The 123,164-nt window shown below is 40.4% G+C and overlaps 10 protein-coding genes across 18 annotated transcripts in view; 2 read left to right on the forward strand and 8 right to left on the reverse strand.

Annotated features, from left to right (window-relative positions):
• tfpt (TCF3 (E2A) fusion partner) overlaps positions 1-110 on the reverse strand; it is a 3,547-nt gene extending 3,437 nt beyond the window's left edge. Inside the window, exon 1 of one of the 2 annotated variants that reach the window (XM_078252791.1) lies at positions 1-110. This exon is cut by the window's left edge and continues 119 nt beyond it. The gene's annotated coding sequence lies outside the window, so the exon portion shown is untranslated. The other variant, XM_078252790.1, reaches the window with a different exon arrangement.
• A 22-nt stretch (positions 111-132) lies between these two features.
• ndufa3 (NADH:ubiquinone oxidoreductase subunit A3) lies at positions 133-1,717 on the forward strand. The gene is made up of 4 exons (XM_078252792.1): positions 133-190; positions 452-526; positions 1,289-1,366; positions 1,530-1,717. Exons 1-4 carry the CDS (start codon positions 148-150, stop codon positions 1,619-1,621), a joined length of 288 nt encoding a protein of 95 aa, XP_078108918.1. The 5' UTR covers positions 133-147; the 3' UTR covers positions 1,622-1,717.
• Positions 1,718-5,013: 3,296 nt separating this feature from the next.
• On the reverse strand, positions 5,014-16,124 carry LOC144519569 (BAR/IMD domain-containing adapter protein 2). Its single transcript, XM_078252788.1, has 15 exons — positions 15,727-16,124; positions 13,694-13,836; positions 13,478-13,553; positions 13,291-13,377; positions 11,759-11,820; positions 11,446-11,517; positions 10,937-11,074; positions 10,340-10,492; positions 9,803-9,979; positions 8,426-9,068; positions 7,684-7,885; positions 7,197-7,259; positions 6,619-6,787; positions 6,428-6,468; positions 5,014-5,555 (listed from the first exon to the last, which is right to left on the reverse strand). Exons 2-15 carry the CDS (start codon positions 13,739-13,741, stop codon positions 5,483-5,485), a joined length of 2,004 nt encoding a protein of 667 aa, XP_078108914.1. The 5' UTR covers positions 13,742-13,836; positions 15,727-16,124; the 3' UTR covers positions 5,014-5,482.
• A 3,553-nt stretch (positions 16,125-19,677) lies between these two features.
• LOC144518961 (uncharacterized) lies at positions 19,678-27,825 on the forward strand. Its single transcript, XM_078251844.1, has 6 exons — positions 19,678-19,776; positions 22,309-23,276; positions 24,189-24,756; positions 25,414-25,652; positions 26,315-26,494; positions 26,770-27,825. The coding sequence occupies exons 2-6, from the start codon at positions 22,590-22,592 to the stop codon at positions 26,977-26,979; spliced, it is 1,884 nt and encodes a 627-aa protein (XP_078107970.1). The 5' UTR covers positions 19,678-19,776; positions 22,309-22,589; the 3' UTR covers positions 26,980-27,825.
• A 1,117-nt stretch (positions 27,826-28,942) lies between these two features.
• cyth2 (cytohesin 2) lies at positions 28,943-39,041 on the reverse strand. The gene is made up of 12 exons (XM_078252793.1): positions 38,857-39,041; positions 36,794-36,944; positions 36,066-36,132; positions 35,860-35,978; positions 35,683-35,763; positions 35,342-35,454; positions 34,221-34,369; positions 33,998-34,109; positions 33,248-33,324; positions 32,316-32,387; positions 32,036-32,190; positions 28,943-31,825 (listed from the first exon to the last, which is right to left on the reverse strand). The coding sequence occupies exons 1-12, from the start codon at positions 38,921-38,923 to the stop codon at positions 31,738-31,740; spliced, it is 1,251 nt and encodes a 416-aa protein (XP_078108919.1). The 5' UTR covers positions 38,924-39,041; the 3' UTR covers positions 28,943-31,737.
• A 2,819-nt stretch (positions 39,042-41,860) lies between these two features.
• Positions 41,861-52,972, reverse strand: sphk2 (sphingosine kinase 2). The gene is made up of 8 exons (XM_078252794.1): positions 52,865-52,972; positions 49,660-51,293; positions 46,931-47,080; positions 46,750-46,844; positions 46,459-46,574; positions 45,711-45,914; positions 43,994-45,584; positions 41,861-43,624 (listed from the first exon to the last, which is right to left on the reverse strand). Exons 2-8 carry the CDS (start codon positions 50,120-50,122, stop codon positions 43,562-43,564), a joined length of 2,682 nt encoding a protein of 893 aa, XP_078108920.1. The 5' UTR covers positions 50,123-51,293; positions 52,865-52,972; the 3' UTR covers positions 41,861-43,561.
• Positions 52,973-53,550: 578 nt separating this feature from the next.
• rpl18 (ribosomal protein L18) lies at positions 53,551-60,321 on the reverse strand. Its single transcript, XM_078252796.1, has 7 exons — positions 60,245-60,321; positions 59,495-59,581; positions 59,234-59,341; positions 57,499-57,597; positions 57,214-57,337; positions 54,751-54,820; positions 53,551-53,685 (listed from the first exon to the last, which is right to left on the reverse strand). Exons 1-7 carry the CDS (start codon positions 60,245-60,247, stop codon positions 53,610-53,612), a joined length of 567 nt encoding a protein of 188 aa, XP_078108922.1. The 5' UTR covers positions 60,248-60,321; the 3' UTR covers positions 53,551-53,609.
• A 1,399-nt stretch (positions 60,322-61,720) lies between these two features.
• Positions 61,721-63,577, reverse strand: LOC144518962 (mpv17-like protein). Its single transcript, XM_078251845.1, has 4 exons — positions 63,244-63,577; positions 62,470-62,540; positions 62,348-62,377; positions 61,721-62,224 (listed from the first exon to the last, which is right to left on the reverse strand). Exons 1-4 carry the CDS (start codon positions 63,575-63,577, stop codon positions 62,105-62,107), a joined length of 555 nt encoding a protein of 184 aa, XP_078107971.1. The 3' UTR covers positions 61,721-62,104.
• Positions 63,578-71,790: 8,213 nt separating this feature from the next.
• myh14 (myosin, heavy chain 14, non-muscle) lies at positions 71,791-102,644 on the reverse strand. Of its 8 annotated transcripts, none has more exons than XM_078252797.1 (45): positions 102,473-102,644; positions 98,787-98,967; positions 97,040-97,246; positions 95,666-95,822; positions 94,655-94,682; positions 93,459-93,573; positions 91,690-91,701; positions 90,544-90,636; positions 90,352-90,415; positions 90,054-90,152; positions 89,747-89,890; positions 89,420-89,634; positions 89,173-89,325; positions 88,783-88,956; positions 88,273-88,446; positions 88,060-88,174; positions 86,354-86,559; positions 86,074-86,195; positions 85,829-85,898; positions 85,579-85,739; positions 84,571-84,679; positions 84,122-84,253; positions 83,815-84,021; positions 83,461-83,598; positions 83,222-83,345; positions 82,613-82,784; positions 82,299-82,511; positions 82,017-82,161; positions 81,718-81,924; positions 81,428-81,532; positions 81,055-81,207; positions 80,560-80,808; positions 80,347-80,460; positions 80,159-80,257; positions 79,859-80,071; positions 79,600-79,761; positions 79,383-79,511; positions 79,182-79,270; positions 78,957-79,080; positions 78,625-78,833; positions 78,154-78,262; positions 77,446-77,618; positions 77,180-77,203; positions 76,904-76,927; positions 71,791-75,481 (listed from the first exon to the last, which is right to left on the reverse strand). In XM_078252797.1, exons 2-45 carry the CDS (start codon positions 98,952-98,954, stop codon positions 75,292-75,294), a joined length of 6,090 nt encoding a protein of 2,029 aa, XP_078108923.1. In that variant the 5' UTR covers positions 98,955-98,967; positions 102,473-102,644; the 3' UTR covers positions 71,791-75,291. The 8 variants fall into 8 exon arrangements, with proteins under 8 accessions (XP_078108923.1, XP_078108924.1, XP_078108925.1 ...); XM_078252801.1 differs by having other exon boundaries at positions 75,390-75,481; positions 76,894-76,927; XM_078252802.1 differs by having other exon boundaries at positions 75,414-75,481; positions 77,170-77,203.
• Positions 102,645-103,948: 1,304 nt separating this feature from the next.
• kcnj14 (potassium inwardly rectifying channel subfamily J member 14) lies at positions 103,949-120,829 on the reverse strand. Its single transcript, XM_078252806.1, has 5 exons — positions 120,697-120,829; positions 113,601-113,774; positions 110,159-113,396; positions 108,827-109,144; positions 103,949-107,025 (listed from the first exon to the last, which is right to left on the reverse strand). Exons 3-5 carry the CDS (start codon positions 111,209-111,211, stop codon positions 106,795-106,797), a joined length of 1,602 nt encoding a protein of 533 aa, XP_078108932.1. The 5' UTR covers positions 111,212-113,396; positions 113,601-113,774; positions 120,697-120,829; the 3' UTR covers positions 103,949-106,794.
• Positions 120,830-123,164: the final 2,335 nt, after the last annotated feature.

Consider the following 123,164-nt stretch of genomic DNA (forward strand, 5'->3'; position numbering starts at 1 on the left):
CCGTCAGTTTAGCTAAGAGCATTTTTGCTTAAATCAAACGTAAAGCGAAGCAAGAGCAGCCCGTCCTTTTCATTCTCGTTGATACACTAATGTTTTTATGCGACCGACGCACAAACTATACGTCATGTAGTAGTTCCTACATTTCCCATGAGCACCCGCTGGGTTGAAACTACAGAAGACAACATGGCGGGTATGTGATTATTTTGTCATCTTTTGTACATACACCCGGTGAAATTAGATTTATAAAGACCTCCAAATAGCATGAATAAATACCTAAAACATTTGTGACTACGTCAACTAAGTCTCAGAGTTACTCTAACACAATTATATCCATTCGAAATTAAACGAAAAACGTGACCTTGGATGTGTTACTAACGGTGGCTAACGTTAGCTAACCGTAGGTTGATTGTCAGCTGTGGAGGATTTTAACCTGCCTTATTTTTGTCTGCAGGGATCGCAGCGTTCCTGAAGAATGCATGGAATAAGGAGCCTGTTATCCTGGCCTCCTGTGCTATTGGACTGATAGGTTAGTAACCAGCCTCGTGTGTGTGATAGAAAAAGCACAACAGTGTACAACTTGCTTTGGAAATAATGTACCTAATTATTAGGGCCATGCCAATAAAGCAACATTTATTATAAAAGAAAAAAATTACCTCTATCCCAAATATGGACCCACAAAGATTCCACTGGCATATATTTACTTTACCTCAACTGTTTTCAGTTCAGTCTCATTCAATTTATTATATAACATACTGTATGTGCCTTACATAAAGAGTAAATAATAACAAACAAGCCCTTCAAAACATCACCATTTACTGGTTCTCCATTTGACAAATCAAATTAAGTTACATTTAGCCAAAATCACAGCATGAGATCATGTCTACTTGAAAACATGTATGTATTTATGTTACTACTACTATGCTGCTAGATCAACAAAACTACATATGAGGGGGACTGTGATATGGTTTGCTAAAAGAAGCAAGCCAAAAGCACCTCAGATGTTAATGTCTTGAGATGTCTTTACATATTAAGAGTCTACTGGGAACTAGCAAGAATATAAGAGTCAGTAAATTGATTCCAAAAATGTTAATAAGTGTACCCAGAATGGGAGTAAGGTGTGTGCTCTCTCTCTCTCTCTCTCTCTCTCTCTCTCTCTCTCTCTGTAGTCTTTGTTTCTACATGAGCTGTTCTAGGGACCTTAACCCATGTGTTCTTGTCATTTGACCAATGTAGACACAAAGTACATGTAATTAATATGTAAAGTTAATACAACTTTGTATTTTCTCAGGTTTTGCTATTCCATTAATCAGCCCCATCACAAAGTATACAGGAATGATCAATTCGTCTGTGCCATACAACTACCCAGGTAAACACACACCGGTCATTTTACAGCAGGTTGTGTTTGTGTGTCACTGCAAGATGCTACACAATGCTGATGCCTGTGAAACAGCTCTTGGTATTTTAACTATTTACATCAACACCCTTCTAATCAAATATTAAAGCTCCCCCCCCTTACTTTTCCAATGCAGTCCCTGTGCGAGATGATGGAAACATGCCTGATGTTCCTGCTCATCCAAGTGAACCAAAAGGAAACAACTTGGAATGGCTTAAAAATCTTTAACTTCACATTCACAAGATCAACACTTCTTTTGTTCATATGTGTCTGCATAGCTGCTCCACCAATCAATGTCCCACAATAAAGATTTATTTAATTCTATTTTGTGCCACATTGTTTGTTATGGATACATTCAGTACATTTGGATTGGATGCATGTTTTAGTACATAATAACCTCACATGAACATTAAAAAAAAAAAAAAAAAGTTTCAATGGTTTGCTTACATTTTTTAATAACTTAAGGCAGAATTGAGCCAAATTGTAACTTCACAATAATTTTCCCCACTTAAGCTGTTGAAATTTGAGCACAAAGCTAAATACTTAAGTCCTTTTAGAGTAAACCTTAAAAAGACCAATTTCAGTTTTCAAGAAGTCTGCCTGAAGTCTTTTTGACTTTCCTCTCTAAGACAAATGCTGGGTTGGTAGACCAACCTCTCAAAACACAGACAAATGTAAAAAGAATCACACTTTTCAGTCAGAAAACATGACCCGGCGTTTGATTTTCCAGAGCAGATTGTGAAAGTTTTGATACTAAGCTTTAACCCAACCCTGATCCTTCACAGAGGCTTAACTTAAAAAAGCTGGAATCAGATTAACTTTAAATATGAATTCCTTGTTTCATACCAGCATTAATCTACTTGCATGAGTAAATAAGTTACCAGAACAATATGTGGAGCAGTTCCATATAAAGACCCAGCTGCTACAGTTAAAATGAGACTGGATTATTCAATAAGATGTAATGCATTTTAATACCTGTTTGTCTCACATGTACTGTGTACTCAACCCCCATAGATAAACTAACATGAACATACAAAGCAAAAGTGGACAAAGATTTCCTCCATAGAACTTTTATTTCACAACACATCAATGTTCAATGTTTCATGTAAATAATGTCTTCCTCAGCAGTATTCATCATCATGATATAATATCTTCTGCAGTCACCAGGATTTCATGTCAATGCAATTCAGAGAACAGACCTGTTTACATAGCTTCATATTTTTCACAGAACTGGGGAACTGTGTAAAATGGGTGTGCAATGTTAAAACAATATTTCACTTTGGAAGAAGAGTTTTAGACTTTGCATAAGTTTGCGTTTTAGTAACATCTCTTTGCATAAGGTCTCCATCTGCAGTTGTGATAAGAGAACAGCTGACAATGCACAGATTCCAAGTATCTTTTAGACATTACACATTTCTTGTTATATATTTATAACAAATGTATTTTAATAAACTTCCCATGTATTTCTTACAACATATTACACACTTCAGAGATATTTATATGTTGTACATATACTAAATTATTTCTCTGTATCAATTTCTACACTCTAATTTTTGCACGTCTTGCATTTGTAAGGGTAAAATGATTTGTTTTATAATATTTTTCACTGTATCACTCGCCCCAAACTCAGTTCATGTTTAATACTATTTTATGAATCACTAATACTGGCCACTAAAACAGCCACCAGTTAATTTGACTCAAAGTTTTAAGTCTATTTTAATCAATATTATCAGTTTAAAACACATTCACACCTGTGTAGGTGAACAACATGTCATTCTGTATTATCACTGTGTCACCTCCTGTTCAAAGTTTGAATGCCGCTGCTTACATGTGCAGGGAGATTTACTGTTTCTGCAGTCAAAATGTTCTATCAAAGTGAAATATCATTACAAAAAGAAGTCAAATAAAAGTCACACAGACGTTTTAAGCACTATTTACAAGCATGAGTAAGCATTAGCTCTGATATTTTGCGGTCACCTTTATAAATGATGCAATACTACTCAAAGTTACATAAATGCTGTTAGAGATGATATACTACAACCCCTGAATGTGTTATATTGAATCTTCAAGGTGCTAAAAGATTACAGAAACTGAAGGCAGTTAAGGAACATAACATTTCAGGTTGCATGGATACAAAGTTTCAACTTTAAACCAGTTTTCTAGAGGCGACAACAGAGCTACAGAATATTACTTTGGATACTCTAGTTTACCATAAACACTTGCTCAGACGTTGGTCAACTTCCCGTATGCATTCTTCATCACTTTCATAGATACAGTTCCCCGTTAAAACTCAATCCTATCGCCTGTCTCACCTTTCACATCTCTCTTGAAGATTCTGCTCAGTTTGATTGGTAAACGGACAACTACAATCAACTAGCCTAGATGTTGTCTAGCTTTAGATTTGGGACTGAAAAGAAATCAAGAAGACATCAAATCCAAAGACTAAGCATGCAAATCTCTCATTCTTTACATTTTGAACCCTCCACAACATGCTATCTTCTAAGAAAACAACAACACTTTCAGTAATAACACCATCCAAATGTTCAACTATCAACTGTCACAGTTTGTGTCTGTGAAGCTTGTGAGTTTTTCTGTTTCTGTGTTTTGTAGGACTTGCTCCGTATTAAATAAGTATTCCACTTAGAAACTAACAAGTCTCATTGATCAAATGAGAAAAAAATCATTTAAATAATCGAATGTAAGGTAGAATTTGTTTTTTTAAATGTATTTTGAGGTAAAGAGTTAAACTACTCCAAAAATCTACATTTATAAAACACTAATATGTGACTTTACAGCAGCAGAATGTGTAGTGTTAACTGGCATAAACATAATACTCTATATAACTGACAGGGACTTGAACACTCAAACAGCATTGCCCATGTTCAGTAATTTTAAGGTTAAAATGACACAAAAATAACTAACTGTGCCAATTTCATTCAAAATATGCCAAGACTATCAACCAAACAACCACATTTTAAAATAGAAAAAGATACTTTGAATACATTTAAAAGTTCACCTTCATTACAACCAAAAAAACAATCTGGCAGCTTTTCTAAAAAATAGAATACCGTAATAGCACAATTACAGTAGGAGCCTGTCCTCATCCTGTAACACTTCAGTACAGTGAAAGTGAAAGTTCACAACCTGCTATTAGGAGCCAGTCCCTATCTGCCCAACAAAGAAAACTTTTCTGTATATGGCACAAAAAACAACCAAAAAAATCTACATTAAAGGTTATGTCGAGAAAATAATTGCACTGTAAAACAGTAAGAGATATAAGAGGCATTCTTTCATAGACCAGGAAAAACCTAAAATGTTAGTTATTCTGCACGATACAGTATGTCGGTCTCAAACACTAAGCTAAGTACAGCCAAACACCTTACTTCTGTTACATTAAAACTAGCCTAGATTTTGTTTTAATGTCCATGTCTCACTCAAACAGAATTTTCAAACATTATAGTGGTCTTGTTTCTACTCTTTTTTTTCCTATTAACTACCTCAAAATCAAATTGACTGTAATTATATTTATAACAGGTCAGCCTTTACACATCAACCAGTGGTGTAGTCTAATGTATTGTAGTGGGTATACTGTACTGTATATGTATGGGACAGAATGGGACTTTGGGGGGGGGGGGGGTCTGGGTGTCCTCCCCCAGGGAAATTTTGAGCATCAAAGACTTAATTTCCTGCATTTTGATACACTTTTATGCACCAATTCACAGCTGAAATACCTTTATTTAGCCTATGCAAAGACAAAAAAACACATGACAATTCAAAATATGTCAAAAATATGATGGAAAGTATGTTGTTGTGTGTCATTGCGCATTTTTAAGTGGGTATATGGCAATCCTGGAGCTTTCTTAGTGAGTATACTGCGTATACCTGCGTATCACGTAGACTACACCACTGACATCAACCTTTTATACTTTGATTTAAAACAATTCTATTCCTGCACACAAAACAAAACAATCTGTATTTAATTAATTTGCAAAAAAAGAAAGTAAGAAGTAAAGAATCCACATGAACCAAAGAACCATTTTTTGTCAAACCACAGAGAACAGGATTGCTTCTGCTGTGGGAATAAAACTCTTACTCAATGATGGGAGCTGAGCGATCGTTGGTGACAGTTCTTCTAAGTCGGACATGGGCAAATGGATTGGCCCTGAAAGGAGGAAAAAATGAAAATGAAAGGTATGACAACCACATATTAAACTATAGTTTCTGGTGTTAAAAGGGGCGCTCTAGCAAATTAGTATTGTACATACAGCGGTGGGAATTGCAAAAAACAGGTAAAAAGAAACAAGACTAATAGTCTACAGCCATGCTAGCTGCTCTATGAGGCTAATGTCAGCAAGCTAACACGCTCACAATTACAACATGCTGATGTTTAGCATGTTCACCATCTTAGTTTAGCATTTTAACATGCTAACATTCGGTAATTAGCTAATATTTATTACCTATTCATCCTGAGGGGAACAAGAATACCTGTAACAAATTTCATAGCAATCCATTTAATTGATGATTTTTCACTTAAAAACAAAAAAGGCGACTTCACAGTGCCACTAGATGAAACGTCAGAGGATAACCCAAGTCATTAGGACTCATCCTCTGGGCACCATGAATGCTTTTACAAAATGCCATGGCAACCCATCCAATAGTTGTTGAGATATTTCATTTGGGACCCAAGTGGTGGACCAACTGACAGACCGACATTGCCATTCCTAGAGCCACGGCGCTAACTTGGCTAAAAAAGAAAGGTCAAAATTGATGGTCAAGCACCAAAAACAATGGATCCTTCACTTACCATGATGCCCGCGTCAATCTAACTCCATGCTCTTAGACACGAGTTTGAGTTTGAAATTTGTGTTTTTTATTTTGTAGTCCCTAAGGCCAAGCCAAGATTACTCAAGTGATCATCTACCTAATAGTCTACCAAGAGTAATCTTGAGTAATGTGACTAGTAAATTGACTGTGACATATACAATTGGTGGAATGCCCCTTTAATGACACACACTTTGAATTGCTCAAAGTTACCTGGTTGGGGAGGGTGGTGAAGAGACCAATTCTGCAGTGATCTGTAATGTGAAGAAGACATAATATTAAAAGGATATCTCGACTACATTTCCATTATTACAAAGCATCTGTATCTCTTCCATTTACATTGAGACTCAGTTGGGCCAAGACCGTGACCTTTGACCTCCTCCCAAAGGTTTCATGTTTCTGACCTTGTTGCTGTCGGCCATGCTGTACGGGCGCGGGCGGAAGGTGCTGACCCTCTGGGGAGGAAGGGAGCGCTCCTCCTCTGATTCAGGGGTTAGGACCGGGAGACCTGGAGACACCAGCTTGTCGAGCTGGCCCGTACTGGTGCTGTTAGCCTTAGATAAGAAGAGAGAGCTGGAGGGAAGGTCACAGACAGAGAGGAAAGAATATACAAGGAAAAACACAAAGGAAACATGAGTCGAGATATGTTGTTTTTGTGTTAATTCATCAACAAAGCTGTTGGTGTTGGAAGTGAACGTGCTGGGGAAAGGGTGGTGGAAAGACTGAGTGGGCAAACAGTGAGTATCATTCTGCAGTTTATGTGCTCCTGTGCACTTTCTGTGTGTCTGGCATGAAGGATGTTTTGATTTATTGAGAATACAGATGGAAAAAGGGAAAGGGTGTCATATTATTACTTCCTAGTTTTCAAAGTTTGAGTTGTAAAACAACTAAAGGGAAGTGAAGGACACATTTCTGTCATTAACAGTGTCAAAGTTCATCAACAATCGATCAAAAAACCTGCAGATTTCAGTGTTTGTCTTACCTCTCGAGGTGATCCGTCTTGCTGGGGTAAGACTGAGTGTAGGAGAAAGGGAACCAGCCTTTCCTGTGAAGGAAAATGTTTTACTGTATGTGCCCACGAGATGTGAAACGAGAGCATCAAGCTACAAGTCAGGGTTTTGGGTGATGAAGAAAACTCGCAGTCTCCATTGTCATGAATAGATTTGTTAACCTGGTGCTGGAGAGAGGCTTGCACACAACATGCGATATGAGAAGTTCTCTGAAGTAAGAAAGAAAAAAAGCCCTTCTACTAGCAGTACGCTTAAAGAAAGCACAAGGTTAAGGGGAAGTGGTTTCCCTGACTTGTTGTGGTTATCGTGACACCTGAACATTCAACCTTAGTATTGAGACATTTCAGAGTCTTCTGATTGTGTGCATTAAAACATTGCTAACATTACTAGGCCCTCTCAAAGTTATACAGCAGATCATTAAGTGGTTTTCTACATCAGTGTGCGATTTGTAAAACATACCGCCCAGTTCGTTCATTTTGACCGTAGTGCCACCCGTCTCTGGGCTCAGAGATGAGCAGGGTGATGTTGTCACCAGGCAGGAAGTGCAGTAAGCAAGCCCCGCCCCCTACGCCACCGCCCTCCATTGCTCCAGGAGTGTGAGCGAACATGGCTTCCACACGGGTAGGTCCAGATAAAGGCAGCATCCTGGGGAGAGTGGAGCCTAGGTAGAGGAGAAAGATGAATAAAAGTTATAATCCTCAAAACAAATTGTTAGTCTATAGACGAGGGATTTGGAATTATGCATACATGTAATCCAGCTTTACTGTCATTTTATTTTAGTGATTTTCAGCTTGACTGTTTAGTTTTAGCTGTCCTACAGTCATTTAAGAGCTGTATTAAGTTACTGCTAATGAAAAACACATCATTATATATCAGCTGCTGCTTTACATTAAAAGCATTTTTGTCAGCGTTCAGTTGTTCACATTTCAGGGAGAAATGGAGCGAGATAGGCTGTTTAAATTATTTTGAAACTCTTTTTTTGAAAACAGCGTGGGTTTGTTTGGCTGCACTCTAACATCAGTTGCGCTTCTGTTTGTATTTCTGACAAAGTAGCTGTGTTGGCTCCGCACCTGCTGTTACCATAGTAATCACGGATGTTGCCAAATCAACAAGGACTAAATCGAAAAGGACTAAAGGATTACAACTTAAAAAATGATGATGGAAACACTCAAACATACAGAGGAAACTTCTCACATCTTACCCTGAAAGCCGCCCAGCTTCATTTCACTGACAGGTCTCTTCGGCAGTGGGAGTGTTGCTGTTGCACACATGTCAGTGGTCTTCAGCAGCCAGGGATTATGTGACGGTGATGAGGTATTGCTTCCTCCTGGTCCCACCTGTTGGTGCAGTAACTGCACAGGAGTCATGGCCCTGGAGAGAGGAGCACTGTGGGGCAGTGGCGGACTGTGAGGAGCACTGTGGGGGATGGGGAGGGTCATGCCATGCAAGGATCCGCCGGCCGTGGAGGTCTGGCTGAGCGACATCACCGTTGAGGGGATGAGGCTCGGGGAGAGGTTGGATGTGTTTGCGGCCAGGATGAGAGAGCTTTGTTGGGCAAAGCCACCGGGCGTGGTGGGAGTGGATACAGCAGGGCTGGCACTGCTGCTGGCACTGCTGTCAGGGAGGGGGCTGGCTGATGCACTGAGGGGGGTGCTGGTGTGCTGAGGAGACGCTCCTCGTGATGAGGCTCCAGCAGCTCCTCCACTGGGGAGAGAGCGGAAAGTCTGGGGGGAGGCCTGAGGAGGACAGGCTTCACTCTGGGAGGAGGAGGGGAGCGAGCGCTGCAGCTGGGAGCGACTGGAGTCTCCATTCAACAGAGGAGGGACTTCTTGAACAGAGAGCCTCTGAAACATCAAAGACAGATACTGTTAACTACCAGAAATTAGAAGTCAGTGTTAAAAATCTAATATTGTGAATGTCTTATTGACGTTTTTAGTATTACATTTCAAGGTACAAAGGGTGTGGACTTGAGTCACCTGACAAAGACTTGAGTCAGACTTGTGAATCTGGTGACTTTAGACCCAACTTGGCAAAATCAAAAAGGACTTTGTCACCTCGAGTTTGACTTTGACACCAATGACTTTTGACTTCACTTGGATCTTAGCCTTTTATCTTGAAAGGACTCCAAGTCATTAAAAAGCGTGCCAACTATGGATAAGAGATAATATCTGAGATTACATAAGGATTTACAGACTTTGCATCCAAGATTTTATTAGATCTAAATGTTGTATTTTAAAATCAATAAACAATCAGCAATATCATAGCTAAGTATCTGTCATTGATGCGTGGCTGTTTTTATTTCTATAATGACTAGTTTAGGACTTAACTCAAAATGTTAAGGACTTTTGACTTGACTTGGGACTTGATTCATAACTTCATAATCAAGATTTGAGAGTTACTTGCAAAACAATGACCCACCTCTACCAGGAACAACTAATAATAAACTTGTTTTGTGGGTTTCAAACTATCAACCCTCCATGTAATCCTTCTGTGGAAACCAACCACAGTGCAGCTAAGATTAAGATAAAGTCCAAAGAACACATCAACCATCTGACTGTATAAATAAAAATTATCTGACCTGTTCTGGCTGAGCAGAGTCGATCTTGGTGTGGCGGAAGACCTCAGCTATCCCAGCAGCCCCTGAGCCTTGAGGTGCAGTGTGACGCAGCAGATTCAGAGCGCGCTCTGGGAGTTTTGTGGGCTGAGAACATGACTGCTGCCAAGATGAAAGTTTCTGTGACAGAAGCTCTCTCACCTGGATTATATTGAAAAGCACAAAAAGAGAAAATCCAAACTGTTAGACTGGATTTCATTGTTTTCTTGTAAACAAATGAAAAGAGCAAAAACCAACAATGTGTTAATCTAACTTCCCTAACCTGTCTGAGACACCTCAGCCCCAAGCTGATTGGTTCCTACTGAAGACGTGAATCTTCTGAATCAGGTTACAAATATATTGTCTATTTTTTTTATTTATTTATTAAAAAATGTCCGGTAATTTCCTGTTTTTAGCAAACATTACACAGACAGGAGAAAATAGTGCATGTTGGGGACTATTTTTAGCTGTGGATTAATACATCTGAAAGCTGAAACCGTAAAGTAAATGTGAACAGATCACCTTTGAGTGGTAGTTAATGAGCAGTTTGGTGACACAACACTGTCTGTCCACCAGGAAGCAATATCGTCTCCTTTCCTCGGTGAGCGCAGACTTGTAACCCGTGGCAACCAGCGTGTCCAGCTCGCCTTGGCGACGACTCATCAACTCCACAAACTGGAGAAAAAGTCAGAGATTTCACTGCAAACCTGAACATCCTTCAACATGTACGCACAGTCCTGCATTCACAATCACATGCATACATGTAGTACTCAACGACGGAGTGACCTTTAATGCACATTGTACTTCAAAACTTCAAACATAACCCTCCAAGTGGCTAAACCCTTTCACCCTCTTATATCATTCATATTTCTTCACGTAAAAGCATGTGCACTAAGTTGCTTGTTTTCTGCAGATCAGCTGAGGCAGATTGTTCTTTAATCTTATTCACACTGGGCTATTTATCACACAACTCTGCTTTTTAATCTGATGTAATGCTGAGGGAGATGTTTCGGATCACTGTAACTTTAGTTTACGTGTTTGTGCATTTTACTTAAAAAACGTATGTATTAAATATGTATTTTTGTCCAGTGCCCATGCATAGCTCTGGCCTTCACTTACCTGCATCTCTCTGTCTCCATATTTGTTCGGATGACGACTGCCCTGGCTCTTCCTGCGGAGTTTCTTCAGCTGGGACTGGCAGCGCTCGATAGACTCAGATTTAGACCTCCGCTCACTCTGATACTTCTTTAGGGTGGCCTGAGGGGGAAGCAGAAAAAAGTCAGAGGATTTATTCATCATGTGTGATGAAAGGAGGTTTGTCAGAGGTAATATTTCAGATTTAAGTGTGGTGGTGAAAAACTAACTGAATCCACTTTTATTTATCAAGGGGAACTTGTTTTTACTGTTAATCAGTTGCATTTTACACAATTATTCTTATATATTTATGTAATTTTCCATAAATTATTCAATATTTGTTTCCATTATTGAATTTATAATTAGTTACACAAATAAACTTGCCTCCCACTGCCTTGCCTTCTAGTCAAATAAATTAAACTTAACATTTTAAACTAAGCAAAAATCCTGCTTTTCTCACAATTTATCAAAAGTAAATTAACATTTTGACTTACTGTGAGGTATTTAATATCCAGTTCCAGCTTCTGCTCCAACTGGGCGAGCAGCTCAGAGTGAAACAGCTTTAACTGTTGAAGAAAAGATCCATATGCAACATTTTAAACAACGTATACTGACACAGCGACATCCATGTGAAAGGCCCCGGCACAGTTCATCAAAGAAAAATTAAACTCTCATGCTAACAGGCTGCAATACATGTTTTATTTAAAAACTCAAAAAAATTGCACTCTTTCTGGCCACTTTAAACATTATATGATATTTTAAAATGGTTGCTAAAAAAATAATTTGTCCGGAGCAACTGAGTCTTACCACGTCTTCCAGCTGCACCTGAATCTGTCTGTGGACCTCGGCCATCTGAAACAGTGTGTCTCCTGTGAGCAGCAGTAAAGCACATAGATAGATAGATAGATAGATAGATAGATAGATATAGATATATATCTATATCTATATAGATATATATATATATATACAGTATCTCACAAAAGTGAGTACACCCCTCACATTTTAGTAAATATTTCATTATATATTTTAATGGGACAACACTGAAGAAATTACACTTTGCTACAATGTAAAGTATTAAGTGTACAGCTTGTATAACTGTAAAATGTAAAAAGTAAATGTGCTGTCCCCTCAAAATAACTCAACACACAGCCATTAATGTCTAAACCGCTGGCAACAAAAGTGAGTACACCCCTATGTTAAATTCCCATAGAGGCAGGCAGATTTTTATTTTTAAAGGCCAGTTATTTCATGGATCCAGGATACTATGCATCCTGATAAAGTTCCCTTGGCCTTTGGAATTAAAATAGCCCCACATCATTACATACCCTTCACCATACCTAGAGATTGGCATGGTTTTATGTCGGTTAGCCTAATAGCTGGTTTGATTTGCATTGAGAGATGATTTTATGGAAAGTACCCCATGCCAATCTCTAGGTATGGTGAAGGGTATGTGATGATGTGGGGCTATTTTAATTCTAAAGGCCAAGGGAACTTTATCAGGATGCATAGTATCCTGGATCCATGAAATAACTGGCCTTTAAAAATATAAATCTGCCTGCCTCTATGGGAATTTAACATAGGGGTGTACTCACTTTTGTTGCCAGCGGTTTAGACATTAATGGCTGTGTGTTGAGTTATTTTGAGGGGACAGCACATTTACACTTGTGTTATACAAGCTGTACACTTAATACTTTACATTGTAGCAAAGTGTAATTTCTTCAGTGTTGTCCCATTAAAAGATATAATGAAATATTTACTAAAATGTGAGGGGTGTACTCACTTTTGTGAGATACTGTATATATATCATTTAGATCAACTGCTTTTATTAGTTACAGTGCATCTTTAACATGTGCAGAAAATCTGTGCTCTAATAATGAATGTTCATGTTCAATGTTCATCAACATACATGCAGGGCAACACATCAATAAAAATGTCATACAACATGCTGTTTTAACACAATTTCTCATTTACAAAGTGTCAGTCGAGTTGAGTCCCTCTCTCGGTCACACAGTGCTGTAGTATGTGGTGGCTGGCATCTCGCCCTCCGACTCTCCTGCCTGCCTCCCCCGCTGTTTTCAGCATTACAATGAGATCATGTGGTGTTGTTAATCTCCCAACAATGACCCTACTCTCTCCCTTTCCCCCTGTTCTTTCCCTCTCTCACTACATTTCCTCATTCCCTCTTGTCTTCATCTCCTCCCTCACCAACACATGAAGCACAGACTATTTTCATCTTCTCTCCAGCTGTCACGTCGACTCTCTTAACTTTATTAGGTCCATCACTAATTTATTTTTATTTTCTCCTCAACACGGCCCTTCTCCACCAGCCGCCCACTCACCCAGCTCTTTGGAGCCTTGGCTGTCGCTCGCCAGCTCTCCAAGTTTCACCAGAGCATCAAAGTACCCTTTGGCAGCCACAGTTACTCCTGAAAAAGAGAGTACATTTTAGGGGAAACAGTGTCAGAAAACAATGATTCAGACAAATCAAAGGCCAGTGTCATCTGAATTCTCCTGTGTTTGACTAACCTGTCAGGGCTTTCTCATAGTGTTTCCCCATGGTCACAAAGTTCTTCAGACTGGGGTTGAACTGGTCCAGAATCCCCTGTTGGCAACAATTATAAGGACAGGCAAATTATGACACGCAAATTTGTAAAGTTTTTCCAAATCCAAAACCATTTCACTACACTTTATTAGAATCATTGTTGGTGCAGGCAGGACAGACAAATAGAGGAGGAGTCATACCTTATAGACATTTTCTGTCATCTTGTTGACCTCTTCTGTTCGAGACATTTTTCTTCTCTCGGTTACGGGCTGCCACTATGTACGTTTTGTGTTGTTTATTTCTGTTGTTCAGGGCCCTAAGCTTTACAGCAGACAGCAACCCCCTAAAAGAGAAAAGACAAAGAGAAGATACAGTGCAGTGAGTGATAATCTATCACAATAACTCCTAAGATTGACCTAAAAACTTGATGAGAACGCACAAATCCAGGTGTTTTTACTTTCACCTCAATAGAGGAAAGAGGCTGTCAAAGCACTTATTTGTATTATTGTATATTCCACAGCAGGTGTCAGAATATATCACATTCACAACACAATAATCTCTACAGTGCACTCTCTCTCGTGCACTCTCTCGCTCTAAATGGTTGAAAGGGTGAGATTTGAATCAGCCAGAGGACTTTTAAAGCCATCGAACCATCACAACAAGTGATGAGGATGTCGGACCGCCATTGGGTTATGTCTGAGGGCAACAGTGTTATTTTAACATGGATCTCCTCTGTGTGCCTCAGCTGCCAGTTTCTACATTATCCCTTCACAACATTACAGCAACCCAAATATTTCTCCAAGATTTGTGTGGCAGACAAGTTACATCATTTCACATAAGAACAATGGGCTTCTCCAGCCTGAGTCACAGAGCACTGAATAAACACGCGACTGCAATGTTTCCTCGGCAGAGAGGACGATGAAGGGGGACTGCTCCGGGGTCAAAGGATTTCCAGTCTGGATTTATTTTATTTTATTATTTTATTTTTTTTATGCTCATTTGATTTTCCCCTTGCAGTCCTTTGTTATTACAGCGAGATTACAGATGAAACGTTGACCCAGATCAACTAATGGTATATGACACAAAGAAAGAAATTCCAGTCTCTTGCTCATTAAGGCAACCCTGGTGAAGTCTGTAATTTGTTAGAGGAGCTGTAATAGTCTGCAGGATAAGACAGAAAAGTGAGAGTTCTGTCTTAACTTTGTCTTTTTTATTTAGTTTGAAGGGCTTTGCACACACTTTGTACATTCTTTAGGTAAAATACTAATGTGAGATGTGTGTGTATTTTCTAGCTTAGTGTGGCTTAATTCTAAGAAATAAAGTGTTGTTTGTTTCAGGATGCAACAGGAACAGTCTGCAGGTGGTTGGGAAACTGATACAGAAGGTGCATTCATGTGGATTGGCCTCTTTAAATTTCTTCAAATGGTTTGGAAGCAAACATTGTATTTAAAAATCATTAATGTCACTTAAGGCTGCACAATTAATTCGATCAGCAGAAAACATTATCTGGAACTATTTTGATTATCGATTACTTGTTGGAGTCATTTTTCAAGCAAAATGCCCCCAAACAATCTCATTCAAACTTCTCCATTGTGAGGATTTGTTGTTTTTCTCTGTTTTATATGAAAGTAAACTGAATATATGTGGGTTTTGGAATGATGCTCGGACAAAACGATTGTAGAGGAAATTATGATGGCATTATACACTATTTTCTGACATATATTTACAGCCCAAATACCACTGCAAAATTTTAGAAATGACAGAACCAAAAAGAAAATTGTTTAAATGACTAATGCAAGCCTTAAAAACAACTGTGCATTTTGGTAGTTTTAAAGGTATCGTGTCCTGTTTTATGGTGAAATGCTTCCAGCTACTTCTTACATCTCTCTTAGATAAATTAATGGTGCAACATTGCAACTACAGCAGGACCCTAGTGCTAAAGGAGCCTTTTCTTCCACACCATCTCATTTCAACAACTTCATCAAATGCATTGGAAATACTGAGGAAAATGCAACATAACCAAAAAAAAACACAAGTAAAATGTACCAAACCTGCATGTACATATAAACTTAATAAGTTGGGTCATTTCAGAGTGGATGTTTTTCCTGAGTAAAATAAATGCACCCTGCCATTTGCCCACACAGTGCAGTGCAACAGCTACCTGTTGATCTCTCAACTTCCATTTGAAAAACACTAACATAATTCAGCTACTTAAAAAAAGAAAGTTACATACCTTTTCTGATCTCATTGTGGGAAACGATAAAGGCTTCCTGCGCGTCTTTGAGTGTTAAATGACACCCCCTCCTTTCTTCCTATTAGGCTATTTTCCCTCTCCGTTAGTTAGTGGGGGGTTGTTTCATCCAGCAGAGCACTAAATCTCAACTCCCCTCCACCCCTTTTTCACATGGCCCTCTCTCTTTTTTCCTCCTCTCTCTACTCCCAGGAATCGGGGTCAGATATCTGGTGCCGTTCAGTACCTCTCCTCATTACTGAGCCGATTATCAACATGCCTTCACGCCCTCAAAAACCGGCCGAAAAAAAAACACCGACAAAAACCCCCGCCCAGTAGCCTACAACCAGCTCCCTGCCGTTGGAAACCACAGTCAGCCTCCCATTCTGTGTCTCTCTCTCTCCCTCTCTGTCTCTCTCTGTCACTCGGGCAGAATAACAATGAGCCAACGGGACCTCGTCTGAATAGGAGCAGGAGGAGAATAATGACTTGAACTTTTTAAGCCAAAGACAGAGCAGCACATGCTATCACTGGCCTACTTACACTCCGGACCATCACATATTCCTGCTGCCCATTCTCACAGGGGGGCAGGAGGAGGAGGCCCTGCATGGCCCTCCATTCACTGCAATAAACTGCTGAGATGATTAAAGGCAGATAGACGTGCAGGAGAGGAGAGGTTAAAAGGGTGGGAAAAGTCCCCAATGTTTAGGATTAGTGGGACGTAAGTAGATTCACTCAAGTACAACGTTGAGGTACTTGTATTTTTTTTTTTTATATAGGATATATATTGTGTATTTTTATGCAAAGCACTTTGAGTTCACGTGTAGGCCTAATGAAAAGTGCAATATAAAAAAAATGTGCCATTGGCACTTGAGTATTTTTGTTACTTTGTACTTTTTACTCCACTACATTTACTTTAACTTTAGTTACTTTGCGGATTCAGCTAATTATTACTAAATCTAAATCAACTAATAAATGATGGTGTAGTTTAAGCTACAAAACAGAGCTGCAGAGTTAAGTGATGTTTCTCTGTGGGTCAGTAACTACAAGCAAACTCTTGCAAATAGTCATTTTGTTCCAATGGAAATTCCAACATAAAGTATTAATTGTGAAGGATGGTTTTCTCAGAAATGTACTGAGGGCTATAACACTCTAACACTGATGATATTGATTATATTATGTATTACTGCGTTGCATGGTTTATATGTAAATATAATCAGTGAATGTACAAAAATACTGTCCGGTAATTGTAGTAGAGGAAACTTTTTCCACCTACAATGTGGTGGAGTGGGCTCCAGTACAGTGTCAGTGCTTTATAACTGTACATTATATACATATACAGTATAGAGCCTGTTTTGTGGACATCACTTGTTGCATGGTGTCTGACTGAAGCTGTCTTGTGTTGCAGTTGCAGTTTTTTTCCAAGTGGTGGCGATAATGTGACATCACTTCCTGCAGCACTTCCACTGCATGAGAATGAACAATCAGCCAGTGTGGTGCAGACTGTAGAGTTACACTGTACTACAACAGTAAAATTGTATCTTTAAGACCAAAACTCATAATCACAAACATACACCTTTATAAGCACATGGAATTTACAATGTTGACAATTTCACTCAATTTTGAATGAAACCAATAAATGAAACATTCAGCACAGCTACCATGTAAATATGTTGTACTCAGGTGTTACTTCACAGTCTTCACTGTCCAGACCTCACCTCGTCACTGCAGAACATTGCCTCTCCACACAACTGGCACTATTTTGTATCACTTGACACAACCAGATCAAGTCAAACCTACACTAAAAAAACAGATCAAAGTGTCTTTACTCAGTAGCAGGCTGTCCAAGACCATTTCTCTGTTTGAAAGACAAGGCATCATCTCTTCCTGTCATAGCCTCCAGTTTGCCAGCCATAACAGACGACTGTGCTCTGTGGGTTTCTGGGTCACTTGGTTCAGTGTTGAGGGGAACATTGGAGCATCTGTGTCATCTTGTGTCCTTGGACCTGAGCCGTAAAGCTGTTTGTGTCGGTTCGCTTCCTCTCTGGGCCTAATTCACACACGCTAAGGAGATTGACAGACAGGAGAACCCGGCTCACACTGACCTATTAAACAAAGACAAGATGGACTCATACGCATCTCTCACGTCTTTACTTGGGCTGTGTCTCAGATAAATATCCTGTCCAAGAGAAAAAGACAGGTGTCAAAGTGTCACCACATGTAGGGATACATCTCTAAATCAGTCCTAAACATACCTGAACATATGTAAGTTCTGAAAGAACAAATGGGGAGTTAAAGAACTGAGATGAGGATGTATAAAAAATGCTTGGTAATACTTTGTGCATTGACTGTAATTTAAAGCATAATAGTACTGTTGTGACAGTATTATCTTAACTTATTTATGTGGCATATTAAAAAAAACAAAAAACTGCTGTATCATCGTATGAATGACATGGCTCTTTCCTGTGTGTATTAGTGTAGCGCTTCTTATAATTATTTTCGGGCATTTATTATGTTTTTATTTGATAGTTGGAAGTAGTGAGATGACAGGAAAATAGAAAAGAGAAACTGGGAATGACAGACAACACAGGTTGAATGTTGCCGTTCATGAACTGTTCCTTAACCCCTATAGTCGTAGTGAGCATTTAATAATTATATACATGTACTTGTATACATTTTAATTGCATTTCAGAATAATATAAATCTTGTCTGTCTGACTACAGACACATATGAAATATAGCATTAATTATTCCTTGAATGAGAGAGTACATTGTAGGGTGAGCTCTGCTGAGAGGGTCATAATGGGAGTAGATATTTATCTGATGAGCTATGACTATAACATATAGACGGACAATAAACACAGAATATTTTAACAATTTAAACAAATTGTATGCTCTTAAAAATTTCACATCGCTACAAAACATGACTCTATAATAATTATTTTATAAATATGAAAAATAATATAAATATTAAATAAATGTTAGCGTTTTTGTAGACTTTTTAAGTGAAATATTTAGGTCATGTTCAGACACTTCTGGGAAACTCAGCTCTGGCAATTAAAATGTAATTAGACATGAAGAGGCAGAGACAGAGTACAGGTCACAGAGCCAGGCCACACACTTTGATTCCTCACATTTTTCACTCCTAATCCTCGACACTCAACACGTGTCAGACGAACTGAAAGGACATCTCTTTAATCAGGTTGGTTTAGTTCAAGTGGACTTTGTCTGACTGCTCTGATCGTCAATTATGTCAGGAAAAAGCAGCGGTTTGACTGTCAATCTTAACTCAAGGTTTACTTACTAGCTCTTTTTCTACAGGCAGTAGATCAAATAAAACACTGCCTGCAAATTTGAGATAATAAAGAAGAAAAAAAAGAACTGTAAGGCTCAATAATATCAAATTTTTATATTGGATATTAATGAGGGTTTACTACCCAGAGGCCCAATATATGCCAGTGTGTATGAACCTGTTACAAGTGTCTGTCCTGTCCAACATGCTAGCTCCATTGTTGTTGCTGTTGTGTGATTTTCTTTGACCTTAAATCAGCCATCTGTTGTCCTGCCGCGGCCTTCAGTCAGACAGGTAGAGCCGAGGAATTAATCAGGTCAATTACTTCCTTGCTGACATCTAGGTGAGCTGTGTGACGTCGCACTGGAGGAGCTGAGCCAATGACTGTGTCCTGTTATAGTCCTGGATAATTGTTAATCAGAGGTCAAATAAAATAAAATGAAGGTGTTTATGCAGGATGTCAGAGCAGGGTTATATGTAACCAACATAACCCCATTTCCAGGATAAAAATAAAGATGATGGAGCAGCGGGTAAGATGACAAAAAGTCAAAAGAGTCTGGCAAGAAAAGAGGTGTGGTCTTCCAAGAAAAAAAAAAAATGCTGAAGAAGGGGCGGAGAGAAAAGAGAGGTAAATACAATGAAGGAGGGATAGAAGGAGTTAAGCTCTCCTGTGGAGTAAATCTCTCTCAATCTGATCAGTGTGTGAGGAGTACTAACTCACTACAGTGTGGATACACAGGCTGCACTCACTGGGAGTCCAAGGTAAGGACACTTTAACAATGTTAATTTAACTGGAACAGTTTGTGAATGTTGTCTTATTCAATTTCTCCAAGGAGATGTAACAAAGAGGCCAGTTAGAAGCCGTAGTGTGGCTCTGCATTTACCATTTAGAGGCAAAGAAACATAAACCCTTTTTTTAAGTAAGAAATTTGAACATCTTGTTAAAAATGATAAATTATTATTAATCGATCATTAAAATATGACATAAAACAACTTAGGCTTTATATTTTTTAACAGTTTAACCTGCATCATTTTGCATAAGAAATATGTGTTTGGGAAATGTTGATGTCAGTTACTAAAAGCATTTTATTTATTTATTTTTGACTGAATGTAACTGCAACTCAAGTGTCCAATGACGCGGTTGTCCGTCACATTTGACTGAATTGCATTTAACAAAACACTTTCCTAAAAGTCACAGTTAGCTGGACGATGATTCCTTGCACGGAAATTAATTTGGTGTATTGGAAACTACAGGTGCATTTATATATATTTTTTTTCACAATGTGTTTCTTTTAGTTTTCAAGGAAAACTTAAGGCTCTAAAAGAAGTTAACTGTAGCGTAAATTGAAGAATTACAATATAAAATGTTGTTTAATGGATGTTTAAGGAATTGTTGGATTTCAACTAAGGGGCATTAAAAAGTCAATCAGAAAATACATGTTTTCACTCACTGTCCTAATATGTGTAGCTGGCCATGACAATAAACAAGAGTGTATGATGATGGGATAAAAGTCTCGCTAGGTTTCTTAAAAGAAGTAAAAACATTTTTAAAAAAAGCCTGTTTTTACCCAAAATGTACAACGTGACAACTCAAGTTAAAGAAATAATGCTCCATTTTGCATTGTTCTTATTGTTGGTGAATGTTGTAGATAGATTTGATTTATTATTGAATATATAATAGAACATGCGAAATATGATATACTACATAATTTGGCAGTGATGAAAAGATAATCCAGACTTTTCTTAAACTTCGATCTATTCTGAGAGTACCGCTCGCCAGAGTTGATGATGATTAACAGCATCCATTCTGTCTAGAAATGATCTGTTTGTTTAGAAATAGCTTTATTTTGTTTGTCAGAGTCAACCGTTTTTTTAATCACAGGTCTATCTGCTGTCGTCAGTTTTTAATGTGGGACTAATCTTACTACTTAAATATCCACCTTGACCATATGGTGCAGGGATGGTGCCCAGCCCGTGTTCACCATGGATTACCGCACACAGAGAAGCATGCAAGCCCACTTATCCCTGACTAAGGTATAGCAAGGTTAGCAATTAGGTTAATTGAGTGATCTGTGGGTGGTAATAAACTCAGGGCTAAACTGTGGTGATTGGGCGTGACACGTTTCTGTACCTCGACCATCTGTCTGTCCTATAAGCTCCCATAAATCACAACAGGAACCGCAGAGACAGAACATGTTTTAGTTTAAAGTTTCTTCTTTATAATGATAATAACATTATTACAAAGATGATTCTCAATTAAAAAAGCAAGAATTTATTTTTCTCCACTTTGTGCAGCTCAATAAATAATATTTGCGTTGGCTTTTGAGAAGATATCTCTGAAGGCAGACACGTTCTTTGTCAAACAACGGACTGTTTTTGTATGTATTTTTCATTGCGTTTCATTATTGATAAAGTACAGTGAATCATGTATGAACTTTCAACACAAACACACACACATTGTGGAGGCTGGTCACTGCGAGCAACAGGTGGTGAGTGAGGTTTAGCTGCCCCATCACGTGTGTGCCATTTCAAAATGCCGACCCTGCATAATGAAGGAGATGTTACAGCGTTCAGAGGGGTCAGCAGGGCTTTGTGATACAGACATTGGGAATATAATATCTTTAGGGATCATTCTGGGATCCAGACTGTAAACAATATACTGCTTTAAATTATCATCCTCCAAGTCAAAAACATAAATCACCACCAAATTTAACTCATTAATTTGTATCAAAAGATTGGATTGGGTCTCTGGATCCTTTCAGGAAGTAATTCACTTTAAAGGTTAACACAATTCTCCTAGTCTGGTCTGGATGTCACATCTGTGATTGCGACTGATCCCTGTCTGGAGTGTCTCTGGTTGGCACATGCCCGTTCTATGTAAGGTTACTGCTCAGACAGATTGCAGCTAACTGGGGCCAGAGACGTCACGGTGAGGTGTTCATCCACCATCTCTATTTGTCAGCCTGGTCTAAAAGTGTCTCTTCTCACTGTCCTTTTTGTTTAAGGAAACTGACTCTAACTAGAACAGCAAAAACATGTTTTAACATTTTTAACTCATGTCTTTTAACTTGATGCAAAAATATTAGATGAACCTAATAATATAATGCAATCCAAAACAACACAGCCACCACAAACTGCAGCCTTATAATCAGGAATAGAGCTGAATCAACACTTCTCTGACACAGTCTCAACACAAAGCTGCCTTATTGTACAGGTGATTGTCTTACTGTGTCCACCCTCTGTTGATGCTACTAAAAGACCTTTATCTAAAATTTCATGTTTTTTGTTTTACAGGTTTATTCCAATCTTCCGTGGCGGCAAGAGAGCACGAGAGACAAGGCAGCATCCTGAATAAAATAAATCGCATCGCGTGACAAAGAAGATTAAAGACAAAAACTGTGATTTCCATTTGTTCCTCACAGATGAGTGGATTCGTTGTGGATGGAGACCTTTGTTATCGTGCTCCCTGATGTCTCCTTTCCAACAACAAAGAAGTCAACACAACCTTTGCTTTAACTGGCATCACACATTTGGAAGTGAAGCCAAACTCCTTCGTCTTACTGTCTGAACTGTGGATGGAGATTATGAGGAACTCTCAGTCCCTACACCTGTTCCTTGTTCCCATTGTGTTTTCTTTACTTTCATTCCTCTGCCCTGCATCTGCCAGCTCAGGGTCTAACTATGACTACGGAGCCCACCCACGCTTTTTTTGTACCCCTATTCCTGTGGATGCAGACCCTGCATGCTTCCCTCCAGGGGGTCCAGGCGTAGGGGGAGCAGGGCCCAGCGGACCAGGCCATCAAAGTGCACCTCCTGCTGGCTGGTGGGGGGCGAGCGAAGAAGCCAAAGCCACCATCCTTCACCTCAGGGAGAGCCTTGTCCAGCAGAAAGAAACCATCCTGGACCAGAGGGAGACCATTAGAGAGCTGACGGCCAAGCTCACCCTATGCGAGGGCCTCGGACAGAGCGTGACGCCGCACGACGAGCACCACGGCACAGCTGGCCACTCCCATCACGCAAGGGTGGCCGGTCATCACACGTACACTGACAACGGGCACTATAGCAACCAGCAGGGTCACCATGGACACCTCATACCAGACTCACCACACTACCCCTCTGTGGGGGGGCAGCGATCTGATGGGGGGCACAGCAGCAACCACCAGGGGACGGATAAACATGTGACACCAGAGGACCTCACATCATCACCAGAGCAGATGGAAAGGATGCTGCAGGCACTGAAGGAGAGGCTGGAAAACCTGCAGGTGAGCAGCAGGAGGAAACTTTTTCAATTTAGTACTACTTAGTACAAAACTATAGAAAGAAAGAAAGAAAGAAAGAAAGAAAGAAAAGGTGCAGTAAAGAAAATATAATATAGTTAATGAATAGGAAAGAGCTGGAAGTAGAGCGAGGCTTGTGATGTGCAGTGTGCCCTTATATGGCTTTTCCTTTTCTTGGACATATTCATGCTGTCGTCACCAGATTGTTTGCCAAATAATCAAGTCCACTAAGTACTTTGGAGAAAGGAACAATGAATTACTTAACTGCATAAAGCCACTCTGATGTCCCTCAGTGGACAGCTCAGAGCAGCAACAGGCTTAAATTGTCCTGTTTTCTATTAAGTTACTCCCTCTCTAGGTTCTGTTCTTTTTTCCTGGCTCTCCTCCCTGGAACGTGAATACAGGCAGATGTCAGGAGCTGTGGAACGTGTGTGTGTGTGTGTGTGTGTGTGTGTGTGTGTGTGTGTGTGTGTGTGTGTGTGTGTGTGGGGGGGGGGGGTGGGGTGGGGGGGGGGCTGTTGCCACGAGTCTAACATCAGCAGTACTTATGGTGATCTCCCTTGACAGACTGGTAATCTGGGCATGCATCAGGACAAAGCCTGGATTACCTGAGAGAAAGAGAAGCAGACGTACGTAGATACAGGAAGACACAATGAATACCTGACTATTGCATCTAACATTAAAAGATTATCAGTGAATGTAAGTAGCAGGCAAAGAAGTGCAACTTGTAGGTGACAGATCCTCACATGGTTCCTCGAAGCCAGTTTGTGTCTATGCCAAAGCTCCACTGATGCCTTTGTCCTCTCTGTTGTAAATAGGAAGCACAGGGATTTAAGTGACAGGAAATGCTCATTGTTATCAAGACCTCACCTGTGTATTCTTCACCTCCCTCAGCAGAAGAGGAACACGTCTATCACATACTCCAGCTCTCTGAAGGAGCTGCTTCAGAGGAAGATCAATACTCTGGAGCAGCAGCTGCACCACACCTCCGCCCTCAGCAGCCCCAACACACACCGAGACGACAGAGACCATCGCGATGACGGCCATCATGATGACGGCCGAGACCATCGCGATGACGGCCATCATGATGATGGCCGAGAACATCGCGATGACGGCCATCGCGATGACGGGCATCATGATGACGGCCGCCACCGCGACGGACACCGGAATGCCCACAAGTACGACCACAACGATGGCGGTCACAGCGACAGCGCAAACCACACTGACCATCACCATGACAGCCACAATGGCAACCAGGAGGATGTGGACGGTGACCATGATGATGATGATGATGAGGATGATGATGATGACGACGATGATGATGATGATGATGAAGACCACCACCACAGTAATAAAGCAGACAGTCACAGTTACCTTTCACACACAGGATACAGAGAACCAGGGCCACCGACTGGTTTCCACTCAAATAAACTGGAAACATTGCTCAACCAGCTGCACCTCGCAGGTACACACCCACTGTAGTAACTTTATAACATGCAGTCACTCCTTTGAGTCTACGCCTGTCGCATGAAATAATATAATAAATAAACTCAACATCTAACAGCCATTGAGTTATGTCATGTTCCTTTTAATGAAGCAGCATTGTGAAAGAGAACTTGCAGTATTTTTAAACCCGCAAACCAGCTGCAAAACTTGCACAATGTTGCAGGTAATATGTTCTTTCTTTTGATAAGCTATTAACTATTTTGGATGATCAATATTTGCAACCGATGTGTGTGGTTTTTTTTAGGTCATTATCGTCTAACATTCTTTTGTTTTCAGAGTTCATTGTTAACCTCGGAAACAGCCGTTGACAAAACGATCCGATGATCAAAAGGTCGAGAACAGCTACTAAATGGACGTTTGTGTGTCAACTGCTGTTTCCAAGGTCAAGAGTGAAATTTTAATTAAAATTATGAACCCAACATTAATGTGATGTAATTAAATTACTCAGAATTGTTTTCAATTTGAACAGATGCAATTTCATGACGACAAGGCAAACTCATTCTGATGAGGAAGCTCATATGATACGATCAAAAGCTCCAGACCAGAACAGTTAATAAACGAATCTTGAGGTGAGATTGTTTTGTCAAGGTATAATGTTATTTCTCTTCAAAAACAGGTCCCAAAAGTCCCGATGCCTTCCAGATCAGCTTCCCCATGAGAACCAACTACATGTACGGGCGGGTAAAGAAGACGCTGCTGCAGGAGATCTTCGCTCTGACTTTGTGTCTTTGGATCAAGGCGGGCGTGGGGCCCGGCCTGGGGACGCCATTTTCTTACTCTGCACCCGGACAGGCCAATGAACTGGTGCTCATCGAGTGGGGGAACAACCCTATGGAGCTTCTGATCGATGATAAGGTGAGGGAGGAAAAATAGAAACCCTGCAGCACTGTGAGTTAAGCTTAGTGTGTGGCTACAGTGTTTAAGGCCCTGAACACTCACTATCTCAAACAGCTGCTTTCTATGAGTGATAGCATCCTACATCAACACACAATTTTCTAGATACTTCTATATTTCTCTTTCCTCTCTCTGTGCTCTTCTCACTGATTTGAAGTTAGCGAACTCAGTGAAAAAAAAAAAAGCTGATGTCACATACTTTTGTGCACCAATCAGGATTTAGAAAGATTTGAATCAGTCTGACAGTTGGTTGGTTGTTTGGTCACTGTCAATTAAATCTGACAAATCCCATCCACACAGTCCTTATAATGCAGATTAGCTGAGTTTATAAGTGTTAAATTCTTTAAAAATAGATCTAAGGTATAATTTTTTCTTTTGGATCACAACTGGACAGTGGCATTGAGGACGCATTGAGATCCAATCACTCAGACCACATTCTTATAGTGTGTTTTAGAAGTTCATTCTGGCTTTAACATTTTAGTTAATGAGTCGAATAGGCTGCAGATCTCACAGAGATTTTTTTCTGTTTAATAACAAACTATATTCTTGGTATTGTACTTACTTGTATTACCCCGAGATGTATTTATATTAATGTCTCACCATCTTTACTCTCCTATCCCCAGTCTGTGACGCTCCCCCTTTCTCTGGGTGATGGGAACCGGCACCACGTCTGTGTGACTTGGTCAACAAGGGATGGACAGTGGGAGGCCTACCAGGACGGAGTGCAGAGGGGGTCTGGGATAAATCTTTCCCCCTGGCACCCTATTAAACCTGGAGGGGTCTTTATCCTGGGACAGGAACAGGTAAAGACAAATAGATTAATTCTATGTAGATGCACATTGCAGGGAGGGAGCCATTCAATGCATAAAAGGGAGATAATTTAATATGCTAAAAGTGTAATTATCAAAGAGATCTGAGCTTGAAATATTTTACAGTCCAAAAAAGCTGCCAGTCCAAGCTTTTTTGGCTCTTTATGCCATTAAGTGCCTGTATTTGTGCAAAAATTGAGCATATTAAATTATTGTTTTGGAAAGAAATGATTATTGTTAACGGTGACTGTTCATTCACTCTTTTTCAGGACACTCTGGGAGGCCGTTTTGATGCCACTCAGTCATTTGTGGGTGAGATGTCGGACGTGCACATGTGGTCCCACGTCCTGACTGCCAGTGACATCTACAGCCTGGCCTCCTGCGGCAGCCACCTCAGAGGAGATGTCATCACTTGGTCCGAGACAGAGGTAGAACTTCATGGAGGAGTCGCCAAATACCCCTTTAACCCCTGTCACTGAAAGATATCCGGAAACATACTGAGAACATTTATCATATATCCAAAAGTGCAAGAATAAAACAAAATTCCCTTTGACTTTCAGTTATTTTTCAGGATGATGACTCAGTGGCACCAACTTAATGCCTTCCTTTAAACGTCATCAGTGACTTTTTCTTTAAAAAGAAAAATAATAAGTCTAATCTGTGTTTACAGAGACTGTGTAGGGACTTAGGTGTCTTGGGCTCGAGATTTTGGCCTTTACTGTTATCATGAGCTAGTGTTTTATTTTAAACAGACAAGTGCTGTATGTGACATATTGTCATATTGTTAATAAGACTTAATACTGTAGGGTCTGTGATAAAATTGGCAGACCTTACATGGGTTCTGTTGTGGTGAAGTGAGAAACTGTGTTTAGTTTGAAGGATACTTATAGAAATGTGTTGAGAAATCAATTTGTAATCTGGATGCTCCTTTTTTTTAAAAAAGGTGTCCACGGAGATACAGCTAATTTACCAAAGAAAATGTAGAATTGATTTGTGTTTTAATAATATATGTCTCATAGTTTTATTTTGCGAGAAAACTGAAAAGCCTGTCAGACTTTTTTTTTAATTTTTTTAATTTTTATTTTATATACTCCGCAATGCATGTTTGATCACTGAACAAATCGCTGAAATGCATCACTTTTCTCCCAATAAATTGTTCTTTTTGAAATCATGTATTTTGTGATCAAATCGATGCACTTTGGCTTTTTAATTTCTTACATGATCTGGCCTTGACTGTATATTTGTTAACGTGCTGTATATAAAACACTGAATTTAGGCCAGGTTAATTTTTTGACGTACTAAGATGTTTTTTTTTTTCAAATGTTATGACAGTTTAAATAAAAGTGTTAAAAATACGTGTAGGCCTAGCTTTCTTTTTCATTGTTTTTATGCACATCGATTTCAAACATACAACACACATTCACAAATGCAGCCAGTAAACAAGACTAATGGACTACTTAACTCACTAAGCATACTACAATATACTCAACTATAACAAAGACCCAAACCAAATACGGTTTAGTTATAAGAAAATTGCCCAAACTTACCAGATTTTTAAAATGTTTTTATTTGAGCAAAGGTTCGCGCGGAACTGGCGTTGAAATTAGCGCGAATGACTTCAGGCGAAAATTCGCTTAGCTTCGTCTTAACTCACCTTGGCTGTATTTCGACACAGCACTGCTGTGAGCTGAATGCTAAAATTAGCATGCTAACATTGATAATGCTTGCATTCTGATGTTTAGCAAGTATATACGTTCACCATCTTGGTTTAGTGTGTTAGCATGCTAACATTAACTTATTAGCACAAAACAAAGTAAGCTGAGACTGATGGGAATCTCAGCCAGGTTAAAATACGATGCATCCTGAGGGGAACACACGTGTGTGCCAAAATCCAAGCCAACACAATAACTGTAAAGCCAGAATTCACTCTAAACCACAAATGTGAACCTCAGTGGCGCTAGAAGAAAAGACAGCTGATCACTAAAGTAATTATGATACATCATGATCATCTAGGCACCATGACTGTCTGTACATCATTTTGTGCCAGTACATCAGGTAGAGATATTTAATTAAATTATATATAATAATTAAAAATTTATATATTTAATTAGTTAGTGAAAACAGACTGCCATCAAATGTTGTACAAATATCCATGGTACAGGCTGGATCCAAATGACTTTGGTGATGCAAGTTTTCATCCATCAGGTCAAACTTGAACTAAGTTGTGGAGTAAGAGAGACTAAACTTTGAATGACTTTCTTCTCCTGACTTACAACTATAAAAGACGGAAATAACTCTCATTACATTTGCTAGGTTTAATCTGTCAACAAAACAACCTCGCAAATTTGTGATTTAAGATATTGGGCTATATAAATAAAGTTGACTTGACAGCTAAAATATAAAAACAAAACCCCAGAAGAAACAAAAACACATACAGCAACCATCCGTTTACCTTTTATTGTTACACAGTAGTTTACTGGTACCAATGTATAGTGGTTTTCTTTTTGCTACATTTACAGATGATCTATCCATCTTCACCTTACAGTAAACAAAAATAAATAAATACAAAATAAACACATTTTCTGAAAGAAGTGGAATCAGAAACAGAGGCCCAGCTTCAGTAGCATTGTTTCAGTGTTCATTCTTTTGTTTTAATGGAAACATCTGTTGTCCCAACAGTTTTTGGCAACTTTGCACTTCAAGAATACCCAGAAAGTGAAGGCCTACAGACAGTCCATGTGTTGTATACCATGGAGGTATAAAGTTAGGCCTTTGTCAGTTTGATAAAGAAGAGTAAAAGGTAATCCTAGATCTGTATTTTAAGTACCGACCACTTGCTGTGTCTTTAAAACAAGGTCTGCATGTTCTGATCACAGAGAAAAGACCCCATTCAGCTTCAAACAACATGATCTTTATCAGGTGAACAAATACAGAACATGTTGGTCAGAAACTGCTGTAGCTGGCACTGACCAGGTGGCGGCGTTATACAGTAAATCTACACAGTTCATGGTTCATCCTTCAGCATATTGCAGTTTGCGAGATCACCAGTAGAGGGTGCTACAGAGTATTGGAATATTGTCAGTCAAAGTAACAGCATTTTCTCCAAAATGCTAAAATTGATAAAGTGCAGTAGACAATTCATTTTTACTACCAGCTAAAAAAAAATGCCAATTCAATAAACTACTAGTGATACGTTCATGAACTGGATGTCAAGCAAATCTATCACTGGACACAAATCTAAACTTGTTACTGATTCATTACATCTCAATAATTGTACTATTATATAATGAATCAAAGCTTTGTTAGTGTTCCTTGTTTTGTTGTCTCTTCATTTCTATCACTGTGGTAGGATAGACAATGTCAGCTTGTAAATAGCTTCCTCACACTTCAGGTGGACACTGGGCAGCCAATGAAACTAAAAGAGTGTGAGACTCATTATTGCCTGTGCTTTACTGAGTCTGTTTTACTCCAAAAACCAACAGTGTGGTCAAGAGATAAGCCAAACTAGTAACTAAATATCTTCATTTTTTCCAAAGAAACTATGATTAAGACAATTTACCCTATGCATAAATCAACTTTCATATTAAATGCTATTTTTCCATGTCAACAGGGAACACTAACACTTTTCAAATCAGTGCACTAGTATGATCAGGAAAGCATCAGTACCTACGACTGACGCCCTCAGTTTATCAACATGCAGCCCTACAGTAGCTTGTACAAAAATCTGATTTTAACAAAAGATAAAGAATAAATTAAATCATTTCTATGTGTATCATAAACAAATAAGCTAAAATCTATTTACAAAAAGTATACATTGTAATGAGCTGCCTTTGTGATTTCTTGAAACTCACTATATATAGCGAGCAGACCAGGCTCTAACAGTTAAATGTCTGACAGCGTTAATACTTGTGAGAGAGAAGTCAATGTTCGTCTTGTAGTGTTGAGCAACAAGGAAATGATTTGTGGCATGCTAGAACATTACATCGGAGAGAACATGATGATCGTTTCTCAATATAGTGTTATAAAGAATTTGAAGACAAGCCTACAGTCTGGAGACTAAAGAACATATATATTGTCTCAGTGAGATGAAACAAGCAGCCATCTGGAAGGAGAGAAACGGCCCATATGTGTCTTCATTAATTCTGCAAGTAAAGCAACCTTTCTGCCTCCAACACCCGACCGTATTTGAAGATCAACAGTTACTTGGCGAACAGTAACGCGTAGCGACATTTTCCTCACATAATGATGACAGTATCTAAGTGTAGACAGAAGTAATGTGTGTTAAAGCCATTCGAGTACTATATGAAGCAATGGGCACATCTCAGTAATCTGAAATCATTTGCAGCTTTGACTTTAACTGATTCCTCTCTGACCAACGTTAACTGAAAATAAATCTTGTTAGTGTTTGAATAGTGAATTCACATTTTTTTGACTTCACGCGAACTGAAGCTGCTTGCTACCCTAAATAAGACCATATTCACACTAATGCAGATAGATGTCATAAAGATACGTAGAAGATTTCGGTCCATACTAGCATTTTCAGATAGTAGCCTAAAAGGCCGGCCGGCGTACATATAAAGAAAAATTAAATGTCTTCTATTACGCATGCACAAGCTGCTTCAGCCCACAGCCTTACATATCTGTTCTTTAGATTTGTTTGTGGTTTACAGAGCAAGAATGAGAAAGTAGGAAGAGTCTCAAAAATGAATTAAGGCGCACAGACGTCTGAGATCACAACAATTTTTCACACATTTTCCATATTCGGGTGCTTCAGTTTTGAGAAGTTGGCTAAATGTAGTTGAAGGGCCAAAACAAGAAAAATGTGTTTTATAAAATCACCAACTTCAGTGTAGATATGGTCTAAGACACATTTCACAGTTCACTTAATTAAGTGCTGAAGGAGAGAGGAATGTGGTGAGAACATGGGACAGACGGTGTGCTCTGGTTGTAGTGCGTCAGGTTGTGTGTAACAGCAGTAGTGTAAGAACCAAGATAACAAGAGGCAGCGACAGTGGGTGAGAGTTTCACTCTGAATGTGGCTTTCAAGAGTCTGGTAGACAGGATAGCAAGAGTCCTCATATCAGGCAGAGGATGCGTTTGGGGAACAGGGGGAAAGAGGGGAGACAAAACTTATGAACAGGTAGTAGGGAGCAAAGATGGAACGTCTGTCCAGTGTTGGAAGGAGGGATGAGAAGAACAAAGGAAGACAGCCACAGGGAGAGAATGAAGGGAATACTCTACGGTTGTTCCTCCTTCTTCTTCAGTGATATACGTTTCTTCCTGGCAGCGAGCATTTCGTAGAAGGGGTCAACACTGACAGCAGATCTGTTTAGGTAACAAAGAAACACTATTGAGTGGGGTGGATTATAACATCATACAATTAAAAAAGGCACATGTACCATCCAGACAGCAGTTAGGATTTTGAAATTAGGCCCTTAAACAAGAGGCTACCTTGTGTCTGGCTATAATTTCTCATCTCATCTAGCACTACCCCTGTTTTTCCTGCGACATTATCCAACATTTACATTTACATACTTGATGCTGTGGATCCATTCGTCCTTCTCCTCAGGTGTGGGGGCAGAGATGCGGTACACCATGTGGTTTCCTTCCACTACTCTCCCATCAGCCTCCGTCTTACACGCTTTAATCAGCTGACCACGGTTGTTGGGGATGTACAGCTCAAAGCAGTTCTGTTAAAGAGAAAGGCAAAGAAAATTGGATAAACAATTACAATATACAGTAAATTGGGAAATTTACAAATATAATAATTACATTTTTTAAGTGCCTATGATGTTCGGCAAAAATGCAAACTTACAGGTTTTCTGGGGTCTTCTACCTCGCGGATGCTAAGGTTTTCTAAGGGAATGATACCTCGTGGTTCCTTATCCTGTTAGTGAAACACGCAATCAAAGCAGATTAGGGCTGAAAGAGTTACTGCAACATTCAAACGCCTTTATTGTGTATAATCAGTCCCAATAGATATTTAAAAAAATTAAATAAAAAATTAAAGCAAGTCCACCAATTCCCGCATTATTTCTGCTAAAAATCGCCAAATTGGAGAAAAAAAAATTATATTATTTTCAGTGCCAGCTGTTTTTCGCAAAAAAAAGTATATCAATTCACAACTAAAATGACAAGCCAGGTTACAGTTGAAATGATCTTGTTCTTAGATGCATAACTAATGACTAACATTTCAGTACCTGATCAATTGTGTATTCACAGTTTTACTTTTTAAACTGTTAAACTTTTTGGTTAGGTGGGACCCTGGGCCACACTAGAGTCCTCTTGGAATAGGTGTTAGTATCGTTTAGTAGGTCTTTGGTCTCTATGTTGTCTCTTGTGACCAGTCTGACTTGTGTCTCTTTTGTCGCTATTGTGCATGAGCAACCAAACCAGTTTGACCTCTGGGGATTTACACAGTTATGCATCCAATCCTGGAGTTACCCAACTTCCTTACAGATACAGTACATAATTACCAATGGGAAATTCAGAGTTTAGGGACCCTGGGTGCCAAATAAACTTTAAGAAACAATCACAATTTTCCAGGGGCCTTGCAATCCTAAACACTACATTTAATTGTAAGATAACATGACAATGGCACCAATTCTATTGCTTTTTTTCGCTCAGAAAAGCTAATGCAAAAACAGGAACAACATCCTGTTGGGACAGTTTAATGCATGAGAAGAATCTACAAGGAGTGCCAATGACAAATTTACTCAAATGTGGCATATGGACACAAACACTTACTGTGGTGTATTCAAAGTAATAAAGGCAGTTGTCTGTGAGAATGAACCATCGCCGTTTCCAGGTTTTCACTCGTCCCCCTGAAGCACAAGAACACAGTCATGATGATGAATGAGAGGAGAGGAAAAAGGGATACTATTCTACAATTTCTACATTCTTACAGCTAACTATGTGGCTATTTTTTTTTTTAACTACTACAACTGTCAGTACATACCTCCTGAGAAAACAAGCAGCGGCAGTAGAGGGTGGAAATCGCAGGGTAGAAGCAGAGACAATAGGGGCCGGAGGATTTAGAGGAAGACAGAGGACAAATAGAGAAAGAGAGAGGCAGACGGGGAGAAGGAAGAGAAAGAGATTATATTAGTGACACAGAGATCTCAGGCCCCGCCATGCAAAAGAAAAACAATCAGATTTTTAGATTGCCATGATGCAAGAAAGTAAGTCTCTTGTTCACCATCATGCTATGGCAATGTTCAAACGCCACAACACTGTGAGCTGACAATTCAAGTGGAGGCAGAAAGCCTGCAAGCCTCAGAGACAGGAGGGCAGGTTCATCATAGCACAAAGCCTTAAGAAAGAACAAAGTACACTAGCATACAGAACATAGCATTTTCTTGAGCAATAATCACTTTTTCTTAATGGAAATCCTCCTGACATCTGTAACATTGGCATAACAAGGTCACTGTTAAAGCCAACATGTAGAGTAGAAGTACTACACAACCAAGCAGAAAGGCCTCAAGGGCATCATCTCACCAAGTTTGAGAAGCCAGCCCTCTCTGTCTGGGTTGAAGAAGGTGTGTGTCAGGTCGTTGCCGTCGTCCTCTGGGATCTTGAAGGGCTCATTTTTAATGCTATCGTAGAGATTCTGGAGTAACACATACAATGGTAAAATAAGCTCAACTAAGAATGTCTTTACTGGGGTCATCAATTGCCACTTAGCCATCTCAAAAGAAAAACAACATAGAGTTAATCGTACTCTGAGCAGGTCCTCGGGCAGGTCTCCTCCCTCGTTGATGCCTCGGTTCATCGAGATGAAACGGTCAAAACCAGGTTTGTCCCTCACATTTGGGTTATGGAGGCTTGTGTTCAGCATTATGATGGCAAATGACAGCACGTAACATGTGTCTGTCAACAGTAGAAACATGCATGAGAATGCAGCAGTGCTGAGTTTTGTTCGGCACAAACAAAAAATGAATTAATAACGAAACATCAGAAATCAAAAAAAACAACAATTCGTTTCAACCCTGATTCAGGGTGGGGGAAGGGGACTGAGTGTACAGGGCCCTCATGTGAGGAGGGCACACAAAGATACTAGAATGAATAGCTGTGCACTGCAGGGAGGGGCCCATAGAGAATGCCTACGTAAAAGGTCCAGACGAACTTCCGGCAAATTTGAGATTTGCTCTGCAAGTCAGTCTGCCCAAGACCCCATTCAAGCCCATTTCCAATTTTTTCCAATCACCAATCACAACCGTTGAGGCGGGCTTTACACGATGACAACAGCACAGCAAGCAGCTTCTTGTTTACATTCAGCATGACGGCCACCGAAGCGCAGCAACCCGTTGATGCCGCCGTCGCTGCACCCGGATCGTTGGTCTGATTGGTTGAAGGACTATCCAATTGCGCCCAGAGGCATTTGAGCGGCGTTCGTTGGCGACACCCCTTTGGAAATGGGCTGTGAATGAACCTTGCCCAGACCCACTCTCAGTTACAACTGAGAAGGGTCTGGTGTCAACCAGGCTACCTGGCATCCCTCTCTCGGACAAAAAGTCTGGCAATGCTGGAACCTCATCTCAAACAATTTAAGGAAATAACTAATGAAAACAAACAAAAAACACAAAAGGCTTTTACTGAAAAGCTATTTTTATGAATTGGCAAACTCTGCGGGCTTCAATAGCTGATCATTTCTGGTAAAGGGTTTGTTGTTTGTGTGAGTGCCAAACTTCTGGAAAGTTCCCCTTCCTGTGATCCATCATAGAAAAATAAAGCTTGATTTAAGGAGACAGCTCTGAACCACACACAGAAGTCAAAACATCCTACATTAGATTGGTAACAGATGACCCTACATGAAAAGCAGTGTAACGTGTTTGTGTTTACCAGTGCTCTGGAAGACGCCGGGATTGCAGTGGCAGTATCTCTGAGCAAAGGCCTCCATCATTCTGTCAATCTTCTGGGCTTCACCAGGCAAACGGAAACTCCACAGGAATTGTCTGCAAAAGGTTAAACAGGTCGAGGTTTCAGTCAAGTTAGAGAGAACAAATTTGGCAATCAAGGCAGAGTTATACAGTCACTACTGCTACCTTGCATATTTTTCCCTCCCTAACCTGAAGTGACAATGAGAGTGGGACTTCCCATTGTGGATATGGTTTGTTTACCAGAGAATGCCAGGACACTATTCAAAAGATTTTGTCCTTGGTTCAAAACATAACAAAAAGCACCTGAGGGCCTGGACAAGGTTGAGATCAGTAAACTCATGGAGGTCAACGAAAGCCTGAAGAACTTTAATGTTGAAGTCGTCCCTGCAGAACAGCAACAGAGAGATGACAGTTCAAAATGGTTAATACAAAAGGAGAAAAGGGACAGGTTACAGGTACAGATATTTCGAGACCAAGCACCTTTCTCCAAGGTAATCTCCTATAGCAGTCTTGTTGAGGCCCTCTCCTTTATAGAGGAACTGAGCAATGTCCTCTGAAGTGTGTCTGAGCAGCTCATTTTCCACCAGAAACACAATGCCCTGCAGAGAGGGGAAATAGTCCATCAACACACAGCTAAGACAGAGTAAAGGAAAAAGTAGACATGTACAAGTATTGAAGAGTTTAACCTTTTTGGGGTCCATGTTGAATTTCTTCCTTCCCATTGCCACATGCCTACTTTTCTGGAGAGTTTTACTGCAGAGAGCAAAATTGTAAAATATAAGAAAGAATATATTTTGGGGCATTCACATCATGTATCCTTATCAATAATTCCAACAGATCAGACTTTTTTTATTCAATTTGACTGTCAAAAGCAGAAATAACATCACTTTGGGCAATAAATTGTAAAAAAAATAATATCCATCAATGACAACACTATAATGTCAAGTAAAGATCCACAACACTTTTATGTGCTAAAATATGAGGCATTAAAAAGATGAACATGAAAAGATGTGAGAAAACTCTGAAAAAAAAAAAAAATCTGACATGTTTGTAAAAGCAGTTCAACTGCAGCTGAATATGGTGATGTGAGCAAACACCAGTGTGAGTGCTAGGCTGTGTTTGTTTGATTGGGTCCACAACAGTAAGAAAAGCGTTCAAGTCACAGTGGGAGGATGACAAGTTCCAAACCAAATGAATGCGGGCGATAACTCATGAAAAATGCAACATATTACAGTGAACAAAGTGATAAAGTTGACTAACTGCAAGTGATAATTAATTGGGAAATGGTGAATACAATTCCGTGCATATCATGGCAATCAAGAATCCCATCTTTTGTCATTTTGGCTGTGCAAAAACGCCAAGTCTGATATTGTTTTGAGTATTGTAGCAATGTTACTATGCATGTTCTTCTTACCTGCCCTCTGTGCTCGTCTCCAGTCCCTCCACCTCCAAAATTGCCTCTCTTAATTCCTCTCTGAGCCTCTGGATCTCCTGCAGCAGGACGCCCTTCCTCCTGCGGATGTCCTCCAGCTCAGAGCGCTCCTCTGGGCTCAGGTCTACTGGGACTGTAAGGGAAGAGAAGAAGAATGACTCCATTACTGCTGCAGATATAACAAATGGCAACTGTGCCCTACCAACCTAAGGGAGACTGTGTCTTTATTAGTAACATGTAAAGTCATCAAGTACAACTATTTTGAGAAATGCATTGTAACTCAAATTGGGTATCCTAACAATATCTTACAATGGGTATTCATTATATAAATATCTTACCAATTGTAAGATATTGATAGTTCATGACAGCGGCCTGGGTCCGAATCCGACCCATGGCCCTTTGTTCTCTCTCTCTCTCTCTCAATCTCTCTCTCTCTCCAACTCCTCATCTCCTTATCTGTGAAATACTGAAAATCAGCAGTCTCCTGATCTATCACTTCAATATAATGCATGACAGCATTAACTTGTTGCTGACCGCTAACTGCTGACTGGCTGTGTTGTGACATTCCACTAATAAAGCAAACAAACAATTCACGGACTCAACAGACTCCAACGTAAACAGAGACACAAGGCTACAGTAAAACTCAAGAGTCAGACAGCCAGGTTTCATTTTTACAACATTTCTCCAACAAATACATTTGAATGAGAAACATCTACAGGTTGGTTGTAATAGCCAATTCAAGCCCTTCACTGGTAAAACACCCAGATTAGTTTAAAGCTTGGTTAACCAAAATACAATAAATATTTTTTTCATGGCATGAAAACCGTGACAAAAGCAATTCTATCAACACAGTTTTAAGGGATGTAGCTAAAGATTACATTCAAATGGAGGGCTGGGTGATATATTATCGAGATCATAATAATCAGGTACTTCTCAGGAATTTCTGCTATTGTAAAATCATATTTTATAGTATTACCTAGTTTTTTGTGGTTTTGAAGTTATTTGTCAAAACTTGACTCTACCTGTTGGGCTAACATATCAAATTATGTTACTAAAGACTTGTACACCCAGCTTACACCTAGATGACACTTAAACAGCCATACATACCAGCCCTGAACTAAATCCTACCAAAATAAATGTAATAATCTATTTTTGTCTTAACTGTTTTAGAAAGATAGCAATTCAATTTGATTGTAGATTGTAGTTTGAGGTGGTGTTGAATATTGTATTATGCTGAAGAGTTTTATAATATTAATATTTTGTCAATTTTTCTCACTGAGGCTAGACTACATATTAAAAACACAGTAACGTATAAAGCAATACAAAATTACAGAACAACTATAGTCTCTCTAACTGTTTAACAAAAACATAAGTTTAAGGTGGGCTGTATTGCAGGGTTATCTTAGACTTTAGCTAGGTGTAACGTTAGGAGTGTAGCGTCTAAGCCCCACGAGATCGTCACATTTTCGGTGTTGATGTATTTTATCCAAACCACCCAGATCTAGAGCACAAATTAGCAGCTTGTGATCAGCAACAACCAAAGCCTCCCAGACCGGCGTGTTTAGTCTGCGAAACAAACAGCTGCTAAAACACCACCAACCACGCCCACAGTCTGGATCAACTAAACGGTTTGGTGAATACTACAGCAGCCAGGCTACTGATAAAAACAGGAGGTGGACGGTTTCAACAGTATAAGCAATGCCTTATTTTAACAAGCTCTTGTGGTCAGGGTGTTAAATGCCCACTGGCGTTGGCTCCGAGCACACAGTGAAACAATCAATATTTAGTTGGCGTCAGGCTAAGCTAATGCATCTTTGAGTCTTATTTTAACCAAAATGTGGTTTAGCTACATGTACACCCATACTTTTCGGAAAAGACGGCAAAAGGTATATAGTCAATAATTTTTATGTATATGTTTAACGGAATGATCACTGTGTCATACCTGAGCAAATAAACTGAGCCACTAGCTACAACTAGCCACAGTTAGCTAGCTAGCGGTAGCTTATGCAAATAGATAATTAGCTAGTAACGTTAAGCCCACTTACTGTAGTCCAGGTCATCCATTTTTGGCGCTTTATTTTTAGGCATAAATATTTCAGAGTCGACTGTCATTCAATATCAGAAAACTAGGGATATATGTGTATATATATCCTCAAACCTAAAGGGAAAAAAATAGACAACCCCTGGTGTCGAAATATTGGGCCGGAGACAAAGAAGGTGGCGACACCGGAAGCGGTGTCTGACTTTCGAGTAGTCTACTTCCGGTCAGTTGTTTTTCAAGATACAATCACTTATATTTATATATATGTAAATGATATTTAGTAATGCAAATATGAAGTTCGACATAAATGCATTATGGCAGTCGGATGGTTAAACAGTGATAGGTTAGTTTTTTAGTATTTATTTCATAATCACAAGGCCCAATGCTGTTCACAAACATTTCTCACTCTACTTTGAGCAGAGGTGGAATGTAACTAAGTACATTTACTCAAGACTGTAAGTACAAATTTGAGGTACTTGTACTTTACTTGAGTCTTTTCTTTTCATACCACTTTCTACTTCTACTCCACTACATTTCAGAGGGAAAATTGTACTTTTACTCCACTACATTCATCTGACAGCTTTAATTACTAGTTACTTTACAAATTAAGATTTTTGCACACAAAACACATAGTTAATAAAATACGACGTTTTATTTAAAATTAAACTACCCAACAATATATAAGACTACAAGTACAGCTGAAATGATTAGTCGATTAGACACTTAGTTGATTGACAGAACTCTTTTGATTGTTTCCAGTTTCTAAAATGTGAGGATTTTTCTGCATTAAATACTTTTACTTTTAAAACTTTAAGTACATTTTCCTGATGATATGATATGTAACGTTTTCAATGCCGGACTTTTACTTATAACGGAGTATTTGTACAGTGTGGTATTAGTACTTTTTCTAATTAAGTAAAGGCTCTGAATACTTCTTCCACCACTGACAGTTAGAGGGGTACAGATTTCTAAATACATTTGAACAGTCCACTTTTACATTTTGTAAGTAACACTGACATGTCTGAATGTTTCCATGTAGCTGCACAGGGGCACTAAGAAGTGTGTCCCTGTGTCAGTGAGTCAGTGGGGGGTCCAGGGCCTTGTTGTTGAGGCTGACTGCAGAGGGGAAGAAACTGTTTTGATGGTGTGAGGTTTTGGTCCTGATGGACAGGCAGCCTCCTGCCAGAGAGGAGGGGTTCAAACAGTTTGTGTCCAGGGTGAGAGGGATCGACTACAACCTTTTCTGCCCGCCTCAGCATCCTGGAGGCTGCAGGTCCTGGAGAGACGGCAGATTGCAGCCAATTACCTTCTCAGAGGAGCGGATGATACGCTGCAGTCTGCCCTTGTCCTTAGCAGTGGCAGCGTACCAGATGGTGATGGAGCAGGAGAGGATGGACTCAATGATGGCAGTGTAGAAGTGTACCATCGTAGTCAACAGCAACAACAGGTTGAACTTCTTCAGCTGCTGCAGAAAGTACATCCTCTGCTGGGCTTTTTTGATGAGGGAGCTGATGTTCAGCTCCCACTTGAGGTCCTGGGAGATGATGGAGCCCATGAAGCGGAAGGACTCCACAATGTTGACTGTGGAGTCGCCTAGGGTGATGGGGGTGGGTGGGGCTGCGCCCTTCCTAAACTCCACAACCATCTCCACTGTCTTCATCCCCACCAGAGATGAGTCCAATGAGGGTGGTGTCGTCCACGAACATCAGGAGCTTGACGGACTGGTGACTGGAGGTGCAGCTGTGAGTGTACAGGGAGAAGAGCAGAGGGAAAAGGACGCAGTCTTGAGGGGAACCGGTGCTGATGGTTAGAAAATTGGAGACATGTTTCCCCAGCTTCACACGCTGCTTCTGGTCAGAGAGGAAGTCTGTGATCCACCTGCAGGTGGAGTTAGGCACATGCAGCTAGGTCAGCTTGTCCTGTAGCAGAGCAGGGAGGATGGTGTTGAAGGCAGAGCTGAAGTCCACAAAACAGGATCCTGGCATAGGGTCCGGAGGAGTCCAGGTGCCTTAGGTTGAAATGAAGAGCCATGTTGACTGTATCGTCTACAGACCTGTTGGCTCTATAGGCGAACTGCAGGGGGTCCAGGAGTGGGTTGGTGGGGGGCTTTTGCTTGTAGTTGGTGATCTGTTTGAGCCCTCTCCAGACAGAAGCAGTCGTTAGCTTAAAACAGTTTTTTTTTTTAGCATCTCTCACCGCCTTACTAAACCTGTTCTTTGACTCTTTAAACCAGTCGCTGTCTCTACTACTGAATACCTCTTCTTTCACCAACCTTAGCTGTCTGAGTTTGGCTGTGAACCAGGGCTTGTCGTTATTAAACCTCTTAGTGGTACGTGTTGGAATACAGCTGTCCTCACAGAAACTGATGTATGACGTCACAGCCTCCGTGTACTTGTTCAAACTGTTGTTAGCAGTCCTGCAAACATCCCTGTACAGTCCAAACACACCTGAAGGTCCACCACAGCTTCACTGCTCCTCTTCTTAGATGTCCTCACAACAGTTTTAAAAAGTTTTAATGTCTGCCTGTATGAGGAAATCAGGTGGACCATGGCATGGTCAGAGTGTCCCATTGCAGTGCGGGGGACTGTGTGACATGCATGGCTGACTGTTAACTATTAACTGTACATTTTGTATGTAGATATGTTTGCTTTATTCACATGGTTTTAGTCATAATTACAATTTCATCACAGGCAGTCCACTACAGACATCTTAATGGCATTATCAATTGAAGGGTTATACCCCGATATTGTCATATCAAATTGGCCTAAAACACCATGGTCGGAGCTATGGCCATAGACAACGAAATGTTTAGTAAGTAAAACTAGTCTCTTAAACATCGAGAGTAAGCACTTTGGCAAAATCTCCATTCAAAGTGTATATAGATTCTTCTATTTGGTACTGTTACAAGTCCCGACTCAAAATGTTGTATTCACATTCTGTGTAAGCACAGTGTAGTTGTGGTAGACTAGCTGCACTGTGTGCTCAAAGGAAGAAAAAAAATTAAAGGCCTGGTAAGCAAAGAGTTTTACTCCATTTTCTGCAGTCAGGTTTTAACAGTTTATGATCAACAGCCAGAATGTACAGGCTTATACAAAGGCATTGATTTGTCCAGGCATGACCAAAACACACAGTATGTCGATGATGACCCAAGCAGTCGGCACATGATCTTACTGATTGGTACACTGCACATGCTAATGATCTATCCTTTATCCAGACCAAGTATATCAGCAGGTTTTATTATAACATTTAAAAGATTAATTTATAAGACATGACAATTTCAAGAAGGGGCCTCAATAATTAAATGTAAAACCCAATCTATCACTTATTTCACCAGATCAGCTCACAATTAAAGTTGTTTTGCCTCCATCTGATTTATCTCTTGATCAAAGGTCTGATGTGATAACACAGAGCTTATGGATTTTAATGTTGTGCCCTGGTCAGTCACTCCTACCTTTCAAAAGCTTTGAGTGTTTAAATTCAGACATTTAATTAATTGCAGGCTAGGAATGTAATGTGATCCATTTATTATAGTATATGGACTAGGCTATTAATACTAGCGCACCCATTTCTAGAACAAAGCATCAGATTCTGCATTATACTGTAGATGTATCTAAAAGTTACAATAGATTCTAGTGTTGTGATTTTCTGTGCTGCTTCAACTCTAGTTATTGTACACAATGCACTAATTACTATACCACTGACAAAGAAGCTTGCTTTGTTCAGACATTTTTATGTTCAATATGTTGCAAAGTGTGATATCATTGACATCATAATCGTGCATCCACTGGCTAAGAAAAACAGGCAGATTAAGTAAAAATGTCAGTAATGGTCACCGTTCAACAGTTCCATTGCTCCTACTATGTAATGACCCTGACAAGCTAATCTTGCTGCACTACATTGAGTCACTTGCATGGACAAAATGGTCATTAAATTGTCCACATTTTTCTCGACTGATGCTTTAAACAGTGGAGAGCAGTGTGCTCAAAGATAACAGTAGGTAGGTGAGTCTACCAGTATGTCTAAGTATATAAGCATTGTTTTGATGGAGTGGACGGACACTATGATAGGTGGACAGAGATTGAAATATTTGGGTTTCTTATATAAGTAAGAACAAGTAAGGGCAAAGGTACAACTGTACTGTCCAGTGTCAGATAAGGCATTCTTTTCATGGACGGAAGTTTTTAAATTAAAACATTTGGACATAGAGAGCAGATTAAAGATAAAGGGTTGGGGCCAAGTGAATCTCAATCTCAATTTTATAGCATTTCATGTTTAAGAACAACCTTCTCTGATTTTTATCTGATTCCTTTTTCTCATTAAAAGGCAAAATTCAGGTAGTGCTTCTCTGCATGCATACCTCTATGTATACATCCAACACATGCACCTGCACACAAAAAAACTCCATAAACATTTGATTTTTCTTCCCTCTTACTATCCCAGGCTCAGGGTACGCTGAATGTAATCCAACAACTGTGCAATGAGGCGCATTTTTCATCCATTTTTAAATTTGCTATTAATCCCTGCAGTCATGCTCCAATGATGCGTGGCTTGGTGGGTTATCCCTTTCATTAAACCCCCGAAAAGCAGTTTCTGCTATCCAGGCTATTTTAAGTCTCTCTAATACTCCACACTGTTTCAGAGTATAGATGACAGCAGAGATTACATAATTCAGTAGAGTGCTGTATCTGTCAATCAGCTCAACCACCCGATTAGAATCTGGTAATCGTCACTCCAGAGTCACCAACGATGAGACGAGCCATGGAAGGATGAACCTGTGAAACATTGAGAGATCAGAAATAAAAATGATTACCAATGATAAGTCTCATAGTAACTCATAAACATAAGCATTAACACGTATTACTGTAGAGGCATACATTAAAAATACAGTGCTAAAAATACAACACACCTCTCCTTACTGGTTGGGAAAAAATAATCATGTGTTTTCAACCACAATCAAAATACTATCTCGGGCACAGCCCTACAAAGTTTATTACAGTTTCATGAGCATGTGCTTTATGAATGGATGGTAATCAAAACCCCTAACTTGAGCAAACTAAGTGTCACATCCAATCACCTACAGTTAATACACTCGGATCAAAGCACTTCACAAGTGCATTCAGTATGTACCAAACACCACTGACCTGTGCTTGAAGAGGCCCATAGGGCACCAGTTCTCCATCCACAGTGAGTGTCCCCCGTGTAGACAGAGGCTGCAGCCTGAAGGCCTTACAGGAAATATGGCTCACATAAGGCGAGCTGACGGAGTGGTGGTTTCCTCTTTCCATGGCAAAGAACAGTCTCAGTAGAGTGGCTCTGGAGATCCCCGCCCGCACAAAGGTCAGGTGGATCAGCCCATCGTCAAACCTGGCCTGGGGTGCAGCATGAAGATCAGCCCCGAGGTGAGACTGATAAAGAGCCAGGACCAGGACAAAGTCCCCTTCGATGGTGACCCAGTCTCTGGTGGGAATGGGTTGGTCGAGGGGAGGTAACAAGTCATCCCGAGGGATATTTAAAGGCAGTGAGACAAAAGGACGGTTCTTCAGGGGTCCTGCTGGCTCAGCAATGTCAAAGTTAAAAGATGAGGACGGTGTGCGTAGAGAGGGTGAGGGCGAAGTGGAATTTGGGGTGTTAGGACGGGGGACGAGGTAGGATGAAGCGTGTGGGGAGGCACATGAAGGGGAAGATGGGGGTGTCGGAGAAAGAGACAGGGAGAGGGAAGGGAATTTAGGCGGGAGGGAGTTTGAGTGGGAGTGCTGGAGGAGAGAGAGGGGCCTCGGCCGGGAGGTGTTCTGGTTTTGGTCCAGCGTCTTGGGCTTGTTAGAGAAGGGGGAGTGACGAAAGGGAGAGGAGATGGTGAGAGATCGCTCACGAGCAATGTCCAGTTGGTAGGGTTCTTTCTGGTAGTAGGTTCCATTCAGATCCATGTCCTCTACCCCGTATGAAGTGCCCGAATCTGTGTCAGCCTCCCGACTGAGAGGCTGGTTGAAGAGAGCGTTGGCTATCTGGCTTGAAGGGGCTGAATTCTTTCTCAGTGCCTGTCTGGCTTTCTGGAGCTCATCTTGGTAACCCTCTGGCTCTTCATCTGTTTCTTGCCCCATGTCTACCCCACGGCTCTCTCCCGGCTCTATTGCATGCAACACTCTCTCCCCCTCTGCAGAACCACCACTGCCTTCCCCATCCTTCCCCCTATCCTCCTCCTCCATCTCACTGGAGTCTTGCTCTACAATTCCCTCATCTTCCCTTTCATCCTTGATCCCCGCCAACCTTTCTATCCTTCCCATATTGCAGTCTTCCCTTTCAATTGATTCTGAACTCTCTGAACATGTCCCTGATCTCCCCTCTTCTGCTTCCATCTCTACCTCTCTCTCTCTGTCCTCTGCCAGGCTGCTTGCCCTCACTACGCCAGTTCCTCCTCCCCTAGCCCTCTCCCTTCTTCTGTCCCTTTCTCTCTGCCTCTCCTCTTTTTCCCTCTCTCCCTCACCCCTACGCAGGCTCCTCTGTTCGCTGATGCCCATGTCAGAGCAGGTGCGATGGATGGGCGTTCGACAGAAGCCATCCAAGCCTTCTGTGATACTGCGGGAGAGGGGTCTCCTTGGCGAAGGAGGTGTGGCGTCTGGTGATGTGGTGCTAATAGAGGGAGGCAGGTAGGACAGACGACCCTTGTAGGATCGAAGAGAAGCGATGCGCACCAGGGTACCCAGGGTGAAGCGAGCTGAGCCCAGGCCACGATACCTGGAATCAGGAAAGTAAATCATTCTTTTGTAATAAATCTGTTAATACATAAAAAGTGATATTTCAGGATAACTACAGTAATGCTTAGATGAACAAAGCCAACAGTTGATGTTCTTACACACCCACCTCTCACTCTCAATGTCCACATCGGACACAAAGCCCCAGGCAACAGAGAGGAAAGAAAACAGTCTCCTGGGTGCTGCAGTACGACTGTTGGTGGAGGGAGAAGGGCTTGTTGTCACAGAGACCACGTCCATCGGTCGAACACCGCCTCGACAAATCAAAAAGCAGCAATTCAAAAGGAGGGGCTCCCGAAGGCACATGTCATACCTGAGGGAGATATAAAGAAGACAATAACACCTCCTGTCAGTAAAGATAACGAGAAAACTGTACAAACAACAGGTCAATACAGAGTCCTTTCGCTATTCAGAGATCTCTAGGCCTAGATAACAAGGTGATGACAAAAACAGCAACATAGTGCTCTTTTGAAAGATGGCATGTCAAATGTGTGGTATAAAAGAGCTTGACTCGGGCAGGACCTAATAAAATATACAATGTTTAAATGTCCTGTGTCTGTACAGCAACCTATTAACTTAACAGCACTATTCTCAGCAAAGATGATCTAAACTAAGAAAATAATAGAAGATAAACTTAAAGACTGAAAATGGTTGATTAGTCAAGCAGTTGCAAAGTATATACTGAGAAAATACAGAGAATATGTATTATACGATATCCTTAATTACCACTTTTTGTGTTCACAGAGCATAGACTGAAAAACATTCTCACCTTGACAGATACCTGATAAATATTCATCAATAATTATTGATCTGGGATCAATAAAGGATTATCTTATATGAATGAGATACATGCTTACCCTGCATGGTGGTTGATGGAGCCAGCCAGCGCATTCCCGGAGCCACAGGGAAGAATGCCAACAGGTGTTTTTATAGCTTGTTCCCAGTCAGGACGCTCCATCAGCCCATTAATTACCTGCAGGAACACAACACAGAAAATTCTGAAAACCATATCGGTGGACACAGTTTAAGCTGTAATGTACATGTATGTGGTATAAAAACACACAATATCTTCACTGTTATATTATCCCCCCCTTGAACATACCCCTAAATTCCATGATGCTTAGTCCTCCAACAAAAGCGTTACACACCTCATGCAGCAGGCCATCTCCAGAGATAATGATGATGCCATCCCATTCTTGGAGCGATAACTCTCTGATAAGCTCTCTGGCATGGTTCTGACGCTCTGAGACAGATTCATTAAATTAACACCGGGTATATATGTATGTTATACATAAATGTATTATCTGTCTTTGCCTTTGGATGTGTTACCTGTCTGTATAAGGTTGTAGCTGATGTTGGCCTCTCTGATCATTGGCAGGATATGGGTCTGACACCACTGCATTGCCTGGCCTCTCCCACTGAAGGGATTGACCAATAACAGTAGTCGCCTGGGACGAGGTAGCAGACTTCTTGAAAATTCTGTTTGAAAAAGAAGGGAGAGCATGGATAGGTTAAAACTCACAGAGTTGTTGTCCAGAACAAAGAAAGGAACTAGAGGTTCACTGCAAAGCAAGCCAAATGGGATCTGTCATTACACAGTGTTGCCCAACCCTGGACTTTGAGTGCATTCAACCATTTAAACTTCATTTATTTCACCTCACAAGATCTCATAATGCTGGCACAGAAGAGCACGTCAATCATTTAAATTAAGAGACATGGTAAAGGACACAAGTATCATTCATGATTCAAATTATATAAATTGGTAACATAGTAATACTGGAGTAACAAAGCATATATAAACATATTGATATAGGAATTCAATAAAACAAGGTGGTGAAATAATAAGTCTTGAATTCTGTCCAACTGGGGCACAGAGGCAACACTCTACTCCACTTCACTACTCTTTCATCAGCCCAGGTATGAAGCTTAGAATAAATAAAAAGCTTCTATAGTTATCTCTGAACATCCATCTAAAATTTAGTTTGGTACAGATGGATGCCAGTGGTGCAGGGAAGGAGATAAAATAACTGCACTCTCAGATAATCCTGGATTATGCAACAAACAACACTAAAGCAAAAACAGAAAACCCAGCTAACCACAGCTATAATGTTCAAAGGCCTAACAACTAACAGAATCAAGGCAGCAAGAAATTCAGAAATGGATTGATTAGGTTAGAGAAGTATAACAGCGACATAAGACGAAATGAAGGCTATGTGAGCAAAGTGGAACAGAAACTAGGGGTTAAACAGAAGGCTGGCAAAACTGAGAAAAATAGGGTGAACTGCAACAGAGTATGAAGGAGGCAAGAGCAGACAAAGGGCAAACAGAGGATTGGGGAAAAATTTAAAATGAAGGACTTTTCTCTGTTGGGGGAAGGAGACAATGATGTGATAGGTAAAGAATGAGGAAAAACAAATGATGGACAGATTAATGAGAATTATGGGTTAAAGATTAAGGCTAAAGAAGAGAGAGGAGGAGATGGCAAAAGAGTGCGATGCATACAGTAGGTAATGTTGAGAGAAAGATAAATCAAAACAGTCTAAAGTAATCACTTGCGATCTCTTTGATTGTTGAGGCTGGGGGGGGGGGGATACAGCGCTTGGGAAGAGGTGGCAAGCTGCAGCAGCCCCACCCTTTGTCTCATTTGACACTGACAGATACAGACCGTGTGTGCAGGACAGATAAGGGTAGAAAAACAAAGAAGTATTAGATAAATGTGTGATGCAGTTATGTGAAACAAACAAAGAAAAATAAATCCAAACTCTGAATAATACATCTCACAGCCTCTTATAGGGTCTATAAGTGTTAATCCCCTTTGTTTTTGCTACATAACCCCTAGAATGCTTAACTACTCCTGACACCATTTGTGGTCTCAGTGACTAAATATGGGTGACCAGGGTCTACATTAAGTTCTGGGGGCTTTATTTCTCTCCCCAAAAGACCCTGATCAGAGGGTCATTCCTGAGTACAGGAACCTTCGGAGTGGGGTTTGCAGGGATGACCGTCACAGCACGGCTGCTTAAACTCACCAACCGCTTCATTCATAAAACAAGGAAGTACTCTCATTTTGATTAATGACCATTTTAGGACGAGGGGAGAACATTTCTCTTTGCATGATAACATTAAAAGTAATTGTATACTCTGCTGTTGGCTTACTGACTTATTTAAAAAAAGAGAGCCAGCAGCCACGCTGAACTGCCGGTTGCAGATGTGTGTCTTTGGCGAGAAAGAGAGAGCATGGCGGTGCCTTGGAATGAGAGAAATAAACCCTTATTTGTTGATGATTCCTCAGTGGTTGCGCTGTAAAGCACAGTGAGACTAAATCGATTTAGTGTTTTTAGATAATACGGGCGGGTACACTGAACTGCAGGCTTTCCTAATCTTCAAAGGTCTTTAGACTGCGGTGGAAACGCAGACAACAATGATCTGAAGGAACCTTCGAGTTCCTTTAAAATAGTTGTGGGGACATAAAAGACCCCAGAACCTTTTGTTGAAACGTGACTATGCTGTACTTACAGAAAGGTCTTGGGTCACTGTGACATTAAGCTATACTTAGCAAGCATTTACAAAGGAGGCATAAATCAAGGCGACATGAGGCAATATTGCGTGGTTTCATGTAATAAACAGGAATTCAAGACTTATTCATAGAGACAAACATTAAGGTCAGCCAAAGTAAATCACACTACAAAATCTACTGTACACAAACCATGTTGTCCTTTTGATAAAGACGGTCACTGTAACTTCACACTATATCAATGCACAGGATTATTCATTTTTAAAAAGCAAACTTGGGGTTTAAGGGAAAAGCAGCATGGTTTTCAAAAAGTTCTCTACAAGTTGAATGTCATAACTGACAACTGAAACAGGTGGCTGCTAGAAACATTAAAAATTAGGAAAATTCTTTCACTTAATTTCATTAAAACAGTCTACAGTGAGGAAATGTATGCAAATTGAGGTCAATGGGCTACTACCATGACCAGAATGGTCCCGTAACACTAGCTAACAACCATCACCCAACCTGGACAAGCAAGCCTCTGGTGAGACACACACACACTCACCTGTTTCAGCAGTGACGGTCACACCTCTGAGTAGACACTGTACAGCAGCTGACCACCTCTCAGCTTCAGACCTGCTTTCTGCCAGATAGGCCCTCACCTGCCTGCGCCGAGACACCCCTTTCCGTCGTTTGCCTGGCGGGTACCAGTACAGCACCAGGAGAGGGGGCGCAGGGGCGCGAGGGCAGCTGCACCCCACTAGCTCCGATAAAGGCAGCAAGAGACGGGCTTCCTTCCCCGGCCGTGGTGACAGCCGCTGGATATGTATATGGGTGTGGGTGAGGGTCAAGGCATAGTTGGAGGCTGGAGCCGGAGTAGGGGAGGCAGCGGGGGAGAGTCTCCCCGGACCACCAGGGCTGTTGGGGCAGCTGTTATTGTTGCTGTTGCTGCCTGAATCCCAGCTGGCAAACTGGCCATGAAGGAGGGCTTCTGCTGTGCAAGGTGAAGATGGTTCAGGAGATCGCATCCTCACTGCTGAAGTGGACAAGGCTTTTACAGGAAAAAGTTGGTTTAACAAGCTTTAGGGTCGTATTTTCTACAGTTAGAGGCTTGTGGAATTCGGCAGCTCTCGTACGATTTGGAGGGAAAATCAAGATCTGGATGTCAGTCTGAGAGCTTTATCCCTGAAATCTCCTCAAAATCATTCTCCCTCTTCAGTGTTTAGATTCAAGAGACACAAAAAAATCTGCTCTTAGTTTGTTTCCGTCTGTCTATTAAAGAGGTATGTCTTCATTTGAGAAGGAAACTCCAGTTCAAAGGTTGTTCTGTTAGAGTATTTATCCAGTGAAGATGGAAACTGCTGAAGATCAGTCTTTGCGTCACAGTTAGAAAGCTCCCATCAGTTTGATCTGAAGAGCCATCAGCTTCTACAGTTTAATGCCAGTGGAAAAATGAGCAATACATATTCAAAGACAATAAAACTTAAAAATGTATATTTTCCCACTACAAGATAAGTAATTTAAACGAAATTGTTCTTCACAAAGATTGCATAAGTAAAAAAAAAAATGTTTACATTACAACTTAAAGCCGCCTATTGCGATAACAATATTAGGCAGCTGAGCAGCTCCTCGACATTAACAATAAAACTTTAAATAATTACACAAATGGGACAAAACTAAAACTCTTGGTTGCATTGAAAAATAGATCCATTAAGTATGAATAAGAAAAACAAACACACCGTGTTTAAACAAGAAGGCTACAACAATTAAATTAAAGCACAAGTAAAGAATTCGGTAGAGTATGTTGGATGGTAAGTGCTGGCCGAAACGTAATTAATTCCTGCAATGATGTGACAAGTGCAGACTTTTATCAAGACCTTTGATACCGCTATTGCTATCTTTAATCTCTGTGATATAGGAGGCAAACACAAGGATTGACTAGGTCAGTCCTCTAGACAGTAGTGTGATACATTAACGTTTCATGCAGACAAATACTCTTGCATACTATTTCATCTGTTCTCCACAAGGAGAGTGCAAACACCAGGTAAGACAGGTGGAGACTAGACAACGAAAAAATAAAAACAGAAACCTAACAAAAGACCAACAAGGAGACAGTTCCAGGTGGGCTCTTTTCATTTGTCTATGTCATGGTAATGTCCTTGAGTCAAGCCTCACGTTCCCTCCCAAAGATCTTTATTCCTGTAAGAACACAAAGGAGGAGAGGAGGACACAAGTCAATTACAGTGGAAAAAAAGAACTGCAGAACTTTAATGTATGGATGATCAATGTGACATTTTTTTAAGAGCAGGTGGGTAAAAAATTCACATTAAAGAAGGGGGACCACTAAACTAAATACATAATTAGTTCGCCTGTAATTCACCTGGGATTTCACTGTACAAAGTACAGAGAAGAACTGCCATGATAAGAGAAAAAGATTACGGTTATAGGGTGAAGCAATATAAGACCAACCTTGCCCGTTGACCCCAAGTGCGTCTTTGTACAGAATGACTAACAGTCACACATCCTCAACCGCCTTGCTGAGACACCACATAATTATGCATGCAATGTTGAATGAGAACGACCACATCTGGTTGGTATTTTCTTTTTCGTTTTTTAAATAGGGCTTTTGTGTAACTGGGGAACCAGTGTCTCTTTCACAATTTGAATCTAGGATTGAGATTTTGCAAATTGCTGACCTACATTGTACTGGATTTTAGAGGTTTTGCAATACACATTAGCATGAAACAATCTTACTTAGCAATCCTAAATTGTTCCCAAGTTAATAATCCATCCAAGTCAGCAGGGTCCAGCTAATTAGACTTTAGTGTGTACAACAGGACTATCAGCGTGGGACTTTTATATATATATATATATATATATATATATATATATATATATATATATATATATATATATATATAAGTAACGTTACCCGAAATTAATAAACTAGTCACATCCTTTTTTCAAGTTTTAACACTATGGAAACACTATGCATGCTGCAGTGCAGACAAAATCAATACTTGGCTGATGCCCTGTCTTGATTAAACACACACAAAAAGTACCCCAGTGATGCCCATTGTTGCACCTTACGTCCTTGAAATGCAGGGCGGGGACACCCAGAAATAATATCGGCAGGCTAATTTTGTCCCTCACACAATGGGTCTGTTGTTGAGTGACTTCGGGGTATTTTGGGCAGGTTTCGGTTAGCTTCGGTTAGCCAGCGTAACAACTTAACTCTTGCTGTACGTTAGTTTAACAGTTACAGCACACCTAAGCTGAAGACACATTTTCATAAATGTTGCAGCCTATGAAAAAGCTATCAACAATCAAAAAGCGTTACAAATCACGAATCCTAACGTTAAATCAAGGTGATAAAGGCGCTAGCTAATGTTGTGAATACAGTAAGCTGATCTGCCTGCGCAACACAGAGCTGTCAGTTAGCAGTGGCTAGCAGTTTACTACTTAACATGTAGCCTGAGTTCAAGCTAACTTACTGCACTATTGACACTATATTCTCTTCATAAATACTAGAAATCACCATGGGTGCACTGACAAGCCCCAATTTTACGTCTCGTTTATTGATTGGTTTAAGGAGGTAACGTTATCCAAGTTAGCGCAGTTAGTATCACAACGTTAACGTTTGCTAATGATTCTATCAAGCCGGAGTAACACTAACATTTGTAACTTTTAAAGAGTTATATTTTTGCCAACATCCGCTTAGAAGGAGCCATGTTTAATGTTATATATCAAGGTATAAGACCCCAAATTACCTCATCTTGTCTCCCCCTCACGACGAGTCGCTTGCTCTGAAAACTGTAGCTCGGTGCAGGAAGTGTCTGGAGACGCAGCAGCGGCAGCTTTGAGCGGCGGAGCGGAAGTCCAATGGCGATAAGGAAAACATTGCAACACCCAGCGACATTCTCCTATCATTGACAGACCAACACTTCCTGGCCAAGTCTTGTTTTTTTCCGGCCAACTCATCAATAATGATCAAACGTTCGATTTCCTTAAAACCTCAGTGAAGGCTGGAAATGGAAAGAATGGGTTGTAAGGTCGCTTCGAGACCAAAGCAAGCGATTCGGCAGGTTGGTTTACGGAATGGGACTCACATGGCCTGACAAGTGTTCACCGGTTACATTACTGGCCACCGCAGCGCGATGTCGGGTTGTTTTTTCCAAGTTTAATCTCTTAACTTCTCGATGCAGGACACTGCGTTTTTCCAGCACCCCCTTGCAGCCTTTAAACGCATTATCCTCATTCAAAATGAGAATGAACGGACAGCTGCGTGTGTACTATACAGTCTATGGTGTGAACATAGCCTAAACGGGAGATGTGTTAGCTTCATCAAAGTCCTCTCCTGTGATTTTAATCAGCATTTGACATGTTATGCTTTTAAATCAGTGACAGATGTTTTTGCAAGAGTGTGCAAGCTGTCCAATAAAACACAAAAGGCAACTCATTTTGTACAGTCCATCTTTTATTTGTATCAGATTGCATGGAAAACAAAGACACAGACTAGTTCTTGTAAGCACGGCTGGCTCTGCGACCACGAGCTCTCTCGAACTTTCTGCCCTTGGAGCGGATGTAGGGCCTGGAGAAGAGAAAGAATAGTTTAGTATAAAATGGTGTCACAAACCCAACCTTAATATGCTAACACCAGCCTTACAAATGACTGCAAAGCCGACCTAGCACCCACACTATTCACAATTTATCACTAAAATTGTTTAAGAGTCAAACTCTACAATTTTCCCTCTTACTGGTGTGCCAACTACTCACTCAGGGTTTGTGTTCTGACAAAGCATTGATTTAACTCAGTTATACAATGGAGCTTAATGGCATTGGATTTTGTGCTCAAAACCCATCTCAATAAATTCCTTCGCTATGGTATACAGTAGATTGTGATTGAAATCGCATGCCGTTTGAATAATCTTGTGTGATCATAACTCATATGTCCAAAGGAGGTGTAGCTCATGAGTTTATGTACATGTACAGAATATTCAGCCAGACACTATAGGCCTTTTACATGTCCAAGTAGGAAAAGCACAGGTGTTAAATATAAAATGAATGAGAACTGAAATCCATTTAGTTGCTTCAATTTCAAAATGCTGGCATTGCCCATACTGGTTTACGGTCCCAGCTGACCGTGGCGCTTAATTAGAAGAGGGTCATCGTTAAAGTTATTAGTAACACCTGTGCTTTTCCTACTTCGACAAGTCAAAAGGTCGGCTGTGAAAACACCCATTATCTCCAAATCTAAAAAAAATCTAACCGTCCTCTGAAAACCACACTATGTATAACAGCACTCAGATTAAGAGCAAAATACATTGCATTTTCTTGGTTAACTGCCAGAATTGAACCGAACATAGTCGCAAAAGGTTTTTCCAACATATAGCAACAGTTACCGGAAATTTGTCTCATAGGCATTTGACCTGTTGAACACAGGTGTAACCAGTAACCTCACCAGTGGTAGCATTGCATTCTAGTGCCCTATGCTTACTGGCACACTTAAGGAACAAACTGAAGATTTATTTTAATTAGTTACACCTGTGCTTTTCCCTTACTACCTATTATGGATAATCCACTTAAACACATAATGTATATAATCATATTGACCAGAATATCAGACAAGATGGCGATAAAGCAACTGTACACATACTTGGTGTGGCTGTGAGGAGTTCCAGGGGCTTTTCCAAAGTGCCTGTACACCTCTCTGCCTTTACGGGGTCCTGAACAAACAAAGGTTTCAGATTAAAAGCAGATATAAATATTATACAGCATCTCATAAAACATTACTAGCAAAAAGTAATCCCACTCACATTCCTAAAGTATAATTCTAACATGCCCCATTTTTATCGGCTTGTGGCAGATATTAAATAAGTACAAGTTTCTCAAATTACAGTTCATCTGTATTTATTACATTTCCTCAAATATTAATTTAAAAAGTATTGCACATTTTTGTTTATGCATTTATGCTCGTTTAGTTTGCTCTTTGTATTAAAGTTTAAAAAAAAAAATACACATTTCAAAATTTTACCAAATTGTCCTTGATAAGAAGTAAACCCATGATACCATGCTATCACAATATTGTAAATTCCAATATGACCTTTTCTCCAAATCGTGCAGCCCTAGCAATCTAACACCACTTCTTTATTTGTGGCTTCAGAACCATATGGATGTCCTAATAGAACAGTAATAAGACACTACAAAACTAATGTGTGCACCTCCTTGTGTATACACGAGGATATTTTTGATTTGTTGGCAGGAACATATTTTGAATACAGTGGTCTGATGTCACATACAAGACATCTCTTCCAATAATCAATCTTGTGGATTAATTCATTTACCAAAAACCAGTGCTAAATGATAACTCCCATAAAACTCACTAGCACTTGATGCTGATAATTTAAAACATTTGGTTATACTTTAGTGTGAAAATATGATATGTGGACTAAAAAACTATATTATATATATATATATATATTTTAACTGTTCATGCAAAGGGGAAAAACGCATTTGGTTAGTTGAAAGATAAATAGAAAACTGCACTTTAAAATGTAACTCACTTTTCTTTTTATGTTACCTGGTTTTCAGTTAAATTTTCAATAAAATGTTGAAAATTATTTCCTTTCAGGTTTTTTAAAGCAGCCGAGAGGCAGAACTCAGTACATTTTAATATCTGTCTATTTATTCCAAGTAATATCATAATTGGAATACGTTATCGCATATTTTCCTCATGATCGGGCAGCCGTAGTATCAGTGTATCATTTTAGAGCTGCAAAGATTAATTGATTAGTTGTCAGCTATTAAATTAAATCGCCAATTATGTTGTTGATCGATTAATCGGTTTGAGTAATTTTTACAGTACAAGTACAAATTCTCTCATTCCAGCTCTTAAAATGGGAATATGTTCTAGTTTCTTCACTTTTCCATGACAGTAAACAGAATTTCTTTGAGTTGTGGACAAAACAAGACATTTCAGGACATCATCTTCTTAATTGATTAATTGAGAAAATGACAAATTAATGGACAATGAAAATAATCATTAGTTGTAGCCCTATATCATTTAATATGATCAACTGACTATGCTACATTTGTAATTAATGTGAGCTTGATTTGTAGACCACTTTGATGGCCAAAGTCACCCCCCGAGCACCATTGGTACGTATAGTGCGTTTACATGCACAGCAGTAACCGGGGTATGGTCATAACCCAGGTTGAGTGAATAACCGGGTTATGTCTGTTCTCCCTGTATACATGAGCGAGGAAGAATGGCGGTAGTAACTCTACCTCCGGTACAGTAGATGGCGATCTGCCAACGCACAATTGGCTTTTTCTTCTAGTGGACCCATGTCAAAATAACACAGATTAGCCTCTCAATTAATAGCATTTAACAACTTAATGTTTCATTTACACACTTGTCACAGTGAAGGAACACAGTGTTCTCGCCAGACGACTGACAACTTTTTCGGCTCATACCATCAGTAACGTTAACCAGTTTCGGGTGGAATTAGCAAGCTGTGTTAGCTAGCGCTAACTAACATTAACGTTAGCCAGCGGCCGCAGCAGGGAAGCTCTGTCCTCCACTTTCTTGCCGAGACACAGCGTTGACAGCCAAGGAGTTGGACAATCTGTTTAGCCATCTCCCGATGTCCGCTGCAGCCTTGGCGGAGAGTAAAACAGATGGACCGCACAGGCTCTTTGGTGCCGATGGTCCGCCACTGATTCGTGCATCGCTCTTTTGTTGTATGGTATCAAAGCAACAACTACAACTCACAGCGCCAACGGATTATTTTCGATTCAAGAGCCACTCCAGCTGAGTGGGGAGGGGCAGTTAAAGCATGCGGACGCTTAACTCGATCATACCCCGGTTAAGGTGTATACATGAATACCTTGGTTACCGAAGGAGTTTTCTACCTCCGTCAACCGTGTTATGAAAACTCCCATTTTAACCGGGGCAAGGTGTTTACATGGCGTTTGAGAAATCAGGGTATGGCCTTAACCCGAATACAACCATTATTATTTTTTATTTTTTTTACAGCATGTAAACACACTGAATGAGGGCTTACATTATCTACTCCAATTGTGTCATGGTATTGAATGTAACTACATGTTTATTTACCTGACAGCAGCACTGTGCCCTGTCCTTTGGGAGAAGCCAAAGCCAGCTGGTCAAAGGTCATCACCTGACCGCCTGCCTTCAGGATCCTGCGGCGGGCACCATCGGTTACCCTCAGAGCGCAGATCTGTGGGAATACAAACAGGACATGAGGACTATGTCAGAGACTGTCACCAACAACATTACATGTTGAGGGAAGATACTCAATAGGCGGAATCACATTTTTATGGGGAAAAACACTAATAGGTTAATTCTGACATTCTTAAAAAAAAAAAAAAAAAGGGTTACCTTGAGCTTGGGGATATCCTGAATCCTGACATCATCAGTGACTGATCCCACAACAACTGCGATTCTGTTCTCACGGCCAGGCATCTTCATCTTACGGATCTGGTTGCAATGGAAGCAAAGTCAGAAATCCCGCACACGTCTGAACAACTAACAGGGCTCATGCAACTTTAACATTAGGACTTGGGCAATATCATGCAGGCAGTTGTTGGCTGCATTACATGGATAACATTGTTTACAATAATTTGACCACCAGTTCATATTTAATACATTTCCAAGGTTAGGGTTGAAATGCTGTACAACTAAAGAGCCAAATAGAATAAACACTGACCAAAGTTCTATCCAAATTTGTTAACCCAATCCAAAATACATCCTGAAAGTCAGAGCCACTGGAAAGCAGAACAGGTCCCATGAAAACTAGGGATCCATCTTTTTCTTTACCAAACTCTCACATCAGGTATCTATTGATACTAGGGGTGGTACGGTTCATGAAAATACATCCGAACCGCTCGGTCTGGAGCGCGTGTGTGCCGCACGGTTCGACGCATGCGCAATGTAGCCTCGTGCCCGTCAGGTGCCCGTATGTGACCTCAGACAGTGTGTTTCCCTTTTGCGCGAAAGAAGAGGTGTGGACAAGTTACCAACAAAACGTACAGATAAAGAACGTGCAAAACATCTCAGCCCGTCCTGCCAACCTGTAAACATTTTAACATCAATGTACAGTAACGTTTTTTTCACTCTAAATTCACTGAAGCAGCTGCAGTTTAGATCCTGTCGGGTCTCTGCAGCGGGCGGGGCTGCTCAGTTCTCCCGCGACTGACGCACGCGCGCGCACAAACACACGGTGGATGCAGGAAAAAACAGAGATGAGGCGTATACAGGAGGACCTGACAGCTACGCTCGTTATTGTAAGTGCAATGATAAGTCCAATAAGTACTTTATCAAACCGTATGACTGTGTCCCAGCCCAGGATAGGAAATTAACTAACAATGCAAACTGTTTTTATGTTTAACGTATTCTGACTTATTCAAAAGACAGAGCTTTAAGAGTTCCTCTCTTTCTTTTAAAGGATATTTTTCTAAGAGCTACACTGAAGTTGGCAGTTTGATAAATGCAAGTTATTTCAATTGATACTCTGTAATATTTACACACATTCTCCTTTTTTTGCCAAATAAATGAAAAGCATGTTGAAATCATCAATGTCTTCCCTCTTGCTGTATCAAAATCTCACCTAGCTTTCCTCAGAGATGGTCCCAATAATGTGCTTAAAGTCAAGTCAAATTCGTTTGTGCATGATTACATGATATAACTAGGCCTATATAATTATTTAATACTGTATCCTACATTGTGGATAATTAAGCTATATATCATATGCTGAAGTATATTTCTGGAGTGCTAAAGATTAAAAGAAAAAGAACCGTACAGAACCGAAAACCATGACCCTAAAACCGTGATACGAACCGAACCGTGGGTTTTGTGAACTGTTCCACCCCTAATTCATACCAATGCCTAATATCCAATACCCAATATATGACAAAGAAACCACATTTGATACAGATCTGTCACATCTGCACTGATACTGATCCAGTGGTTCAAATATATGCAGCCCTAAAATCAACAGCCAAACCAAATATACTTTGTGAAAAATGCATTTCAGTCTTGATAAGTTGCTAAAATCGAATAGAGAAAGAAGGGATTCATTAAATGGTGGACAGGATGGGATACAATTGAAACTGACCAGGCGGGAAATGGAGATGGGTGGCCTGTTGGTCCTGCTCATGAAGAGCCTCCTCAGGACGACCTTGTTGAAGGGAGCATTACAGCGGCGGGCCAGGAACCTGTACAACTGTAAGAACCCAGCAGAATAGTTAGGAATATCACATAAGATTAGAATGAAGAATCTCGTTGTCAACTGACAATTTAGTGTGCTAAAATGACAGAAATAATTACTGGCGGTATTTTTCCAATGAGTAAAGCATAATGTGTAAATATAAATTACCTTGACCAGGAGCCTCAGGTAGATATCCTGGCTCTTTGGCTCTTTTCTGTGCACCTTACGGTCCTTGTTGTGTCTGATGTCAACTCCCTTGAAAAGTAAACAAAACCACATTAATAGAATATTACAGTATTGCATTCACAAGCAGCCCAGTCAGTTTAATCTTAAGCACTTTGTATACCAATAATGGCATATATTACACCCAGGCTTCATTGCTAATCTTACATTGAACATTCAAGTCTACCACGACAACGCAAGGTTAAACTATGAGTGTAATTTATATTACTAATAAAAACAGTAACGTCCCTTTAATAAGCTCAACATGTAACGTTAGTAGCGTACAGGCCGGTTCACACGTTGACACTCCACAGCTAACTGCTATCATGAGCGGCAAAGCAAACAAGCTTACACTCTAAAGTATAGCTGAATTTGACATTTAGGAACAAACGTTAACTTGGCGAAATAGGAATTAAGATTAACATAATATTCCGCGTTCTGAACCCCTTTTAAAGCTCGTTTCTGATCAACCTCAGGACGTGAAGCGGCTACCTGGACGGCACTACATCGGCATCAAAGAGGGTAAGCTAGTATCATTTACATGGTCAAATAACACGAAATCATAACAGGACTGTAACGTGAATGATGTATAGAACCAGTAAAAGTTTTCGTTGAGGAAATAAGATGTTTTAATTCAGAGGATGATCTTGGATAGTCAAGATTTCGTAGTTTACATTTTCTACTTGCAGCACCTACCATCTTGGGCTCAGAGCGAAAAGGGAAAAGGAAGAGCTGAGGTCTCGCGATAAACACTGCGCTGAAATCTCGGGTCTCTGATTGGTTACGGGGGCATGCGCTTCCTGCAGGACAACGAAGTCCAAACAACTGCGATTATTCAAGATGGCGCCTCCAGTGGTGAAGACATAATTGTCTATGTGGTGAAGAGGCAAGGTTGTTACAGCATCCATGGGCAAGAGATATGATAGTTTATTACTCATTTAGTGTATTTTGATTTATTTTATGAATTTGTACAGTAAAGACACATTTTAACTTAAGTCATGATATTTGAGTCGCTGGGTCACATTGCATGAAAGTTATTAAAGAAAACCATGCATCTTCGATAAATAGGCCTAGTCTAGAAAATAAACACTAAAATAAGGTTGGAAATCATTGACATATATATAATGGACCAACAGATCCCGTTTTTTCCGGTGATGGCTGAGCGTTAGGCCTACTGCGCAGCCTCCAACTGAGAGAGACGATGTAAATGTGACGTGAGCAACCTGTCTGAAAGTTGTAAGTCTTCTGGTAGCTGTGCCAAGAGAAATCTCAATCATTCCCAATCTTGCAGAGACGGAGAGCGTAGGTATATATGTAAGGAGATAACATGGACACAGGCTAATTATTGCTAACTAAAATGCTAGTTAACATTAGTAATTAAACGTAAACAGCTAATGTAAGTCGAAACTGCCAGTGAGCTTCTCCTGTACTATACGGTAATTCCTCCACTATACGACAGTAAGACACAATCGTTAGCCTATTTTTACAAAAACACCTGCTACGGAGCCATAACGTGAGGTACAAGGTAATGGAGCCTTTTATACATTGTCGTGTTTCTTTAGAAATAAACAATGGACAAATAGAGTCTTAAAACGTTTCAGATGTAAAGTTATTCGCTGTCAAAGTGACGTCAAAATGAATGGCAGTCAATGGAATGCTAACGGGAGGTGATGGCTTGGTAGCATCAAAATGGCGCCATAGGAGCTACGTGGTCCGAGGAGACCCTTGTTGAAAATACGACACAAAACAATAGAGTGAGAGCTGCACTCTGTCTCTTCTGTACGGAGCACCGGAAGGGTCACGGCAAGATTATTTCAGGGGACTACTTTTGCGTTCCCTCGCAATATGTTTTGCATTCCCAAGTAATAAGTTTGGGGTTCCCTCATATATTCTATGGTTCTCATACACATCGTCAGGCTACTGGCTACAACGTCCTCTGATCTAATCTTTAGGCTATATGTTTATTTAGAAGCTCTTCATTGAAATGAGAGAGTGGCTGCATTTTCACCTCTTTGTTTTGTTTGCCATAGCCTAAATGTTTGTTTTGAGACCTCCTTCCCACATCAATCATTTTTGGACTATCAAATGAAAATACTTTTTTCAAAACCCTTATTGCCTTAATGACTTTTCTTTTAAACAAATAGCTTTAAAAAAAACTTTTATTGGTTAAAAATCTATTGCAACATCAACAAAGTTATTCCATGATGTACTGAAACAGTTAAATGAGGATAGCTCAGTTATTCTCTGTTTTCTCAGTGGAAAAGATTATACCAACATACTGTAAGTACCATGCAGCAGGATTAAACTCTGTGGCATTATTTGTTGTCATTCACATTTAGATGCAGTATTCTGTTTGGAGACAGGGAAGTTTAAACCTGAAACAAATCACAGCTGAACAATAACCCATGTGGGCTAATCAGCTGATTCACATAAGATGTGACTTTTATCTTATTCCCTTGTTTTCTCGGTAAATCTAATGACTTTGCAACTGTATTCTGCCCCTAAATAAGCCTTTTAATTTCACAGTCTTTCAGTACAAAAACTCAGGTCTCAAGTTTATTCGAGTTTGTGGCCACTCTGCTGTCTGAGGTGACACAGGTAGATAGTGAAAGTCAGTGCGATGCCTCCCAGAAACACTGTCCGTGCCACAGGGGGCACCAGGGCAAAGTTCACTGCCTGAGAGGGTGGAAGAGATGAAAAAACACGTCATTCTACATCTGTGTATGTACTGCATATGTACATGTCTGAATCTGCAGCCAGAAAGTGACAGATTATGGGATAAATATAAGAATATCTCACCTGCATTGTTGACCAAAATACCACTCCAGTCTAAAGAGAGGAACATAGGATGGATTTATAGATAAATAGACATTACATGGCATTTAGGAATAAATAATAGTCTAATAAGGGCAACTGTGTACCTTGTAAGATGTCCAGAATTTCTGTCTCCAGTCTTCAAGTGGGTCGTCTTTGTTTTCTAGTAAACTTAAACCTAAAGTAAAGGTAAAGGTGTTAAATATTTTATTGATTCTTTGATGGATCCATCGTTAGAAACGCATGTTGTGTGGACAAGCAGTCTTTAAACCCACTTTATTTAAAATAGTAGTTCAGATTCCAAGCTTATGTTTAATATTGTCAGATGTGTTGGTAAAAATGCATCACTATTTCACATGTTACATTGTTTCTGAATAATTTCAAAGCAATTTCCTGAAACTGCAGTTGAGCAATTGATTATTACCAAATAATCCAATCAATTGCTCGAGTAACCTAAAGACTCTTTTAGTCAGCAGGCCAGCTGACCATGCAAAACTGTGAAATACAGTCAAACATTCAATTCAACATTCAGTAGATCTATAGGGAGAGCAATAATAAAACAATAATAAACAATCACAGAATATTTACTTAATTTAAATGTGTTTCTTTCAACAACATAATTAACAATTAATTCAACAATTAGTAACAAATCGAAAATGTAGGACACTAATGTCATATCCTCAGAATAAGATGGGGGCTTAATGACACAAAGAGGAGTTTATATTTTACAATTACAGACATATTACACCAGATGGGAGATTCCAAATATTTTTTGGGGAAAACAAAAAAATGGGATTAATGAAATTTTTTTTTTTTAAATACTTAGTTTAGAGTATTTCATATAACCTACATGACTTAAATAGGTTTTGTAACACACTTACCAATATAAAAGGCACTGATGGTGAGAGGAGCTGCGATCAGCTGATCCACAACAACTTTCCCTGTCACTGCCTTCACTCCGCCTCCTGGCAGCATCCTCTCCAGCCCTCGGAGCCACTGGTAGTTGAAGTTGGCGTGGAAACAGAAGCCGACAGTCGCCACTCGAGCCGTCTGACACCAGTCGATGCCAGCCGAATCCTCTGATGTGGATCCTGCAGTTTGTTTACCACCCAACACACTCTGTTGTATGAGGTCAGCAGAGGCAAATAGCGTTGTGTATCCCAGGACGTTACTGATGTATGGATGAGCCTTGAACACAGCCCAGGCCCGGTTCATGGTGAAAAATCTGATCAGAGATAATTCAATAACAATACATTAAAGCCACTGACTGCTTTACAATATATATGGCATTTTTTAAGTGAGGAAGGCTTTTAAATACATGTTTAAATTAAACAAATGTTGAAGGAAATGATTAATGATGGCCAAAATCACTGGAATCAATGGATATCACTGACTAATAGTGATCTTAATGACATATTGAAAATCATAATTGCTGTGTCTCGAACCACTCCAAGTTACACTACCTTTCAGCGTAGCTCCTCTGACCCTCTCCTTATATTTCCAAAGCCAAAGAGACACAAAGCTGATCTGATTTCTGATTGGTTCTGTTTGACGACGAAGAGGAGGAGCTGAGATGAAGGTCTTCTCACCAGGTCAAAGTTCTGCCTCTGTTGCAGAGAACGCGTGATAAGACTTTTATCAGCTCGCTGGAGAAGAGTCTGAGAAAATACCACATGTGAGGAACAGCAGCAGACAGTCGAGAGGTGGTAAAAAAACACGTCCTGTCCAGTTATTATACTGAATTCATCCGCATGTAGACTAATATAACTGAATGAAGCTTCATTAGCAGTGTCCATGGCACACATTATTTGTATGACCTCTTTTACCTTATCATGTAAATAAAAGCCACTTGAGTCGCATGTGTGTAGAACAGTACATGAAACTTACCATAGATTTTTCTCACTTGGTAAAGTGTTGAAGTTGAGACCACAGCAGAAAGTTAGCCGTGCAGCTCTCTGGTCAGAAGCACAGGTGGTGTCACTATAAATAGACGTAACTCCTACTGCAAAGCTTCTGTGCTTTGGGTAAATGGCTGTAAAATGCGCAAAATTTTCATTTTATTAGAGTGAAGAAGGAAGCCAAGTTGAGTTGTTGCATTAAAGAGACCAGAAAGGTGTTTGAGATGAAGTGTCTTAACAGTTGAAAGCCCTGGAAAACATTTAGATAAAGAATAGTGCAAGATCCTAACACAATAGACTTCTACTGGAAGAATGTAACTCAGGGTTCCTGGTTAGCTCACCTGGTAGAGCGGGTCCCCATATATAGAGGTTTACTCCTTGACGCAGTGGCTGCAGGTTCAACTCTGATCTGCGGCCCTTTGCTGCATGTCATTCCCCCTCTCTCTCCCCTTTTATGTCTAAGCTGTCCTACACAAATAAAGGCCTAATGCAAAAAAGATAATCTTAGAAAAAGAATGTAACTCAGTTCTTCAAGCACTCTGCGGTGACCTGAAGGCAAACTATACTCATGTTTTGTGGAGATGCACTAAACTAAAGCTATTCTGGGAGAATCTATATAAGACATTATGTCATTATGAACAGCTGTGCTGTGATTTACTGAGGGAACACTGAGGAGGCTAAAAGGAAGAGACCGATATACCTGACAAAACTATTGCTTTTAATCACCAAAAAGCTAGAAGACATTGGTGTAAGTATATCCTGGATGGTTGCACTGACAACACTGGACATTTCATTTCTCATCCAAATATAATAAACATAGCTTTACAAAAACAAAACAAAGACATCATGGATCACATGGATCATTTACATGGGACAATAACTTGTTTGTTTGTAAAAACTGGAAATGAGAATTATACATGTCTAAGTTGAGTTGTGTCTCCAGGTTTAAAAAAAATTGTCGTATTAAAAATTGTAGCATTAACATTAAGAAGTTAAACAGTATAAAAGAAATATAAGACCACATATCTCAATGGTATTTTCAATAGTAAAATGTGGAGGACAATTAAAAAATGCACATAAGACTTTTATTTGTATTCCTCTGTATCTTTGTGAAAAGGCCAGCCTCTCTCTCCTCCCACCTGCTGCCATAGATATGTAAAATTCTGTACGTGGAAGGTGTGCTATTGAATTGCAAAGGTCAATTAAAGACACTAGCAACCATCTTAGCTCTTCCCTCTGAGAATGTGATAATTAGGGCCAGAGTTTAAGCTGATCAATTAAGGGCTTGTTAACTGCCTCAACTGGTGCATTTGTGTCTCCCAGAATTTAACAAGCTACCTTTAGTGTGGCACACAATGGAGACGTGTGCCCACACCTCCACGAGCAGTTGACTTCTTAGATAATTGCCTCTTTCTTTTCAGAGCCTCTCATCGTGTCTCACTTCCTCTCCCACTATCAATTTGTCAGGTTGTTTTCTATTCATGCTGCTGGAAAGAAAAGGGGGAATTTGTGCATTTGAATTGAGAGCTTGTGTCAACAACACACACACACACACACACACACACACACACACACACACACACACACACACACACACACACACACACACACACACAAGACATGCAAAGACACACATGAACAACTAAATTGCCACACCTCTCTCTCTGAGGCAGCCCGCCTCCATCAAGCTGACTCCTCAGTGCAATTTGAAGGAAGATACGAAGACACACAGCAGCCGAGGAATAAGGTAAACATGCACAGGATTTTATTTATTTATTTCCTGCTGAGCTGAACTGAATGGAACAAAATTAAACATAACAAACAGAAGTTACTGTTTCTACAGTATTGATAGGCAGTGGGGAGAGAACTATTCAGATAAGCAATACCACAATGTAAAAATACTCCTTTACATGTAAAGGTTGTGCATTCAAGATGTTACATGTTAAGGTACATTATTATTAGCAGTAAAATGTAAAGTTAAAGTCAAACTGTTACACAGAAAATGGCTCTTATAGGTGTTATATTATTAGTATTGCCGTTATTGTGTAAACAGCATTTTATGTTTGAGGTGTTTTTAACTCATATACTGTTGAGTAGATTAACCTATAGCAATGCATTGAATGTTACAAACAGCACAGGTTTTGTAATAACCTAATCTGCAGAGTAACTGCAGCTATGAAATAAATGCAGTAGAGTAAAAATTACAATATTTCACTCTGAAATGTAATACTTTAGTATAAAGTAACAGGAAATGGAAATACTTAAGTACAAGTACCTCAAAATTGTAGTTAATCTGTCTCATTTAAAATGTATAACACTTTTTTTTTTGAAAGTGGTTTATTTACAAGAGAGCTACAGTCATGTGAAAAAATTAGGACACCCATGCTAAAGTTGACTAAAAAAAATCATCTTTTGCAAATTGATCTTAATGCCTTAATTAAAAAAATGAGAAAAATCCAACCTTTAAGGACACCAATTTTCTTTGTGAATGAATAATGTATCGTAAATAAATAAATGTTCTTCCTTAAAATACAGGGGGCATAAGTAAGTACACCCCTATGTTAAATTCCCATAGAGGCAGGCAGATTTTAATTTTTAAAGGCCAGTTATTTCATGGATCCAGGATACTATGCATCCTGATAAAGTTCCCTTGGCCTTTGGAATTAAAATAGCCCCACATCATCACATACCCTTCACCATCACCATACCTAGAGATTGGTTTTATTTCAGTTAGCCTAATAGCTGGTTTGATTTGCATTGAGAGATGATTTTATGGAAAGTACCCCATGCCAATCTCTAGGTATGGTGAAGGGTATGTGATGATGTGGGGCTATTTTAATTCCAAAGGCTAAGGGAACTTTATCAGGATGCATAGTATCCTGGATCCATGAAATAACTGGCCTTTCAAAATAAACATCTGCCTGCCTCTATGGGAATTTAACATAGGGGAGTACTTACTTATGCCCCCTGTATTTTAAGGAAGAACATTTATTTACTGACGATACATTATTCATTCACAAACAAAATTGGTGTCCTTAAAGGTTGGATTTTTCCTCTTTTTTTAAATTAAGGCATTAAGATCAATTTCCAAAAGATGATTTTTTTTATTCCTCTTTTTAGTCAACTTTAGCATGGGTGTCCTAATTTTTTCACATGACTGTACCTTGTGCTGTTAGGCTGCTTTAAATTATTAACATTAATAAGCGCCTGGGTAGCTCACCTGGTGGAGCAGGTGCCCATGTGCAGAGGCTTACTCCTCGACGCATCGGCTGCAGGTTCGACTCCGACTTGTGGCCCTTTGCTGCGTGTCATTCCCCCTCTCTCTCCCCTTTCATGTCTCTATCTGTCCTATAAAAATAAAATGCCCAAAAATAATCTTAAAAGAAATTATTAATTAAATGCATGATATATGTTATCGAGGTCAATGACCTTTCTTCTACTCTCTTACTTTCTCCTTGACTCCCACGCTCTCTCTTTCAGCCATGCGACCATCCATCTCTGTGACTCTTGAGCCTGCGTTGGAGCGAGGGGTCCCATGGGGTCGTGATCTCTACACCTTTGTAACTTCAGCAGCGGGCCACATGATGAGGACTCTTCAGAAACCCCGAAAAAAACGACCGTCCAAACGGCAGGTCAACCACCGTCGCTTCCTGCACAACATGATCCAGAGGTGTGTGTGAGCACCAGAATGGCACCGATGTTAACTGATAGTAAAATGCTTCACTTTATGTTTATTGATTTTTCCCAAATTGTATTTGTGATACTGGATACTTTTCACCTCTTCAGGCCTCTAAGAAAATCTTCAAATTAAAACATCTGAGAATGAAGAATCACTCAGGCTGCTGATCACAGCTCTTTTCATGACAGCTCAGGAGTAGACTTACTTTCATTTAAAACAAATGTCAAACTTTGACTGTACGGTTAATAAGACGAAACAGCCAGCAGCCTGTTAGCTTAGGCCAACACAAACACTAACAAAATCATCATGAGACTGCAGCGAAGACCCCAGAGAGTCACTGCACCCTAGCTAAGAAATAATCCCGCATATAACCACTCCCTAAAACCACGTTTCATTTTTTCACTTTGGTTTTTGTACGAATTAAACAAACAAGAAACAATGTGTTGGTGGTGGGCAGTTGGACAGAGCCAGGCTAGCTGTTTCCCTCTGTTTACAATCTTCGTGCTAAGCTAAGCTAACTGGCTGTAGCTTCATATTTACCATGCAGAAATGAGAGGTGTATCTTTTCATCCAACTCTTGGCAAGAAAGCGAATAAGCTTTTTCACCCCCAAAATGTCGAACTATTCCTTTAAAGGTTACAGGTAAACTACTGTTCCTCAGTATTTTAATTTTTCTCTTCGTCTGTCTCTCTCAACAGAAAGTTTGCAGACATAGAAGCAGCCAACCACCGGCTGGCATCTGCGCTTTATTTTAAGGAAGAGGGAAATAATGCGGCTTCTCCATCATCACAGAAGCCAGAGACACTTGAGCAGTCAGGTAGTCTCCCACAAGTGCCAGATACATGCAGTGTTCACACAGATGGCATCCCTAATGCTAGGAGTGACGTCTCTGTTGGCTCACATGAAACTGATATCAGTAAAAAGAAGCAGCCGGACACGGGACATCTTAGGAAACGACACCCCAAATTACAGCCCACCACCTGCACCGCTAGAAAGAACATTCAGAGCAAAGAGAGACAGAAAGAAGAAAGTAGAAATCAACTGTCATCATCATCTATGAGCTCCCCAGAAGGCATAGACTATCACCACAGGGCAGAGTGCCTTCATACTGAGTGTCACAACGATGAAAGTCAGCTGAAGTCAGCCAACTACCTCTCAGAAGACTCTCAAACAACTCAGCAGGACTCTGGTTTCATCCAGTTCGGCCAAAATGTGGACAGCTCTCCCTCCTTCTCTCCAGGGCTCTCTCCGTTGTCCATTGACCCGTGCGACTTCTCAATCCAGATGTTGACAGACATCTCAACCTGCACGCAGGCCCAGAAAAGCATCGCTGACATTTCAGAGAGTCAGTGGACAGATATTACGGATCTTTTCAGTTTTGGCAATAAGGACTTAGGAGGCTGCATGGATGTAGAGGCCTTTTTTGAAAGTATCTGTGCATGCCAAGGTGACGCTGGGCAGAAAGTCGGTGCTGATGATGTTGAATTTGCAGATCAGTCAGATAGTTCCAGCAACAAATCTGAGGTGGAGGATCTACACTGTGAGACAGGTGAGTACATATATGAATACAGTTGTCATGGAGATCAGGGATTGACCATAAACCACTTCCAGAGTGATCAGAGGAGCTTGCAGGCACCGAGACAAAATGAAGACGCTGCAGAGACGCAGTTCAACAACTTTAAGCCAAACCAAGAGACCGACATCATCCAAAACCACCTCCCCACATCGATCAGCTTCCTCTACAACGCCTCAGAGCTGCAGACGTACCAGCAGTCTCAGGAGGAGAGTCCCTGTATGCTGGTAAATTGTGAAAGTAACCAAAACTTAACACCATTTGAGGGCGTTGCTCAATCATTCTCCGTCCCACTTCATAATCCTGAGCACCGTCCCATACCGACACTGCCGCATGAGGATGACTGGCTGTTCACTGATATCTTAAAGGACAGGAAGTCACCCGACTTCTAGAAAAAACATGTCTTTTTATTGAGGTTTGTTACGGATTGAACATACTGTATGTGAAAAAAACTGTAAATGTTGAGGGTGAGGGGCAGTGGGTACCCACCATCTCTTCCTCAATTTATAGAACAAAACATCATCATCGTCATTTATACTTTTTGCAGCTAATTTTATCTGGAGGCCCTTAATTTGAATGCTTGAATGTCTTGATTTGCATTTACAAATCTGTTGTTTTTGAAAAGGTTAGCTCAGAAAGAGCTTTTCAGGATGTGCCAGGCCTATCAAAACAATCAGGTTAAATCTCAAGCAATCTGTTTGTTATACAAATACTGTGAAATTTAGAAAAGTTATCAAGCATCTGGGACATTTCTGTGACTTTTAAGCACACAAGTGACAAAGAACATGATCACAACTGTAGCTTTTCTCTGCAATTTCTCTTCAAAAAAAAAACTTGAGACTTGATTTTATTGTATTCACTTCACACATACACCCATATATTTTCTGTAAGGGCCTATTAATTGGCAGCTTTTTAGACTTCTAGCTCTCAGTGTTTACTTAATAAAGGGAAGTGCACTGTAAAGATATGCTTACATAATTATACTATAAACATGTAAACAGTGACTTCAGCTGCAAGATGAGTAAGAAGTACAGTCTCACATTTTCTATTCACTATAATAATATATTTCTTAGTTTTATTTTTACAGACCATTGCATTTTGTATTGCATGTATACAGTAGCAGCACTTTTAATGTATTCAATTGTCTTTTTGTGTTTGTGTTATGTTTTTAAGCTACCTTGCTGCAAAATGGTCTGAACTGAATTTATGGTATTACAATCAATTAAAATGACTTTGCTTGCAATTCAACCAGAAATTCTAATTCAATTCATTTTTTCAGTTTAAACCTATTTGGCAGTAAATGGTAATATACTTACTTATATACAGTACATTCCAAAGCACCACCAAAGCTTTTATGTTTAAGCTTTTAACTGTTACTTGAGCTGTGTGAATCTGTGTATTGATGGTATTATTGTATGTTATGTATGTAAGATGGTACTAGACTATCTTCAGGCAAAATTTTGCCTGAAGATAGTCTGGTACCAAAACGTTGCCTACTATTAAACTTTATATATTTTTGAGGGAGTTTTTCTTCGCAACTTTTGACCAGCTGGTCCCCCTCTGACGCACCTGTCTCACGTTGTAGATGTGCTAAGTATTTTTCTGTACTGGTAATATTGTATGAAATGTTAATGTTTAAGGTGTTGACAAAATGCATAATGCCAATAAATAAATGCTGTTATAATGCTAATGACTCCTGTTTTTTTAGTGTGTGTGTGTGTGTGTGTGTGTGTGTTTGTGTGTGTGAGATGGAGGAAGTATTCAGATCCTTTGCGTTAGTAGAAGTAGCAATATAAAAATACTCAATTATAAGTAAAAGTCCTGCATTGAAAATGTCATAAAAGTACAAAAGTATTATTGGCAAAATGTACTAAAAGTATCATGTAAAAGTACTCATAAAGCAGAATAAAATGACCTGAGTTTTAAACTATTACACGATTAATGGATTATCATTACCGATGCATTAATGTGCAAGTAGCATTTTACAGTTGTAGCTGGTCGAGCTAATTTATACTATTTTTTAAGATCATTTTTCGGGGATTTTTTGGCCTTTATTTGACAAAATAGCTAAAGAAAGGAAATGGGGGAGAGAGGGGGGACATGCAGCAAAGGGCCGCGGGTCAATATTTCCAATATTTCCCTCTGAAATATAGTGGAGTACAATGTAGCATGAAATGGAAATACTAAATACAAGTACCTCCAATTTTTACTCAAGTACAGTACTTGAGTAAATGTACCCAGCTTGTGCTCTCAAAGAAACACACAGAAAACACAAAGATCAAAACCAATGACATATATTAAAGTTAACCCCAGTCAGATGTTTTATAATTACAGCATCATTAACAAAAAAAAAAAGGCTAAAACAATAAAACACATTTTTTCCAAAATGTTTCAAGTTCCACAGTAGCATAAAGAAGCACAGAGAGACAAATATCACCTTAGAGAAGCACCGGCCTCGTCTCTTGCTACAGGCAGACAGAACTGTTCTCGTTCCAGCAGTTAAATCCACGTGTCTTCAGATTTAGGTCTATCAAGGCGTGAACAGAATCGCCATGTTTAGACGTTGATACGACATTCTGAGATTAGGACATTTAAGCGAACAGTTCTGAGTGACAGATTGTGTCTGATGACACGTGTTGTCAGCTCATTTGGCTTAGTGCTTAATGTCGGCCTCTTTGAGATAAATTACGACCTGACAAAGCAGACATTGTCAGTACTCTGTTTATCTCCACTGGTAATGTGTAAAGTGCAGCGTTTACACTATATCTTAAAAAACACAGCTTCAAACTATATCAACTGCATATTGCTAAAATAAAAGAATTGTACATACAGAAAATAAAACCCTTTAATAGGGCGTTAAATATATGTCGTCAGTAGTCAAACTCTTTCTTGATCTTTCTTCACCTCTCTAACTGTGAATCATAGTGAACCTGGCATGGCCAAAAAAAATAAAACAAAATAAAAAAAGACCAACATGTCTGATGTATATGGGGACTGCATTGCAGTTTCATTAAAATATGCCCCTATTAATTCAAACAGAAGGAAGAGGATGGAGCAGTGATAACAGCCCTGATAACCAAAAACTACTCTACGGGTTGTGTGCGTAATTAATGGTAAATGCTGGTAATGATTTATCTTTATCTTTCTTTAGTTCCAATTGAAAGTTAAAGGGCTAGTGACGTTCTTTAGAATTTAAAGGAATAGTTCTACATTTTGGGAAATAGGCCTATTTGTTTTTGTCGAGTTAAACAAGAAGATCAATATTACTCTCATGTTGGTATAAATATGGAACTACAGCAAGAAGACCTTTAGCTAAGTTCACAAATTTACACTTCTATGTTCAAAAACAACAAGCTGCATTTTTACAGGCGATTATATGCCAGACTACTTCTCGGCCGGGCGCAGTCACTTCCTGGGGTCTCTGCTTACTGTCCCAAGAAAAAGTCTGGCATAAAACTGCCTGTAAAAATGCAGCTTGTTGTTTTTGAACATAGATAAATGTAAATTTGTGAACTTTAGAGATACTGATAGGTGGATTTTGTCACCTTTGAACAGAACCAGGCCAGCAGTTTCCCCATTTCCAGTGTTAATGCTAAGCTAAGCGGCTGTAGCTTTAATATTTAGGGTACAGACATGAAAGCCTATGTTCTCATCAAACTTTCCGCAAGAAAGCAAATAAGCATAGTTCCCAAAATGTTAACTACATCTTTATAAAATTGTTATTAATGTCTACGTCAAATCTAGACATCACATTAACTCTCTGGACAGCCTTAAAGCTATGACAGGCAAACAGGTGCTGAAGAAGTTCATGAACTAAAATAAAATAAGACCTGTTGAACTGTCTGTTAAACAATAAATAGAAAATGCTGAGGGAACTAGAGATGCTTCAACAAAAGAAAACAATTTTTGAACCAGGTTTCACGAAACCATTGTCTGTTTCACAGCAGGGTCATCAAGCTGCTTGTGTTTGGTTGACACCACACACGTATGTCATTTTGAGTCGATAGAGTAAAAAAAAATCTACTTTTTTGTTTTACTTCCCGTTTGCTTCATAAAAATTCATTCCTCAGTGCCTCCATTGTCATTTTTTATCTAATACTACTAGTTTTTGAAAATGCTTTGAGTCTCGTGCTCAGTTATTCTACACAGGAACAGCGATCAGAGGCTGAGTTTATTCTACTGCAAAGGTCCAGTAGAGAACCTCACCAGCCTCTGCTCCTGTTATCTATTCTACAGCTACTCTACGTTTACTACTTATTTAAGTCCCTTTTTCTCATCCATACGCCCACCATTTGGTTAAACACAAAAGCTTTGTTTGATCAATAATTTACACAGATAATCAGTAAAAATCAAAATTACAATGTAAAAGATGCATGTCAAAATAAAATGTGATGCGTTTATCAGTTTAAAAAAAAGATCCGTTGTCACAATTTGTTCTGTTTCGGATAAAAAGAGCAATGAATACAGTATTCCACAGGTTATTCCTAATTATGTTGCCTTGGTAGACAATCCATACATTTTCTTTTCTACACCAGCAATGACTTTAACCAGTCAAACCAGTTATGCAGCAGAAAGGTCTTCAATGCAAATTCACCTCTGAGACCCGACGCTGTAACACTAAATGACCCAGTTCAGGCCGACATCAGTGCCAGACTCACATGCTTCCCCACAAGATGAGAAGAGTAGTACAGAAAATAACCAGCGACCAATAACTTAAGTTCACATTGGGTATAAATTATACAAATTCAAATTTCTGAAGCAATATGTTAAAATTTTAGTTAAAGAAACTAACACTACCTACTGCTTTGTCTAACAACATACTGTTTCTAATCTACAGAAAAAGGATTCATTTATTTATTCAATACAACTTTAATGCAGCTTTACTGCATGTTGGCTGGTTTTTTATGGTCAAATGTTTGCGTCTCTACAATTCTGACAAATTAGGAAAATTAGATGATATGTTATGGAACTTAGTATAATGTTTACCAGTTTCTGTTAAACCATGTACAATAAAAGTTTAATTAAATATTGGTTACTAATTGCCATTTATTTCTTGTTAACTCACCCAAAATGTCCCCAAATGTTTTTTCCCCTTTATGTTTTCCAGATTATTAGAAGTTTCTTATTTAATGTTTTTTTTTTTTAAGCGGACATGTGAAATCACATTATTTAATGTGTGCATTTTACTTCTCTTGTTGACTGCCTTATGTTACATGTATATAGATTGTCTCAACACCTTTCAGAAGTATTTTCCTCCAGCAGCCCTTTATGAAATCAGATTGTATATATAATCCTCATCAAAGGGTCCACAACATGGCTTAGCTTTTAAATACCTCCTAATGTAAAAGACGTGACCACCATAAAGTTTTCTGCCTGTACAGCTTCATGAAATGAGTTGATAATAATTCAATTTCCCCTAAGGAACTCGTTCAGTTTTTCAGAAGTGCATTACAGAGACGTAATGTAGAAATTTCCAGTCTTTGTTATGTCGTTTTTTTTTTTATGTCACAGTTTGTTACAAAATAAAAATGAATTCCAGTTGACTCTTTGTAAAATCAAATTTTTACACTTTTTCAGTGAAGTTGTTTTACAGTTGTAGCGCCTGATGTATTCATCCTAAATTTTTACTTTTATAAAGTACAGTGTTGTCATTTGCTGTGTGCATGTCAGCTCCTTCACCCCTGAGCAGTCGAGGCTGTGAGTGGCTGATATGTGTGTGTGTGTGTGTGTGTGTGTGTGTGTGTGTGTGTGTGTGTGTGTAACTGAGTCTATGTGTGCGTCACTCTGTATTGTTGACGCTGTAGGGCGGCGGAGGGTCCAGGCTATGTTCAGAGGAGGGAGTCGGGGTCCCTGGGAGTCCAGAGGAGGGGGTCGGCGAGGCAGGGGGCTCCTCCGAGTCAGAGTTCTCCAACGAGAGGTCGTCCACTAGCGCTCTGCGTCCACGCAATGCCAGGGGCAACGGAGCACGCCTGGACAAGAAGAGAGGCAGAGTTACAGTATGTCCTGCTGTGAATCAGCTGAGTGCATTTCTCTGGAAAACTACCATATTGGTTTGAATATGAGACGACCCTGATTATAAGTCCAACCACCATTTCGCAACACCTGATTTTGGAAAGTGACTTTTTTTAACATACAAAGCATTTTAAAATATTTTTAAAGCTAGTCCAGTCAGTCCCAGAGATACTATTAGTCCAAGGAGAAAGTCTTCATGCTTTAAGTCTTTTCTCTTGCGAAAGCGAAACATGAAATCTTTCCATTAAAGCAGAACGTAAATTCAACTTGTCTATGTACTTGCACACGGTCAGAATTGGCCGAACACTGGCTGTTTCTGCAAACACATTGGGAGCCACTTTTGACTTTCAGGAGCCATCAGAAACACCTGTAGGTTAAACTGAGCTTCCTTCACACTTTTAGGACTGACTTTCTTTAAAAGACACACTAGAAACGGACTTGAAGAAACTCACTAGCCTAGCATTAAGGCTACAAACAACCCATAATGCAACCCCAATGCCACTCTGTTGGTGCCAGTGGTACATTCAAAAAGAATATCAGCTGTTGTAAATAGGTACTTGAATATAATACAAGCCCCACTTTTTATAAAACCTAATTTCCAGAAAGAAATATAATACAATATAATATTGTCTTGTATTCAGCACAATACGGTAGATCAGCCATTTACTTACTTAAAAGGCTGCTTCTCACAATTATTTTCACTATAGATTAATCCATTGATTATTTTTCAATTAATCAATTAATTGTTCAGTCTAAAAAGTGTCAGAAAATGGACATTAATGCCGATCACAAGTTCTGTGATGTCCGACCAGTCCAACAGTCCAAAACCAAAAGACTCTCTATTCACGAAGATAATAAACGGAGAGAGCAGCAAATGTTCTCATTTAAAAAAAACTAGAAACAACAAATGTTTGTTTGCATTTCTGCTTGATAAATTACTTAAATGATTAATTAATTACTAATTAATGTTTGACAATGCAAATCAATTAAACAACTGATTGTTACAGTTCTATTTGTTCTTAGGAGGAGAACAGCAGAATAAACGTGGAATAATACAGTATGAAGGGCGAGAGCTTAGCAACAAAGATCATTAATGAAGCACAGCCATTACATGCATTATGTAACTACTGATGAAATGCGCAAAAAAGTAAACAATGAAAAACATCCAACACATGTACTAACTGTACATGGGCATTAAGCCTCCACCCTTGTCATGTCACGTAGAAATAGTAGTTTGTTAGACAGACAGACAGACACACACACACACACACACACACACACACACACACACACACACACACACACACACACACACACACACACACACACACACACACACACAAACAAATAATACAGATAAAACACACACATTGACCTACTGATCTGGTCTCCATTCAGGAATGCTGAGTTTTGGAGTGATGGACACAGATGGACAGTTTGTCAGTGTGAGATGGACACAAACGGATGCAACAAAAGAGCACAACAAAACAAATCATATTGAGTTAATGGGGGTTAAAAACAAACAAAACAACAATAAATGATTATTCAAGCACACATGTACACACACACACACACACACACACACACACACGCACACATGCACACACGCACACACACAAACAAATAATACAGATAAAACACACACATTGACCTACTGATCTGGTCTCCATTCAGGAATGCTGAGTTTTGGAATGATGGACACAGATGGACAGTTTGTCAGTGTGAGATGGACACAAACGGATGCAACAAAAGAGCACAACAAAACAAATCATATTGAGTTAATGGGGGTTAAAAACAAACAAAACAACAATAAATGATCATTCAAGCACACATGTATACACACACACACACACACACACACACACACACACACACACACACACACACACACACACACACACACACACACAAACACAGTTACCTGAGCTGGCTGCGGAGCGCGGTGATCTCTCGTGTCATGCTCTGGCTGCTGTCGGAGAGCTCCTCCAGCTCTCTCTGCAGCTTCCTCTTCTGGGCGTTGGAGCGAGAGTTGTCCTCCTCCACCTCCTCCAGCTGCCTCTTCAGCTGCTTTAGTCGGACCATGGATTTATCCAGCTAGGAGAAGGAAGGGATAAGAGAAGGGGCGAGAGGAGCGGAGCGATGGAGGGGATGAGAAGGAAAAGGACGGAGCGTATTGCAGAGGTCGGGGTGAGACACGAGATCGGAGGAAAGAGGGGAACAAGAAGAGAAAAGGACGGATATATAAAAAGCGATTAGTCTGGGAACAGGAGGACTGATAGGGATCAGGAGTCAGATTAAACCTGGCAGATTATCAGCGATGATGTTTTGGGAGGAGAGTCAGTGTCTCTGCTGTGGCTGATGGATTTATTTTTTGGAGTAGAATACACTCAATTTTACCAATGAACACACAGATGCCAGAGTGGGATTAGGATTAGGTTGGATCGAGCTGAATAAATCACTCATTTTAAGATTTTTTTAACACTCTCTCTGTGCCTTGGTTCACAACTAGAGCACCGACCTGAGCAGACCTGACCACAATTAAATGATTATTTAATGCTATGTCTCTGGCTATACTATTCTGTGTATCCTCTCTTGTAGATCATGTATAATAAAATAATAATTTTCTTACCTGTTCTCTGTACTGGTCTGCGTGTCTTCTCTCGTCGTCTGCCTGCATCATCACCTCCTTCAGTTTCTTCTCTGTCTTTCGCATCAGTTTGTTGGCAATGGCTCGTTCCCTGAGAGATAGAAAAGTTTCTTATAAACTATCTATTGCAATTCAAGACATCTATCGTGGTAAACATTACCATCTATATTACCAAAAATAAATAAATAAAGAAACAGGGCGTTTTAATGGACATGGAGTGGCCTTAATTCACCCTCGCCCATTATTATGTTATTTCATTTTAACTTTGGGTATCCGTATAACATGACAGATCTTTATTTAGTACATTTTTGTTTGTCGATTTATAGGTACTGCAAGCTTCTCTTTAAAAACCACAAATATATAAAGTGAAAAAAAAGAATCGTCAAATGATTTATTTTTAAGGGTATTTCTTTCAAACATATCTGTACTAAGGTGCGTGTCTCTTTCTCTCACTGTCTCTCCTGTTCCAGCTGCTCCTCCATCGAATCGATCTTGGCCTCCAGGGCGGCGACGCTGAGCCTGTGTTTGCCCCTTACTGCTCCCTCCATCTCCCCCAGTCGGGTCTTCAGCTCCTTGTTCTGCCTCTCCAGCTGCTCCCGAGCCACCTCTGCCTTCTGGGTCAAAGTCCTCTCTCCCTGCAGCTGCACGGTTAGAGTCTCCACCTGGACGGCGAGGAGAGCAGCAATGAGACCGTGCACTTACATGCATGTCACAAGGTGACATGAGAGAGTGGTGGATGTGTGTGTGTGTGTGTGTGTGTGTGTGTGCAGGGATATCTAGTGTACCTGTAGAGCAGTCTTTCTTTGTCTCTCTGCCAGCAGTTCAGAGTTACTCTGCTCCTCCTCCAGCTCCTCCTCCAGCTGACTGACTCTCGCTTCTAACCTCCGCTTCTCTTCAAACAGTGCGGTCCTGGACAAACATTACATTTTAGTAATACCAACCCACAAGTCCACATATCAACCAACAACACGCTGATTAACAGAGTATATCTGTAGTAGAGTGGTACTAACTTTCCAGAGCTGCTGTTGACCATCTCATCGGCCATCTCATCTCTCTCCTGCTGAGCCTGTCTCCTCTGCCTCTCGGATACAGAAAGCTCCTACACAGACAAATGAATGCAGTCGGGGGTTGAAAGTCACTCAGAATACCCACACCATTTAAAAAGCATTATATCTTAATATTTCTGTTGGAGTTCAGTTAAATACACGCACTTCAGTTAACTGAAGGACTTCTGCTTCCAGAGTTTGGATCTTCTTTTCGCTGTCTTTCGACTGTGCGACCACCTCTTCCCGAGCCAACTTGCTCTCATCTAGCTCACGCAGAACTTCCTTCATTTGACCCTGTGAGAAATAGAGACTTTTTATTTTTAAATGCAGGCCATTGAAAAGTACAGAAAATCAATGTATATGTGTGGGAAAATGTCCTAACCTGCAGCCTCCGTAGCTGCTTCACAGTCTCCTCTTTTCCGCGGCCGGCTGTCTCCACCTGGGTCTCGGCTTCCTGCAGTTCTGCTTCCAGCTGCTTTTTGGTCGACACAGCCTGAGACCGCTGACTACGCTCCTCCTCCAGCTGGATCTCCAACTCCCTCACCTGGCATAGGAAGAAGGACAAGAATGTTTTTGAGCGATTTGGAGAAAAGAACAGCAACAACACACTCTGTGATTTCCTCTCTCCCTGCTCTCTCTACCTGCTTGCTGAGCGCCCTCCTCTTCTCCTCTCCCTTCTCCTCGTTGCTGCTTATCTCCCTCTCAAATTGAGCCTTGAGCGCCTGCAGAGTGACCTCCAGCCTCAGCCTTGAGTTCTCCGCCTCGTTCAGCTCCTCCTCCAGCTCCTGCGTCTGAACTCGCAGGTTCTGGGCTTCTGTTTCTAAGCTCCTGCGGGTGCGCTCCAGCTCATGGACCTGACGCGAGAGCAGAAAAGAGGCGGTGACTCACTAAGGTGCGAGACAGAGAAAAGAACAAAGGAGTCCCAAGAGGAAGATTCTTACGCTCTTGCCGACGTCGTCCTGCTGGTTTACAAGCTGCTCCATTTCCAGACGGAGCTGCTTGTTGGACCTCTCTAGCTCTTCCCTCTGGTCCTGGGCCTCCTACACACAGAAACACCAGAAGATTAATCACCGCAACCGCAATGTACATAACAAAACATTCTTGTATTATCTGCTCTCAATATGTTTACCTGCAGGGCTCGGGAAAGTGCCAGATATCTTGTGTCCTTTTCTCGGCTGTCTGCTTCTGCTCTGTCCCTTTCCTCTGCCAGCCGAGCGCTCACCGCCTTTTCCTCGGCCAGACACTTAGGGGTGACGGAGACAAAGTTAGCGGTCAAGGAAAGACAATTTAGGAGTATTTTTCTGCAGCCTGTGCATGGAAGAGAACTGATAAGGGCTCTGACCTGGTCAAACTTCTTCTGCCTCTTCTCCAGGGCCGTGCAGTTCTGTCTCTCTCTCTGCAGGGCAAGTGTCATGTCCTCTATCTCCTCCCTTAGTCGCTCCCTCTGCCTCTCCACCCGCTCCTTCTCCTCCTCCTTCTGTCGCTCCCTCTGGATGACGCTGTCCAGCTCTCTCTGGAGTTTCCTGCGCGTCTCCTCTCCGGCTTCCACCGCAGTGTTCACCTCCTCTGACTGCTTGCGAAGCTCTGCCAGCTGCAGAGGTGGAGCAGAGCGGGGTTTATAAATGCCATGGATGTGTTTAAAGAAACTTCACAAAGCAATAACCATCTAACCGTCAGTTTAACATCTTTAGTCTACTTTGAATAATGTGAATTTGTTACTGTGTTTGGGTAGTTTGGAGCTTTTATTGCTGTGGACCATGGTCTGGAATAACATAAATTGATAGATTGATCTATTTTAAAGAGATGAAGCGGAAGTTCCAAAGTTCTCTTGAATTACCTGCTGGGTATGAGTCTGAATCTGTCGGGTCAACTCTTTGGCTCTCTCCTCCTCCTCCTCAAGTCTTTCCATCAGTCCGTTCTTCTCCTCCTCCAGCGCTCGCACCCTCGAGCCCAGAGCCATCTTTTGACGAGTTTCATCCTGCAGCAGTTCCTGAGAGAAAACAAAAGACAACAGTGTCAACCAAAGCCTGGCGACACGCCTGTTCATGTGTGGGTGTTTTTGAGTCAGGATTGGAGCCAGTGGAGGATTTTCTTCAAGATGTTTAAAAAAAAACTATTGCCATTCTCTCAAGTGTTAAAAGTGTCTGTGGCTAACGCTTAACATCACACCTGACCCCACCCTGGTGCCTGTGTGTGCTTCACTTTGTTACCTTGGCATCATGCAGCTGGCTCTCCAGGCTGCTGACCTCTTTAGTGAGACGAAGTGTTTTGGTGTCAGAGGAGGACAAATTGCTGGAGAGAGACTCAATCTCGCACTGAAAAAGACAGAGTGGGGATAAAGGTGAATTTACAAGGAAATACAAAAGGATCCCTTTACTGCAGAACCAGAATGAGATTTTGTGACATTCAAAACATACAAAGCCACACCTATTTGAAAACACAAAAAAGTAACTAAACATATACATTTAAGGTTTGACAGTGTGCTTGTAGCCATTTGCACCTGTAGCTTGTGCATTCGCTCTTCCTTCTCCTCCCTCTCTCTGTCAGCCTGAATCAGGCGGGCACCGAGCTCCTGCAGCTGACCCTCGGCCCTCTTGCGGCCTCTCTCGCTCTCCGTGCGGCTCGCTTGGAGGCTCTTGAGCTCAGAGCTCAAATTCTGCCTCTCCTCCTCCAGCATGGCTTTGGCCTTCTCCAGGGACTGACGTGCCTGTAAGAGAACATGGACAAAACAACTGATGAGCGACATGTTAACATATGTACGTTTATGTGTTTTTAAATGTGTGTGTATGTCCCTCTTACTCTCTTGCTATTGTCCAGCTGTTCCTGGAGGCTGTCTATGGCAGCGCTGTGTTTGACTCGGACTTCTGATAGCTGGGCCTCGTGGCGGCGAGTCTCCTCTTCAACACACCGCTGGAGATCATTTAACTCCGCCTCCCGGCGAGACCTGCGTAGACGGAAGAGGGTCAAAGGTGTCTAATTCTTATATCATACTTTCTTTTTCAGTCCTGATCTGACAACAGAAACACAAATATTGAACTAACAAAGCCAAAATTGATGATAATTTATGAGCACATCATTTACCTTAGCTCCTGCTGGGCAGCTGTGGTGTCCAGAGTGTCCTCCAGCTCAGTTCTCAAAGCCTCCAGCTCTTCCCCCAGGTCTCGCCTCTGTTTCTCCGCCCTTTCCCTCATTCCTCGTTCATTCTCCACTTCCTCCTTCAGCTCAGACACCTGGGACATGGCCTCCCTTAGCGCCCTCTGAGCCTCCGCACGACGCGCTCCTTCTTCCTCCAACCTGACAGAAACAGATAAAGATGAGTTAAGGGAAAAATCTATGACCTGAAAGCCTTTATTTGTGTTACTGCGTCGTCTATCATATGTCGTCCTGTGTCTCACCGGCCCTGCAGGGTGGTGATTTCCTTCTCCTTCTGAGCCAGACTGCCCCTCAGCTCGGCGGACAGCATGCCCAAGTCCGACAGCTGCTCCTGGGCCTCCAACGAGTCGTTCTCCATCCTCCTCCTCCACTTCTCCTGCTCCAAGCGCCCCTGCTCCTCACGCTTCAAGCGCTCTGTACACAGTTGTAGAAGCCACAGATTACATATTGCAGTATTTCAACAGTACCAACACTGAGACAAAGTTGGATAACGGGAACTATGACTGTGAATGACAAGGTTGTGAGATTGCTTTGTAGCTAAGGCTAAAATGTTGAAATTGTTTTATCTTAATACAGAGATCATTTCACTCATTTTCTGGATATATTGTATTTGAACAGTTTTGGAAAGTCTCAAAAAAAAAAACTTTAAATAAAACATCTTTCAAATACAAAAAATACAACTCAAAATACCAAAAGTTTCTACATAAAATCAGTTCATATTCTAAATAAATTTGACTCAGTAATTTGAATGCCATCACGCATGCAACCAAACCCAAGCATCGATCACTACATAGAAAACCCAGTTACATTACACCTGTGGGTTGCCTGTGGAATGATATCAGGACAGTTACCCTCTAGGTCAGCGATGATAGCCTCCTGTTTGTTCTTGAGTTTGTTTAGACTTTTGGTTTTCTCCTCTTCCTCAGTGAGCTGATCGGTTACCTCGGCCAGACGCTCCTCCAGCTGTTTCTTCTCCTGATCAGAGAAAAAGAACAACATTGCATTGGAAAATGAAACCTGTAAAATATCTATACTGTGATGCGCAACACAAACTCAGACAAGATGATAAAAGTTATAATGTGATGCCCACCTTGCTGAGTCGGTCTCTCTGCTCCACTGCATTCAGCAAGTCGGTTTCCAGACTCTTCACTTTGGTCTCTAAGGAAACCTTCTCCAGCAGGAGGCGCTGTCGGGCACTTTCCTCCTCCTCTAACTGCTCCTCCAGGTCCTGACAAGGAGAGGACAGGATTTAAGTAACATGCAGGGAATGAAAAAAATAAATAAAACAAATAACTTGATTTAACTTCAATTCCCATATAACGTTACAGATTCAGTTTTTATGACTAAGCAAATCCAAAAGAAAGAACAGATGAGTTAATCAATATTAGTTTTTGTTTACATATTTCTGGAGAGTTCACTTAATTTTTTGACTTAATCTCCTAACCTGAATATTCTGCTGCATCCTCTTCTTCTCATTGGTCAGCTGCACGCCTCTCTCCTCCTCTTCCTCCAATCGACTCTCCAGCTCGCCCAGCACCTCCTCCAGCTCCTGTTTCCGACTGGCCAACCTGGCCCTCATCTCCTCTGCCTCGGCAAACAGCTCCGCCTCTGCCTGCAGCTGGTCAGCCAGCACTGCTTTCTCCTCGATCAGCTAGAGCGGGACAAAGAGAGTGGTGAGCGAGGCACTGATGGTTATGAGGGATAAGAGTGTAGGGGGGAAACAGGCAGCACAAAGATCGAGGTTTGTTTACCTGAGCATGTTTCTTGTCCAGCTCTGTGTAGTCCTGCTCCACTCGAGTGAGATTGTCCTTGGCCTTCTGGAGCTCGGTTTCCCTTACCTGGATCTCCTCGTCTTGCCGGGTAACCTGCAGCAGGGGCTTCACCTGGTTGGCACAGAACAAGGGTCAGAGGTCAATGTGAGGAATGTCCCCATTCCTGCATCGGGCTACTTTAATTTTCTTTCTCTTATTAAGGATCTAAAGTCATTGTATGCATGTTCTAATACCCAATCCAGTTCAGTTTTCTTTAGTCAATAGTTGTGTTTATTGTGAGCTGGGATGTGAGATATTTTCCTTCGTGCACCAACTAGTAATTATATCTCCCTTTCTATATTTGTATTGACACATTTCACAACAACAATGCTACTTTGATTTACTAATACAAAGAAACTAAATCAAAGTAAAGAAAAGAGTAAAAATACCTTGGTGAACAGCCGCCACCACTGCCAGTTCCTGAGTTTGAGGTAAGCAGCACAGTTCCTCTGCATCACCCTCAGAGCACTCAGCTGTTGCTGCTTCTTCAGGAAGGATCTGAGAAGTTAAAAAAAAAAGCCAAAAAAACCCTCAACAACAATACCGGTGGTGAATCGTCCTTTCAGACACAGCAAATACAGAACTAAGAGGAGTCATACTCTTAGTAACCCACAACATATGACAATTTTAAACTTTTAGCGTAATCAACATTAACAACTTGCTTACTTTGACAGGTGCAGAGATTTGGCTTTAGTTTCTTTTTGTTACCTATGCTCCACTACACCTTCCTACTAATATTTACGCTGTGCAGTGATGGGGCAGTACCAACACTGAGCAACTGGTATCACAAGATATTATGTTGTCAAGCAAAAAGCAAATGACAAAGACGTTTTATAAGTCAAGGCCATAACCAGAGACACTTAGTTAAGGACATTTAGGACACTCACTTTTAATTTTCATTTTAAAGTTTTTAATGCATTATGTAAAGCACTCTGAATTACCTTTGTGCAGTAAATGTGCTATACAAGTAAACTTACCTCTAATTAGTAAGCCTCTATTGTAAAAATATAACTATTATTTATGTTGTTTACAGGCCAAAAACCTGGCAATGCTGTTGCTATTCCTGAGTCACTGATAGGGGCTGACAAAAAATTAAATATTAATGTCCCCTTAAGAGTGAAATACAAAACTGCGCCCTTAACAGCAGCAAGCGAGCGCTCCTTACAGAAAAACACCACCAGCGTTAGGTTTGTCTACTCCTATCCCTTAAGTTTCATTTAGTAACCAAGTTAGTGTTGACTGATTGATGACTCAAGTTAAATCAAGTCAATTTATGTGTAACAAATGTTTAAAAATGACCAACTGTAACAATAATTCAGCATCATCAGTATCATACCGCTCTCACTCACTCTCTCTCTCTCTCTCTGCTATTGCCTTCTCTTAGGTGATGCTCTTACTTGCGTGCGAGGTAGCCTCTGGAGGCACTCTGGAAGCGTATGATGGTGTCAGTGATCTTTAGGTCTCTTTCTTCTTCCAGGTGACCCAGGACTCCGGCTCTGAAGAAGACTTTACTCTGACCCACCCTGAACAGGTTGTGATCCAGTTCCAAAGCTCTGATCTGAATGAGGAAATAGTGGTTGGAGATGTCCACCATTTGAATCATTGTACAGTATGTTGTATTCTTTTAGCTACAGAAAAATCACTCACCATGAGTTCTGATGCCTGTTTGCCATCCATAAAGGTGCGCGGAATAGCATTTGGAGTCAGGATCTCATATCTGGAGGACAAATGTGATTTTTTAAGTGTGAATGTTTGAGCAAGAGACACAAGACTGTGTGTAAAAATGGTAATTAGCAGGAGCCAGAGAAAGTGACGATGAAGCATTTAGTGTGTGTTATTAGTGTCTGTTGTCCAGTCTCTTCTGTGATACAATGTGACAATCAGACACACACCTCTGTCTAAACTCCTGGAATGGGATGCGATTAGGGAAGCCTTGTCTGCAGATACGGATCCCCTCCAGAACTCCATTACACCTCAGTTGGTCCAAAACCAGGTTGGGTGACAGCTTACCGGCCTGACAACAAGAAGACAAGAGAAAGTAAAGAGTGAAAAGAATGGACAATTTAATTCAGACATGCCTTCCATTTTCCCCCCAGCTTTTTGTCTGTTTAGATTTAAAACATTGTTCACATGCCTATCCCTTTTCCCCATCATCCAGTCCTGCCTTCTTACCTTCTTCTCGTGGTTGGGGATGATGCAGCGGAGGAAGTTGGGGTTTGTGTTCCTCAGCGTGGCCATCAGCTTCGTGAGCGACTCCTTGTAAAGCTGACCAACAGTCCTGAACATTCCCTTCTTTGTCTTCAGCCCTGCCGCTCCGAACGTAACCGGCCCGCTGTTCTCTCCTGAAGACACCTGGTCCAGACCCACGATCCTGTCCACTAGACGAAAACACGACGCGGGGCCTCAGTTTCAGCAGCAATTATCAGTTTAGTGGAGTAAAAAGAGTGTTTGCCAGATTTGGCATGGTGATGTCTGTGTAAATGCAACAGTAATGCCATGGGATTATTATTATGATTTAACACCTGCTTACACATCTGCTATCAAGTCTCTGGACAGATGATATCAGATGGTAGACAATGGAGGAGTTCCTTAGAGATGCAATAATATGGTTTCAAAGCCAATACTAACAGTATATATTTGCTCACCCATATTGGCCAGTAAGATACACACACAAAGTCTTAGTACAGTGGAGGTGCATAACAAGTTTTCTAGCTCAACCTGTTAGTTATGAACATGTCTCCACAGGCATAACTGCAGGTTTGTCTGTTGTATAATAAAAAAAATAAAAAAAGAAGACCATGATGATTTATTCTGTTCCTGATATGACAGCTGTATTGGGTGATATACTGAAAATTTTAATGAATTTGCCAATTCCACAATAAGCCAAATATCTACATTAATAACACTATTAGACCAATACTGAGGTTTCTATTTAAATGTAACTGTGTGCCAATATGTTGCATCTCCAGAGCTCATTCAGAATCACATTTCTGCTTGGTTGGTTTTCATAAAACCGCTCCAGCGGCAGTTGTTTGTGGCAGTATTGTGCAGCACAACTCTTATGTGATCCTAAATGTGGGTTTTGTGACTAATTGAGAGCATGCCTTGACACTGACCAATTTCTACACAACCAAAGATGAATTACTTCTTTATAAATGGAAAACACTACATCACACAAGCACAGCACTGTCACTAAAAGCAAAAACTTGGTGAAAGAGCGAAGAGAGAACAACTGAGCAAACAGCACAGCGACAATATGAGAAAAGAATTAACAACATGTAACAGCTCAGGACACTACAGCACAACTAAAAAGGAATAAAAAATGAATGAAAATGTACACTACAATCAAACAATGGGCAGGCAGAATACAAAGGAGTGATGTAAGCAGAGGTGGGAGTGAGGAATGGGAGTGTGACACACAGAGGAGGAGAAAGACCTACTGTCGGAGCCATTAGCCTGTAGTGTGGCATAGGAGTCAAAGAAGTATACACGAGGAAGAGTTTGAATATCTGATGCAGGAAGAAGGATAGAAGGCACAGGGAGAAAAAAAAGAAAGGCCGAAAGAAGGAAAGAAGGAGCCCAAATGAGCAACAAATTAGTGGAGAGGGAAGAGAAAAGAACAGAAGGAAAAAAAAGTCAAGAGCAAGCAAACACAGGAGAGAACAAGAAGGAGGAAAAACAGAGAGATGAGCAGAAAGTGAGAGACAGCAGAATGATAGAATAGTTGCATGATATAGAAAGAAAAGACAAAGAAATACAGTTAAGTTAGTACATTTTGCGCCGGAAATCTTCATTATTTATACTTGACGAGCTTGAAAAACAAATTACAGGGCATGAAAAAATGGTGGTGAATAAATGTGAGAGTAAATCTGTCTCACCCTCCTTCCAAAGCTCTGAGACAAAATGATCAGACGACTGGTGGAGAAGAGACGCCACGTTGTCGTTCAGAGGATCCATGTTCTTCACTAACCAATCATGTGCCTTGTAGTCCACCTGAGAGACATTACAGGCCAGGGGGCATTTTTCAGTTGCTTCCTTTGAATGGGAAAGATGGCAGACATTAAAAGATTTTAAAAAAAATGATGGGATACCTTGCCAGCATAGTGAATGATGGAGAAGTCAGCTTCTCCGCGTGGTTGCTTTGGTTTGAAGAATTTTGGATGGCTGCCTTGCTCAGTAGACAGCTTCTCCACAAATGAGCGGTCTGTCGCCCGCGGGAACCAGCACTCTTCATCTAGCAGGGCGAGAACACCAGGCGGGTGGGCCTAACAGAGAAAAAACAACATATATTGTGAGTGAAATGCAGACTTTATAATTCAATCTGACAAGGAATCAAGAGTGTGTGCCTGCATGTTTGTGTTTCTGTTTATGTTCTTCACTCTTTCATCTGTGGGTGTGGTTGAGTGTGGTGAAGTGAATAGGTTCTATGGGCCACAGGTTGAATCTGCAACCTGAATTCCACCATGCCTTTTCCCCCACAATCACCAAACAATGCCCACTATTTATACGTCAAGTAAATATGAACTATCAGCATCTATATTCTCATTTAACAGGTAATAATGTGTGCTTCTTTATATAAAAACAAACGTATGTATATGTACTGGTCTCTCGATGAGGTCAATGCAGGGCTGTAAGTCAAGGCCAAAGTCGATGAAGTTCCATTCAATGCCCTCGCGCTGGTACTCCTCCTGCTCCAAGATGAACATGGTGTGGTTGAAGAGCTGCTGCAGCTTCTCGTTGGTGTAGTTGATACACAGCTGCTCAAAGGAGTTGAGCTGCAGAGGAGGGGAAAACATGGATTTAGGTAAGGAAACAAAGACTCGATAATTAATAAATTCATGTCATGTAAACTATGGAAGAACACGCTTTTATGCCTAACGTTTGTGACTTGTGTTACACTGATTACAACCCACACCACTACATGCCTGTAACGCTTGCCCGGACCTAATACTAATTGGAACCCGTCTTCAAAAAAGTAGACATGAACAAACCTGGAAGATCTCAAATCCAGCAATATCAAGGATGCCTATGAAGGAGGCTCCCTGTCTCTGTCTGCGGTCCAGAGCCCTGTTGATCCTGTGGACCAGCCATCTGAACAGACGCTCATATGTGGCCTTCGCCAAGGCCTCCACAGCAAAGTCAGCCTGGAGGAAGAAGGATACGCTGTTAGATACACTTCACAGGGACAAATGCCTATTCATCTGTATGAGCACAAATGTCTTAGCACATAAATGTTACCTGCTCTTTCGTCTGGGCCTTCTGCACATACTCTCGACCCACTTTGATTCTGGGAGTGAGGATGGCCCGAGTGAACTCCAGCACGTTGACGCCCAGCAGATGGCACAGTTTCTGAGCAGCTGTGTTATCAGGCATCGAGGCCTGGTCCTGGTTCTTCTCCTTCATGAAGGAGATGTTCCCAAACTGGAGCACAGCAGAGATCAACTTAAGCATGGCTAAAGAGAGGTGAGACAGGGAGAGGGAAGGTAATTTATAGCACGGATCAAAAATCAAAAATAGACCGCAAAATAAACTACTTTCTATCTTCTGTATGATCTCTTCTCTTACATATCGACTCCTCTGGGGTGAAGCCCATTATAGCCATGGAGTCCATGGTCTGGGTGAAGTTCTCTGAATCGCTCTGACCAGGAACAGGGATGGAGCCTCCACTGAGAAAGCGGTACTCATCAGCAGTTCCTAAGAGCAGGTCCGCTAGGAATGGGAATAAAACAGGTGAAACAGAGAGACAGATTTAAGTAGAGAAGACATGAATTACTACATGACATCGATACATTTTCACCAAAATAACAGTATGTTCTGTAGTATAGCAGTATTCAATTATCACACTTTGGTCAAATATTGTCCTTTAGCTCACCTTTTGTCTCGTCTGAAGTGCCACACAACAACTGGTAAAAGATGTGGAACGTCCTCTCGTCTTTGGCCTGACGGGTGGCCCGGGACTTTTCAAGGAGGTCTGGATTTATATAGTCATGGACATACACATGCAAACCTTTAAAGATGCAATTCATTTTGCACGTTTTTACAAATTAACAATAGGGTCGCAATAAATGGACAAAGTCTTTTCGCCTAACTATGCTGCAAATGAGGCAGCTTACTTAGAGAGCAAGAGTGTATTAATCTTTCAAAAACTTTGAAGATATGTGAAAGGATACAGGTCTCGATGTTGGCACCAACAATGTACCCCCCCACATCAAAATTGATGCGGATGAATTTACCCTGAGGAAGAATAAAAAGTGGTTTTATGTTTCAGTTCTACATTACATTATCAAACTAATGATACTGACAATATATTCAGGAGGTAATAAACATTATCTGTTTGTACAATGTATCTTGTCTGCTCTTACAAATCTAGAGGAGTTATCGTTCTTGACGGTCTTTGCGTTGCCGAAGGCCTCCAGTATGGGGTTGGCCTGCAGCAGCTGTCTCTCCAGCTCGCCCTGAGACACACAGGAGACGTCAGATCAGATTGACAGCACAACAAGGCCAACAGCCTCAACAAGAGACTTCAATAGGGCCTATCTACTAAAATGCACCATATATTCTTGCTCTCTTTGGAGTAACTACTGATCTGTTATGTAAAACCAAAAAAGCATTACTCATCCTTGAAGAGCAGTGGCACAAAATGGTGCATTTTTTAAGGGCCCAAAATAGCATCCCCAAACATGCAACAACCCCAGACCCAGGAACAAATGATTCTCAACATCAGTAACAGTAATGGGCCCTCATTAGTTAAGCAATCAATAATAAGGGCATCAATCATGTTTCACATTTAATTAATTAAAATGTAATCTCCTATATTATTAAAAGGCAATCTCTAGAAACCAACTAACAGAGTCATTTGAGAACCACTGTTGTAGAAAAACAAGGGCAGAGGGAAGCTGCAGATTTAGATGCTAACATCATACACAAGCTACATATAGGCTGATTCTTGCTAGCTGCAAAGCATTACTGTGGCTGTTGCATTGCTAGTGCAGCAGCTGTTGATGCAGCAGCAGCAGCAGCCAGTGATGGGAGTACTGTAGCTACAGGAGGTGGTTATACTGTAAATGCTGTCAAGGAATGCCGACAAGCCAACACCAACACAGATATACAAACAGACAGAGCAAGATGCGCGCACGCACACACACACACACACACACACACACACACACACACACACACACACACACACACACACACACACACACGCACGCACACAACAGTTGATGTGATTTAAACCACCTCTACAGCAGAAATGCCTCATAGTTCTACAGGTACGTAAAAACCTGTGGCATTTATAAGTCACAGGGAAATGGGAAGCCAACTGAGAAGAATAGAATAAAACATGCCAAAACTCCATAGCCATGGTTAATTAAAAAAATAAATAAATAGTAAAAACAGAAAAAACAAGACAATCATTCAGCTCTGGTTAATATTCTACATGGAAAGTTTCTACAAAATGTGACCCCCAATGAATAAACCCCAAGTTGTCTAAATACTTTCATACTCACATATTGCATACTCTGACGAATTTTGGGGGGAAAAAATGAAGTTTTAGGTGGGAGGAGAATGGGTGGATGTGTGAACATATGGATGGGATGAACGAACAAACAAAAAAAGACAAATAAGACAACAATAACAACAACAAATAAAGATATACAAACAAGCAAAATCAAATATACTGTATAAGGCTTGACTGCTATGAGGCACCACATCAGCGCTGACAGTTAAAGGTTTAAGGTTACTCTGTTGGTTAGTCAGTATCATTGTGGAGTTTATTCAACAGGAAATAGGACGGGACAAAAGCACAGGACAGGACAGCAGGATAAAGTAAACTTACCCTGTTCCCCAAAGTACTGCCTCTTGTTAAGGACCGAGAGCCGTCCATCTGAACGTGCAGGAAAGAGAGAGGGCCAATGCAGAGAGAGGAGAATGAAGGGAAAGAAGTGCAGGAAGGAAGGTAAGAAAAATTGCAGAGAAAATGCAGTAAAAGAGGACTGATTGACAGAGAAAACCCACTCCAAGGTGAGGTAAGATAAAAATGAATTGTACCCGCAGGAAAACCCATGTCTTATAATCATAAAAACCAGTCAGTATGAATAAATAAAGAGGAAAGTGATGTGATTGAGGTACAAGAGAGAAGTATCTTTAAACCAAATTACCACTGAAAACACTGCAACAAAAGGTAATTAGGTTAAAGGAATAGTTCAACATGTTGGGGAATACGCTTATTCATTTTCTATCGTAATGTGAGATTAGGACAGCTAGCCTGGCTTTGTCCAAAGTTCAACAACGGTCTACCAGCACATCTAAAGCTCACTAATGAGCACAATCCAACCTCACTGTGACGACAAGACTCTGAGGCTGGCTGTACACCAAGAAATAGTTACAGAACATAAAAATCCTGTCATTTTTACATTTCTGTTTGTGGACAATTTAAACAAACAAGAAACAACGTGTTTGTGAGCTTTATGCACATTGGTAAGCATCTTTTTCATTGACTTTGGACAGAGCCGGGCTTGTTGTTTCCCGCTGCTTCCAGTCTTTATGCTAAGATAGGCTAATCGCCCCGATTCCAGATTTGACATGAGTGGCATCATCTCCCACTCCGATAGAAAGTGAATAAGCGTATTCCCCAAAATGTTGAACTATTCCTTTACGGAAATACCAGATAGCAACATAGCAACATTTCAAAGTTATAACAACAACATTCTGTCAACATTCGAGGTAAATTGGTCAAAAAACTGCAAAGTGACTTAAAATGTCAAGGGCATGGGGCACTTTGGCAGCCTTGGGACTTTTGTTGCATGTCATCTCTCTCTCTCTCCCCCATTTCTACACTGTCCTTTGTCAAATAAAAGGCAAATAAATAAATAAATAAAATATGTCACGGGCAGAAGTTCTGGCAACATAAAAAAAAAAACATGGATGAACTGCACTGACCAAGAGGAACAGCACAATAACTATAAAGCGTGTACACAGGGTTGACATACTGTACAGCTATTTAGCATGTAGTCAAGTACGATACATTTATAAGCACTGTTACATGAATTGGTGATTAAATCATTTAATGTTAGCTTCATAGTTGTTTACCTTATCTTTAATCTGTTTCCCATCAACACCCCTTCCTAACTTCTGCACCTTCCCCATCTTTCTTGTTATTCCTCACCACTTCATTCTTAATATATCTGGAAGGCCCTTTTTCTCTTTGTATGTTTTTTTTTTCCAGCTGTTCTTATTTTATTCGTACTTCTGTGGTGTCTCTACTGTGACTGTGTACCTGCACAGCTTCCTTGTTCCTACCCAGAGTGCCGCCCTTATGGGAGGAGGCAACGTGAGCCAAATACTGGATGACTTTCTTAGTGTTCTCTGTTTTCCCAGCTCCAGACTCGCCTCTGGAAAACAGACACACACAGACACACACAGACACACACGTAAGTAAGGAACACACATGTACACATGTACACACATGTACACAAAGAATCATTATTCTTTTTACACTAGCTCCATTACAAACACATATAGCCTCAACTATGAATGGTATATATAAGCATTTTAAAGAGAGAGAACACACAAGAAGAAGTGGCCAAACACTCATTCATAACACCAATAAATATAGAGCCTATGCAGTGCATTCAAAACCACAGTTCTAAACAGAAAGCAGGTGTGGAGGATACAGGCTGTGTCAGTATTGTTGGTTTTGGAGAAGAACAAAGGACAATAGAGTAAAAATAGCAACAATAAAAGATCTAAAAGAAGCAGACACCTCATCCTAAAAAAACTGATTCAAGATGAGCCTAAAGTGGGATCCTTGACAATGACAGGAAGAGTCTGGCAGGAAGACATGATGACAGGGAGAAGGATGGCAGGCCTTCAGGCAAGCAGGTAGGTAGACAAACCATGTGTACAAACAGACAGGAGGGTGCATTCACATTACAGGCCTGACCTTTTGCTAAGATGTGATTTTTCTTTCAATTCTTGTTTGAGAATGGCCCATAAAGAATATCAGTGTGAACATTGACGTTAAAAAGGCCAAAAAGTGCTAAAAGGCAGAACTGTAGATTTATTATTAGCTGCACAGAGAAAAATAAGAGAAAGATCGCAGTCAGCACAGTGGAGTGCCCTTTAATTGTGATTTTATAGGTTTTTCCCCCCCAGAAAAATTCTTTTCACACAACTGGGAAAAGAAATTCGATCTGTGCGACATTTGAATAAAAACAATCTTAATTGATCCACATTTGCTTGAAATCTAAATATGTTACAATTACATGTATATGTGCATAATAATAATAATAATAATAATAGTAATGTAATAATAATAATAATAACACACACAAATGAAGGCACATGAGAGCAGACCAGACCCATATTTTAACACTCCAACAAAGGCAGTCTCAATGTGACCCAGAGATTTTCCTTACGGCAAAGTACAAAGCATTCACAGAAAGATGCACTGGTGTCCAGCAGACTACTTACGTGCAGAGGATTGCTTGATCTTCTCTGTCTGTGAAAGAAAAAACAATGCGAGGACAAGTGAGTGACATAAAGATAGATGAGTGTTAAACATTCCATGGCTGCACACACTGCAAGGTGCTATATGAAAGTGTAGGAGGTTATAATGCCAGTGGATGGCTCATGTTACACCAAGCCTCTACCGGACACTAACCAGGCATGACATGCTCTGGAAGCCTCCATATAGCGTCACACCACAAATTTTGATGGCTAATAGTTATATTATATGTGGCACTAGCTCTCTAGCCCACTGCTCGTGTGTATAAATTTGACTGTGCTTTGACTCTCAACATGTCAGTCACTCCGACACTAATTAGCACTGCAGAGAAGCAGGTCACCAGCTGAACTGGTCTCTCCAGGCTGCTAAACCACACAACACTGTTATTCAATGGGTGGACATTATTTGCAACATTACCTAGTGTTTTTAAGATTCCCACACGTTCGGTCTACAAGAATTCATACTGGTCCTACAGGTTCAATCACTGTGGTAACACACCTACAACCTACCTTGGGGGGACGGGAGGTGACGAATACATAGACACAAAGAGGCAGAGACATTGCTCAATCGCCCCGTAACTGCTTTTAAATGGTTACTTGGAATTCTTTCTCATGAGCTCAACATGACAGGTAGGGCCTAAAAATGTCTGTTATGCAATGTATATCAATGTCTATAACTATCATCACCACAACAAATATACAATATCACTGGGACAAGGAGTGCCACACCTGGAAATCCCTGTTGCGAAAAAAATACCATCTTGCCTATTTGTTCTCACTTTTAAGGGATTTGATAACAGCCACGAGTCAAGACTATACCACACCTTCAAATAGCTTTCATGGTGTGGCTTAGCGACCAAAGATCATAGACAGGATTCAGTACCATGTTTCAGGCCAGCTGAGCTGATAGCAGATGTATGGGTTAGCTATAGTGTCAGTAATAGTCAAGGGTCGCAGGTCACAGATAGCGTTGAGTACCTTGTAGCATGCTGCGATAGGCGGCCTCTGATATGGCGTAGATGTGTGGGGGCATCTCGTGGCGTTTTTTGCCTCGATACATCTCCACGATGGACTCTGTGTAGATGGGCAGGTTCTTATAAGGGTTCACCACCACACAGAACAGCCCTGAATAGGTCTGGAAAAACACAGAGAACAGAGAGATTTACATTGACCTTATCCTCATAGTGCAGTCCGTGGTGCCTTTTATTTCACCAACAATTAGGATATCAGTCTAGTCAGAATAAATCTGCATCATTTTGTTTTAGGTCTGTTTAATAACCTTCTGTTTTTGACAGAACACTCTCTCTGCACATGCTCAGTCACTTGAGTTAAGTGGTTTGTGCTCGTTTCAAGGAGACTGTCAATAATTGTGGGTGGCTTGACTTCTCCCGTTTGATAACTGCAGGAGTTGCATATTCTTATAAAACTATTGCTTCAGCAGAAAGTACAGCAGTAAACTGAAAGGAGGGTCAAGCGCTCAATGTAGCTCTGTCCTTTACTTGAATCAATATATTATGCGGGCCAGCACCATTCTCCCCGATTACTTATTATGACACAGGTAAACACCTTATCTGAACATTCAGGGAATTGTCAATTAAACTGATTTAAGTCAAGCAAACAAACAAGTCATCCACTTCCAGATACATAACGCCAATCACATGAAGAATTTCATAATAAAAGAATATGGAGATAAATGTGCAGATTTTTGTATGTTTATAAATGTATCAGTTGATTCAGAAAGGAACATTTTGCCTCATGTGAATGCAGCCAGTGATTTTCTACACAATGTCTATCCACACCCAGACATTAGTAGTGAAAGTCATGACGATACATAATAACTACTCTATCTTGTCATATTCTAACACGCCTCTCAAAGCTACTCCAAAAATCTATCCCTGCTCCTCTCTTAAATCTTTCCTCTCAGCAGGATCCCACATCATTCATCCCATTAATAGTCAGCTCAATAACATTTAATTACCTATATATTATTCTACTTTACTATTTACTTCCTGGGCACGGATTATCATTGGCTTACATTACTATGACTTCCATTCCTTCCATTTCAGTGCAATAATACTCATATGTATTATTTGCACTCTCGTCCCTCTTTTCTGCAGGAGAAACTGGAGATGCCTCCCACTGCCACTAAACACACATAAACAACTTTGTAAACTGACTCCTCACATATCAGTTACAAAGGAGATGCCAGAGGAGCTTACACATGCATGTACATCATACAGACTGACACAAACATGCATGTATGTGCATTGGCGTCAGAACCATGTCCACAGATTCTTTATTAGTTATATGCTGTGAACGCTGTCAACTGCATTCATTGTTTCGTCCACTCACATAGATCAAGCCAGAGTAGTATCTCTCTCTCAGGTTGTGCAGCACCGAGGCTTCGTTGAGACAGGTGAGGTCGGCCATGTCCTCCACTTTGCTGAAGCGCGGGGGGTTCATCCGCTGCACCTCCTCCCTGGACAGAGTCACCTTCCTCTGGCTGTCTGTTAGCTCAACCTCCACCTCATCACCGCGCTCCTCCCGAATACTGGCCGACTGGGGGTTGAATTACAGAGAGATTTAACAAAGGCAGTATGGGATGGGATGAATTTGCTTTTTGTAGGTAAAACACCACGGTGAACATCATGTCTGCATTTATCGTTAATCTGAATTTAATAATTTCTTGCATTTAAAAAGATGTTGTTTCGGAGCCTCAGATCTTCTCAGAAGTCTTAAATCTTGGATGTTGCGTCATTAAGACGTTAGTGAGATAAAATAAAATAAAAAAGACTAAACTGATGAAGGCGTGAAAGGTTACCAGTCTAAAGCAAGCTTCAACATCCTGAAAATGTTAATTCATTCTGCACTGAAAACAAAAGGTAGAACATCAATTACATTTCTTTATGTAGCAATCAAAAATCAAAATCAATGTAGCCGCATTGTTTGTTTATTTGTAGGTAATGAGCTATAGAGAAATAAAAACTCTGGTCTAGTCCTTTAAATTCTATCCAGCTGGCCTGCATATAAAATGAAGCAAACAATGAAAATATATTTGTGAAAATGTTTGACAGAATCTCTGCCAGTGAGCTTTAGACTAAGAGCAGTCATTGTATTCAACAGCAGACAAGAATAGATGGTGAGAGAAAAGAGAGGAACTCTCTTGTCATGCTGTTGGTCTTGTGCTTGCTGGACAGGAAGTAGTGAACTCTGGTTTTGACCAGGTCACAGGACTCTGCTCTGCTACGCTTTATTCGCTCTGCTACTTGACATGCACAACACACAAAATATGTGCGTTTGTATGTGGGTGTATATTAGTCACAGATTGAACTACATGCTCAGAATATGAAACTGGATGAAAGCGTGCGTTTCTCTGTGTGTGTTATACTTTATGAATGTGTATATTCGGTATGTGTGTGCGTGTTTGTCCTACAGTGCCATTCTCAGATCATGAGTGTAAAATGAAGTCAGTGTCTCTACAACGGCCTCTTTAACATTAGGAGGCTGAAGGAGAGTATTGTTCTATTCATAGAGCTCTCTATGAAACCAGTCCAGCATAGAGAGGGAAACTCAGAGATAGGACATCAAATTCATGTGTCACATCCTGCAATATGCGCCAATGAAAACTCATAATGTGCATTATACAAGTACCCAGGAAAAGTAGAACAAATTAATATTATGACATGGGCCTTGTTATAGTTATTATATTATATAAATGTGTGAGAGCATCACAAGGCATACTAAGGAATTTAATAGGATGAAGGAAAGCATGGGATAAAGTGTATCGTCATCGGGATGAAACCTCATAAAATAGGTAACACATACACTTACAAAGACTCATACGCCCTGTGCTGCTTTGCCTCACCTGTTTGACACACCTTCAACCAAAGGCACACACTTGGGGCTAATTATTCACCAGAGGATTAATACTTATATAGTAGGAAACAGGAAAACTAGATGGCATTTAGCCCTGAAATTTAGCCCTGAAATTCATCTCTGAATCTCTTTACATCCAGTCTGATTTTATTTAGATGTTGGTGCTTGTTGGAAACAAAAAACAAAAAGTCATAAATTTCTCTCTCTTTCTCTCCCGCCTTACCTCAAAGCCATGCTTCTCTGACGGCACCCACACCAGCCTCTTAGCCGCCCAGTCGGCCTGGCTGGCGGCGGAGAACATAGAGTTGGAGGTGGGAGACCCTGGCTGTGCCGCCCCTGATATCAGTAAGCGGGTGACATCGTTGACACCGCCCCCCGTTGGCTTGGCCATGGTTCTACTGGCACTGTGAGAGGGAAAAAGGGGAGGCAAAAAAAAAGATGAACAATAAAAAGTGAGCCTGCGTTAGGACATTTTTTCACATCACAGGCCTACTGTCTTGTGGGAGACATAAAACTGGAGCGCTGAGGACTGTTGGACAGTGACACTCAGTGATGTGATTCTGTTTCAAGACACACATACATCATGTGCAGCCACGCACAAAGCAAGAGTAGTAGTAGCAGCACGCAAGTTTTATGCAGGCCATATCCAGCTGAGATTGGGTCAGGGTTGGCCTAATTGAAAGACAGCAAATCAAGGAGAAGAAGGGAGGAAGAAAGACTGAGAGAGATCGGTGGGTGGAGGGGTGGAGGATGGAAGAAGAGCAAGATACATCAATCGACTAAGTAAACTGACATGACAGTGAGAGGGGGAGGGATGGCGAAGAATACGGGAAAAGGGTGGGATAGCAGTGAGGATAGAAATGGACTGAATCTATTGTTAACTGAAAAATATAAAGCAGGCTCCTACTACAGCCCAATCAGTAGAGATAAAACTCTAGTGAAGCCCCCGCTGAGAACCAGTGCACACAGTGGACCCAGTATCCTGCGAAAGAGGAGGTGACAGTAGCTAGAAGAGGTTACTACTCTAAAACATGAAGGTAACCTCCAGTCTGGGGATAGACTGATTACCGGCCCTGGCCGATTATCTATATGGCCGTTTTATTTGCCTTATAACCGATAAAGTTAATTAATCAAAAAGTGCGCTACTTTGGCTCCACTATAGCTCTGTGTCTGTCCCTCTGCTCCCGTTTCACTCACCATTGAGCCTGACTTAATGTCCCGCCCACAACACTGACTATCTTTTACTGTGTATTATGTTTAAAGTTTCTAATTTATTAAATAATTGCTTAAAGCATTTAAACAACGTTTTGTGTTGGAGTTTGTAACATTCCAAAATCCTAATTTTGACTTAAAGATTTTCATTTTCACTGTAAATGCATATCGGTTTCAAATATTGGTTATCAGTTTAATTAACTAGTAATAATCGGTATCGGCCTTGAAAAGCCAGTATCGGTCGATCCCTACTGCAGTCAGAGTTACTGCAGCGCTACAACAGGATGCTTTTAGATTTGCTCTGACAACTAAGAAAATGTTCAGCAGTGATTTTGTGAGAGAAGTTCTCTCGGTGAAGAACAACTTTCCAATGAGGCTAGTGAGGAGTGACATTGTTTTAGATGGGCTAGTTGCTGCTCTGTCCAGGATGGCCCAAAATGACCATTCAGTGTTAATTATCACCCATGTGCAGTGCAAGATATCAGATAATTAGACCTGAGACAATTAGTCAACTAACAGAAAATTAATAAGCTGTTTTTATTTTTAGATTAGTCAATCGAATCAAAATTTAAGTTTTTTTTTTTTTTTTACACAAAAATGGTAAACATACACTGGTTCCAGCTTCTCAATGTTGTTTACAATAGTAAACAGAATATCTTCGGGTTTTGAACTGAGTAATTTTAAAATGAAACCATGTTACCTTGGAACTTGTGATGGGCATTTGTCGCTATTTGCTGACTTTTCAAAAGACTAAAGAATTTAAAGAATAAAGAATTTATCAAAAGAAATAATCAGATGAATCAATACTGAAAATGTTATTAATTGCAGCCATACAGATACTACAATACTGTATGTAAGCACAAGACTATTGACATTCATGCAGCTCACAATCTAATTAACAGACTAATTTAATTGCAATTACACATTTCTACACACTACTACTTTTCTAGGAGACTGGAAAGACAGTTATTTTGGATAGGTTCATTTTAATCAATGGAATCTGATTACCTAAATTTGGCAAATTATGGCATCAATTATGATGCTTAAAATGAGGCTTTATGGATGAATGAGCTGGCACTAGGTACTTATGTAGGGGGTGATTGATCAGACAGGTAGGCTATTGTGTCGGCCTGTTAACTATTAGGCGTCTCCCTGCCTCTGCAGGTATGTCATCTGGCTTGATTCCTGCTGTGCATCACAGTTTAATTTTTTCCCACTGTCTGTTAATGACAGGGCAATGTCCTTAACCATACCTGTTACTCCAATACAACTTTGGGTGTGGTGTAAACACACCCAAAGACGATGCCACCACCCAGCCACTCAGTATGGAAAATATGTGATCCCTGACATAAGTGTTTACCTCAGGGCGAGATATGTGGGTTTTGTAGATAATCTAGTTTCTTGTTCATGGTAATGAAGAAGCATGTCACCCAGTGGATTGGTGTGGCTGAATTATGTGTTTTTAATAATTATTGGATAACAGTGGAGAGCTATGTACAGAGGAATAAACTTTATGTCAGGCTTTGGCTACACAGGCAATACATCATCATCATACATATAAAATAAGCAGCCCTATTCCTAAATCAGCTTGAACAGTGACTATAGAAGAAGACTTTGCATGCCAACACTTTAGCTGCAGTGTAGGATGTTGCCGATTCCCATCAATGCCAATGATTCCCCTAAAGCAAAGTCTTCTCCCTCTCATTGTCTCACTCAAAACACACACACACACACACACACACACACACACACACACACACACACACACACACACACACACACACACACACACACACACACACACACACACAGGTTGTCGCAGTACAGGCTGGACTGACCAGCAAACTCGTCCTGCAGCAGCTGGAGTTGCCAAAACCTGTCTGCTCTCCTCCATAGCAACACTGAGCAGCAGCCCACAGACAATACCTTTAGAGTCTGAACTGAGGTCATTCACTGCGGGGGTCTTTTGGTGTGGGTGTGTGTGTGTGTGTGTGTGTGTGTGTGTGTGTGTGTGTGTGTGTGTGTGTGTGTGTGTGTGTGCGTGTGTGTGTGTGATTAATGTGTGGGTGCCTGCGCGTGATTGTGCGTGTGTTAAACGGGTGGGGGAGCAGGAGACGCCTTTTTTCTTCAGCTTTGCATCGGTGATGATATTGTGACATATGCGCACTTCAGAGACAGTGAGGAGATGTGACATTATTAATCCACTGGCTATGATGATAATTACAGTGCGGCTGCAGATCAGTAGCTCCAGCACAGAGGCAACCACGCCTTCAGCATAAGACATGAACAATCACATGGGCCCCAGCCTGTAATTGACTGTGAACCGCATGCATGTGGCAGCCACATAACCAAGCAATTTTTACTGAGAAAAAAAGCTAGGTATATATGACACAAAGATCACAGAAGGCCAATACCTTATAATTATATGGGTCGAGATCCCTTTAATATGGCCATTAGGCAGACCGTTTTCCTTGACCAGACTTCAGGTCATCTCGAAGTCTCTCTTTGAAAGCGAACATAAAGATCAAACCAATATGAACGCCTCTAGTCCAACCAACGTTTCATTTTTAGGCGTTATACCACCGCATTTAGACCAACCTAGCGGGGTTAGCCAGTTCCACTGAAATATGATACGTTCAGGATATTACACTGGCTATTTACGAGTTGGATTAGAGTAAAGGCAATTAAATCTCTCACCTTTAGGTTCCGCTCTGAGTCGTGGATAAGGCTGTGGTGCGAGGAGAACCGGGGTGAGGCTGTTTTGTGGGTATTTTCCTGCCTGATAGGTGTGTAGCAGCCTACCGCATATGCGGCTTTTATCATTGCACCGCTCTCTCGGTGGAGCCGCACTCACTACTCGATGAGAATAAAACAGAGAGCAGTGAGGGCAAGGCGACGGCTTCAGCCCAGGAGAGCAACTTCCTGCTGGGAGACCAACCAGATACAAGGAAACGAGTTTTGGTGCAGCCTCAGAGAGAAATAACTCCAATCAAAATCTACAACCGAGCAGTAGACCCGCCTCATGAATACAACGAGAACTTTCCGCCCCAAAACTGGCAAAAAACAAGTGCGGCGACGAATGGTATTAGCGGTAGCACAAGACTCTCCGCCATTAACCAATGCTAACGGACAAGAGGCGGGGCTAACTGTGACTGACGGGTCAAACAGCCAACTGGAGCGCTGCAGCAGGTGCCTGTGCGGCACTCTCGCGCTAGAGAAGGGAGATTTGCGCGCCCTTTGTTTACCACTGAGTGGCGGCGAGTGTCCGCAGACACAGATCTGGGATCGGATTTGTTTGAATCCCCAACCAAACAAAACCGACGGGATAGTTGGAATGATCTGACTCCAGGCGCGTGATTCAGATCATCCCAGAAAATCCGACTGAACCCGAGTTCCCGAGGTACCATGCAGGCTTGTGGGGCTATGGTAAATATTTACAGCAATGTATAAAATAGCCTATGATATGCCATATAGGTGAACTAAATAACTAAAAATATATATTCCACACACACACACACACACACACACACACACACACACACACACACACACAAATAACAAAGTTCTGCATAAAGCTAAAGGAAGTGAATCTTAACTTTTAAATTGTATTTATTTAGTAAAATTAAACTATACAATTAGCAGTATTTTAAGTGTCTAATCTGTGTAATGGCCTTCATAATAATAATAATATTCTTTTTTTGCAAGCCATAGGTAGTTTTTTAGGAATACTAGTGGAATTATATGTGTAAATGATCATTTGCCATTTAATGGCAGGCTATATGTCCTGTAATTCTTTCATAGCAAGTTATAAAGATTATTTTAGGGTCAATATTATTTCCACAAGGGGCGTTTTATTCTCCTGATTTATCAGCAGTGATAGACTTTTCAGAAGTTTACAGGTCATTTTGACAACACAATAAAAAGAAATCAAAACTTCAACTGTCAAAGTTGTACAATTCAGTCATTTCAAGATATTTAGTGTTTAATTTACATCAGACAGTTTTAACATTCTTCCACAATTGTTTGATTAAGGTTTATGGTCAGACTGTATTCTGTGACAGACAAGGCTATCAGTGAAAATATAGAGTTGTGGACATTACACAGAAAAAAGAAAGTTGACATGTTTGGTCAAACGAGATTTGGTCATTTGGTTTGTTTCTAACAGTCTTAATCTATGGCAGCAAGTTGTAAGAATGAGGACATTATATCCATAATCTGCATTCCTTTTTTTAATGTTTTGTTTAAATCTTAAAGCACTTCAATGTAAATGCAAAAAGGATTATGAGAGTAGTGATGAATTACACTTTCCATCTAAAATGGTCAGTAGGTTTGCCCCGTGAGCTACAAGAAGAATAAATAAAGAAGCAACCAATAATTGCAATTCAATCCCCATGTTTTATTTGCTCTACAACCAGTTCAGTTGCAATTAGAAGTGCTCTGTGCCTAAGGCATCTCTGAAATTACATTTCAGTGTTGGAGCAGAAAGGTTTCCCTTTCTCTTTAGAAAAATAACTTGAGAAAGGTAGCAACAACTTTTATTGGTTTCATGTCACTCATTTATTAATAATAATGTATCTATTACAGTATACTATGTATTTTACACTATGTATATACATATGATTTAAAAAAATGTGTTTACTGTGAGAAGCGAATCCTAAGGAGTGAAATTACCAAATAATCCATCTGTCTATTTTTTTCTTGGGTTCTTAAACAGTGCTATAGTGGTTAAAGTGATGGTGCAGTAAGTTCAAGTTACAAGTGGAGGCAGGGTGAACGGCATGACCCATGCAGCCTATAAATAGAACATGTAGCCATAAAGGAGAAGTGTAAGGGAAAACACAAACACTAATACTAACACTAATTGCAACTGATTATATGCAATCAATACCTCACCCGCCCTGGGGTAACCATAAAACAAAAAAATCTTTCAATAACTGAAGTGAAACACTGCGATTGATGCCTTGAGGTTAACGTGTGCTGATCCAGCAACAACTGTGCTGTTGTAAAGCATCATTAGTGATATTTAGTCTGCATATACTACTTTAGTGCAAAGTAAACAGAACAAGTTCCCAGGATGTGCGTTGGACAGGCTGATTATTGGTCAACACTTAATATCATGTTGCACTCCTGACACTGAGTGACCTTACCAACATCTTCTGTAATCAAACACTTAAATACTCATGGTGGCATGATTTACTGCAAATCATTACAGGATCTAAAATAAACAAGAACATTCCAAGTGCTTTGTCATATAACTACAAAGAGCAACTATTACATAGTCTACAATACAATACAGCTAAAAATCTATTTATGTTATCAGTGCATGTTCATATTGAGACAATCTCGGAACCCATCAGCTATCGGTCTAGAGATTATTATTGAGACTACTCAATTACTGAGCAGATTCACAGTATATACATTTTTGTCTACTTAGAACAACATCCTGCAAATGTTAAAGTGATTTAATGAACACTCTTGCATAAATAGCAGTATGAAAATACACACAATAAAAATAGGCTTTAAGTACATTTCAAACATGAAATTAACTACTGAAGATGAAGGGCCAGTTGCAAAATCTCTGGTTTGTTATGAAGGCACCACTCACTACACTGATCTCACAATTTGTGAGAGAAACCAACTGTAGCACATTAGAACATAGTACCATGAAACATGATTTTATGGGCACAAAAATACAGTATCATTTTCTATGAATGGGGTGTAGTTTCCAGTTCAATCCTCATCCATTTGTGCAGATGTTAGACAGATGTTTTATTCTCAGAGATGCAGAAACAGCAAACCATCGTCACCACCATCACAACATCTCTCCTACTCAGTTCAGTAATGTTCTAGTGATGTTGGACGTGACTTTAGGCCTCCTGTGCATTTACAGAGCAGATGAGAGCAACCCCTTTAAAGTTGGATTTAGTCCGAACCATCAAGGGTCTTCCAAGTGCCAAGACGCTTAAAAGATTATAATGTCATAGTTCAGTCGCTAACTACTACAATCCAAAAGTAATGGAGTAAAACAATACAGTGTGGTTGATTTTAGCAATACAGGACATGAGAAGATAATGTAGATAGTAGTGCAAGAAATAATGTATAGTATTTAACTAGTCTGGACACAGACAACATCATCTGTCATTGTGTATCTAACACTACAATGCTTACTCTGACCTCGCCACATGGCATTCAACTCAACACAAAATGATTAAATAAAGCAAATGTTACAATCAGTGAACATTTTTTATGCAGGACATAATAAAGCCCCAAAACAAACAACATACATAACATAACATGGAAAAGAAACTGCTCAAAATCGCTGCTAGTTTTCAGCTGTTTCTCCATGCTACTGTTGCTCTGCTTTGGCTCTATAAGTAGCCTAGCCTAATACTCAACTACATCCTCAACACCCCCCACCAACCTCAGAGTATCACAAAATGTGAACTATCCATACTTACCATAGGAAAAAAAAACATTAAATGATAATTCAGCATCATAGTGGAATACATTCCTGAGTTGTACTTCAGAAGGTACACTACCATTCATTTCATACAGAAGCCACCTCAAATAGATCATAAAACTGGAAGTGCAGTTGCATGGTAGAGCCACCATGGGGTGCTGCTGTATATTCTGCCAGTCAGGCATTAGAGCCAGATGGGTGTGTTGTGGTAGTGCCGGGCCAGATGTGAGACTTAGCAGACAAGTTTTCAATGATCCTAAAAGATTGCCAGGACCAATCGGACAACTAAGCCAGTGTAGTAACCCTTCTCCCTAAAATACTGACTTATCTAAATCTTGCAAACTTGTAAAAGTTGTAATGAATCTCTTGACTTGCTCCTATTTTGGACTTTGTTTCCTGTCCAATCACTGTAAACAATGTTGCCTCCTATCCTTTATCCTGACACTGGCCCTAACAACTTTGAATCCGGTCTCTCTTTCTACCAGTTTAACCCTCTCTCTCTAAAACCTCTGGGTCAACTTCCTATCGCTTTTCCTTTAAGGCCTCCTATCCAACAGGTTTAATTGTAGTGGAGATGTTCAGCCAGGGATTGCCTTCGGGTCGGTGGGGAGGGACACTCAGGGTCTGGGCCAGGCTCATCGTCAGGGGAGACAAGCTGCAGAGCGACTTCGTTCTCATAGCAGAATGACGAGCGTGAGCTGTGAATGTACTTCTGCTCGGCCAGCTCCTTAGCGCTGCATGAAGGTGTGTTCGGGATTTTATATGTCTGATGGAAGAATGAGTAGTCCACCTGGAAAAAGGGCAGTAGACGAGAATTTTTTAAATACACATTTTTATTGTAAGATGACAAGACAAGAGACTATAGCAACACTTGTGGCTCTGTGAGCAGTGAGTCCATGAACGAGGCAAGTGTCTGTTCACGTCTGTTATAATAGCAGGACAATCGCGTATTAGCGAAACTGGTAGTCAGTTGAAAAGGTGAAGATCACATTGTCGGTAGCCTACCAGTTAGGCCGGCTACACACTGGCTGCGTCGCGTGAGCGTGTCAGCTGCGTGGCGTGTCCGTTTATATTTCGGCTCCCATGTTAACAGGTTAGAGCTTACACACTGCCTGTGTGACACACATGTCTCAGGCGTGGCTCGAGCCACGGCAAAAATGCGTGCATGCTAGAAATAGAACCAACGCTTATTTTTCACACGACACGCAAGCGTGTTGGAAGCGTTTCCAGGCAAAATACAATAGGAAAAGATGTTTATATGTCATTTTGACACAAATACATATTAATAAATGACATGTTGATGTTTCACAGTCTCTAGGTTTTGATATAAATGCAGTTATAAATGTAATAAAAAAATAAAAAAAAATTCTAAAATTGCACCTGTCAATACAGAACGAAATATTCTGTAAACAAGTGTGTTTATTAATTTTCAGAAAATAATCACACTACAACAAATAATACATGTGCAAATCAGAACTGTCACAGTAAGGCTCAGCTTCAATAAAATAAACATAAACATGACAGGGCTGTAACATGCGATATTTGGCACAGTAAGTCAGCATAAGTATTCTGTAGTCTATTTTGCTGTCAATACTGCCGGCGTTGTCTTTGCTGTAATCAAATCAGTATATATTTATGTTTAACATGGTATTTCATTTCATCAACGGGAAACAGACATGTGTACAGACAAGGCTAGCAGCAGCAGCGCCGCGTCAGACACGTTTCTGGTGTGTAAAGACATAGCAAAATCCACGCAGCCGCCACGCAGCTGACACGCAACAGAAACGCCACGCTCACGCCACGCAGGCAGTGTGTAGCTGGCCTTACAAACCAGCTCGGTAGTGAATGACACGGTAATGTGTTTTCAGCTGAGCTAGACATAGAACATTTGGTTAAAACAGATTGGTGATGTGATTTGCCTCAATTGTTCTCTGTGAAGTTAGCTAGAGGTGAATGTAGCCCTGGTGAGTTTTATGTGGAGTGACTGCGTCGGACTCTGTTTAAATAATTGCTCAACTCCTGGCAATTGCTCCTGGTTCTTCACCAGTGTTGTGGAAAAATTAATTAATTTGGGTAACAGGTGAACCAGCTTTAAAAGTGAGTTTTCTTTAAGTGATGTGTAATGCATAGAGACTTTGAAGCAGTAACAAACTTTAATGTGTTAAATTTTGGGTTCCCCCTTTAACCCCTGCTTAACATTATTAGCATGCTAACATGCTCAAAATAGCAATGCTAACATGCCGATGTTTAGCAGGTTAATGTTTACCACGTTTACTGTCTTAGTGTAGTGTGTTAGCATGCTAACATTTGCTAATTAGCACTAAACAATAAGTCAATACAACTGAGGCTGATGGGAATGTCAGTTTTGCAGGTGTTTGGTCAAAAACCAAAGTACTGGACGTTCAAATTTTGACCTGTTGATGGCGCTAGATGACAAGTCAGGGGATCACCAGAGTATAGGTGATAGTGGACCAACTGACCAACATTGCCATCTCTAGAGCCACATTGCTACATATACCACTTAAGACATAACATTAAGGGAAGGTAAGGATCTATATTTTTCCTATATATCTCCATCCTTCCTTTCTGACCTGGTAGCAGTCTTTCCTCTCGAAGAGCACTGGTTCGAATCTGTGTCCCCAGAGGATTTCAGAAGCCAGATAGGAGCTACGGCACTGTGTGGTCATAGCTGTGGCCTCCACCATGCCCTCGAGTATGACCACCACCTCCAATTCAGAGTCATTCTCCAGGGTCTTTCGGTCAATCTCAAAGAAAGGTGACTCGTCGTTGATCTCGTGGACAATTGTCACTGGCGAGACCAAGAAGATGCGGTCAGTGCCAGTGTCAAAACCCACGTTGATGTCCATATTGTCCAGGGGGAGGAACTCTCCCTCTTCTGTCACCCTTGGCTGTAGTTGGGAATAGAGAGTAAAATAAAATCACAATTTGATACATTAAACTTTCCACATTAGATGGTGCGTGGGAAAATATTAAATGGAGACAATAAACGATTTACAATATGAAACAAACATCAGCCAAAGGCAGGCGGGACATAATCAAAGTAAAGTAAAATTAAACTGTAATTCTGGCTATAAAATGCAACACACATACAATTGACGCCATTTCCTAAGGTCAGTTTTAGAAATTGCATTTCTTACCCTGACCCAGAAGCTTAGTATTTGGTTATTATATTCAGATGAATTTGACTATGCGAGTCTATAGTCATACCACTCGTGCATAGGCTTATCACTCACCCAACCCTTATTATGGAACATAATTTTTTTATCCTTGCTAACTTAATCCCATCTGCCTGTCTGAACTTTGACATGGTCATCCTATGAAAAGAGATCAAATTGTCTATGCTGTAGCCCCAATTTTCCACAGATTTTGACCCTCCGGACAACTTTGGCAGCATACATACGTGTACACACACAACACAGAAGACAAAACATTCACAAAAATAGGAAATATGTTTAAAACTAACCACATAAGGCCAGGCAGAAAGGTAAACCTAAACTTACATACAGTACAATAACCTAACCCACATAGAGCACACATACTGCCTGGGAAAATGAGACAATGAAGGACAATGGTTCTCAGTTAAAGAATTGCAGGCAAGTTAATCCATGGTAAATCTTCCTAACCCCTGAGGGAAAATAAAACAAGCTCTCATTAACTACGGTCCACAGAATACAGGCCAGATGGTCTCAGTGCTTCCTCTTTCTCTCTACTGCAACCTTTTTTCCTCTACCGCTATCTCTCACAGTTGCAACTTCTGTTTTTTGATACAGTTGTTTACTTTGGCTTTTCTGTTTTACCATCCAATCAACTCTTTCTAAAAAATTGAAAGGCTTTTCTCTTTTATCATTGCCAAACTTTCTGACCTTTTTCACCGTGGCAATTATCCATCTCCCACCACTTACCTTTAGTAGCTGTGCTCGAACATGTGCCTCTACCAGGTGGCTCTTGCGTAGGTTTCCGACCCTCCACATCATACAGAGTTTCCCGTCCCTCAGCGCCACCACAGCTGTGTCAGAGAACACCAGTGTCTCGTTGCGCTTCTTGGGCTTGGCAATCTTGGCCATGACTGCCCCGATGATGAAGGCGTCAATGATGCAGCCCACAATGCACTGCAAAATGACCGCCATCACCGCCAGGGGACATTCTTCGGTCACGCTTCTGAAGCCATAACCTATGGATGTCTGCGTCTCCAAGGAGAATAGAAAGGCTGCCATGAAGCTGTTCACCTGGAGGAAGCACGGCTCCTCAACCACTGCCTCTCTATCAGACTCTCCTCCAGACCCGGCCTCTCCTGATCCCGGAGAGGAACCTGAGCTGGGGGTAAGCCGAATGGAGAGGTCCCCATGCATGGAGGCAATGAGCCAGAAGGCAAATCCAAAGAGCAGCCAGGAGAGAAGGAAGGAGAGGGTGAAGATGATCAGCATCCAGCGCCAGCGGATGTCCACACAGGTGGTGAAGAGGTCGTTAAGGTAGCGCTGGCCCCTTTCGCTTATGTTGACGAAGGTGACGTTGCAGCGTCCGTCCTTGCCCACAAAGCGTTGTCGGGGCCGGCGGCTTGAGCACCTGGTGCGCCGGCGGTTGGTAGTGGAGGGGGAAGAGAGTGAATTCTGGTCCGAGGATGAACGGCCTTTTCCTCTTCCTCCTACACTACCGCCTCTTTCACTCCTTAGTCCTGAGCACATTCCTCCTGCTCTCACCCCGCCTCCTCCTGTGTCTCCCCCAACTCCAATGGCACTCTGCCTCCGTGCATTGTTGGTGTTACTCTGGAGAGGTAGAGTTTTGCCGTTCAGGGCATGGGTCGGGGAGGTGCTGGTTGGGGTCCCTGACCCCATTGGACTCCCCCCTGCCCTAGCCGTGTCAGCAGCACTCTGTGCCAGCCTCATGACCTCCTCCTCCTCCACTGGCCCGTCCACCACAGCACTGAAACGACGTTTCACACGTGCCGCTCCCATCATGTACAATCCAAAACAATAAAAAACAAAAAGTCTCCTCTCTCTTATGGTTTACAATAACACTGTATTCCTCAGTGAGCCTGGATTCAAATGTTGATGAGGCAATTAAGCACCTTGATAGTCAATTAAATGTTTGATGCTAACAACATAGTCAGTCTTTCAGTCCTTATTGAAGAGATAATTGCAAGTCCATAGTGGCCAATAGTAACCAGAGGATAATTCCCTCGAAGGCCATTGATCAGTCACTTACTTTTCCCAGTAGAGTCTATCTTTTCAGTGGTAGATCCCTCAGCAAACAAAGTGGGCTTTCTTAAAGTAGATCCTCAGGTGCACTCATTAACAACCAATAAAAATCATCACTGAGTGAGGTGAGCGGAAAACAAGGATGTCAGCAGCAGCCCAAGGAGTCTATTTCTGTGACCCCTAGTTTGCAAGAACTCTTTTGACAAGGAGTGACAGGGCTGGTTGGACCTCAGACATCACAAAAGCATGCAGGATTGGTTCTGTTCAGTTCCAAACAAATAAAAGGGAAGCCTCAAGCAGGCATCAATTGATAAAAGCTATAAACTGATAATGCAATGGAGGAGGAGGATGGAGATGGAAACATGTAAAGGATGTAGAGCTCGTTACAGGGTACTGTACCTTTTATAATATTGTGACAAGAGTTGAACTTAAAATGGGACAATATGATAAAAACATTTCCAACATGCAATTAAAAAAGAAAAAAAAACATGCCAATTCTTACAATCAAAGATCTCTCCAGTGTCACAACCCCTTGGTATGGGCATGTGGAAACAAAGAGCACAGTACATTCAGTTCATCAAACAGTCATCATTCATCTTTCATAATTCAGTGCCAATATGTCTTGGATAAAGCACTGAATATAGTACACACAGTTAAGTGTTAAATAGCAGTTGTCAAGGAAATGTCACCTTTGCCCAACAAAAGGGTCCCAACTGAAAGAACCATGTTTTGTTTGCCATTTCCTGTTCAATCATGTCACTTCTTTAACAATTTCACATTTTCTTTCTAAGGGTCTGCACATCTGTTTAGCAGCCATTGTCAATTTGGTGAAGACTTGTTTTACTGACTGTTGTGTGAACAATATTGACCTGAACTACACGGCTGTTAGCAATCACATGCAACAGTTAGTCTCTCAGAGCAGACATACCTCATTACAGCTCAGCATTACGGCTGAGAAATCGCCTATGCCTGACAAAAGATAAGAAGGGAAAAAAACAACAGAGAGTTTACTTTGATCTATCTCCAACACCACTTGTATTTTAAACTTTGAGTGGAAGATTTATATGTAGGGAAAAGGTAAGTACACAGGTCACCTGAGGAAGTTTTCTATATTTTTCTGGTGGTCGGGCGCCAAAGTAGATAGATCAGGTGTATGCCACAGAAAGAGAAGAGCTGAGAAGGGCTGAGAACTAAAGTGGCTGAGAGCATAACTGGGTTTGTGGATTGTAGTCTATTACTCATCATCTCAGTTTGAACCAGATCACAAAGGGCTACCTGAACATCAGAGTTTCCACAAACAAAATGGAAGAATAATACATGCAGATGCAACGCGAAAAGAATGCATGAGTAACTTTGAAGTGCATCATCTAAAAAGCATTCAAAGTTAATATATAAAAATACTTCTTAAAAACTGACAAAGGCTTAAATAAAGCAAAAGAGAAATGTGCAAATATATCTGGAAATGAAAAGCTTGTAGTTAATATTTACCTTGCCCAACCATTTCCAGAGAACTCTTCTACTGAATCCTGACAAGTATACTGAGTATCCACATCCTCTTTAGAACAGTACACAGAATCAAACCCTCAACCGTAACCCTGCACTGTGGTGAGTACAAAGAAACTGAAAACGATAGACATGAGCTACTGCTTTAGCTGCACAAATATAGACAATGCTATTTCATTCAAACAGTAACAGCAGGTTAGACAAAAATCTACAACAAATGGAAATGGGGAAAGAGATCTCTCCTGAAGTGTGAAGTGACATAAGGGTTCATCTTCGCTTATGTGTTGACCTCCCTTTATGACACATGTTCAGTAAAAGCATTGGACTTTGGTGGAAATTCAAGGAAAGAGTCTGCTGGTTTTTCCGTTCTCTTTACTGAGATGTCGATTGTCTGTTTTGTATCCCTTTTCTTTAGGAACTTCTTGTTTAACACACTGACAGTCTTAAAAAAAGAAAAAGAGAACAAAGAGGATGACAATTAAAGGCAAGGTAGAAATTACATTAACTGTGCTGAAACAGATGATTCAGTAGTTATCTTCTTGTCTCAAAAGAGACCTTTCGCTCTTAAAATCAATGCATATATAATCACATTTCATATCAATTAAAATCTGATAAATATCTAAATGTATGGTGATCCAAAACCTACTGTTTGTAGTGGTCCTCTTAGGTTTCTCTCATGCAGTCCTTGGATTGTTACTGGATTATTTAATCGGTCAAATATTGTGGAGCTTTTCCTTTAGAAAGTCTTAACTTGAAGAACCAAACTCTATCACAGCAAAGGGAAAAACTTTACCCAGATGTACCTGTGGAATAATGGAGCCTGTAAAGGGAAACAGAGAGAATTTCGTCATTTTCCATTTGTCTTTTCATTTGTCATTTGTTTCCATGTATCTTCTGAAAATCATTTCTGTTCCTTAAGGACAAAAATCTGTAAAAAAATGGGCATTCTGAAGGGCAGCTGAAATTCATCACAACATATTTCAATGTATTGATGGATATAGAGTAGAACTTTATAGGGAGGACTGGTCAGTTACCATAAAGTACTGAACTGCAGGGCATTTTGGGTCAGGAAACCAAGTGGTACAGGGTGATTAATTGTTGATAAGTAAGCAACAGTGGATTAAAGACAATAGACTGGAAGAATTGGAGGGGATTTTCTTGGGAAAAGGTTGAGACTGGGATTGTAGCTCAGATGAAGGACTGAGATAAACTGGGACTCTGGGTTGATTGGGAGTGAAGAGGTAATATGTCTTGCGGTGGAGATGGCGATATGCTGTGGATTACAACTGCGCTCGTGACTTTGGTAATCTCACAGACGGTTTTGCAAATCCCCTTAGGAGTTACGTAAGAGCCACTACTGTTATAAAGGTAGCAAGAATATCTATAAAACACACACAGGATATGTTATGGCATTTACAGGATTTGGGATAATATAGAAAAAAGCAGTATACGGCACTGAATCTAACAAATGTATCCCTCAACAAATATAATGCAATATAGTGTTCACCTTGATTGAGTTGGAACTAATCAATACTTTCACTAGAATCTGAGACATAACATGTGCCACAAATAAACAATGTAGAGCATCCTTTTGGCCAGTGTAATTTACACAACAAAAAGAGGGGAAATTACTGACTCCATGCATTAAACAGCTATAAAACTTTCTATAAGTCATCTTTCTTAGATCCATCTGTTATCCTCTCATCACTACTGCCTCTACTCTAAAAGCATGCAGACCAGTCCAGGATTTAATAGGTTCAACCAAACATGTATGAATATAATAAATTAACTACTATGTAGTAACATTTGTGAAACTGTATCAAGGTTGTTTATTAACTAGACAAGAAATCATAAATGTTGTAACATTATTGGAAATGAGCTCAAACTAAAACGTGGTCTTTTAAGGTCTTAATTTCCACAAATTAATAAAGACAGACATTTCCAGGCGCGTGTTGCTCAATGTTCAGTTAATGAACAAATGTATGAGGAGATAGGTCCTGACCTTGAGGCCTCTACTGTAGCTCATGCCAACACCACCAAATGAATACACTCTCAGGTCTGCTATCTCTATGATTGGCTTGAAGTGTCGCCGGACAACTGACGACAGTAGCTGGAGGAGGTGATGAGGGAAGTGTGTGTGTGTATGTGTGTGTGTGTGCGTGTGTGTGTGTGTGTGTGTGGGCAATGTGAGAGTATACGTGTCCTTGTGTTGGCTAGCCATAGCCTTGTGAGGTGGCAAATGTCTCAAATAACTTCTCATATAAGAACATGCAGGGGTGTCTGGCAAAACTGTGTACGTGAAGCTGTTGCTTCACACTGTCAGGACCCCTTAGAGCAGCATCTGATCTGCAGTCGTGCCTTATATGATAAAGGCTGAAACATGTGATGGGACTTCTAATGTTTATGGGTCCTTTAACTAAACTTAATTTACCTCTGACACTAGTTACAGGTTATTCATTTGCATGAGATTTAGCATACATTTACCATATTGGGATTTTCATTGATTTTCACAATTAACCAGGTAGAGCTAGTGTCATTAATAAACCACTCTAGAGAACTATTATGTATGATTGAAATTTAAATGTTCTCTATATAGTTCCATCTCCTTAAATGTAAGAATTTGCTGCTTTTCCTCGTCATTTTTTTTCTTTGGATTTTGGACTGTTTTGTAGACCTAATAATCAACTGATTGATCAAAAAAATAATCTGCAGATAAATTTAAAATGAAAATAATAAATAACTAAATTGCAGCTTTGAAACCATTCTATATCTTTTGTAGCTGCAAACTGTTGAGAAAATATATGCCACCTACTGCAGAAGGTAAACTACCTGAATCTTGACCTATGACCCTGTTTATGCCACAATTTAAATACCAGAAGCATTTGAAAGTGATACAGCACACATTAAAAGTATAAACAACAGTATACATTAACAGACAGTGACTGACTATAAGACATAGTAGGTTGTTTTTAATAGCTTGACGAAAAGGAGCAAAGTTTCTCCTGCACAAGTTATAACTAATTACTTAAAGCCTATCGGGGGCCAGCAAAATGATTGGGAGATAGCTGAGGTTACCATTTGTGATCTTTTGTACCTCCAAAATGCCATACTCATAACTAACTATTAATTTGGAGTTGATTACTTAGGAGAATCTAAATAAATTGAATCACATCATCTGCATAAACTAAAATCTTATGCAGAATATGAAATTATTCCTGCATCAATGTTTAGTTGTCTAGCAGCAGATAATGGTTCCATAGCAAATGCACATAAAGCACTGACTGGGCAGCACTCATTGGCAAAATGATAACCCAACAACTGCTGAAAACATAAACCAGCTAATGTGCTTTATAATCCCAGGGTTTGTGATTATTTTTAAATTGCCACTGATGTTTGCGCAAAACTGACAACAATCAGCTGTAGGGGACTGCACAGACAACGTTGTTGAAGCCATTCTAAATGTATTACAATTCTCACTGGTTTGAATTAACAATAAGTATTACATTGACCAAAAACTTTAAAGCAAAAAACATCTACCTTGACGATCACATTCAGAATTCTCCTGCAAGACCACAGCTATCCACTTTCACCACCTGTCTTTTTTCATTGTGGATCTCTCACCATGTATTCTCTCCCTCCCCTGTCCTCTTTCTATCCAGATTATCTGACCATATTAAGGTGTTATGTGGCCAGATTAGATTTGCAGGGAATATGATTTCGGTGTCATTGAAAAATGCACTGAATAAGTATGTTCTTCAGTTTGTCATTCTCCTTACCTCCTGTGTCACATGTGAACTGTCCTATTTCCAGTTTTTTTGTTCTAAAAACAACAGTTTTAGTAAAACAATGTACACAAGATAATGTTGCATGGCTTATTTCATGCATCATTAAATTTGGTTGGATGGTTTCATGATGGGGAGTTTAATCAACACTGTGGACACAATGTACTGTACAATATAAAACCACCAAAAGTGACCCTCTACATTGTGATGTCACAATGCAAATGTGAAGACATCAATACTTGTTATTGATCAGTGGGGGTTAGAAACCAGGGCACAGACGGGATCTCTCTGTGTCACACGGCTCTCTATCTGAGCCTTTTTTCTACATCTTTTATTTCAGCCATAATTATTCTATTAAACTTCACTTTACAAGGCAGATTTTAATCATGTTTTATGTGCACAAAGGGGCTACTGCAACAGCTGCAAATAGCTGCAAATAGCTGTGCATATAAAACAAATGCCCAGTGACATTACAAAACTGCAGTGACCTTTTACCAATCAATACAGTTCTGGTGAGTGTTGATCTGGTGGCATCATTAATACATTGCAGGAGCTGCAGATGATAGTTCCAGCACCAGAGCACCAACCAGTAATGGATGTTACGTCATAACTAAACATTAGGTGACATTTTACTGATGGTGTTGCTTAATATTTAAAACACATGCACATTTATATATCTTTAAAAAGTTTGAAGTTGAAAGAACCATAATGGTGTTGTGCATGTTTTAGCTCATTTACTACGAACTGCATAGATTTATAGACAGTTAAATAATTTTATCACATTCCAGCCAGCCACTGGTTTCAGTTTGATGTACCATAGAATGGAAATCAACTTGCAGAAACAACTTGTTTAACACAAATATTCCATCAGATTGAATTAGATTTTTTTTCGTCCAAGTGTGTTAGTAAGTAGTCTTAATTATAATTAACACAAAAGTGTAGATGAATTGGAAATGTATGTCAAGAAACAAAGAGCGTTATAATTTTAAACACAATGCCCAAGAAAAAACAGACCTTGATTGTGTTTGGTTAGGGTTGGTTAGTTAAATTAGTTACACAATCTATAGTTAAATTCACTGATGAACAACACACACACACACACACACACACACACACACACACACACACACACACACACACACACACTTATAAAAAAACATCTAATAATATGCACAAGTGTGGAGTCATCTTGGCACCGGGCCTCATTCCATCTAATTGAAACTTTTCCGCTGCCGTCCCTCCCTCAGCTGTGTGCAGTAATCAAGGTCATTGTGTGAGGACGACCAAAAATTAATCTGGGGAGTTAAGACGGTGCAGGTTGCAATGTGCTGGTTAAAACTCTGCACAACTATTTTCGAATCAAGAAAATAGAACATTAAGAAGCACACAATCAAGACTAATTAGACTATATAAATTAGACAAAACTTTATTACTTTTTGCAGCTTTCTCCTTACACCTCAACTATTAATTACAAATTGTAATTTTCTCTAAGGTAGCATTTATTACTGACTCTTAGCCACCCTAGTGGAAGGGGTGTTCTTTTTTTCCAAAAAGTGGACCTTTTTGCAGTTTTCCCTCATTTTGTAATTATGAGGTTGAAAAACTTAATTATGGTGAAAATGTTGATGCACTGAAAATATAGTGTACACACACACACACACACACACACACACACACACACACACAGAAAAGAAAAGAAGGGGGGAAATAAAAATGTGCAGAATGATGAGGGGTTGTAAAGGTGGACGAACTGATTATCATCTGTCACTATACTGTGGATCGGGGGGGTGTTGTTCAAACCACCCGAACCCCTTCTGCCTACGGGCCTGCATTGTTGCATTAGATTGTATTAAATGGAGTGTTGTTTTCTATTTTTCTAGTTGGTGTAAACTTTCAGGACAAAATCCAAAATTCATGGTGCCCCCTGCTACTGCAAGCTCACCAGTCCCCAGAGAGCTCACCACTGCACAGGTCCATGACATACAGTATCGTGACTGCATCAGCTGCTTTCACCCAATCTGCCTAAGAATAGCACAACTGAGTGATTCAATTTAGATATATTTCCATTTGAAATGTAGCACAAACAAGGGATGTAAATTACAGAGTACACTATGGTGTTAGTATCAGATATATTGCCCATGATAACAGTAGTCATAAATTGGAAAAATGCCACATGCAGGAATCAGAGCAGTTACTGTAAAATGTCTGGAGTGAAAGGACACAACCATGCTGCAGTCAAATTGCAATGTTGGTTTTTAAGATTGTATCACAAAAAGAAATATTATATACAGTCATATTATTTATCTCACCTCTTTTCAAAATCCTAAGTTAAAGTGGCTTGACTGGAAAACAAAAAAAAAAAAACATAAAAGGGCTCTTTGCCCTATGCAATATAATCTACTTATGGAATAAAAAATAATAAAAAAACCAAGAGACTACAAACAAAATGGGGCATGATGTTTGAAGGACGTGGGTGTTTACCAAGCAGGGAGGGTCCAGCAAAATATTCTATAGGGTATGCTATAGGAGGTGTATCCAGGATTTTTTGAGCTTGACCCTTAATAGGGACTAAAAGCAAGATACCTTGGCCTCTGTGTCATTGATTTTTTTTTATCCGTCACTCCCATGTCCCATAACTTTATGGAAGTAGTGCAACACTAAATTGTTCAAGTATTCTTTCACATCATTAGCTATAACATGTACTTGCTAACTGCCCTGGATGCTATGCATTGGTTAAAATAAGTTATTTTTGAATTATGGTTACCTTAAAATTATCAACATGAATAAATGTAGCCTGTTGTGTTGGCTGAGGCTTGATTTACAAAAGTTTTACAAAATAGAACCATGAGCGCCTTTTAAAAGAGAATCAGCTGGAGGAAAAAGTGCTTATAGCCATCTTATAGTCCTGTGCCTGGTTGCATAAACTACCTTAAGTTTCAAACTTGTCCCTTATGCAAAATATTTCCCTAAGCTCAGGGGTTAATTTAGGAGCATTGCATAAAGCCCTAGGTTGTCTCCTTGCCTAAGTGGTTTTATGCACCGGGTACTGTACTTTTGTCTGTCCTCTTTACTCCATGTGCTTCCCTGAAAACCCGACAGCAATGGCTTGCTACTTGATTTAAATGTGCCTGCGGGTACCATCTACTGCACATTTTGCAAAGAAACTGTGAAAGAGCATCCTTAGAAAATAACTATACATGTGCACTATGCATGTATTTCAAAGCGGTTTGTCTCTCAGTTTTTCAGAAGCATTACATCATTTTAAAACCTGTTTCAAAATACATGTCAGTTCTCACAATTCACAAAACCAAAAAAGGATTAAAATGTAAATAATCAGAGCACACTGAGCTCTCTGGCCATTTCATCTGCTCAGGTCTCTCTCTGTCAGTGCTTCACTGTTCCCCCAACTGTAACATCTTTTATTGTATTCATTTTTTATTCATCTTCCACTCCTGCACAGCACAAGTCAGGTCAAATTAGCCAAACATTAATGCAATACTGAATATTTCCAATCATATGCCTACAGTAAAATGGAGAAAAAAAATGTTGGAGCATCCTTTTGGTTAAGGAGCATTCTTGTATAGGCCTATGTAGCTATAGAATAATATCCTATTTCCAAATCCTATTTGAGGTCAACAGCAACGCTACAAAATTCAGAACTAACAGTTGGAATTTCCATAGTGTCACTGATGTGCTAAATACCTACATTTTTTAAACTGCATCACCTCTGTCTGATGCTTTTCAGAATAAAATGTAGACTACAAGTTCATGCTTTTAAATTCCCCTGAGGTTAACAGGTTGCAACGCCATATAACATCGACATAATAATAATAATAATAATAATAATAATAATAATAATAATAATAATAATAATAATAATAATAATAATTTAAAAACAAATGATATCCAAAAGTAGTGTTTTGACAACTTCGTGCGCAGTTAAATTCAGTCAGCACTTACCGGCCGTTGACATGTTCCCCCCGTTAATTCAGCGCGATGTGACGACGTCAGTTTACTTTCAGTTCCTTAACGGTTGGTTAATTACAAAAAGAAAGAAAGCACTGATTAAAAAGCGTGTGCGAGCTGTCCCTAAGCTATCGGTCCTGTCAACTGTCCGCGAGCCCTAGAGGTGGTTGATGAGCGCGCTCACGTTGCGATGCTATCTGTCCCCATTCAACCACGCGCCTCTCCGGACTTCCAGAGTGACCTTTCACAACATCCTGATTCATCAATGATAAATTACAGTTTAGATGTGTATTACAATGATTATTGTAAAAATAGTTATTTTATATCTCTAGTGTATTGTTGATTATAGCGTTAGTGCCTCATCCATTACTTTCCCTTCATGGGCTAATACAAAATACCTCATTAACCTTTTATTTGTGTTGTCTGTGCATTTTTAAATGTCAGGCTACAGTTCATGTCATGTAAGATTACTGTAACACTGATGACAAAAAAAGAAGGTTGCATCTGACTGTTATATAATGAAAAAATATTTAATTTGTATTGATAAATACTGATGCTAAGATTTGATGAAGAGTTTTATTAAGGAGAGAGAGAGAGAGAGAGAGAGAGAGAGAGAGAGAGAGAGAGAGAGAGAGAGAGAGAGAGAGAGAGAGACAGAGAGAGACAGAGAGAGACAGAGCACAGTGTGTGTTTACTAATACTTAATCTGATTTAATCTCAGTCAAGGCACCCAAGAAGTGACCTATGATGTCATGAGCTCTGTCATTCTGTGGAAATAAAGATCAGATTGGAGAAGACCCTAGGGCAACAGCTCAGAAGTGATGTAATGCAGCAGGCACAACAGTCAGCTGCATCCAACATAAACATGTAAACATTTGAATATCAAAACCCTGTGCATATATGAAACCCAAATCAATAGTGGATGATCTAAATCTGCAACCTCTGTTATTTTAAATTGCGCAAGTATTTGTGTAAAAACACCAACTGTTATTGACCCCATGGAAAACTGCCAGGGAGGAGGGGGCAGAGACCGAGAGAGAGAGAAAGTGACGTGAGGAGGCATAATGATGTCAGATATTTTTGAATGATCAGACAGACATTACGTTTAGAAAGATCCAGGAAGAGAAAATGTATGCAATCAATCATTATGGTCCCTTCTGTTTGAGCTGCTACAACAGCCATGGGACATGCAGTATCAGCAAATGCTTTTCTGGTTTGTTTTTGTTTGCTGACAATGCTCTGAGAATCAGCAAGTTTTAAACACGGCAAGAAAGTAGACATCTTTTATTTAACATAACATGGTTCCTGGGGTTGCTGTGCGGCCTGAACTGCAACGTTTCTGGTTCAAATGCATTCAGGGACCTTTGTTGCATATTCCTCTCCATCTAAAATTAAAATAAGATGTATTGGCATGCATATTAAAGTTACTTCATTGCCAACGTTTACATTATTACCATCTGTCTCTCTTCACTCATTTCTCCACTATAAATTCTCCAATAAAACGCAGAAAAATACATTCAAAATGTGGTAATCTGCATTTACTGTGACTGGACTTCCTTGTGTCATGTAAATGTTTTACTTGAATTGATTGTTGACTGTTGCAGCCGGCGCGGCCTAAAATAAACAATGAGAAATATGTTCATCTGGGACAAAACTTTCCTTTTTACTTGATGAGTAATGAAGCGTGAAACCACCAGCAGCGCTCGTTTCTAACTGCTTAACAGTGAGCCGACATTTCCACTACTTAGCTTCAATCGTGGGCTATTTTCACAGAGTGGCGTTTACAATGAACCATTTAATGTGGAACAGTAATTTGGAAACTTGATATGATGTTTACTTAACTTTTGTTTTTATAATTTAGAGAGAATATCTGCAGCAGGATGGCAGAGTGACGAGGGGGATCATCTTCATTTTGGACACTCCAAGTACAAGCCTGTGTCCCCTCACTGAAGCATTGCAAAATTAGTCCATTGCTATTATTGGATTTGAGTACGTGGGGATGCAATACTGATCCTGAACCACCAGTGGGCAGCTTGAAACAATTTTTGGCAACCATCAGTGAGCCTGCAGTTAAAGATCCTCAGTTAAGGACTTGGAGGTTTTCATTCTAAACTGGTGATTAGCTAATCAGACTGCAGGTTGACCAGGGGCTACACACCTGGTTTCTGAGGGCCTAATTACAAGCCGAGATTTCAAATCAGCAGCTGTGCTGACACTAAAGGAGCATAACTTCACACCTTAGGGTGTTTTACGACTTGAAAGATACTAAACTACTAAACAGAGGTGAAAAGAGAGAAACAATACCTGCTCACACATATGGATTTATAGAAATTCCTTTAAAGTAAAAGGTTATTTGTGAACCTGAAGCAACATGTAGACTTTAGTATTAATGAGAGCTTTCTATGATGTGAAAGTTTCATTTTGCAGTAAATCATGGCAAGGGCATTACTAAACTACCCTGG

Source organism: Sander vitreus, chromosome 6, assembly GCF_031162955.1.
Source record: "Sander vitreus isolate 19-12246 chromosome 6, sanVit1, whole genome shotgun sequence".
In the NCBI taxonomy this organism is placed as follows: domain Eukaryota; kingdom Metazoa; phylum Chordata; class Actinopteri; order Perciformes; family Percidae; genus Sander; species Sander vitreus.

What these genes read in the sequence shown, in the direction of transcription:
- ndufa3 (XM_078252792.1), top strand. Translation starts at nt 148, where the DNA reads ATGAGCACCCGCTGGGTTGAAACTACAGAAGACAACATGGCGG. An exon ending in TACAGAAGACAACATGGCGG is followed by an intron (nt 191 to 451) that starts GTATGTGATTAT and finishes TTTTGTCTGCAG; the next exon opens with GGATCGCAGCGTTCCTGAAG. An exon ending in TGTGCCATACAACTACCCAG is followed by an intron (nt 1,367 to 1,529) that starts GTAAACACACAC and finishes TTTCCAATGCAG; the next exon opens with TCCCTGTGCGAGATGATGGA.
- LOC144519569 (XM_078252788.1), bottom strand. Translation starts at nt 13,741, where the DNA reads ATGTCTCGAACAGAAGAGGTCAACAAGATGACAGAAAATGTCTATAAG. An exon ending in TGACAGAAAATGTCTATAAG is followed by an intron (nt 13,554 to 13,693) that starts GTATGACTCCTC and finishes TGTTGCCAACAG; the next exon opens with GGGATTCTGGACCAGTTCAA. An exon ending in ACTCTGCTCAGCCAGAACAG is followed by an intron (nt 9,069 to 9,802) that starts GTCAGATAATTT and finishes TTGATGTTTCAG; the next exon opens with AGGCTCTCTGTTCAAGAAGT.
- LOC144518961 (XM_078251844.1), top strand. Translation starts at nt 22,590, where the DNA reads ATGGAGATTATGAGGAACTCTCAGTCCCTACACCTGTTCCTTGTTCCC. An exon ending in AGCTTCTGATCGATGATAAG is followed by an intron (nt 25,653 to 26,314) that starts GTGAGGGAGGAA and finishes TCCTATCCCCAG; the next exon opens with TCTGTGACGCTCCCCCTTTC. An exon ending in TTATCCTGGGACAGGAACAG is followed by an intron (nt 26,495 to 26,769) that starts GTAAAGACAAAT and finishes ACTCTTTTTCAG; the next exon opens with GACACTCTGGGAGGCCGTTT.
- cyth2 (XM_078252793.1), bottom strand. Translation starts at nt 38,923, where the DNA reads ATGACAGTCGACTCTGAAATATTTATGCCTAAAAATAAAGCGCCAAAA. An exon ending in GAGACGAGCACAGAGGGCAG is followed by an intron (nt 36,133 to 36,793) that starts GTAAGAAGAACA and finishes TGCTCTCTGCAG; the next exon opens with TAAAACTCTCCAGAAAAGTA. An exon ending in TGCCCGAGGACCTGCTCAGA is followed by an intron (nt 34,110 to 34,220) that starts GTACGATTAACT and finishes GTGTTACTCCAG; the next exon opens with AATCTCTACGATAGCATTAA.
- sphk2 (XM_078252794.1), bottom strand. Translation starts at nt 50,122, where the DNA reads ATGCGATCTCCTGAACCATCTTCACCTTGCACAGCAGAAGCCCTCCTT. An exon ending in GAGATGGCCTGCTGCATGAG is followed by an intron (nt 46,575 to 46,749) that starts GTGTGTAACGCT and finishes GTGTTCCTGCAG; the next exon opens with GTAATTAATGGGCTGATGGA. An exon ending in GTGGACATTGAGAGTGAGAG is followed by an intron (nt 45,585 to 45,710) that starts GTGGGTGTGTAA and finishes TCCTGATTCCAG; the next exon opens with GTATCGTGGCCTGGGCTCAG.
- rpl18 (XM_078252796.1), bottom strand. An exon ending in ACCTGAGGCTCCTGGTCAAG is followed by an intron (nt 59,342 to 59,494) that starts GTAATTTATATT and finishes GGGTTCTTACAG; the next exon opens with TTGTACAGGTTCCTGGCCCG. An exon ending in AGGATATCCCCAAGCTCAAG is followed by an intron (nt 57,338 to 57,498) that starts GTAACCCTTTTT and finishes GTATTCCCACAG; the next exon opens with ATCTGCGCTCTGAGGGTAAC.
- LOC144518962 (XM_078251845.1), bottom strand. Translation starts at nt 63,577, where the DNA reads ATGAACCGGGCCTGGGCTGTGTTCAAGGCTCATCCATACATCAGTAAC. An exon ending in AATTCTGGACATCTTACAAG is followed by an intron (nt 62,378 to 62,469) that starts GTACACAGTTGC and finishes TCCTCTCTTTAG; the next exon opens with ACTGGAGTGGTATTTTGGTC. An exon ending in TATTTTGGTCAACAATGCAG is followed by an intron (nt 62,225 to 62,347) that starts GTGAGATATTCT and finishes CCACCCTCTCAG; the next exon opens with GCAGTGAACTTTGCCCTGGT.
- myh14 (XM_078252797.1), bottom strand. Translation starts at nt 98,954, where the DNA reads ATGGCCAAGCCAACGGGGGGCGGTGTCAACGATGTCACCCGCTTACTG. An exon ending in AGGCCCAGACGAAAGAGCAG is followed by an intron (nt 89,326 to 89,419) that starts GTAACATTTATG and finishes TTCTTCCTCCAG; the next exon opens with GCTGACTTTGCTGTGGAGGC. An exon ending in AAGTCCTTCAGTTAACTGAA is followed by an intron (nt 79,271 to 79,382) that starts GTGCGTGTATTT and finishes TTGTCTGTGTAG; the next exon opens with GAGCTTTCTGTATCCGAGAG.
- kcnj14 (XM_078252806.1), bottom strand. Translation starts at nt 111,211, where the DNA reads ATGATGGGAGCGGCACGTGTGAAACGTCGTTTCAGTGCTGTGGTGGAC. An exon ending in TTCGAGCACAGCTACTAAAG is followed by an intron (nt 109,145 to 110,158) that starts GTAAGTGGTGGG and finishes TCCCAACTACAG; the next exon opens with CCAAGGGTGACAGAAGAGGG. An exon ending in AGAGGAAAGACTGCTACCAG is followed by an intron (nt 107,026 to 108,826) that starts GTCAGAAAGGAA and finishes CCCTTTTTCCAG; the next exon opens with GTGGACTACTCATTCTTCCA.